Source organism: Heterocephalus glaber, unplaced genomic scaffold (assembly GCF_053883595.1).
Source record: "Heterocephalus glaber isolate CG9 unplaced genomic scaffold, H.glaber_assembly_v1.0 deba00001805, whole genome shotgun sequence".
Classification (NCBI taxonomy): domain Eukaryota; kingdom Metazoa; phylum Chordata; class Mammalia; order Rodentia; family Bathyergidae; genus Heterocephalus; species Heterocephalus glaber.
In genome coordinates, this window is record NW_028258480.1 from 3,537,526 (window position 1) to 3,680,032 (window position 142,507).

At 41.8% G+C, this 142,507-nt stretch overlaps 6 protein-coding genes, 2 long non-coding RNA genes and 1 pseudogene across 11 annotated transcripts in view; 3 read left to right on the plus strand and 6 right to left on the minus strand.

Moving 5' to 3' along the window:
* Nucleotides 1–5,947: 5,947 nt before the first annotated feature.
* Cblif (cobalamin binding intrinsic factor) lies at nt 5,948–17,581 on the minus strand. The gene is made up of 9 exons (XM_004869713.4): nt 17,276–17,581; nt 16,471–16,647; nt 15,676–15,789; nt 15,105–15,245; nt 13,423–13,604; nt 12,696–12,873; nt 11,384–11,585; nt 8,394–8,512; nt 5,948–6,082 (listed from the first exon to the last, which is right to left on the minus strand). Exons 1-9 carry the CDS (start codon nt 17,352–17,354, stop codon nt 6,021–6,023), a joined length of 1,254 nt encoding a protein of 417 aa, XP_004869770.1. The 5' UTR covers nt 17,355–17,581; the 3' UTR covers nt 5,948–6,020.
* On the plus strand, nt 15,084–66,094 carry LOC147820770 (uncharacterized). The gene is made up of 3 exons (XR_015448260.1): nt 15,084–15,212; nt 18,605–18,734; nt 61,987–66,094. It is a non-coding gene; the product is annotated as an uncharacterized LOC147820770 (long non-coding RNA).
* Tcn1 (transcobalamin 1) lies at nt 28,428–40,082 on the minus strand. Of its 3 annotated transcripts, XM_004869710.2 has the most exons (9): nt 39,937–40,082; nt 37,333–37,512; nt 36,280–36,420; nt 34,618–34,773; nt 32,967–33,157; nt 30,732–30,921; nt 29,534–29,717; nt 28,804–28,922; nt 28,428–28,631 (listed from the first exon to the last, which is right to left on the minus strand). In XM_004869710.2, exons 1-9 carry the CDS (start codon nt 40,013–40,015, stop codon nt 28,570–28,572), a joined length of 1,302 nt encoding a protein of 433 aa, XP_004869767.2. In that variant the 5' UTR covers nt 40,016–40,082; the 3' UTR covers nt 28,428–28,569. The 3 variants fall into 3 exon arrangements, with proteins under 3 accessions (XP_004869767.2, XP_004869768.2, XP_004869769.2); XM_004869711.2 differs by lacking the exon at nt 34,618–34,773; XM_004869712.2 differs by lacking the exon at nt 37,333–37,512 and having other exon boundaries at nt 39,937–40,071.
* LOC110346724 (uncharacterized) lies at nt 60,792–63,111 on the minus strand. Its single transcript, XR_015448261.1, has 3 exons — nt 63,009–63,111; nt 61,880–61,997; nt 60,792–60,948 (listed from the first exon to the last, which is right to left on the minus strand). It is a non-coding gene; the product is annotated as an uncharacterized LOC110346724 (long non-coding RNA).
* A 7,244-nt stretch (nt 66,095–73,338) lies between the features above and the next one.
* On the minus strand, nt 73,339–79,905 carry LOC110346725 (oocyte-secreted protein 3-like). Its single transcript, XM_021248332.2, has 5 exons — nt 79,803–79,905; nt 78,054–78,232; nt 76,603–76,700; nt 74,387–74,516; nt 73,339–73,578 (listed from the first exon to the last, which is right to left on the minus strand). Exons 1-5 carry the CDS (start codon nt 79,891–79,893, stop codon nt 73,537–73,539), a joined length of 540 nt encoding a protein of 179 aa, XP_021103991.1. The 5' UTR covers nt 79,894–79,905; the 3' UTR covers nt 73,339–73,536.
* Nucleotides 79,906–82,010: 2,105 nt separating this feature from the next.
* Nucleotides 82,011–91,419, plus strand: LOC110346726 (oocyte-secreted protein 4A-like). Of its 2 annotated transcripts, none has more exons than XM_021248339.2 (5): nt 82,011–82,253; nt 82,940–83,118; nt 85,498–85,595; nt 87,937–88,068; nt 91,160–91,419. In XM_021248339.2, exons 1-5 carry the CDS (start codon nt 82,187–82,189, stop codon nt 91,215–91,217), a joined length of 534 nt encoding a protein of 177 aa, XP_021103998.1. In that variant the 5' UTR covers nt 82,011–82,186; the 3' UTR covers nt 91,218–91,419. The 2 variants fall into 2 exon arrangements, with proteins under 2 accessions (XP_021103998.1, XP_021103997.1); XM_021248338.2 differs by having other exon boundaries at nt 82,012–82,253; nt 91,157–91,419.
* Nucleotides 91,420–99,888: 8,469 nt separating this feature from the next.
* Nucleotides 99,889–109,282, plus strand: LOC147820771 (oocyte-secreted protein 4A-like). Its single transcript, XM_087203599.1, has 5 exons — nt 99,889–100,078; nt 101,302–101,480; nt 106,037–106,137; nt 107,668–107,793; nt 108,656–109,282. The coding sequence occupies exons 1-5, from the start codon at nt 100,009–100,011 to the stop codon at nt 108,723–108,725; spliced, it is 546 nt and encodes a 181-aa protein (XP_087059725.1). The 5' UTR covers nt 99,889–100,008; the 3' UTR covers nt 108,726–109,282.
* Nucleotides 109,283–124,851: 15,569 nt separating this feature from the next.
* On the minus strand, nt 124,852–128,218 carry LOC101716613 (ewing's tumor-associated antigen 1 pseudogene; annotated as a pseudogene).
* An 11,661-nt stretch (nt 128,219–139,879) lies between these two features.
* LOC110346713 (oocyte-secreted protein 4A-like) overlaps nt 139,880–142,507 on the minus strand; it is a 9,618-nt gene continuing 6,990 nt past the window's right edge. Inside the window, exons 4-5 of the mRNA XM_087203607.1 lie at nt 141,283–141,411; nt 139,880–140,421 (exon numbers count right to left, since the gene is read on the minus strand). Of these exons, the coding sequence (XP_087059733.1) occupies nt 140,352–140,421; nt 141,283–141,411 (199 nt within the window). The 3' untranslated portion in view covers nt 139,880–140,351. The remainder of the gene's footprint in view (nt 140,422–141,282; nt 141,412–142,507) is intronic.

A 142,507-nucleotide genomic window follows, 5' to 3' on the forward strand; every position in this document is an offset into this window, starting at 1 on the left:
AATAAGAGTCGCTGTGCGGCGTCTCTCACCGCGCTTGGTTTGTCAGGTGGGTCAGGGCAGCGGGCTTTCCTGGTAATGGTGGTGCCTGGGCCTCTCCCGCTCCAGCTAGCTTTCCCCTCCCTTGTCTTTCTAACTACCCTAACTTCAGAGTCTACCTGTGAGGGCAGAGTCCTTTCAGTACTAGAGGTAGAAACTGCGTTTAATAAGTTTCTTTATTGATCTTAATAAAGCTTTCCCTACCTCTGCCCTGCCCCTACCCAATGAAACAATGCGTAATTATCATTTGAGGAGAACAATGGATTAGTCGTTTCACGAGCCTGCAGTTTTTAAAGAATTGGAAACAAAGAGGATCTTTATCCACGCTTCTAGGACACCAGTGGGATTAGCAAATGGGGACTGATGGCCGTTGTGCTTAAATCTTACGAAGTCTGTTCCGTGGACTTTGTGGCAACATTAATTTAACGAATGACAATGGCAAAAACATCCCCAAAGCTGCAGAGGTCCTGGAGGAATCTTCTCAGGTTCATTCACCTGCCCACTCAGCAGGCTTCCAGAGTTAAGAGCACTTGTCAAGCCACCTAATGACCTCATTTTAACTTGGTTACCACCCTTAGGCAGAAAGTCGGTCACCAGCAGGCTGGAGACTGGTGGCTGGGGGTTAACTGGAAAAGCCTCCCTTCATTTTGTAAATCATTAGCTATAGATAACAGCCACACACGCTTGTGATTTCAAACTTTAGCTTAAAAGGATGGGACAGCTACTAAATGGGTTAATAAAGCCCAGAGCCTGTACAAAGTCCAGACTATGAGCGAGAGGTTAGAAAAACCTCAAGGGCTCAGAGCACACGGGAGATGTCCACCTAAAGAGTAAACAGGAACCTGCTTTCCCTGAAGCCGGTAAACAGCCCATTTTATTTGTACAAGAACAATGACCTCAGAGGAAGGAAAGGCTATTCCTTGAAAGACCCAGTTAACCATACAAATGCAACCTGAGACCTCATTCAGTGCAGGGGTCATTTTAGCACTCTTCCACCTTCATGCCTGAAGGCCTCTTTCTCTGAAAATCTATCCTTTTCCCAATAATCTCCACTTATACCCTCTACCAGAAATGGCGAACCTTTTAGAGACTGAGTGCCCCAACTGCAACCCCCAAACCCACTTATTTATCACAAAGTGCCAACACTGCAATTAAACCCGAGTTTGGGAAAGATAGCTCATACATAAACATCTTTTGTCTTAGAAGAAAAATACAATAACACGCACGCCATAGGTTCGCCACCACTGGCCCGAACGATAGCCTACATGTCTTGTCTGAAATCTTTCATCAGAGAAGAATTGAGGTGTGTTGCTGGTTCCTTGCTGTGTTACCTAGCTCCCAGGTAACATAAGCATTCTATCTTCAAGTAAGGTCACATTCTGAGGGACCGAGGTTAGAACTGCAACATACGAGGGTGCACAATTCAGACCGCAGCAGGTGCTGCCCCGGGGAGGTCGGAAATCGGAAGAGACTGGGACAGGCAAGGTCTTAGTTAGGGATAAAAACACAAGGTGAGGCGGTAGATAGACCTCTTCGCGTTGTTTTCATAACTCTACCTAGAGCGAGATTAAGCTAAAGGAGAGGAACAGCTTTGTTTGTGGATGGAAGTGAAAGTTGTAAATAGGCACTGAAGTGTAAAGAAACTAGAAGTAACAACACAGTTTTAAAGTTTATTTTGAAATTGAAGCATAATGAGGAAATGCAAAACACGAAATGAAATTTAAAAACCCCACCGCAACAAAACCAGCCTCACTGAGCTGATTGGATGGAAGTGCACTGAAGTATTTTTCTCATGGCATTCTGAGTCCTATTTACGTGACTCACACACTGGTTATGAGTTAGCTTTCATACAATTTAATGATGACTAATGGAATATTTTAGCCGAGTGTGGTGGTGCACACATGTAATGCTGGCACTCGGGAGGCTGAGGCAGGAGGATTGCTGTGAGGTTGAGACCAGCTTTAACTACATAATGTGTCCTTGTCTCCAAAAACAAAAACTTTTTTCTTTTTTTTAAAAATTCTTTGATTTCATTTATTTTTGTCTTTATTTCTGAATTTACTATCTGGTTGTGTATATGCTTTGTCTACTTTTAAACTGCACTGTTTATGTTTTCTTATAAATTCAAAACTACTTGTGTTTCGCATGTTTGTTCTTTAAGATAAAATGTAGAACCATTTTGTTAATTTTTTTTTTTTTAAGGTACTGGGGATCAAACCCGGGTCCTTGTGCTTGTGCAGCAGGCAGCAAAACCACTGAGCTAAGTCCCCAGCCCCTCCATTTTGTTAATTTTTATACTCTCTGTGTTAATTTTCTTGAGTAGAATTCTTGTATCTTTTACAAAGGGTTTTAATCTCAGAGCCATTTGCATTTCTGAGTGAGACTCAGGCTTAGATGCTGTTTTGAATTCTGGGTTCTCAGTTGGAAGGGACTGAAAGTGGACTGTGTTGTGTTCCATTCCTAAACTGTGTTTTCCTCGCTCACACACTTAATGTAGGTCATTCCTGTGTTTAGTTCTAGGTCAGTAAAATTGCACACAATTCATGAATGGGGTGAAGGTGTTTGCTGCCAGTCTTCCCTCCTTTGCATTTTTACCACTTAAAGTTTAGGCTTTACCATCCCTGGCCAGCAGAGGTCAGAAAAGTGCTTTTTATCGTCCCTGAAACGAACCAAATCCATGCTTGGTCCTTCAGCGTGAAGGAGCCCAAAAGCTTGGTTAGGTGAGAGCGCTGTCACACTTTAATTCATTCCTCTCTATTAAAGCCAGTCTGTTTGGGTAAGTGTCTTATTACAAGAAATCTTCAAGAACACCACTCTTAAAACTTTTCCAAACCAAAAATTTTAGAGAAGATTCGAGGCCAAACTCCTACTTTCTCAGATGAAGAAACCAATCTTTCAGTTAATTAGAGACACATCCCGGTCATTCGGCGTGTTTGCGAGCATGTGCAGAATGACTGAGTGGAATCGTTTTGGATTCCAGATTGTCTCCTGACATTGTATCTGTAGGTTATTTTTCCAACTGGAACTGAAATAATTAATTTAATGTGTATTTTTATTTCCGGCACTGTGCTAATCACTGTGGGATTTACGGGTAAAAAAGTGGCCCTTGCTCATGGAAGTTATGCAGGTGTGAGTAGCAACAGTAAAATAATGAGGTGAACCTAGAGGAAGTGTTAGGTTTCTCTCTGTATATTGCTTCTGGTCTTGATTTTTGTTTAGTATTTGTAGTAATTTTATACTACCATTTTGAAAAAACTCAGATATGCTAATAAAATCCCATTGATTATTTCTTCTTAGGTATTTTACTGGTGCTAAATGACCCAAAGATAAAATCAGCGACAAGAGAAACAAGAGGATCACAGCTTTAAAAAATTCTTACACTGCACAACCATCCTACATGTATAAGCAAGGAGTAGATACTCTCTACTGAGTTAATGACAAAGAGAAACCATCAAGAGAGTGTATTGGAAACATATAAAAATTAGAACTGTCTTAGAAGAATAGGTATGTCTTAGAGATTTATGTGATTTCCTGCTTCCAGATACTCACAGGTAAATTTATTTTGTGGTATTTGTCCACTCTTTCATTACTCACGGCAGCCGTATGTACGTATGTACATACGTACATGTTCGTTACTCACAGCCATATATATGTATGTACATACGTACATACGTACATGTTCATCACTCACGGCAGCCACCTTTATTTTTACAGTGTGTACACACATACGTACATTCCAAGGCTCTTTCTGAAGCAGAACCGAAACTTGTCATAGCAGATCCAGTGTCAACTCGTGTCCCTGCCACAACCAAGGCTTGCCAGAACAGATGAACACACACACACAGCTTTTGGTTGCCTGATTTAGTCTTTAAAAAGTCATATTTGTTTAAAATATTTTCCCCTGGCTTCCAGCTCCTCAGTTACTGTACTACGTGTGGAATGAATCATACTTTGAAAGCAGGGAAGCAAATAAACAAAGGCAGCGATAACAGTCAGACACTCACCTCACCACAACAGGCTGTCACGGAGGGCACTAGTACCCTTGTGTGGCCTGCTTCACTCACTTGGCTATTGTTAGGTGCATCTTTTCATGTCAGAAGTCTTCATCGTCAGCATGAATTTTAGCGAGCTTTGAGTGGACCATCACAGGGCTGCGCCAGAGTTTAAATGTCTGTTGCCCTATTGCTGGCATAGCAATGGCTTTCCCTAGGACAAACATTATGCTATGTTAGGAGAGAGCATTTTATACACCTCTCCTGAGGTTCCTGTCCTTTACAAGGACAGTCCTGGCCTTTTCCTGGCTTTGGGGATGCAGACCGGGGCCTGTGTGGCTCATACCTCTTCCTCTTGGGAGCCAGACTGGTAGCAGAGAGCAGGCACTTGTTCTACGATGCTAGGACCGGCACCCTGTGTGTGACAAGAAGTTCAGCCTGTTCAACGTGGGGCTCCATGTTAGCAACCGTATGGTGGCTGCACACCCAAGCCTGAGCCCTGTAATCTCACAGCCAGTGTAATCCTTGTATATCGACGTGTCCTCTTTCGATTGTTCTCTTTGTGTAAATGTCAAGATTGGGATTTTTCCTGGTTCAAAGTTGAGTCTGGTCGTCCCTAGGTATTGGTTCTGGGATCTCTAGGGATTCCAAATCTGAGGATGATCAAGTCCCTGTGAAAAATGTCCTAGCATTTGGAGACAACCTACGCACACTCATCCACGTATTCACCTCTAGATCACTTACAGTGCTTAGTAAAATATAAATACCATGTGAGTGGTTGTTATACTGTATTGTTTAGAGAATGACAAGAAAACAATCTACATGTTCATTACAAATTTAGGTTTTTTTTAAAATTTTTTTTTTTTACAAATTTAGTTTTTAAAAAATACTTCTGATGTTTAATTGCTGAATCTGCAGATACAGAATGTGTGAATATGGAAGGCCAGTTGTTTCTTTTAGGGCTTTCGATGCACATTTTCATATTCCTTTCTAGGAAGTTTGTACCAATGTTGCCTTCTATCACAGGTTACAGTTGTGATTGACTTTGAAAGCTTAAAAATTTTTCAAAGATCTGTATCTAATACTTAAAATATACTATTTAAACTATATTACATATAAAATGTAAATTATATCCATATGTAAATATATTGAAATTATATAATAATATACTTAAAAACTGATATTACCCAGAACAAATATTAGAAATGGAAAGGGAAAGTTAGGACATAATTTATTGAGTTCTGAACCATCTGAGAATTTTTATATAAAATAATTTTGGTTATTTGACATATATTTGTCTGTAAGTATGGATGTATGTTTCCATTAGGTGATTTAAAAGAGGTATTTGAGGGCTGGGGATTTAGCTCAGTGGTTCTGGTGCCTGCCTTGCAAGTGCAAGGTCCTGAGTTCTATCCCCAGTACCAGAAAAAAAAAAAAAAACATATATTTTGCTGGGCATGGTGGCCATGCCTGTAATCCCAGCACTCAGGAGGCTGAAGCAAGAGGATCCTGGTGAGTTCAAGCTCAGCCTGGGCTACATAGCGAGACCCTGTCTCAAAAACAAATAAACAAAAAATAAAATTTCATTTGGAGAACTAAGGAGTGGATTGTTAAATCAATAAAGGTCAGAATGATCTCCAAAACTATTGCTGGGATGCCCCCCTCCCTGCCTCCCTGGAGCAGTGGTGGCAAACCTATGGCACGAATTCCTCAGCCAGCTGTTTGCATCACTGAAAGCTCTAAAAGGTTCGCCATTGATGCCCCAGGGTTAAATAATGACCGGCAGTCACTGCATTCAGAAGCTGGAGATTTTATTTTCATGAGTCACAGATGTTGGGACATAGGAGACTTTGCATCATTGATTCTACATAGAGCAGGATTCTAACCAGGAGCAGGGGAGCATGGTAGACACCCATACTTTTGCACAGGCTTGAAATACAGTGCAAATCTTCCCCCGTGCTCTGAAGGTGTCCGGCAGCTCCCACGTCCTTCTCAGTACTGGGTGAAGTTGGCCGTGATATGTTCGTGGTTGAAGGGTACGTACTCAGCGACCCCTAGAGAGAAGCAGAGCATGACCTGAGGTGGCCACGGTGCAGGGAACCGTCCCTCTCCAAAAAGGTCAGCCCCTTAAATGCTAGAGGAGTAAAATCGCCCTGGAGAAAGATGAGCAGTGTGATTAGTTTGGAAGAAACATGCAATTGGGACTCACAGCGTTCTCGCTCCAGTCTCTAGGTTGCCACTTGGTGGAGCACGTGTAGGTGAGCCCCTTCCGATGTGCCAGCCTCCTCCCCCCATGGTGTCTTAGTTACTTTTCTCCTTGCTGAGACAAAAATGCCTGACACCCAGAGTTAAAGGCGAAAAGGTTGATTTAGCTCACAGTTTGTAGAGGTTTAGGCCATAATTGGTGGGCTCCAAGGTAGGGTGGCATGGAATGAGGCACTGAAGAGGAGAAACAGTTCATGGCAGGCAGAAGACAGCAAAAGGAGGCAAACGAACAGCTTTCTGTCAAGACGTCTTGTGACAAGACGCTTTCTGTCCCTTGTACCTTAACCAGGCTACCTGCCCTTAGGGTGGGCAGCACTTGCACCCTGAATCCTCGTGCCCTTAATCCTAGCATTGCACCAGGAGTTGATCCCAGCGTCATGTCCTTGATCACAACAGAACTATGCCAAACCATGAGTGGACTAACTCAGTAATCACCCTCTAGATCCAGCCACCTCTGGAAAGCCCCACCTGTGGCTGCATGAGGCTTTGGGGGCCGTCTAGACGCAGCTGTAACACATAAGAGTTTTGTCAATAGTATTTCTTCTGAAGACTTATCTTCGAGATTAGAGGTAATGACCGCTGGGTGTAGTACAGTACCTGACACATGGGAGTCGTGCAGTAAATTATTATTAAATTGGCTTATTTAGGCCAAGGTAGAGCATTCAAAGTTGTATCTCACATTCATTTTTGATGATTTTGTGAGAAATAAGGAAGGGTGGTAGGCTGTCAATTCTTATCTCTAGGACAGGAAAGATTTGTGATAACATCATCTATTATTTTTCACGTAGTTCAGGCAACAGAAAGAATGATGGTTTCAGGCCCAAGTATTTTGTGGGTTTCAGAGATCTCTCCTTTACCTGCCTTTTTCCTAGAGAAGAAAAGTAATTGGCAGACATGAAAATAAGTCTAAGTTCCCAGGGAAATCTCTTGAGAAAGGTAGTAGAAAAACTAAAACTAACTAAAAAAATAAGAATTTTCCCCGTCTCTCTTGGGGAGAAGCTTTCTTTCTCCCAATATATTTTTCCTACTCTTAAAAAAGAAAAAAAAGGCATTTTAACATATTCCATGCAAAAGGCACTATAATTAATAATTTTAAATGCATTGTTTCTAATCCTCACAATAACGCAGGATATGGTTATTGCTCTTTCTGTTGTGTAGCTGTAGAAACTGTGGCCTGGGGACGATAGATTACTTGAATAATGTAGTTTGTAAATAAGGAAAGGAGTATCAAGTCTCGTGTGACCCCAAGATCTCTCTTGTATGTTTTGCTGCAATCCTACAAATTCGGGGTCACCAGGTTTTGTTAACTCTATGAGAGATGCTAAGAAAGACAGCTCTCGGTTGTAAGATTGGGTAGGAAGCCTTGTATGAAGCCGTGGCCTCAGCTCTGCATTTTCTCCACGTGGTGACATTAATGTCAGCTGGACTAGGTTACATCACCACCAGACAGAGCCATACGCCCGTGCTCTTTAAGTTGGAGGACATGTAGTATTTGCAAAAACTTTAAGATTTGCCTGGGGTCTGAGTTTTATTCTTCTGCTTTCTCCACGCAAACATGCAGGCACATTAGAGATGTAAAAATAACATGAGAAAAGAAGGTGAAGAGTGAATGTTGAGAATTGCTGAGGTAGAAAGTACGTGCATCCTGGATTTGACAACCTGAACTTATTTGTCTGGTCTATCATATGCTAGATTCACCCTTCATAGAAGTCCTAAGACAGTTTTCTCCTCTGTAAAAAGAATCACTAATACAGAGTTGATCTCTTCGCTTAAAAATGATGTGTATGTCTATGTGTACATATATATAACTCATATAGACAATTGTAACTATGTATACAGTTTGACAATTAATATTTTTTATTTTTATTTTATTTATTTTTGTATTCTTTTGGTTTTTTGAGGCAGAGTCTCCCTTTGCAGCCCAGGCTGGCCTGGAACTCACACTGATCCTCTTGCCTCAGCCTCCCGAGTGTTGGGATTACAGAGTGCACCACTACACCTGGCTTGAAAATTATTTATTGATTAAATGAATGAAACAAATAATTAATAAACAAAACCTTCAGACTCTGGAAGCAATAACCATCCTGTTTCTTTTCTTACCTTCACTCAAAGGTGTCCCGTCACTGAGAAACTGCCAGTAGGTCTTGTGATTAGCATTTTCATAGATGTTGTTGATAGAAGAAACCATAAGGCCCCAAGATGTCATTCTTGTTTCAAATCTAAGAATAAAATCATATATGAGTAACACCTCACTTTATTTATTTTTAATTTGTTTTTGGTTTTTTTTGGTACCCGGAACCAAACTCGGGTCCTTGTGCTTACTCAGCAGGCAGCAAAACCACCAAGCTAAATCCCTGGCTCCTAAAACCTCACTTTAGGTCAGTCCATAAAGGATAAAATGAAGGGACAGAGAGATTTTAAATGCTTTAAAGATCAGGAGAAAGCATGCTCAAAGGTAAAAAATGCAAACGACTAATAGGTATGAAATTACTTCACTTGATATGAAATGAAATTAAAATGAATGATTTTTTTTAAAAGCAAATTAAAAGTGGAAATGCCCAAGAATGGGTGAAAAATAGGTGAGTGATAGAACAAATATCTGAAATTGAAAAATTTGGAAGTTGCAAAAATAATAATTTTTTTCCATTAAGTTTATCGGTACATTTTAGGTATACAATACAGTTGCATTCATCATTGGGATCTTGTATCTTTACATGATGTATCTTGGTTCTTATTTTTCCCCCATTCCCCTGCCCTTCCCTGTTTGCAAAAAACTAATAATTTAAAAATATTTTTCAGTAAAATTGGAAAACCTTATGCAGTATGTTAAATGAAAATGTGAAATGCATGCATATTTTACAGAAATATCTGTCCCATGTAGGTGATGAATCACAACTATTTGTATTATGCATAGAAAAAACCATAAAATTTAAAAATTAACAGTTCTTTTATTGTGAATGAACTGTAGATGATTTGTTTTCTTCTTAATAATTTTTCTCTAAAGTTTTGCTATGTGTATTTTTTATATTTACAATCTAGAAAAGGAAATTCAGGTAACACTAAAGCAAGGCTTAGAAAAGTAAGTATATTTGGAAGACAGAAAATTAAATGGCTTCCTTTCCACAAGCTGGCCCTTTCCCTGACTGCTCCTAAACTGAGAATTCTCCATGTTTCTTTGTTGCTTTTTCTTTTTGCAAAGTATAAAGCTTCCCCCAGGTTTAATTTCCTCCTCTGTGGTTTATTTCTGTGTTCTCCCTCTCCCTGATGGAGCAGGAAGAATGTGAGCTTCAGAGTCGTCAGGTCTGGCTTCGCTCTAACTCTATCAGTTACGTTTTATGTGACTTTAGGAATATTCCTTAACTTCCTCTGGTCTAATTGTCCTGTCTGCAAAATGAGACTAATTAGAGCTGTCTCACGGTCTTGTTTTGTTCTGTTTTGCTTCATTTTGGAGTGCACGTGCCTGCCACCTGCTGCGTGGTTCCTCCACATCGTTTGTCACCGCTCTTCCGTGACTGTCCAATCTCTTCTGCTCATCCTGACCTCTTCTCTCTGGCCTCCTGCAAAAGCCTGCCAACGTTTCTGTTTTGAATACTCACAATGAACAAGCTTCTGGAAGGGACTCTGTCTCTCTGAAAGACAGTCTTCGTTTCTGCGACTCCAACAGTAGTTTTGAAGCTGTTTTTTCTTGACCTCTGCAGCCAGTCACTGCAGAGCCTTCCCTGGTACTGTCTGTGTGTCCTCAGTAAAAGCCTTCACGTCACGGCATCATCAGTGTCTTCATGCCTGAGTTTCGCTCCTGTCTCCCATGAATTTCATCACTCAAAACTTGCAATGCCTGAATTTGCATTTCTCTAATGGCCAGTGAGGTTGAACGTCTTTATGGGCCGCTTTTGTTTCTTCTCCTGAGAAGAGTCTATGCATTTCAGTTGCCCATGTTCTGATTGGTTCTTTCATTTTGGGGCTCTAAGTTTTTGGAGTTCTTTATATATTGAAGATATTACGGTGGTCCTCTTTCTGAGGACTAGCTGGCACTTTCCCCCCCATATTGTAGGTTGTCTTTTCACTCTGTCCATTGTTTCCTTTGCTGTGCAGAAGCTTCATGAACACATAAATGGATAAAGAAAATGCGGTATTTATACACAGTGGATACTACTCTGCTATAAAGAAGGACAAACGAGTCATTTGTAGGAAAATGGATGCACCCTGAAAACATAATGTTAAGTGAAATAAATCAGACACGCAAGCTTAAAAAGCATGTAATTCCTCTCACATGAGAAATTCAAAGAATAAATAAGGTAAAGAGCTAAATAAAAGACAGATAAAAGGAAACAAGGAGATAGACCTACTGCAGATGCAGAGGACCACAAGATGGAGCAAGGAGGGAAGGACATGAGGGCCAGGGGGTGTTAAAAAAAATTAGGATGTGTCATGTACATGCACCAAATACCCCCAGTGAAAGAGTCAGTATGCATCTCACTCATGAACTAATAGCTAAATTAAAAGAAAACTTGCAATGCAACAAGAAGGCTAATCTCCTACCCTGGGATTTCAGGCTTTTTACAGTATCACCAACATTCTCTTCATTCTGTGTTCTCTTCTAGAGAAGCTGGCTTCTCCCAGACCCCAGATTCCCTGCTCACTGGTACCTCAAATGCTTTTTTATAGCCATTCCTCCTTCCTGGAATGAACCTGTCCCACATCTTCCTAAAGAGGACCCAGGCCCTGTTGGCCAAAGCCCCGGAACCTACTTTGGCTGTTCCAACCCAGCCCCTCTCCTTTGAATTTCCGTTACTGCAACTCTGTATTGATTTGTATGATTTAATTTTTTTTTTTTTGGTACCAGGGATTGAACTTGGGTCCTTGCGCTTGCTCAGCAGGCGGTGAAACCACTGAGCTAAATCTCCGGCCCTGTATGATTTAATTTTTCATGAAGGTGTTTTTCTATTTACTAGACTGCAAGCTCTTCCAGAGGCTGTTGGATAAATATGGTAACTTACCAGAAGGAAAATGGCAAGAAAATGAAGGAAGGAGAGGGAAGCAGAGTTTGGTTAGGCCTGGGGACCGTGGTGAACAGCACGTGCAACACTCACTTGAACACGGGGCTTTTGCGCTGGGCTTCCTCTAGGACCACAAGGAGCACGGACCCCCCGTTCACGCTGACCTCAGTGGTCACGTTGAAGAGCAGGTCCACACCCCTCAGCTGGTTGTTTATGGTGTAGACCACGGTGATGTTGGATGCTGAGGTGGGGACCGGGATGGGATAGGTGGGGACAGTTGGTGCCACTCCTTGGTCTGTGAAGAGCAAAGTGATGGAGTCTGTCAGAGATGATGGGGTTTCTACGACAGATATGAAACCTCTGTTGGTGACAACTGACCCCAGAAAGGAGGTCAAGTAAGCAGTAGTTTCAGAGCAGTCACCACGGAACTTGCCCAGCTGAGTAGAATCCTGGCAAAGCTGCCCCCCATCTCGGTAATGTGGGGAAATCACTGGGAGCAGGCTAAGGAGTCGGGTGGATGTGGCAGTGTCTCATAGAGCTGGGATCACTTTGCTGGATTTTGGTCTCTGTAGATTTTGCATTGTGATAGATAAGAAATTTATAATTCTTTTCCTTGTCTTAAGCAGCCCATGCAATGTAAATGAGCAGTATATTAATAAGTGATTAGAAAGTAGAATTAGAGAAACAAGTAGTTCTGGAGTGGTACAATTTTTGTGAAGAATGCCTCATTTCTAAATGCCTGTTTCTGCAGTGTTTGAATTTTAAGTGTTTCATTATTACATTTATAATTGTAGAACATAAAGATATTTCAAATTAAAAAGTAGAATGCCACATTTCTAACCCATCCCCTTGGGCTTCTAGGAGGATCAAACTTTCATAATTAGATCTTTAAGGTTGGCTGAAATGTCATCTCTGTTCCCCTAAGGCTCTCAAATAAAATCAACAACTGGTCCTTCCTTGTTTTGATGTTTTTGCTCTGTATATGGATTTAATTTATATTTAATAACCTTTTCATTATTCCAAATACTATAGCTGTTTGTGTACATATCTATTTCCTATGTTGTAAAGAGCAGATGTGAAGCATTATGCATGATATTTGGTGGTGTATTTGTCAAGAGAATGAGTGAAGCTATTTCGTTGTTGGGAACATGGGCTTCCCTCCTGTGGTATCCCACAACAGGCTTTTCCCATAGCAGATGCTCAGGAAATAAATGCTGAGTGCAGTAGACACGAGGGTGAGCTGTAAGGGCTGGATGATTTGGCCATGTGTTAGTGCGCTTTTGGGGACTGGAAGTCCGATAACATTAAGAAGCTTGCAAGTCACTTAATATTGATCCACACTCCATCCTTGGCGTATTTGCTACTTTTGGACAGAAGAAGAGACACATGTTAAAAGAGTTCTTACCACCACGACAAGTCATGTGGGGCACATCTAGGTAGGTCTTGCCTTTCAGAGATGGGAGGATTTGGGCAATGGACATGGGGTTCTGGAATTTTCTCTGCTTAATTTCATCAAGTACGATAGTCATCGTCTGCTCACAGTCCCACTTCTTGGCGGGCTGCACAGGTGTCACAGAGAGAGCCTGGGACAGGGGAGTGGGAGAGAGAGGTAGAGAGAGAGACAGGGAAATCAGGCACTGCTAGAAGTTGGCCCATATCTGTCTGTAAGGGACAGACTTGGTCAGTAATCTCTGTGATCACTCATGATCCAAGCTAACATGACCTGGTTTTTTAGATCAAGAAGAAGGGTTGAGAAAAGAATGTTTGGCCTCTCAAGCCTGAATGAAAAAATTCAGTATTTTTAAGGACTTGCATTAATATCATTACTTATACATAAAGCATTCAATAGTCTACATTGATCACTAGTGTATGGTTCATTATTAATAACAAACCAAAACTTTCTTGGATTTTTTTTCATTTTTTTCCAAGGAAGGAAAATTCATTCACATAAGACTGTTTTCATGCTTTATCCATAAGCTAGGGAAGGGTGAACACTTATTTGCATTTCACCAGTAGAAGCACAGAGGCCCGAGGCACCCCAAGTGTCTACCCTAGTCATACTAGTTGGAGTCTCCCAGAGACTGGGTCTGCTGATGCCAGAGTCCAGGCTGGAGCATCCAGGATGGGTTTACCTGCATGGCAAGGCCAGTACTGTAAATGTTTCCAATGATGCCATTGTCTTTGATCCTCATGCTGATATTCTCCACAATCCTCTTCAATACCTGACTGAACAGGTTTCGGTAACTGTCCCCGGAGCCTACAGGGGTCTTGTTGTACATGCACGTCAGAGCCAAAGTGGCCACGGCTCCAGTGCCTGTAAATCATGGGGGACAGGGTAGGACCGTCACCACCAGCACCACCAGCACAGCTGGAAGGCCGACATTTGCCACGTTCCTATTGGATTCTAGTCAGGAGATCCATTTAGTGCTCAGGACAAACTGTGAAATAGTTCCTGTGATAGTTTAAGAGATGAGGAGGAAATGGAGGCTCAGAGGAGTTAAGTAGCTGTCCAAGGCCACGTGGCAGGACCAGAATTTGAACCTAGATCCACGCAGCTCAATAGCTCACGCTTTTAATTAATGAAGATTGCAGTGTGTTCAATCCCACTTCTCTTGCCCCAGTGTTGACCGCTCCTAATCTCATTGTTCTTGAAGGCCTGAGTGTCACCCTTCTTTATGAAGCCCTGCTGGTCCTCCCAGAACAGCACACACAGTCTCTGTCCTGAGCTCCCGTGGTGTTTGTTTTCATATCTCCTTTGCCACCTCAGCACTCTCTGTGTGATTTCTTGTTGCTGTGCTCTGTGAATGCTTGGATGGTGGGGTGTTGCACCCAGCAAAGAAACTTTTTCATCATTTGTACATGGCAAACATTTTGGATAGAATGAGCAAGCCCCGGGACAAGACCAGAACAAATGAGAATTTTGCCAGATAGCATCTCTTATTTCATTGATCTTTCCCTCCCACCCTAAGCTGCAAGCTGCGCAGTTTCATCAAGGACAGTAATGTTACTGAAGCCCAAAGGCAGAGTCCATACTTCTTGAACTGGCCAAGGTGTCCCAGCAACGTGTGCCATTCCAGATGGGAAAAGGAGACCAGCCTCTTCTTGACCCACAGGAAGGAGCTAGAGTACATTTCCCGGCTTGCTGGAGGAGTTTCTGAGGAGGGGTGGAAGGGGTGAAAGGGTGAGATGATGCTGCAGCTCAGAGAGCAGTGGAGGAGGAAGAAGGGCCAGGAGAGAGGGCCATGACGGTAGCCCTTGGGGAGATTGCTGCACAGTGAAAGGCAGACGGAAAAAGGGTGTGGCGTTGCAGAGGAAAAAGCTTCCATTCCAAGCTGTCATACACTTGCAGAACCAAGGAACCAGAGGGTCCCACGTTTCTTGAAGGGATTAGGGTTCCAATAGTAGCTGTTTAATAGAAAGAGGACATTTGGATAAATAAGGAGACGCATCAAGGGGAATAGGGCATGAAGCACTGGCAGCAATCAGAGAGAGGGTGCAGGACAGGGTGGAAGCAAGATTTAACTGACTTGATTACTTCACTATTTAATTTGGAAAAAACTTCTGACTTCAGTGACATGTTCATTGTTCCCAGTGGAGAGGTTTTGTAGCTTCCAGACCTTTCAAGTGCTGCCCTTGCTTGTACACATTATTGTCTCCTTGTCTTTCATTTATTCCTTAATTCACACAAACATTTGTGGTTTGCCCCATCTAGACTCCTTCCAGGCTCTCAGGCCCTCTGTGGAAAGTGTCCCACGCCCCCCACCAGCTCCAGCGTGTGGCCCAGGGCAGTGTCTGACGGTGGCAACCTACTCACCCACGTGGAAGGGAGAGGTGTTGGCCAGCAAGGCCTTGGCGAAGATGGTGGCTATTGGCAAGGTGGCCTCGGAGTTCTTCTGGCACAGCGCCAAGATCGCCAGACCGGGTGAGTAGAAGGCTGTGGCTTCCTCCCTGGGGGCTGCAGGGAGGGTAGAGAATCTGCATTAGAATAACGTCCATCATGCCGCGACGTTTGTGAAGCGGGCAAAGCCAAAGCTTCTCAACAGAAACTAAACCTGTCTTGGAAGAAAGGCACAGTAATGGAAAAGGACCACGTCACTGTCGCGTAGAGTAAGGGTATCATCTGGCGTCTGCATGGCACGAACGGGACGGTGCTGGCTGCAAGCAGCAGGTGGCGGGGCCCGTCTGTGTGGTGGGAGGACTTGGCTTTCTGGCTCAGGATGGGTCAGAAGGGAATCCCTGGCTGTCGAGGCGGACAGAGTGGAGGGAACACTGTGTCTCTTCTCTAACGTTCCGCTCTCACCGCCCCCAGCCTCCTCCATCCTGGGTTTCAAGTTCTCAGCAAGGTCCCTGGCCCCTCTGTCCCCTCCATTCCCACAAGGTCTCACCTGGGGGTGACCAGCTCTCCATTTCTCTCTGTAGATCCGACACTTTGCTCCCAGGGTTTCTGCAGGAAGAGTTGAGGGCCATGATGGTGAGGGCAACTTGTCCCGTGGTTAGGTCTGCAGAGGCACAAACAGGACAGTGACTGACAGTGACAGGCGCTCTGAGGGAGCGACCACCAGGGCCCAGCTGAGCTTCCTGCTCTCATCACAAAATCGTTTTAATTTTTTAGATAGTGCATTCACATAAGCTTTTGATCTGCCTTTCCAAAGAAAGATGGAAATATACTTCAAGGAATATGGAATCTAGTGTCTTCTCTGTGACGTGATGATTCCATTGGGAATCTCTAGTTTATCTGGTTAGAAAAGCAGCAAGGACACCCGTCCAAATGGAAATCCAGTTACAAAATAATTTCAATGGTGTTATTTAACCCTAAGTACTCAGAATAGAGATTTTGCTATCATTGCCATTGCCATGAGTAACAGTAGTGTCCATAGCATTCCTGGAGGGCAGGATGTGGGAGAGCAGTAGGAGTGACCGCGTGTGTACGTGGAGCATGCAGGGCTGGAAGCTCGCTAGTCCTCATTTATCTGGGCCCTTTCTACTTCCCTGCTCTCCTCCCTGGATGCTCTGGCTTCACACATTTCTTTCTAGGTCTGTCACAAGTGTGTAGGGAATGGTGACTTAGGTACAATCTCAGGCAGAATTGGGATGGAGAGAGTGGCACAAAGCCGGGGCAGGGAAGCACCGGGTAGACGGGCATAAGGATCAGACAGCAGGCGTGGACCTGGGTATCTCACCAGCGGTGTCACTGCTCTCGAGCTCGTTAGTCAGGTCCTCCTGGGCCTCCAGGTTGTAGGGTCCGGCCAAGTTCATGGCGATCAGGACGCTAGGGTTGGGGAGGGTGGACGGCATTACCGAGTCCTCCATGAGCACTTGGATGTTGTCAACCCAGGGCTGTTCTCCTGAGGGCACAGCTGAGAAGACGAAAGCCATTTACCAAACCCCTCACCCACCATCCTAGAAACATGATTCCCAGGTCTTTTACGTCTCTTTCGTAGCCTTGGTATCCTAGGTGATTACAGAGAAATGCAAAAACATTGCAATTTTTCTTTGCAAGCCAATTAGCCCTTACATCTTCTCAAATACCCCATTCCACCAACTTTAAGCAATATGGTTCACAGACATTCCATGTGGTTTCTAGCACTTCCTTAGAGATGGCTTTCATTGCCTCTGTTTTCCCCACTCCATCTTCAGTGAATAATATTAAAGTTCTGGGACTGATCTGTCCCCAGCAAGCACCAAAACCACCTGCTCCTAGTGGTCCGGGTCATGAGAGCCACTGAACATCTGTACCAGCTGCTGTTATTCCTGGGTACGAGTCATCCAACCTTAACAAAGCGTCCAACAACTCGACTCCTACGGAACTTGTCCTATTAAGTCAGGAGAGATGACATCACACCGGCACCCACCTCAACTCAGGTCGGGACGCCTGCTGCGATAGCTCTCGCAACCCTTTCTCATCAGCGGACCTCAGTGCCTGAGATCTCTGCCTCTGGCCAGGGCCAGTTGTCCCGTCCTGCTCGGAATGAGCGCCATACTCACAGCAGGAGCTTCTGACCCGGGCAGAGGTCCCAGCCAGAGCCCAGAGCTGGCTCAGGAGGAGGAGGGCAAGCCAGGCCATTTCTGCTCACAGACAGCAGTATTTTCGCGCGAGCGTTTCTCTGGCGTGTCTTATATGTGCTTGTCTTCCAAAAACAGTCTGCTTCTGACCCAGCCGCCTCTGAGCACCTGTGCTGAGCTCTCCTTCCCTGACAAGGTGAATTTCCACGTGGTTATCTGTGTTTACCTAAGGACCTCTGATAGGTCTCGAAGGGGACTTCCAGGCAGTCCAGTCACACGAGAAACTGAAGGCCAGGCATGCAGCAAAGACAGTAATGACAAATATCCTCTAGCAGGTCCCTGGGTCATTGCCCTGGAGGTCTGGCTAACGTTCAAGTCTAAACAAGCCTTTTCCTAGGACTTATTCTCCATGGCCAGGTGACCTTGCGGTTGTTTATCTGCAACCGCTTCACTGAGGTTTGGGAGGTGGTGGACCTCTGCTCACTCCATGCTCTGGGGCCCCTTTTCGCTCTCAGGTGAGGACTTGCCTTCAGGTGAAGTCTGACTTGGTGCAATTCCATTAACCGGGACCTGGATGTTAGCCCAGGCTCTGTGTGACTTTAGGCAAGAAATAGACCTTAATTTTCACCAATATTGTTGTGTTTGTTTCTTTCCTTTCCTTATCCAGGGACAGAAACAGTCTCCAACACCCAAAGCTCTCAGGTCTTTAAAGTCAGTAATTAGAAATGTGGGATCTGTTAACTATATTACTATTCACTCTTAAAAAACCCAAAACTGTACACCCTCCCCCTGCCCCCCGAAATGTAGCCATGTAATAAAGTAAGGAATACCCCCCTATAAAGAGAACTGGAACTAGTGTCTTGAAATTGTGAGGGAAGAGCCTGAGTCCTTTCTGCATTTTAAATAGCTTCTTCGAGGGGAAAATTGTCCAGTGGCTCACGTTGTAGAATAAAAGTAGAGGTCCTTTTAGGGTCCTACAAGGCTTTGTAAGATTCCGTTTCCAGTTTCCTTTATAAACTCACTGCCAACCGCATTCTCTCCTGCTCACTCTGTTCCAGCCCAATGGAGGCTCCATGTTCCTCGAAAGCTTTACAGGCCTTTGCACGTGAGAGTCCCCAGAACACTGCCAGACAGTCTTTTGGTGGCTGCTTGCTTTCTTGTTTTCCCTGCCCAGGGGGAAATGATGGGAAAGGGCTTCCAGCCCCTGCCCATGAGGCAGCTTCAGCACCACCCCATCAGCCTGCAGGCCACGCTCCTGCCTCACCAAGTTACACGGTGTGGTTGTTTATCACCTGTTTCCTTCCTCTCTAGAGCGTGTGCTCCGAGGAGGAGGGCATTTGGTCGCTTCTCCGTCCCCAGCACTTGTGACCTGCATGCACGAGGGACTGAACAAACACAAAAGACCCTTTTCCTTTTCCGGGATCACTGGTACCTTTGTGAGGTAGGAGCATATTGAGATGTATCAATCTCGTCACCCCACGTCATCCCCAGGAGTCCCCTTGTGTCGCGTGTGGGCAGGTCTAACTCTGAGGTCCACCGCGAAGCATGAGTGAGGGCCCGAGTCATGAAGGCTGCCTGCCTCCCCATTGCCCGCAGGGAGCTCTCTGGCTCCGCATGGCCACTTCTCTGAGGAAGCTGCCAGGGTCAAGCTGTGTCACGGAGAAGCCCACGAGGTGGACGCCCGACAGTGGCCTCCAGCCCACAACCGGCAGGGGGAATCCTGCTCACATCCATGCGAAGGAACTGAAAAACACACCTTCTTCCCCTTGGAGCTCTGAGAGGAGGCCGCCCCAGCTGACGCGCTGGTTGCTGCCTCCCAGAGACTAAGCCAGGGGACCAGGAAAGTCCTCCCTGGATTCCTAACCCAGTGGAGCTGCAGGATAACAAGCGTTGTTTTAGGCTAAGTTTTAGGGTAACTTGTGATACAGTGATATTTGATGTGTGATTGAGAAATACGGCAAATATTTGCATTAGAATAATTTATTGCAGTAAAAGACATCTTGCTATTAATCGCCTCGATTTGAACTCACTGTCATTGTTCTGGACTCTTTGCAGCAGCTCTGCAGTCCTCTTTCCTGAGTGTCTTAGTTGAGTCATGGCTGTGCTGATGTCTTGAATTGATTCAAAACGTTGATCTTTCACAGTCGTTTTGACTTTAGGGAAGAGCCGGAAGTCACATGGTGCCAGATCCGATGAGTAAGATGGATGAGGACACAGAGTAGTGTTTTTTTTTTTTTTTTTTGATACCGGGGATCGAACTTGGGACCTTGCGCTTGCAAGGCAGGGGGCAGAACCACTGAGCTAAATCCCTGGCTCCAGGGTAGTGTCTTATGAGCTGCCTTTCTGTTGGTTAGGACTGGGCAACAGCAACCGCTATATTTTTATGTTATCACACCTAGTAAAGACACTCATGAAAGAGGACTTCAGAACTGCTTCCAAAAATGTCAAGAATGATGGGATAAGTGTGTTCAAAGTGAGAGAGGGGGAATCTAGAGGGAGGCCGATGGCAATGTGTCTTTTCCTGCAACACATTTAACTGTGACTGTATATTTTGGTCGTCCCTGTATGTACTCAGTGCTTCAGCTATGGTAAGAACAGAAAGACAGTCTGGGTCTCTGTGGTGGAGAACCATGCATGCTGTGCAAAGGAATAGTGGACAGAACAATGCGTTCTTCCCATCCCTGCCCTGGCCAGCTGTCCACGTCCTAACCTGTGGAACGTGAAAATATAGGTTATATAGGTTATCTGGCAAAAGGGAATTCGAGTGATGCTAGCATTGAAGTTGCTAACGAGCTGACTTTGAAACAAGAAAATTAGTTAGAATTACCTGGTGGGCCCAGGGCATCCATAGGGAGGACGGCGCAGGCAAAGCAGGCACGGACTCTGGAAGGGAAGCAGCCGGTTCACATCTAGATTTTACCCCGTGAGGCCCACCTGGGACTTCTGACCTCCAGAACTTTCGCATAATAAATTGGTCTTATTTATATTAAGAAAAGTTTTGTACTCCATTACTGCAAGAGTAAGGCTCGGAAGCTTCCCTAGGAACCCGCATGGTGCTGCCCGGGGGGGGGGGGTGTCCCGAGCCTGCTCAGGACCACCTGCGATGACGTGCACACCCGCACACCTGCCGCGGCCTAGCTCTTCGCCGTGCGCTTCTCCGAGGTTGTCGCTGGCAGGCACGGTTCCCACGCCACACGGTGTGGCGGCTGCACTTAACAAATGCGGCAGCTCCCACAACAGGCACCTGCGGGCCGTGCCTTTCTTCACTGGCACTGTTTCGTCACTTTGCTCAGCTCCACTGGCCCACTCACTCACTCATTTTCCTATGCCTAGCATCTGGGTTTCAAAGTTCTCTCTCTGTCTCTCTCTGTCTCTCTATCTGGTGTCCGTCTCCTCTCTCTGTGTCTCGCTCTCGGCTCCTACGAGGTTTATTTGTGGAGATGGAGATGATTCTTTCCCGTGGCAACAGATGGAACTTTCCCTCCTTAGCATCAGCCTAGGTTGTCCCAACAGCCCCAGGCCTCAGGAGCTTCTCTTCAGGCCAGTAAGGCCAGAGTGGGGTTTCCGGAGTGCGAAGCGGGTGCTCCTTCACTGGCCTTCGTGTTGTCCGAGAGTAAAGGTGTTTCTCGGACAGCAGCTACTCTGCTCTCCTTAGGCCACTTGTGGGGAGAGACTCTATTGTCTTAAAAACGGAGGCTAGAATCACGAGAGGAGGAGCTAGGAAACGGGTGTACGGTGTTTGATTCAATCAGAAAATTAAATGAGAACTGAAAATAAGTCACTTTTTATTAAAATTTTCATTTTTTCCAGTACGTGTTTGTAGTACGTGCATTTTACAGTCATCTTGGGGAGTGGGTACATGCGTATCATGCAGCTTGTTTCTCTAATTCCCTCCTCCTCCCTCTCTCCTCCTGCAGGACCCGTCCCACTTTTCATTCTTGCTGATGTAACCAATCTCAGTTCAGGGCATCTGATGTGCACAGTCACTGAGGTTATTAGGACCTTGTGCAGAACATAGCTTCACTCTACCTGTTTCTCCATCCCCTCCATCTGAGAAAGGCAAAGTACAAACTAAGAAGAATAAAGATTGATTTTTTTTTCTTAAGTTCTTTTATTGGTACATTTTAGGTATACAATACCTTTACATTTATCTTTGGGTGCTTGTACCTGTGCGTGATGTATCTGGGTTCTTATTTTTTCCCCATTCCCTGTGCGCCTTTCACCTCTAAACCCTTCCCTATTTACATAGTTAGTTTCCATTTTTTTCTTTTATCATAATGTTTCCTTTCCATTCTTTCCTTTCCCCTTCCCCTCCCACCACCCATACCCCTTTGGACCTTTTCCTATTTCAAAGTATCAATTATTAGTTACTAATCCTTTTAGTTCTTATTTACACTCTCAGTTTCTCACACTAGAGAAACCATTCGGTATTTACACGTGTATCCTATTTATTTCACTTAAGAGTATGGCCTCAATATGCATCCATTTAGCTATAAATGACTCTAGTCTCTCATTTTTTATGGCTGAGTAGTACTCCATTTGATAAAAAAACACCACATCTTCTTTATCCAGTTTCCAGCTGATGGGCACTTGGGCTGTTTCCAAGCTTTAGCTATTACAAACTGTGCCGCTATGAACATGGGTGCACATGTATCACTGTGGTATAATTCTTTTAATCCTTTGGGGAAGATACCCAGCAGGGGAATAGCTGGGTCAAATGGGACCTCTAGTCCTAGTTCTTTGAGGTATCTCCATACTGATTTCCACAGTGGTTGCACCAGTCTACACTCCCACCAACAATGGAGAAGGGTTCCTTTCTCTCCACAACCCCACCAGCATTTGTTATTGGTTGATTTCTTGATAGCAGCCATTCTTTCTGGGGTGAGGTGGAATCTCAGTGTTGTTTTCATCTGCATCTCTTGAATGACCAGTGATGTTGAACATTTTTTCATATGTTTATTTGCTGCTTTTACTTCTTTGTCTGAGAAATGTCTGTTCATTTCAGATGCCCATTTTTGAATTGGGTCTTTGAATTTGGGGGTCTGATTTTTTTCAGTTCTTTATATATTCTAGATAGCAGTCCCTTGTCTGAGCTACAGCTGCTAAATTTTTTTCCCCATATTGTAGGTTGTCTGTTAGCTCTGTTGGCGGTTTTTCTTGCAGTGCAAAAGCTTTTCAATAAGATGAAATCCCACTTGTTGATTCTTTCTGGTAGTTCCCATGCTACTGAGGTTTTGTTCATAAAGTCTTTTCCTATGCCAATATCTTCAAGAGTTCTACCTAACTTATCTTCCAGCAAGTTTAGTGTTTTTGTCTTAATATTTAGATCTTTAATCCACTTAGATCTCAGTTTAGTGCATGGTGATAGATATGGGTCTAGTTTTAATCTCTGACAGGTTGAAATCCAGTTTTTCCAACACCATTTATTAAATATGCTATCTTTCCTCCAATGATGGTGGTTGGCTCCTTTGTCAAAGATGAGGTGGCTGAGTATGTCTGAAGTTGTTTTTGCATCTTCTAATCTATTCCACTGATCCTCGGGTCTGTTTCTTTGCCAATACCATGCTGTTTTTATCACAGTAGCTTTGTAGTATAGTTTCAAGTTGGGTATTGTGATTCCCCCAGCCATGAATCTGTTTCCCAGAATTGCTTTTGCTATTCTAGGTCTCTTCTGGCTCCAAATGAATTTTTAGATTTTTTCTCTAGCTCTGTGAAGTATATTGTTGGAGTTTCAATCGGCATTGCATTAAATCTATATAACAGTTTTGTAAGTATGGCCATTTTCATTATATTGGTTCTTCCTACCCAAGAACAAGGGATGTATTTCCATTTTCTTATATCCTCCTCAATCTCCTTTTTTCAGGGTGCTGTAGTTTTCAGCGTAGAGGTCTTTTGCTTCCTTTGTTAGATTGATTCCTAGATATTTCAGTTTTTTGGATGCTATTGTAAAAGGAATTGTTTCCCTAATTTCTCTCTCAGTGAGTCTGCTATTTGTGTATAAGAAGGCTATTGTTTTTTGAGTGTTGACTTATATCCAGGTACTCTACTGAATCTGTCAATTAAGTCCAGAAGTCTTTTGGTAGAGTTTTTTGAGTCTTCTATGTAAAGTATCATATCATCAGCAAATAATAACAGTTTAACTTCTTCCTTTCCTATCTTTATTCCTTTTATTTCTTTCCCTTTTCTAATTGCTGTGGCTAATGATTCCAGAACTATATTGAACAGGAGTGGTGATAGTGGGCATCCTTGTCTTGTTCCTGATTTTAGTGTGAAAGTTTTCAATTTTTGACCATTTAGTATGATGTTGGCTGTTGGTTTTTCATAGATAGCTTTAATCAGGTTGAGATAAAGACCTTCTATTCCAATTTTCTGTAGGGTTTTTATCATGAATGGGTGTTGGATTTTGTCAAATGCCTTTCCTGCATCTATTGAGATGATCATATGGTTTTTGTCCTTGACTCTGTTAATATGGTGTATTACATTTATTGATTTACATATGTTGAACCATCCTTGCATCCCTGGGATAAAATCTGACTTGGTCAGGGTGTATGATCTTCTTGATGACCCTCTGTATTCTGTTTGCCAGTATCTTTCTGAGGATTTTTGCATCTATGTTCATTAGGGAGATTGGCCTGTAGTTCTCTTTTTGGGTTGGGTCTTTCCCTGGTTTTGGAATCAAAGTAATACTTGCTTCCAGGAATGAATTTGGAATTTTTGCTTCCCTTTCAATTTCCTTGATGAGCTTAAAGAGTAATGGCATTAGTTCTTTTTTAAATGTCTTGTAGAATTCAGCAGTGAAGCCATCAGGACCTGGGGTTTTCTTTGTTGATAAATTTTTTATTACATTTTCTTTTTTGAAAAAATTTTTGTTTATTACATTTTCAATTTCACTCATTGTAACTGGGGTGTTTAGAATTTCTATATCTTCTTCATTTAACTTTGGCAATTCATATGTATCTAGGAATCTGTCCATTTCTTCTGTGTTTTCCATTTTATTAGAGTACAGGTTCTCAAAGAAGGTTTTGATGATCCTCTGGATTTCTGCTGGTTCTGTTGTGACTTCCCCTTTTTTATTCTTAATTGCATGGATTTGAGTCTTTTCTTTCCTTTTTTTGATAAGGTTGACTAAAGGTTTATCGATTTTACTTATTCTTTCAAAAAACCAACTCTTTGATTCATTAATTTTTTGTATCCTTCTCTTAGTCTCCATTGCATTGATTTCTGCTCTGATCTTTGTAATTTCCTCTCTTGTGCGGGCTTTGGGCTTGTTATTCTCTTCTTTTTCTAGGAGTTTGAGGTTCTGCATTAGATTATTTATCTGAGTTCTTTTTGTTTTCCTAATATGGGCATTCACTGCTACGCATTTCCCGCGTAGAACTGCTCTCATTGTGTCCCATAGATTCCTGTATGTTGTACTGGCATTTTCATTTACTTGTAGAAACTTTAATTTCTTCTCTAATTACTTCTGTGACCCATTGGTTGTTCAGGAGGGTGTTATTCAATTTCCAGGTGTTTGTGGGAGTTTTGTAGTTTCTCCTGTTATTGATCTCCAATCTTATTGCACTATGGTCTGATAATATACAGGGGGTAATTTCAATTCTTTTACATTGACTTAGACATGTCCTGTGAGCTAGCAAGTGGTCTATTTTGGAGAATGACCTGTGTGCAGCTGAAAAGAATGTGTATTCTGATTTTGTTGGGTGGAACACTCTGTAAATATCTATTAAGTCCATTTGTTCAATAGCTTGGTTCAGTTCTAGAATTTCATTGTTGATTTTTTTGTCTAGATGTTCTGTCTATTTGTGATAGTGGGGTATTGAGTTCCCTCACTACAACTGTATTAGTGTTTATTTGGTTTTTCATGTCCATTAATATTTATTTTGTATAGTTGGGGGCATTCGTATTTGGTGCATCTATATTTAGGATTGTCATCTCTTCCTCTTGGATTGTTCCCCTCACAGGGATGTAGTGACCATCTTTGTCTCTCTTAATTCGTTTTGGTTTGAAAACTACTTTGTCTGCAAATAAGATTGCTACCCTGCTTTCTTCTGGGTTCCTGTGGCATGGAGAACTGTTTTCCCTCCTTTTACTTTTAGTCTATGAATTTCCTTTTGAGTTAGGTGTGTTTCTTGTATACAGCATCTTGTTGCATTTTCCTTTTTAATCTGTTCTGCCAGTCTATTTCTTTTGATTGGTGAATTGAGACCATTAACATTGAGGGTTATAATTGATAGATGCTGATTTATCCTTGTCATGATGTTTTACTTTTGTTGGCTCTTTTATTTCTTATTTTTTCCCCCTTTCCCTTTAGTGTCTTACCTTGCCTGTTGGCTTCCCTCTGTTGGGCCTCACGGAGTTGTGGCTTTCATTGCTTTTTTCTAGGATATTGTTTAGAATTGCTTGTAGTGCTGGTTTGGTGTTCATGAAATTTCTCAGGTGTTCTTTGTCATGGAAGTATCTAATTTCTCCATCAATTTTGAAAGATAATTTTGCAGGATACAACAGTCTAGGTTGGAAGTTATTTTCTTTTAGGGCTTGAAATACTTCACTCCAGGCTCTCCTTGATTTGAGGGTTTGTGTTGAGAAGTTTACCATGATTCTGATGGGCTTTCCTTTGTAGGTGATGTTTTTTCTTTTCTCTAACTGCTTGCAGGATTTTTTTCTTCTGTTGGGTTTCTGGGATCTTGACTGTTATAAGTCTAGGTGTAGATTTTTTTTGTCATGGCTAGTTGGAGTTCTATATGCCTTGCTTATCTGTATGTCCAATTCTCCACCTCTGTCTGGGAAGTTTTCTACTATTACTTCTGTGAACAGTTTTTTTTATGTCAATTGTACTTTCTCCTGTTTTTTCATGGACTCCTATCAGTCTTATGTTATTCTTCTTTTCATCATCTAGCAGCTGTTGAATTGATTTCTCATGGTCCCTTACTATTTTTAAGAAATCTCTGTTTTCATGGTCCTTAACTGCAATCCTGTCTTCTATATCTAATATTCTGTCTGCAGATTCTCTTAATCTGCTCTGCATGCTTTCAATGGAGTTTTTAATCTCCTGAATATCTGTTTGAATCTGTTTCATGGATTCCATTTCTTTCTTATGCTGGGCATTCCTGGCTTCCAGCATGTTTCTGATCTCATCTACTTTTTTTTATCTGTTTCAGTTCTAGAGCCTCTAATCATGTCTTTCACTCTGCTCACCATCTCTGTAGTTATCTGGGAGATTATTTGTGCTTTGAATTTTTCTAAAGCCTCATTCATCTGTTTTGTTACTTCCTGTGCTATCAGTTCAGGGTGTCCAGGTGGTTGATTATCAGACTTTTGCACCTCATTTCCCCCAGAAATTGCCTTTTGTGGGGTGGAAGTCTGGGTTTGTGACTTGCTTAAATGCCTTCTCATTTTTGTTTTTGGTACTCTCCCTGGTTTAATTCCTGGGCTGATATTATGAAGTTGTTTATTGTAAGTATCTTTGTTGGTCTATTTAAAACTCTTATGGAATGATTGCTTCTCAGAGGTGTCTTCCAGATATAGCTGGTCTTTAGGTTTTGAGTCTCTAATGACTCTGAGGCTATCTCATTTTCCTTATACCAGGAAGGAAAACTGTTTAGATCAATCACGACACCTTAGCCCAAGTCATACAATCAGCAACACCATAGCATCAAATACCTCTTAGAGAATGACAGTTTGTGGTAGTTATTAATCTATCACCTTTAAAAAATGAAGGGCCTCCTTCAAGGCATGTCTCTGCTGTCACAATAGACAACGTGGGCAGCAGTGTGCAGGTGTAAATCAATGAGTCTCAGTAAGCTAGTCCCAGACCCGTGAGATTCAGGCAGATTTCTGGTTGCAAGTCCCAAGCTGAGCTCCCTGTCCTTCTGCAGGGTTGCACTCTGCAAGTTTCTACTGCAGGTTTCAGCTGCTTTTCCCCTGAAGAAAGTCCAGTTTCCCATGGGAGCTGATGATCCCTCCAACTTACCACACATGGTGGTCTGGTGTGCCTTTATTACAGAGATTCCCTTCACTTTTCCAGCGGGCTTGTTTTCATCAGGGAGCCTGAGACAGGCACTCTCTCTGTTGTTCACTCCTGGCGCTCAGGACAATGGCTTTTGTCCCCCTGTGCCTCTGCAGTGTGTAACCAAGTAGCTGCACAGCCAAAAGGCCAGAGGCTCGGGGTGGGGGTGGGGTGGGGTGAGGTGTGGGGAGTATTATTGGAGGTGCCCGGTGCGGCCCAGCTGTTAGCTGGTGGGTCTGCCCAGGTCGGAGGGTCTAAATGATTGAATTTTAAGAGCAGTTTTAGTTTTAGCAAAGCTGAGAAAGGTACAGAGATAATCCGTATGCTATGATGTCCTCACACATACGGAGCCTTCCTATTACCAACATCCTCCCACCAAAGCGGCACATTTGTTACAAATGAGACCTCACATTAACAGACTAAATGAGAGCCAAAAAGGAAATAATTTTAAGTGCTACTAACAGCTAACGATTGTGTTTTGTGTATTTCCAAATTGCCAAGACAGTACATTGCTCATGTCTTGCCACAGAAATTAAGTGGGGAGGTGGACATGTCACTTAGCTTTGACTTTTTGCATGTATATTCTGACATGAACATCAGGCTGATTTTTTTTTTTTTTTGGTACGGGGGATCGAATTCAGGTCCTTGCGCTTGCGCAGCAGGCAGCGAAACCACTGAGCTAAATCCCAGGCCCATCAGGCTGATTTTTACTGGGAAGTAAGAGGAAAATAAACTCTGGAAAAGGAGAAGGCTTCCCAAGAGAGACAGGAGTGGAAGTGGGTGGCATCGTTCCTCAAACTACACGCTGACTTTTGAAGCGCAAGCGTCTTTGTTTTCCCTTTGTTTCAGGCAACTTCTTTTTCTCTACACGCTGCCTGCATGAAGTAAGTCACTGTGACCACTGGCTTCCCCCCCATTGTGTCTTGGAGAGCTGTCTCCTCACAAACTTTCTGTTTATCTCAATGGTTGCTGCTGAAACGTCAGACCTCAAACGTGATCTCCATTTTCCCCAGTTTTCTGAGGTTCCCCAACTTATCGAACGTGGGTCTAATTTCCTTTCGCTTCACTTCTTCCTGAGTGATCTTCCCTCCAAGAACTTTTCAAAAATGAAGTGATCAGGACACGCTCTCTTTGTACAGCTGTGGATCTTTTATTGAACATGGGAGACAGATGGGGAGGTTGTTGATTGTCCTGTCGGGATTGGGATAAATGAAAATGAAGGCACAAGGTCAATTCTATGTGGCAGTCCATGTGACGAAGGCCTGGGTTGTTAATATTTGCTCCAACGAACCTCCAAACCTTCGCCGTTGTGGACAACATAATTACCAACTCCTGAAAAGGAGGAGGAAGAGAACTGGGTCACATGCTTTGCTCACTGAACCACCAGGCACCAGGCCCTATCTCTTCCACCCTGTGGTCCGTTCCCCAGAAAAGCTCAGGCCTTCACCCCTGAATGCTTGGGGCGTGTTCACTCTTTGCTCTTTTTGGTACATCTCCTCCTTACCTTGGCTCAATGATCTGCCATTGCTCAGAAGTTCCCAGTAGGTTCTGTCATTATTGTTGGCCTTCAGGCCCTGAACAGAAGTGATGTAGGGGCCCCATGAGCTCTGTTCCACTGTGAAACTGTGGGGCACAAGGAACAAGTTGCATCAGCTTAGACTTTTCATGGGTATTTGTTAAACTTTAATGTACTTAAGAATCACTTGATGTCATTACAAAAATGTATGGATTTCCCGGCCCCATCCCTTGATAATTTGATTCCGAGATCTAGGCTGGAGGCCAGGAGTGTGCATTTTTATAAACAGTCCGGGTGATTCCTGGCTAATGGCACACCCATGGTTCCACCTCCACAATGGTTATAATAGACACTTTGCAGTTAATAACTTCAACTTTCTGCCCCAGGATACTAACTGCTGAAGATACGGAAGCAGTAGAAGAAAATGTTAACCTCATATTTCAGAGGCACCATATGTTAGTGGATTTTCTCTTAGTGAAGAGGATCTGGAAAGAATAATTTGAAATTTCATGTTGTGTTTATCAATGAGTGACACAGTTGATGTCTATTTCCCACTCCTTAGTTATTTTTCTCCCATAACCTCGGCTGTGAGATGTGGATGAATAGCAAAGGTACCCGAAGTATTTTAAATGTACTTTGTATTTGGGTGCAGTGTATTCTTGCTAAGTCTTTTGAAATTGTAGTAAATGCCTTAACCCCAGGTAATGTTCAGACACACCCAAATACAGTCTCATTCTTTTTCCGAGCTTCCTCCATCACGTCCAGGAAGACAGAACCACTGGGTACGGTGATGGTGGTGGAATATATTTCACTGATTTTCACAGAATAATGGACAGAGATATTCGTGGGTGAGTTAGGAGGTGTTGTGGTGTCAGGCTCATGACTGGGGATGTTGAAGTTACCTGGCAGAGACAGAAGGGCAGAGAGAAATTGTCAGAATATTAAAAACGGTGTCAGAGTTTGCACACTCCTCCAGCACCTAAAGACTCCTTTCCTTTAAAGAGGGATAGATTTGTTTCAAGAAGCAAATATCACCAATCAAGGGGCAGAGCTCTCACATGACTAAAGTAGAAATTGAAACAAGAGACTTCACCAGCTTGTGAGTGCTGGCATTTGTCCCCGCTCCCAGCTTTTTAGGCAATTCAGTTTCCCCAGTGTCCATTTCTCAAGGAAGGTCTTGAGTTTTCTTTTCTTTTCTGTTTTCTTTTTTTAGGTGCAGAATCCAGTAGTGTTTGTCCATGTCTCCCTTTTAATCTTTTAATATTTACTGTACTCACAATCCTACTGAATTATTTCATTCAACCCTTACAAAAATCAGAGTTAGGTGCTGTTATCAGTTCTCATTTTTTACATTAGAAAACTGAAGCTTAGAGGTGAAACATTCTGTCCAAGCTCCCTAATTTGTAAGTGGCAGAATTAGGAACTGACAGCGATAAAAGGAAATGTCTCCTTTCTTTCTACCTTCTGGCAAAATCATTTGTTTGAATAATTGACTCATTCCTTGTTTTTCTTCTATTATTGCCACCTTCCCTCCACACAGATGTCTTACTTCCCAGAGGGATCACCGAGTGGGAAGAAAGCAACAGTCAGAAACACGATACCCAACTTCTGCACTCTGTTTAGAATGGGAATGAGGCTCAGATCTTTGTACCCCCAACAGAAGACATCCCTTTGGAGATGAACACCATTTAATCAGTTCACCTTGTTTATCAGTATTGGAATGAAAACCCATGACTACCACTCCAGCAACAAATCCTCTGGGGGTTGTAACCCCTGATGGTGTATGAGAGCTGAATTTAGAGAACTGCCATGCTTGCTTATCTGGACGCTTTGCGTCCCTTAGGAGACCTATGTCACACATGCTTTGGGTTAAGTTACAGCGAAAGGCAAAACAGCTTACTCTTTAGATCTTATACCTAAGCCACTGGCACAAGAAAAGTCTTTGTCAACATCCAAGTAGGTCTTTCCCATGAGGGTAGTTAAGACCTGGGCCGCAGCAGCTGGAAGAGTGAACGCTCCCTGAGAAATTTCCTTGAGTATTGTGTCCAGAGTTTGTTGGCAGTTCCATTCACTTTCTTTGTAATGGTCTGACGAGACGAAGAGGGCCTGATGAGAGAGGAAATGAGGGACCCTTCCAATAAATATCTAGCTCAGTAAATATTTACCCGACATCAAGAACACAGGAGGCACCTTACTTAATTAAGTTATCTTTTCCACCATCAAGAAGCTTATAAATGAGTTTGGGTGGAGAGGTAGGGAGTCGCTTAATAACACAAGCCACGGTGGCCTCTGTGAAAATAGATGTACTGAGCCATATTCACGTCTCTGCCCGAATACTGAAAAAACACCTGTCACATAGGACACACTCAATAAATACAGTGCACAGGCTACCTGTCATGAAAGGAGCACTAGGATGAATGCTACAAAAGAAGCATCGTGTGTCATGGCCTCTGAAAAGAGGGGAGGAGCTCATAAACATTCAGTGAGGCCAGGAAAGGCTTTGTCAGAGAAGGCGGTGATGGAAGTGGGCATTGAGAGCTGAAATGAGGAGGATTCTGTATGAGCAAAGGCCTAGAGCAGGAGCCACAAAGACCCGGCCGGGTGGTGAGGGGGGTACCTGTAGTTTTACAAAATCCCCAGCAACTCTTCCTGGTCTAGCAGGCCTGGTGGCTAGGGAACATTTGAAGCAATTGTGGAAGAACAGGCTGGAATGAACGGGCCATCATGGCAAATGCCTGGGGCTCGGGGTGAGGTGTCTGACGTCATCTGACTGACTGACGGCAGAGGGTCTGGTCGTTTGTTGAACAGAAACTGTCCACGCAGCAGAATGTAAGCTCAGCTAAAGGGGCAGAATCGTGAGATGTAAAGGAGAGGGGGAGTTGGGGTAAGCAGGGCAAGAGCTAAAGTGGGCTGCGCTTGAACATGCTGCTCTGTATTTCCCAAGAAAAAGATACTTCTTCTTCTCACATTTTCTTGGAGATTCTCCAACCTGATCAAGTGTCAGTAAGCACTCACACACGAGGAGGAAGGTGAGGCAAGGCCTCCCCTCCAGAGCTCTTGCAGGCAGCCGGCTGTCAGTCCCACCAGGCAGCAGCACCACCCGAAGCGCTTTATACTGAGCCCGGGGACCCCGCCTCACGCCTCTGTTTCTGTGTCTCCTGGCTGGTGTGGGGCTCAGAGGTTGGCGCTTTCTAGGAGCTCCGTCAGATGATTCAGTTGTGCAGCCACACGGGAAGGCACTGTTTTATATTACGTTCAAATTTAGCATACAAACAGCCTCGGGCCGGCCTGCATTGCCAGTCTCATCCTGTAATGTTTCCCAAGGGCCCTATGCTGGCTCTGCTGAACACCCCGGCCATCAAATTCATGATGCTATTTTGTGCCTTTCCATCTTTGTCCTTGCTGTGTTTTCTCCTGTGAAAATCCTCTCGCCCTAAGTCAGCTGGCAAAGAACTCTTCATACTAACGTGCCAGTGACTTGTGAAATAAACTTTCCCAGCTCTCTTTTAGTATCTACCCCTTGGAGTTGAGTATATCAATGGATGAGTGCAGAATTAAAGTGCTGGGCCTCAGGGAATGTGTGCAGAACAGATAGGTGTTGAGTGTGAGTTTTGAGAAATGTCAAGGTTCCATCCCCATCTGCAACATTTTGTGGCTGTGTAAAATTCACAAGTTACTGACCCCCTATAACGGAAGCTCCTCTTCTAGGAAATGGAAGGAATAATTCTTTCCTTATTGCATTGTTGTGTGCATTAGTGAGTTAATACTGATACTACACTACACACAAATACTAGCTTCTGTACTACCACTGCTGCTTGCTCCTTCTACAACAGTAATCTAATTTGGATGGGAAGATGCATGTTTGAAAGTATGATACATAGCAGAGTGTGAAATTGCATGTGAAAGAACAAGGTAGGTAGATTTCAAACTTCCTAAGAAAATGTAGTTAGGAAAGGCTTCATAGAATATTTGGCTATTGCTCTAAAGATTGGAGGTGAGAAGAATACATTTCAGATGGGGAGGGGAGTCGTATAAGGAAAGTTAGTGCAGAAACAAGGAATGGGGACGATCTTAGGGAGCTCAGAAGAAAGCATCAAGGTACTGCTTTCTCCATGGCTCATTTCCTTCTTCTATTTCACCCTCCGACTTACCTGCATAGCTGTTCCGGTACTAAATGTATTGCCAATGAGACCATTTTCTTTTTTCTCAGACAAAATCTTTTTTACTAGTGATTGTATATGATCATCAATGCTCCTTAAATCCTTTTTATCTGTCTTTGTCTGTCCATTTATTAGACCTCTCTTCACACACGTCAGAGCCAGGACAGCCATTGCCCCAGTATCTGTGAGGAAATAAAACACAGATCAAGCATCCCGCTTTGTCCTGGGCGGAGGGTGTCCTGGGGGGAAGGACTTTCAGTGCTATCAGAGCCACAGAACCGGAAACGGGGTGGTTGGTCATGCTAATGGATGATGGGAGAGAAAGGATTTCAAGATACAGCGGTCATTCCTTTCGTACCAACCCTCCAACATTTCACAATTCCTTCCCTATGTTGAGTTGCCAGGTATCCCATACTTAATACTTCATATTACGGCCATGAAACACACATAGACTTGTAAGTGCACGCATGTGGACAGGCTTCCGCTTTAGATCTTGGCTGCTCTCATCTTTTCCATCTTTCTCTCATCCTTCAGCTGCAGTGGCAAAGGGACTGAGAGAAGTCAGGATTACAGACTAAACAGCCCCTTATCCTGCGCAGAAGATGGCAGTTAGCAGGGTTGCTCTTCATCATCTTCATAATTAAGGGAAAGGATGAGGCGCGGGTTGGGGAAAAGGGAGAAAGTTCTTCATCTGGCTTGATACTTGGTTGTTTCTTTGACCTTCGGCATAGACCTTCCCTCTCACATCACAAAAGGAGCATGAGGAATCTCACATTCTCCTTTCTGAAATACCGAATGGCGATTCACTTTGAACTTCTCGGGGAAAATGCATGTGATCGGGGTTTTGTTAATAAAATCTTTGCTTACATCTTTGTCCTCAAGTGTTCTACCTATTCTCTCTTCCAGCAGAGTTAGTGTTTCTGTTTTAATATTCAGATCTTTGATCCATTTTGATTTTAGTTTAGTGCATGGTGAGAGACATAGGTCTAGTTTTAGTCTTGGGCATGTGGAAAGCCAATTTTCCCAGCATTATTAAATGTATTAAAGAGGCTCTCTTTCCTCCAGTGAGGGTGTTTGGCTCCTTTGTCAAAGATGCGGTGGCAGAGTGTGTCTGGAGTTGTTTTACATCTTCTATTCAGACATTTCTAGCTAAATGGATGCACCTAGAGACCGTACTCTTAAGTGAAATAAATCGGACACAGATGTGCAAATACCACATTGTTTCTCTTGTGTGAGAATCTGAAAGTGTAAAGAAGGACCAAAATGTATAATAGATATTGGGAAATAGGAAGAAAATGTTCAAATGGGAAAGGGCACAAGGGAATGAGGAAAAGGAAAGGAAGGAAGGGAAAAGAAAAAATGAGAAAAGAAAGATAAAATGGAAACAAAGCTCTGGCAAATAAGAAGATTATAGGGGTAGAAAGGAGGGGAGGGGTGGGAACGATGAATCAAGATCCAGCATACACAGGGACCAATTCTATACGATGGATGTGATCATTATGGATATCTAAATTGTACTAATAGACTTAGTGATAAAAAGGACTGAAAATGAAAGTCTGAATAAGGCATAGCTCATCACTGAAAGGGCAAAAACACCCGTTGACCAGGTCCTCTGCGTCAAGGGAACTGGGTAATGACTCACCCACAGTGAATTGGCCATGAAAATAATAGTTTTTATTTTCAGGAGCGAAGAGTTCAGCAACTTGGCTGGTAGAGTATTGGCCACGGAACAGGCACAAGGCCAACACGCCCAGGCCGAGCTGGTAGTAGTTAGTCAGGGGGCTGCCGTCGTGTGCTTCTGAGAGAGAGAGAGAGACAGAGGAGAAGGGGTGGTTTACTTACGACGTGGTCCTGGGTAACACACTTTTTCATCTACTCCTGCTTACTCTGGTCCCATTTTGCTATATTTAAAGAGAGGAAAGTAATAGGAGGGAGAGATCACTCAGAGGATCAGCAAACTTGAGAAATTTAAAGGCTCTTTAGGGCCTCCAAGTTCAATTCAACCCTTTTCATTTTATAACTGAGAAGATAGAGCACTAAAGAGATTAAAAGACTTTCTAGCTTATCCTTCTTTATGGCAGAGTAGTACTCCATTATGCATAAATAACACATTTTCTTTATCCATTGATCTGTGGTTGGGCATATAAACTGCTTCCAAGATTTAGCTATCATTAGTTGTGCAGCTATAAACATGAGTATGCATGAATCACTGTAATATGCTGTCTTTAAACTCTTTCAGGAAGCTATCTAGAAAGAGAATAGCTGGGTCAAATGGAATTTCTAGTTTTAGATTTTTGAGGTATCTCCATACTGACTTGAAACTTAAAATATAAATAAATTAAAGAGTGAATAAATGTAATAGGAAACAGGGAGTCAGATCTTTTGCAGAGACGGAGGGAGGTAGAAGGGGGGAGAGAGGAAGGGGAGGAAAAGTAGAATGAAGATGTGTTCTGTACACGTACCAGCTCCCCATGAGGGATGCAATTGCTACATAGTGGACACATGCACTAGTGAAAAAACATACTCGCCAGATATTCAGGTGGTTACAGGGCTACGATTAGCTTTCCTACCTTCAAACCTCCTGCGTTTTCAACAGTGAGGCTGATCCTGTGAGTGGAGGCATGGGCTGCAGGCATCTCAGAGAAGATGGGGTTGGAGGGACTTAATAAATATTAGGATAAGTATTGGTTGGGAGTTGACATAAAAATAGTGTTTCACTACCAGCCTCCATGGCAACCATATTTCCCAGTGCTAAAGTACGATGGACCCTTGACTTACAAACTCGATCACTTCCTGAGGGCTGGTTGTCACTCAAGTTGGTTGTAAGTCAATACAGCTGAGATCTGGATGTTTACCTGGGTACACGCTATGGATAACAAGAGGCAGGTGAATCTTCCATTAGCTTAAATAACCCAAGTTATTCGTATGTCAGGCTGTTGTACTTTGGTCATCTTTAGCTGTGGATTCTTTGGCACTAATGACACAGCTGTTCTTATGTAACTCATTATTTGCTCAGCTGTTTCTTGTGTAATTCATTATTTGTCTAAAAGCCAAGCTTGTGGACCAAAGAACTGTGTCTTATGTGTGTGTATGTCTGCTATCATGTGTAAAGTGGCTTGGTGTAGGTCAAGGCTCAGGTCAGCATTATTAAAAAGAAAATTCAAGATGCTGCTGAAAGAGAGAAGGTGGGAAGTGTCCTTCGCAGTGAGAGGGTGAGGAGGGTGAGACCAAGGGACCCTTTCTACAGTTCCACAGCCGAGGAGGAGACCAGTGTGTCCAGGGTCACGGAACACTCGATTCTTACTCATATTTTCAATTTCTGCCTGGAGCTTGTTTTCTAAATGGCCGAGTAGATGATTCTCATATATGAAGATTTCATCAGCTGTGCGACATGCTCCCAAAGCCAGGGTAATCAAGGCAAGCTGTCCCGAGCTGAGATTTGACCCTGTAGAGAAAAGCATTCAAGTTTAACAAGGCACAAGCTCGTGAATTTTTTTGGGCTTCTGTCTTCCTAGTGACTTCTGTTGGCTATCATTTCTTTTTCATCTTCTAGTCTGCACAGAACTAATGTTTTCTTACTCTCCTCCTTTCCCCCAAATGGAGATTTTATGGCTATTCTGTTATCACTGCAAGCTGGATCTTAGTCTTTTCCATAAAATTTCGGCATACATCTGTATACAAGTAATCTTTATAAAAGTGAAAAAGAAGAAAAATAGATAAGAAAACCTGGGGATTTTCTTCTCTTGCTGGTGTCATTTTGCCAGATAGTAATGTCTGATGTCAATGTTCTGCTTTATGGAGTATCAAAACTCTCAGGCTTCTCCGAACTCCTAAACTAATACTACGAGGGGTTAAGGGGGCTTCATTTCCCTCTCACATTAATTAGAAAACTGGCTCTTATTAATTAGTGACTGGCTTAAGGCTGACCCTGGACTCAGCCCCCAGTCACTGTTGTCCCATGCATGTTTCTCTCCTGGGAGCTTTCTTAGTTCTGGTCACATCCTTGTGTTGTTTGGAGTGTAGCCAGTTTATGCATCAGTATTAGTGGGTGAGAGTCCATATCTCCTTTTGCTTTCCTTTCCTTATCCACAAAGGAAAAAGGTTTTCCTTTTCCACAAAAGGAAAACCATTTTCTTTGAAGGAAAATGGTTTTTAGGACCTCAAGAAGCAAGACCAAGTCCTAGAGTGAGTGGCATGGGATTGGTATTTTCGGGCATCTTTCTGTCACCTCAGGTTTTAGGCAGCTCGAATAGATGTGGCGGAGGTACATTCGATGGTTATGTTTCAGGATTAGGGAGATGACCTTTTTAGGTAGGTAGATCTTTGCTTACATCATCCAGACAGTATAAGCACTCACCTTTCCTCCCCACATACTTTTTGACCTGTTGAGAGAGTGGCTGGATTAGGGTTTGGTTCTGGATCCCGACCAGTCTGAGCGACAGCAGGACATCAGCAGACTGGGTTCCCGTGGTATATTTTGAATTGGTCATTGTACTCAACAGAGGGTGTAGGCGGAAGTAGTTTTCTTCACTTACCTCTGTGGCAGAGAAGGTCAGAAACATTACAATATTATTATGAGGTAGATCAGGGCTGCTGCGTTGCCCTTTCTCTTCATTAAACCCTGAGGCTCAAAGGCCAAGCCTGGACCCAAATCTACCTAAAATCCCTATTGCTTCTCCACTGTTAGCTTTCTGAGTTGTGGTCCACGTCCCCTCATGGTTGTTGGCTCAGCTAACTCACACAAAAGTATTAGTGTGTGAGAAACACAAGGAAAATATTGTCTAGGAACAATGATCCCATGAATATATTTAGTAACACATATGACATGGATCTAGATCAATTCTGTGGCCACAGGCTGTGTTGGTAGGTCTGGAGCACCCACCCCACGTCTCCCTTCTAACAACCAGCATGGAAGTGTTTCACTATTCCGACAGCTGGTGTAGACTTACCATCTTACCACGTATCAGCAGGATACTGTCCTGCCTGAGATAGTTGGTATCATTCACTAGCTTTGGGTTTGAGGACAGAGAGACTGTCCTTAAAGACATCTCTTCAGTCAGAGGCTCAGTCTCAACTTTCCACCTATGAACCTTTCTGCTTCCTCTATTCAGTTCTTCTATCTTCTTCTACCTGAATTGGGTTACTACTAAGGGAATAAAGGCAAACATTTGATTTTACACTGGTGATTGACCACCGAAGCTGCAGTGCATGCTTGGACAACTGGCCAGGCAGCAAGATTATTATTTAGCAGTACACCCCCTATGGAAAACCCTCCAGTTTCAGCCTACAGCATTTCCAAATCCCAAGGGTGATCCTGGAGGGAAGTCCCATTTTACAGTGGAAGTAAAAGAGAATCCAGAGCCTCCAAAGAACTGGAGAAGACCACGTGGAGTTAGTTGTCACCTAAAGTACAAGACAATTTCTCAATATGCTTTGTCTATAATTTTGAGAACTATCCCCAAATCCTGCCCTTCTCCTGATCATCTCATGGGTTAGTAGGGTAGAGAGAAAAGTATGGCCCAGTTAGCTTTGGCTGGCATCCTTGCTCCCTAACTTATTACCATGTGTAAGTTATGTAACTTTCGTGATTTAAAAATTGTGGATATTAACTGCTACCTCACAGGGATAAGAAACCACTGAATAAGCTGTAAAATGCTTTATGTATTATCCTTTCAGCCTAACTGAAATTTCTGTCATCGTACTTAGAGAATCCAGGGAATGTGATTTCCTTCGCCCACTTTCCTTTACATAGGAAAGTCTGAATGGAGTGATTATAAGAAGGCCATAGTTTTTTGCACATACAATACAGCAATTGTCAATTGTTTTTTGAGATTTCATGGAAGCATCCAGTTTGGCAGATTTTCTGGCATTGAAGCAGACTTCTTAGTTCCTGGTAAACAATTCAAATCAGCTTCCTTGACCACTAAGGATAAATTTAATCATTTGGGGCAATGAGTTGAATTTCAAAGCCTCAACAGAGATCTCTTGTTCTCAGAATACAACAGGGCAAGTGACAGTTTAGGAGGGAAAACGGGAGTCGGCAGTCTGTGCTTCAGCTGCTTGAATACAAGCCTGTCTTCTGTGATGCTGATCCCCTCTGGTTGGCCTCAGAGTATGAGGAAGGTGCAGCCACAGACTGCATGATTTAGTCATCTTTGGATTGGTTAATAGGTCACTTCCAGGGTACAGACTCACAAAAGAGAAATTGTGCGCCTGACCTCAGGGATCAAGTGCTTCAACACTGGCCTCTGAGAGTCCTCTGTGCATGGGTGAAGGTAAAGAAATTGAGGCACATGTGGAGTCATTCTGACACTAAGGGCTCAAACAAATCCAGGCCCAGTTTTCCTTTCTTATGCTATAGTATTTTTAAAAAAGGAATCATGCTGTCTGTACAACCAACTCTTGGAGCAGAGATGACAGTGCTCTGACCTGCACCCTACGGGGAAGAGTTGGGTTGGGGGAAGATACACAACTTGAAATTTCTTAGTTCAATAATGGCAAGAGGGGAGTTCTCATTGTTTGAAAGAGATTTTGATCTTTTTTTTAGGTAGTTACACAGGTGTAATCCAAATTCCATGAATTAAACAGTAGGAAAGTAGATTGTATTTCACAGTCCAAGGATACGTTCCCATGATCCTTCCCATGAGGCCTTTCTGGGATCATGAATTTTCTATCATTGGCAATAAACAAAATAGTTACTTGTTTGTGTTGATGTGGTAGAGATCAGAGCATATGAAGAAAATTTAGGCAAGTTGACACCGCATCTCTGACCCCTCTTAAATTGATACGCATTGTGGAATTGTCGTCATCATCTACTGCTATCCTTTGCATCCCTCATGGAGTCCAAACAAGTGTTGACCTGACCTGGCATCTTCTCTTAGTTACCTCTATGCAGGTGGCCTCTTTGTTAGCCTTCAGGAGACCATCACACGAGACTAACTCCACCCCAAAGTGTACTCACCGCATATCTTGCAAAGTTGGTTTGGAATAAGAGAGAAGAATAGGAGTCCCAGTATGGGGAGCAGATGTGACTGTCCCATTTGTCCGCGGCTGGCTGGCCACTGCCAGGGCTCAGCTTGGGTGATGGGCAGAGGGCAATGAGAGCTCCTCCTTCAGGCTGGCTCAGCCTCTGCCACTCAAGCAAACATTGAGCAATACCAGCAGGTGTGGGCAAGTGTATTTGTCCAGAGACGTGATAAATCAGGAAGAAGTCTTGAAAGGTACAGCAAGGGAGAATGAGGACATACTTTCTCTTTGTTCCCTATTTTAGGGTTCACATTTATTACTTGTTCTCAGGCTAATGGGTATAAATTAGCCAAATGATGGTTTTCAGTGATGTTTCCTTCCTTTTCATTCCACTTTGGTTATGTTTCATTTTTAGCTTCTGAGAAATTAGATTCCAAGGGGCAATGACATAAAACATAAAAAAAGGGAAGCAGAAATTTTAAGTCTGAGATCAGAGAAGGCCAGATTAGGGAGGGTGGCACATGGGACAATCTTTGGTATAGTGGTTTTGACCAAAGATTTTCTGAGAAATCAATGATTCCCAGAGATTTCTTCACTCAGGAGGGAAACCAGAGAGGTATTATCAGATGCGCCCTGCCAGGATAGTTGCTCTCTGTTGCATGTGAGAAGTGAGCCCTGTCGTAGTACTTTCAAGAGTGGTTAAGGACACTATCAGCCTAGCTAAGGATATACCGCGACTTAGGACATTGTACTTTGCATTGTACTCTGTGATGGCTAAATGTTCCATGTCAACTTGACTGGCTAGGGGGTGCTAAGATTAAATATTATTATTCTGTGCCCGTGAGCGTATTTCCAGATAAGATTGGAATTCGGATCAGTGGATTTACCGAGAGACTTCCCTCTCCCAGGTGAGTGTACATCATGAAAGTCATTGAGGGTCTGAATAGAACATAAGGTGGAGGAAGGAAGCTTTCACCCCTTTCTGCTTCCTGCCAGGCCATTTGAGCCCAGGCATCTCATCCTGTCCAGACCTAGGTTCAGGAGTTCACATTGGATCCTCTGGTTCATAGGCTTTTGGGCTCAGATTGAATCACACCAGTGGCCTGCCCAGACCTCAGCTGCAGACAGCAGACGATGGGACTTGCTAGCCTCCCGGATTGCGGCAATCGATCCCTCAGAGCCCCCTCCCTTCCTCCCTCCTTCTCTTTGTTTTTTTATGATTCTAGGAACCTGACTAATTCAACTTCATTAGGTAGCACATTGTCCAGTCCATAGACATACTCATATTCAACATAAAATATCACAATAGAAGCTGGGGAATCTAAGATGAGACAGATTGTCCAGGTCCAAGTTTGCTGTGGATGTCCCGTGCTGTGAGCAAGCTGCTCATCAGTATCCCTGGGGAGGAGAATCCCTTCCTCTACCAGTAGCCCTGACAGACAGTGTCTCCAGGCATTCCCACACATTCCCTGGGGTCGAAAATTGCACCTCTCTGTTTACCCCTGAGGTAGGAACTATTCCTCAAGTCTTTAAGTAGTTTGTATTTTGTGGGAGGATAGTCTCACACTTACCTAACTTTATCAATACTGTTTGGCCCTCACCAAAAGTAGGACCAATAGTATCGCCCTTGTTTTACTGATTCCTTCCTTGTTCACGTCCTCACTTCTACCCATATATAGACGATTTCTCAGAATTCCTTCTTACAGCCACTTCCTTGAGTATCCTCTCAGATGCTGGGCCTCTTTCTTGCTTTCTAATACTTCTTTTTTTGACCCTGTCAGGCTTAACTCCAGCTTTCTGTTGGTGCTGTGTCTGAACCAACATGGTGTAATGAGGCTGCTGCCAGCTGAATGTGCGTGTCTCTCAAAATTCATAAGTTGAAACCCTAACTCCAAGGTGTTGCTTTTAGGACGTGAGTCCTTTGGGAGGCGATTAGGTCAAGGAAGTGGAGCCCTCACAAAGGGTCTTAGTGCTTTTAGTGAGAAAGCCCTAGTGAAACCCTTCTTCCACCGTGTGAGGAGGCCAGAAGAGGTGCCATCTACGTCTGCCCTTGTCAGACATCCAATCTGCTGTCGCCTTGGTCTGGGACTCCCAACCTCCAGAACTGTGAGCAATGATTGCTCACTTATAAGCTGTACAGCTCATGGTCAGCGGCATGAACAGACTAAGACAGTGGGTGAAGAACAATGGCCAGCCGTGCTGAGTTTTCTCACTAACCTCTGGAGGACCTGTAATGCTGATTGGTGGTCACGCTGTCCCTCCCTACATGCTTTCTTTTCCTATTAGCCTTTAAAATGGTGTTGCATATATATTGTTGGCCAACAAAGCTTTAGCACCTCCTCTTCCATTCTCACCCTCCACTGGTAACCTCCATGCCTGCTTCTTCTGTGAGGTGTCTGTTCATTTCATGTGCACATTTTTTGTTTTACTTTTGTACCAGAGATCGAACTCGGGACCTTGTGCTTGTGAGGCAGGCGGTGGCTCCATTGAGCTAAATCCCTGGCCCCATGTGCACAGTTTTTGATTGGGTCTTTTATTTTGGGGACGTCTAATATTTTTGAGTTCTTCATGTGTTCTAGATATTAGCCCTCTATCTGAAGAATAAGTCTATTAACTTCTCTGAGTCTCAGTTTCCTTATCAGTAAAATGTCAAAAATAATAGTTCTTATGAGGTGTGATCAAAAACTACGGTGAATGTTCAAACTTTTAAACACTTATCACAGTAAAAGACACATTGCTTCCCCTCATGTTGAACACACTTATCCCATCTTTCCTGAAACCTTCTGAAGAAGTTCTGGAAGTCTTCTTTCATGTCTTTAGTTGCTCTGTCCTGCTGCTTTGATGTTGTGAGTTCGTTCAGTCGTTTCCCTTTCATGGTCATTTTGACTTTGGGGAGGAGCCGGAGACCCGTGTGCCAGAGCCAGTGAATAAGGTGGGTGAGGATGCAGCATCATGTTTTTATGAGCTGCCTTCCTGGGGATGGCAGCAGCGCTGGGTGGCAGCAGCAGCATTCACTGTATTTTTTATAAAACCTGGTAAAGACTCTCGTGAAAGAGGACTCCAGAATGACTTCAGAAAGTGGCAAGAACAAAGGGGTGTGTTGCAATTGAGGGGGAGGATTTTGAGAGGCATTAATGGCAACGTGTCTTTTACTATAATAATATGTAAAGTTAAACATAATGATAGTCTTTGATCAGCCCTTGTATCTCTTAGTTTTTAGGAGAATTCAATGAGTTACTAGTAAAGGCTTCTTAGAACACCACCTGGCACATAAGGAACAGCTATTGTTATAACTAGTAGCTACTATCATCTCCCTAATAGTCCTCAACACCGTCTTGCCTGGAGTCTCCTTGCTATGCTTGGGCTCTGCCTTCCCTCCCCCAATCACTTACCTAACCAATCCCCAGACTCTGCCTTCTGCAACCACTGTTTCCCTCGGCCATTACTGTTACTATTCTGGCCAAAATTATGAAAATTTTCTACACCATTGAAATCGTTTCCAGATCTGTGTCTCAGCACTCACTTTTACCTGCTGCAGACCATTATGCACCCAACTCCAGTAGGAATATTTCTGAAACTTTATTAACTCATGGAGAACATTTAAAGAGAAGTATTCCTAAGGAACATGGTTGGAAATACTCTGCCTTACAACTTTTAATCTATGAAATTGCAAGGTTTGAATTTTCTTTGCAACAGTGATATGTTGCTGTTGTGCTGTTTGTTTTATGTATTTATCTTTGTGGAGCTGAGGGTCGATCCCAGGGCCTTTGCTTGGAGCTATATCCCCAGCCCCTTTTTGGTTTTTTAGTTTGAGACAGGGTCTGGCTAAGGACAGAGCTGCCCAGGTTGGGCTCATCCTTGGGATCATCCTGCCTCAGCCTCCCAGAGTTCTGGGACTCCAGGCGTGCACCACCACGCCCACTGTGCTGCTTTGGAAGAAATGTTAGCATCCTCATTCTTGGTTGAGCCTTGAAGGCTTCTGTTGCACTTGAATAAAAGCCACACTGTAGGTGGGACCCCTCGGGACTGTTATCTTCAGTGCTTTTTACCGTGCAAGTGTCATCTCACTTTCTTGTGCATTCTGTTCCAGCCTCAGGATTTCAGTTCCTCTCCTGGGCCAACTTCCTTCCTACCACAGGGCTCTTGCACGTGTGGTTTCCGCTCTCAAACAGCTTCCTGCCTCCTCATGTCTCACACATCCTTCCTTGTGAATGCTGTATCCTTGGGGATGCTCTCCCCGTGCACAGACTTGTGTGTCTCGTCCCCTGTTAGCCACTCTCTCGACACCCTGTGCTTTTCCCTGAAGCACTTGTGAGAATTGCAATTAATTATTTCTCAACTATGTTTGTCTCCCTGCCGGACTGGGCTCCTCAAAGGCAAGGACAGGCCTTTCTTGTTCACTTTTGTGTCCCCCACTGACCCAGACAAAATGCCTATGACATAGGAGGTTGTCAAATATTTGCTGAAAGAAATCTCAGATCTTAAACCAAATGATAATTCACAACACATGTTGGTAGATAATCTCATTGGATAAATATCAGACGTATATATAGGAATAACCTACAAAAATAAATAATTGAAGTGGCTTGGATTTAATTCCTTAGAGTCTAGTCAAGGTGGCCCACGTGTTACGTATTTATAGCTGCCTATCCATCACTTCTTAGCTGATCAAGCAAACCCACTTTGAGACAAACCACACTCTGCGCATTTCTCCTCTCCCCATGCTGATAAGTAGGAGCTTGTAATTTTGGTTATTTACTGACCCGCTGAAGGCGAGCTGGGGAAGGGATCCAAGAACCAAGGTGTCTGGAAAAACCCAGGTCCTGTAAGGCTTATTAGTGAGCAATCCCTGCCCTAAGAACCGCCAAGGAGGTCAAGAGAGAGCTCCCAAGATAAATTATGAAGTGTGACTGAAAAATATGGTAAATGTTTAAAGTTTAAAAATTTATTACCATAAAAGACACATGGCCATGAAGCCCCCTCAAAACCCCCCTCTCTCTTGAAGCACACTCGGCCAGGCCATCGTTCCTGCTACTTCCTGCCCAGCTCTGGAGTCCTCTTTCGTGAGCGTCTTCGGCTGCACCGACATGGCTGTGCAGTGTCCTGCTTCAGGAGAACAGCCCGAGTTGCCTGGTGACGGACCCAGCGCACAGGGCGGATGAGGACTCAGTGCCATGCTTTAGGAGCCTGCTTTTCTATTGGATGGCGGCAGCAGCACTCGCTGTATTTCTGATCAGACCTTATAGAGGAACCCAAGAAAGAGACCCTCAGAACTGCTTCAGAAAGGGGCAGAGGGATGGGCTAAGTGTGTTCCAATCAAGGGGGAGCGTTTTGAGGGGAACGCGTGGTCTTGTGCCTGGTACCGTGATGCATTTTTAATTTAAACATTCCAGTTGTATTTTCTCACACCTCATGCTCTGAGGGGAGGGCGCATGGCTCAAGTCTACTCCACTGGCCTCTGCAGAGCCGGGAGCCTGGCCACACGTGGAGGCACATATATCTACATAAAAGTGATAAATTAACTGAAGAAACTGTTAAACAGGATGTTTTGCCCTCCTGTTCTGACAAACCAAAAATACTTTCGTAGCACGCGGGAAAGACACATCGTCATTGAGAGTCCCTGGGACGTGGCGATGCGATGCAGTAGGAGCCACTGATTGTTTCTACCCTCCTTCCCTCGCTCCTCCGCCCACGGCCCACTCTCCTCTCAAGTCCGCAGCGCAGCCTGTGGACACCTGGAGGGCAGGTCCAGCCTCATCCACGCTGCCATCCTACACGGTCCCTGGGCCAGGCCACCCCCCATCCGGGAGGGAACGCTGGCTGGGGCGGGGGGGGGCGGGGGGCGGGCGGCTCGGGATTGGGGTGGCACTTCCCGTGGTCTGACGCGCGTCACCTTCCTCCCTTACTCCAGGAAAGCGCACAGTGACTCTGTCTAAAGCTCGGACCCCTCGCAGAGCTCCTCCTGGTCGGTCGGTTGGTCGGTCTGTCTGTCTGTCTTTCCCTCGTTACAATGGATGGGTGTGTAGAGGAGGCAAAAACCGGGAGGGAGGTGTGCAGCGCTGCCCTGGGGGAGGAGAATTTCTCCTCTAATGGAGAAACATTGTCCCAAGTTCTGATTCTGGACCCCGAACCTGGCCCAGTGTCATGCTGTTACCACACAGGGTCCCTGGAGGCCCCGGAGCTGATGGGGGAAATTGGACTCACCACGGGTTCGCTGACTTCCAGCACAGAAAAATAATGCTTATGATGAGCCAGAAAGAAGCACAAAGAGATTTATTAGGCAGAATTTTAAAAGTACAAAAAGTACTCAAAGAATTGGCGCTTGCGTGGGGCCTGGAGAGGGAGAGAGGCACATAGTGGCCTGGAGCTGGAGATTGTTGTGTTTTGGGGGTGGAATGTAAGAGTCTGTAGAAACTTTGGGTTTGGTTTCGGAGCAAAATCAATGGCCCACCCACAGGTGGAAAGATAATGGCAGATTCACAGGTGAAAGGACGGCCCAGTTTACAGGAGAAGGGCGCAGGCGATCTAACTATTTCTTAAAGTCAGGTTTCTGCCTGTATCTTATCAAATAAGCTAATTTATAGACTTAAAATATGTGTAAGAGATTTTGGGCGTGATGGTCCTGGAAGAAAAGAAGCATAAACAAGCCTAGGGAGTACAGACAGAAGTTGCAGTCTTCTTTTTTAAGGGGCTTTTTTGGGGATCTGTTTTTCTTTTTTTCTTTTTTGGTACGGGGAATCAAACTCAGGGCCCCACGCCTGCCAGGCAGGCATTGAGCTGTTGAGCTACATCCCTGGCCTTGTGGTCTTCTTAAGAATATCATTTTTCATGTTCGATTCATGTGCCCATTGATCGGTTGGGTTATTTGTGGGTTTTAAAAAATTTCTTTATATATTCTAGGTATTAATCTTCCATGTGAAGAGCAGCTGGCAGAGATTTTCTTCTATTTTTCAGGCTATATCTTTACTCTGTTAAATGTTTTCTTTGTTGTGCAAAAGCTTTTTAATTTGATGTGATCCCACCTGTTGATTTTTGCTACTATTTCCTGAGCTATTGGAGTCCTATTCCGAAAATGAATGGTACTGGGAAAATTGGATATCCACATGTAGAAAATTGAAACTAGACTCCTGTCTCTCACAGGGCATAAAAATCAACTCAAGATCCTGGAGATTTAGCTCAGTGGTTCCACTGCTTGCCATGCAAGGACAAGGACCCGAGTTCAATCCCTGGTACCAAAAAAAAAAAATCAACTCAAAATGGATCAGAGAGCTAAATATAAAACTGGCTGAGCTGGGGATGGTGGCACAGGCCTATCATCCCAGGAGCACTGCAAATTTGAGTCGAGCCTGTCTCAAAATAATAAATAAAAAAGGGCCGGGGGAAGAGTACATTCTCAAGTTTATTGTTCTCTCTGGCTCAGGCCTCCTTTTCTCTTTTGATTCCTTTGAATACCTTCCCAGCGGAGTCCCGGCCTCGGCCTCCCATCGCAGGGCCCTGACCACCCCACTGCAGCTGGCAGTGTTCTGAGACCCGAGGAATCCTGGAGGAACACGGGCTTGAGGGGGCGCAGGCGCCACCACTGTACTCATGCACGCCTCCCCTGCAGACTTATTTCTTTGGCTGCTTGGGCCCCACTGGAGGTCTAGCTAATGCTCCTTTATTCACGTCGCGCCTTCAGTCAGAAGAAATGAGTACTTAGGAAGTGTGGGGCACTGTGTTCAGCACTTGGAACTAAGAATGCACAGCCCTGTCCTTGTGGAGTTAGCAGTTTAGAGAGGCCTTTATTAATCCTGCCTGAGCTGCTCAGGACCAGCAGGCAGGGAGCTGTGGACACTTCAGCGCGAACGGACCTCGGTCCACTCTGGAGTGCTCTCCTGGGGAGAGGGCAGTCGGGTCTCCAGCACAAGCACATCGGCCAGCGCCTGCCTTCCTAGTCAGTTTGTGACCCTGATGCTGGCATCCCCAAAGTGAGGTCAGTTGGTCTTCGAGTTTCAGGGGTGGCAAAGGACACCCGCAGACCACAGTAAGGCGAAGGAGACCGACAGTGGAACCAGGAGGGAGGGAAGCCAAGAGGCTCACTTGGTCAACATCGCCAGTTCCACATCTCATGTCCATAGAAGGAGGTTCAGAGCTGAACTGATGTTGCCTCCAACCCCAATCTACTTTGTTGTTGTCTGTTTTGTTTTTTGAGGCAAGGTCTTGTTATGTCATCCAGGCTGAACTTGAACTCACTGCGTACCCCAGGCTGGCCTCGAACTTGTGGTGATCCTCCTGCCCCAGCCTCCCAAGTGCTGGGATAACAGGTGTGCACCCCCATACCCGGCCTGATCTCCTCTTTCCCATCCCAGAGAATGGCGGCCTCTGCTCCTCTTGGTACCATATCCACCCTGACAGTAGGTTCTGTCAGTCCTGCCACCATCAGACTGCTCCAAGTGGCTGTTCTTCTCAGTTAGATAGTTGCATCTTCCTTTCCACTTGCCTTTCTGATTTTTTCTTGGTCCTTGAGAATCTATTCTCAAGACAGGAGCCAGAGTCATTCTGTTCATACCCCGTGGTCCATTCATTGCCTGGAACTGCTGTTACAAAGCACCACAAACCCCACGGCTTTGTTCACTCATGGCTCTGGACGCTAGAATCCAAAACAAACTGTCCACCCGGACAGGTTCCCCTGGGCTCTTCCTAGAACCTTGCTTTCTTCTTACTGGCTTCCGCTTATGGCTGACAGTCCTTGGGGTTCCTCGTCTCTGTCACTACTTAGTGTTCTTCTTTCTCTGTCATTTTCTTCACATAGCCAGCTCCCCACTTTTTGTGAGGACATCAGTCATGTTGGATTAAGGGTCTGCTGTATTCCCTAGAACCTCATCTTAACTAATTATATCTACTACGATCTCATTTCCAAAAAAGGTCACATTTTGAGGTTCTGGGGTTAGGACTTCAATGTGTCTTTTTGGGGAGACAAAGTTCAGTCCACCACAGCCAGCCAGGCCATGGCGTCCTCTGCTCAAGCTCTCTGCCATGTCCTGCAGACCACAGCGAGTCTTGGTTATGTCGCAGCAGGCCCTGTGCAGTCTGGCTGCTTGCTACCTCTCAGGGAGGGGAGGTGGGACCTGCAGCCTTCCACCTGCCCGCTGTGTGCCCTCTCCCACCCAGCTGGAGCTCCTTCCCGAAGCAGAGGCTTGGCCACTGCTGTCTCCGCTGGGAATTCTCGCTGCCCCTGTGCCCTAAGCCCAGCTCCCTTGACAACTTCAGCTCTGCTGAAATGTCACTTCCGAGTGAGGCCTTTGAGATGGAAATGAGTATCTGAAATTCTATCCCTTTCACTACATACACATGTGACAAGTCTTATTTGTTCCTCGTGCTTATTAATACTCAGTGTGGCATGTATAGTGCTTACTTATTTTTATCACCTGTTATCCCTTCATTATAATGTCACTACAGGAGGAAAACTGCCCATCCAACACACACACACACACACACACACACACACACACACACACACACCCCTGCATCTCCAGTGCCTAGAACCAGGCAAGTGCTTGATGTACTTCAGCCCATTTGCGTCACACAGTAAGATTTGTCCCAGTTGCACATGGAAGTGGGTTTGGAGGTTTGTGCTGATGCTTCCTGAAAACTTGAGAGATGGGGGTCCCCAAAGGGTGGGGAGTTCTGGAGAGAAGAGCGGAGCATTTTAAGAGAGACACTGCAGCACGGGGAGGGGTGTGTGTGTGTGTGTTAGGGGCTTGAGTGAGCAGCTGGGGAAACAGGGACGTTGACTGTGGACCAAGAGGTGATTTAGACGAGCCAGACCCACTGTGATAATATTTCAGGTTACCTCAGCCAGTTAACTTTGTTTACACTTGCTCTTATATGCAGCATAGGAGGACTATGATTAAAAATGCCCATAAGACCTTTTGATTTTTATAAAATGATTTAAAGACTAAATGGTAAAATGCATCAGATTAATTGGTAGCTTCTGTAATCTCAAAAAGAGGAAAGCTTCTTTAATATTGTTTAGGAAAACAGTGGAGCACCTAAAGTTGCTACCTTAAGTTCAATGAAAAACCAGAATGAATGCTCAGACAGTTGTTGAATGACAGTTTACCCCGTTCACCTCCAGGCAAAGGCCCATCTGCTTCTTCCTAAACTCAACAGCGCCCTCTGCAGGGAAGGGAGCTTTTGACAACTTGTTTGTTTTTTTAAGAAAAATTTATTTATTTATTTATATATTAATTGGTACATTTTAGGTATACAATACATTTACATTTATCATTGGGTGTTTGTACCTGAACGTGATGTGTCTTGGTTCTTATTTTTTCCCCATTACCTGCCCTCCCTTCACCCCCTCCACCCTTCCCTATTTACATAGACTTTGTTTCCATTTTTTTTCTTTCTCATAATTTTTCTTTCTCTTCTTTCCTTTCCCCTTCCTCTCCCACCACCCCTACCCCCTAGGACCTTTTCCTATTTCAAATTATCAATTATTCGTTTGAATCGTTTTCATCCTTATTTGCACTTTCAGTTTCTCACACTAGAGATACTATTCCGTGTTTACACATGTGTGTCCTATTTATTTCGCTTAAGAGGATGGCCTCGATACGCATCCATTTAGCTATAAATGACTCTAGTTTCTCATTCTTTATGGCTGAGTAGTACTCCATTTTATAAAAAACCCCCACATCTTCTTTATCCAGTTTCCAGTTGATGGACTCTTGGGCGGTTTCCAAGCTTTAGCTATTACAAACTGTGCCACTATGAACATGGGTGCACATATATCACTGTGGTATGATTCTTTTAATTCTTTGGGGAAGATACCCAGCAGGGAAATAGCTGGGTCAAATGGGACCTCTAGTCCTAGTTCTTTGAGGTATCTCCACACCGATTTCCACAGTGGTTGCACCAGTCTGCACTCCCACCAAGAGTGGAGAAGGGTTCCTTTTCCCCACACCCCCACCAGCATTTGTAATTGGTTGATTTCTTGATAGCAGCCATTCTTTCTGGGGTGAGGTGGAATCTCAGTGTTGTTTTCATCTGCATCTCTCAAATGACCAGTGATGCTGAACATTTTTTCATATGTTTATTTGCTGCTTTTATTTCTTTGTCTGAGAAATGTCTGTTCATTTCAGATACCCATTTTTGAATTGGGGGGGTCTGATTTTTTCCAATTCTTTATATATTCTAGATAGACCTTTGTCTGAGGTACAGCTGCTAAAAATTTCTTCCCATATTGTAGGTTGTCTCTTAGCTCTGTTGGTAGTTTCCCTTGCAGAGCAGAAGCTTTTTAATAAGATGAGATCCCTGTTGTTGATTCTTTGTGTTAGCTCCTGTGCTACTGAAGTTTTATTCATAAAGACTTTTCCTATGCCAATGTCATTGAGAGTTCTATCTAACTTATCTTCCAGCAAGTTTACTGTTTCTGTCTTGATATTTAGCTCTTTAATCCACTTTGATCTCAGTTTAGTGCATGGTGATAGGTATGGGCCTCGTTTTAATCTTTGGCAGGTTGAAATCCAGTTTTTCCAACACCATTTATTGAACAGCCTATCTTTTCTCAAGGGCAATTGACTCCTTTGTCAAAGATGAGGTGGCTGAGTATGTCTGGAGTTGTTTCTGTATCTTCTAATCTATTCCATTGATCTTCGTGTCTGTTTCTTTGTCAGTACCATGCTGTTTTTATCACAGTAGCTTTATAGTATAGTTTCAAGTTGGGGATTGTGATACTCCCAGCCATGTCTCTGTTGCCCGGAATTGCTTTTGCTATTCTAGGTTTCTTCTGCTTCCAAATGAATTTTTGGAATGTTTTCTCTAGTTCTGTGAAGTATATTGTTGGAATTTCAATCAGTATTGCATTAAATTTATATAATAATTTTGGAAGTGTTGCCATTTTCACTGTATTGGTTCTTCCTACCCAGCAACAACGGATATCTTTCCATTTTCTTATATCCTCTTCGATCTCCTTCTTCAGAGGGCTGTAGTTTTCAGTGTAGAGGTCTTTTGCTTCCTTTGTTAGGTTGATTCCTAGATATTTCATTTTTTTAGATGCTATTGTAAAAGGAATTATTTCCCAAATTTCTCTCTCAGTGGGTCTGCTATTTGCATATAAGAAGGCTGTTGTTTTTTGAGTGTTGACCTTATATCCAGCTACTCTACTGAATCTGTCAATTAGGTCTAGAAGGCCTTTGACTGAGTTTTTTGGGTCTTCTATGTAAAGTATCATATCATCAGCAAATAATGATAGTTTCACTTCTTCCTTTCCTATCTTTATTCCTTTTATTTCTTTCTCTTGTCTAATTGCTATGGCTAATGTTTCCAGAACAATATTGAACAGGAGTGGTGATAGTGGGCATCCTTGTCTTATTCCTGATTTTAGCATGGAAGTTTTCAGTTTTTGACCATTTAGTATGATGTTGGCTGTTGGTTTTTCATAGATAGCCTTAATCAGGTTGAGATAAAGACCTTCTATTCCAATTTTATGTGGCATTTTTATCATGAATGGGTGCTGGATTTTGTCAAATGCCTTTTCTGCATCTATTGAGATGATCATATGGTTTTTGTCCTTGACTCTGTTAATATAGTGTATTACATTTATTGATTTATGTATGTTGAACCATCCTTGCATCCCTGGGATAAATCCAACATGGTCAGGGTGTATGATCTTCTTAATGACCCTCTGTATTCTGTTTGCCAGTACCTTGTTGAGGATTTTTCATCTATGTTCATTAGGGAGATTGGTCTGTAGTTCTCTTTTTGGGTTGCGTCTTTCCTTGGTTTTGGAATCAAAGTAACACTTGCTTTCAGGAAAGCCTTTGGAAGCCTTGCTTCCCGTTCAATTTCCTTGATGAGTTTAAAGAGTAATGGTGATAGTTCTTTTTTAAATGTCTTGTAGAATTCAGCAGTAAAGCCATCAGGACCTGGGCTTTTCTTTGTTTGTAAATTTTTAATTACATTTTCAATTTCATTGAAATTTTCATTGTTATTGGGGGTGTTTAGAATTTCTATATCTTCTTCATTTAACTTTGGCTGTTTGTATGTATCTAGGAATCTGTCCATTTCTTCTGTGTTTTCCATTTTATTAGAGTACAGGTTCTCAAAGTGGGTATTGATGATCCTCTGGATTTCTGCTGGTTCTGTTGTGACTTCCCCTTTTTCATTCTTAATTGCATGGATTTGAGTCTTTTCTTCCCTTTTTTTTGATGAGGTTTGCTAAAGGTTTATGGATTTTATTTATTCTTTCAAAAAACCAGCTCTTTGATTCATTGATTTTTTTGTATCATTCTCTTAGTCTCCATTGCATTGATTTCTGCTCGGATCTTTATAACTTGCTTTCTTGTATGAGCTTTGAGTTTGTTATGCTCTTCTTTTTCTAGGAGCTTGAGGTTCTGCATTAGGTTATTTAACTGAGTTCTCTCTGTTGTCCTAATATGGGCAGTCACTGCTATGAATTTCCCGCACAGAACCGCTTTCATTGTGTCCCACACATTCTTGTATGTTGTACTGGCATTATCATTTACTTGTAGACACTGTCTAATTTCTTCTGTGACCCATTGGTTGTTCAGGAGGGTGTTATTCAATTTCCATGTGTTTTTGGGTGTTTTGCGATTTCTTATGTTATTGATCTCCAATTGTATTGCACTATGGTCTGATAATATACAGGGGATAACTTCAATTCGTTTACATTTACTCAGATTTGACCTGTGAGCTAGTGTGTGATCTATTTTGGAGAATGACCCATGTGTAGCTGAAAAGAATGTGTATTCTGATTTTGTGAGGTGGAACAATTTATAAACATCTATCAAGTCCATTTGTTCAATAGTTTGAATCAGTTCTAGAATTTCATTGTTAATTTTTTTCCTAGATGATCTGTCTATTTGTAGAGGGGTGTTGAGGTCCCCCACTACAATTGTGTTATTGTTTATTTGGTCTTTCTTTTTTTGTGTGTGTGTTAAATTCTTTTATTGGTACATTGTAGGTATACAACACAATTACATTTCTCATTGGGAATTGTACCTTTACATGATGCATCTTGGTTCTTATTTTTTCCCCATTCCTAGCCCTCCCTTCACCTCCTCCACCCTTCCCTATTTACAAAGACTTTATTTCCATTTTTTCCATTTCTCATCATTTTTCCTTTCCCTTCTTTCCTCTCCCCTGCCCCTCCCACTACCCCTACCCCTTTGGACCTTTTCTTCCTATTTTGCATTATCGATTATTCATTCTAATCATTGGTACATTTTAGGTATACAATATAATGACATTCATCATTGGAAATTTGCACCTTTACATAGTCTCTCTTGGTTCTTATTTTTTCACCCTTGCCCAGCCCTCCCTTCAATCCCTCCATTCCTCCCTATTTACAAAGATTTTGTTCCTATTTTTCCATTTTCTCATATGAATCCCATTCCCTTCTATCCTTTCCCCTAGCCCTCCCACTTCCTTCCCCTTTGTCCCTTTTCTTCCTATTTCACATGACCTATTATACATTTAGTCCTTATTTACACTTTCAGTTTCTCACACCAGAGAAACTATTTGGTATTTACACATGTGTGTCCTATTTATTTCACTTAAGAGTATCGCCTCAATGTGCATCCACTTAGCTATAAATCTCTAATTTCTCATTTTTTATGGCTGAGTAGTACTTCATTTTATTAAAAAACCACATTTTCTTTATCCAGTCTCCAGTTGATGGGCATTTGGGCTGTTTCCATGTTTTAGCTATTACAAACTGTGCTGCTATGAACATGGGTGCACATATATCACTGTGGTATAATTCTTTTAATTCTTTGGGGAAGATCCCCAGCAGTGGAATAGCGGGGTCAAATGGGACTTCCAGTCCTAGTTCTTTGAGGTATCTCCATACTGATTTCCACAGTGGTTGCACCAGTCTACACTCCCACCAGCAGTGGAGCAGGGTTCCTCTTGTCCCACAGCCCCGCCAGCATTTGTTATTGGTTGATTTCATGATAGCAGCCATTCTTTCTGGAGTGAAGTGGAATCTCAGCATTGTTTTCATTTGCATCTCTGGAATGACCAGTGATGTTGAGCATTTTTTCATGTATTTATTTGCTATTTCTACTTCTTTGTCTGAGAAATGTCTGTTCATTTCAGATGCCCATTTTTGGATTGGATCTTTAAATTTGGGAGGTCTGATCTTTTTAAGTTCTTTATAGATTCGAGATAGTAGACCTTTGTCTGAGGAAGAGCAGGTGAAGATTTTTTCCCACATTGTGGGTTGTCTCTTCACACTGCTGGTGGTTTCTCTTGCTGTGCAGAAGCTTTTTAATAAGAAGAGATCCCATTTGTTGATTGTTTGTGCTAGTTCACGGGCAACTGAGGTTTTGTTCATAAAATCTTTTCCTACACCAATGTCTTCAAGGGTTCCACCTAACCTCTGTTCCAACTGGATCAGAGTTTCTATTTTAGTATTTAGATCTTTAATCCATTTTGATTTTAGTTTAGTGCATGGCAAGAGATATAGGTCTAGTTTTAATCTTTGGCAAATTGAAGCCCAATTATTCCAGCACTATTTATTAAAGAGGCTATCTTTCCTCCAGTGAGGGTGTTTGGCTCCTTTGTCGAAGATGAGATGGCTGAGTGTGTCTGGTGTTGTTTCTGCATCTTCTAATCTGTTCCACTGGTCCTCAAGCCTGTTTCTTTGCCAGTACCATGCTGTGTTTATTTGGTTTTTCATGTCCATTAATATTTGTTTTGTATAGTTGGGGGCATTCATATTTGGTGTATATATATTTAGGATTGTCATCTGTTCCTCTTGGATTGTTCCCTTCACAAGGATGTAGTGACCATCTTTGTCTCTCTTAATTAGTTTTGGCTTGAAATCTACGTTGTCTGTAAATAAGATTGCTACCCCTGCTTTTTTCTGGGATCCTGTAGCGTGGAGAACTGTTTTCCATCCTTTTACTTTCAGCCTATGAATTTCCTTTTGAGTTAGGTGTGTTTCTTGTATACAGCATATTGCTGGGTTTTGCTTCTTAATCCATTCTGTCAGTCTGTTTCTTTTGATTGGTGAGTTGAGGCCATTAACATTGATAGTTATAATTGAGAGATACTGACTCATTCCTGTCATGATGTTTTATTATTGTTGGCGCTTTTCTTATTTTTCTCCCTTTCCCTTTAGTGCCTTACCTTGCGTGGTGTCTTCTCTCTGTTGTCCCTCATGGAGTTGTGACCTTCATTGTCTTTTTCTAGGATATTGCATAAAATTGTTTGGAGTGCTGGTTTGGTGTTCATGAAATTTCTCAGGTGTTCTTTGTTGTGAAAATATCTAATTTCCCTACTGATTTTTGAAAGATAATTTTGCAGGATACAACAGTCTAGGTTGGAAGTTATTTTCTTTTAGGGCTTGAACTACTTCACTCCAGGCTCTCCTTGATTTGACAGTTTGTGTTGAGAAATCTGCCATGATTCTGATGGGCTTTCCTTTGTAGGTGATTTGTTTCTTTTCTCCAACTGCCTGTAGAATTTTGTTCCTCTGTTGGGTTTCTGGAATCTTGACTATTATATGTCTAGGTGTAGATTTTTTTTGATTGTGGCTGGTTGGAGTTCTGTATGCCTCACTTATCTGTGTGTCCAATTCTCCACCTCTGCCTGGGAAGTTTTCTATTACTTCTGTGAACAGTTTTTTTTATGTCAATTGTACCTTCTCCTGTTTTTTCATGGACTCCTATCAGTCTTATGTTATTCTTCTTTTCATCATCTAGCAGCTGTTGGATTGATTTCTCATGGTCCCTTTCTATCTTTAAGAAATCTCTGTTTTCATGATCCTTAACTGCGATCTTGTCTTCTATATCTGATAGTCTGTCTTCAGATTCTCTTAGTCTGCTCTGCATGCTTTCAATGGAGTTTTTAATCTCCTGAATATCTGTTTGAATCTGTTTCATGGATTCCATTTCTTTCTTATGTTGGGCGATCATGGTTTCCATTTCTTTCTTATGCTGGGCATTCATGGCTTCCAGCATGTTTCTGATCTCATCTATTTTCTTGTCTGTTTCTGCTCTAGAGCCTCTAATCATGTCTTTCACTCTACTCACCATCTCTGTATTTATCTGGGAGATTATTTCTGCTTTGAATTTTTCTAGAGCCTCATGTATCTGCTTTGTTACTTCTTGTGCTGTCAGTTCAGGGTGTCCAGGTGGTTGATTATCTGACTTTTCCACCTCATTTCCCCCAGAATTTGCCTTTGGTGGGGTGCAAGTCTGAGTTTGTACCTTGCTTAAATGTCTTCTCATTTTTGTTTTTGGTACTGTCCTTGGTTTAATTCCTGGGTTGATATTTCAAAATTGCTTAATGCAGGTATCTTTGTTGTTTGTGTTTAAAACCCTTGTGGAATGATTGCTTTTCAGAGGTGTCTTCCAGATATGGCTTGTGTTTAGGTTTTGAGGCTCTAATGACTCTGAGGCTATTTTATTTTCCTTATACCAGGAAGGAAAACTGATTAGATCAATCACAACATGTTAGGCCAAATGTTACAATCAGCAATACCATAGCATCAAGCACAGCTAAGAAAATGACAGTTTGTGGTAGTTATTCATCTATCACATTTAACTATGTGAAGTATAATCCCCTGTGCCTCTGTTGTGAGGGGCCAGGTAGGAGAAGAGCTGTAAGGCGGGGCGGGGTGGTGGTGGTGGAATTGGGCCTTGCAGGTGCCCGCGCAGCTAAGTGGAGCACTGGATGAAGGCAGGGCTCCAAGCCGCTCCAGGGACCTCACCGTGCCATGGACAGGAACCGGAACACAGCTGAGGAGACTCAGGCTGCTTGGCCAACCCACAGAAAGAAGCTCTGGATGAAGGCGGACAACTTGTTTGCATAGAAGACAGCATAGCTTATAGAGCTTTTGACTTTATAAATATCCTTTAAAGCTTATAGAAGCTCATTATTTTCTGAAGACAGGAACTCAAAAAGCCAGAAATGGCCCTCAGGATTTGAATTGTTTTCCTAGACGTTAGGAGTTGCATGTCTAAACATTAGGAGAATGACAATAAGGTCAGAAAACTGGCAACCTCACCGTAACTATCTGAGGGGGTCTCATAAAACCACTATACTACTATTGATCCATTCATGGGTTAAAAAGCTAAGGTGGGCAGTTACTTTATGTAAGCAAGACAGAGTAGGCACTGTCACATATAAAATATAGGATGTAGTTAATGTCTATATGTAGCAACTCTTCCTTTATTTTGACATTAAAAATAAGAGGGCGAGTTGCCTGTGGGGTGCAGGTAGGACACACCCGAGAATGCAGCCAGTTGACCAAGCAGTTTGTTTCTGTTCCCGAGTCTGTTTGTACTTGAACGTCACACCCAATTGTCCACAGGGACTGGGAAGCCAAGTGGATTACCTGACCAGATGTCCACTGGAAAGATTTCTGTTCACTGCTGTCTTTCAAGGCCACTTATGAGAGGGGCTTCACATGTGTGTGGTGCAGACTGGTGTGTGCTCATATTCTGAGTCATCTCACCCATGACACAGGCTTGGCATCTTTCCTCCTCTATCAGCTGCTCCTAGGGGACATCCTGAGAGTCCGGGTGTGAGCAGAGGTAGAGCTGCAATGATTGGCATAGACCGCTGAGCCCCCTGCTCAGGCAGCTTACTGGTGCCCTTGGAGCTCCCTGGCGTCCATCATGGATGCGGCATCTTCATCTTGTAATAGCTGATGTCCTCATTATTATTGGTAAGTCTGAGGAAATCTAGCCCACCATGGGAAGTTCTGGCTACAGGGTCACTTGCTCTTCCATGGTCAGATGTTTCTCCTACAGGGGCAAGTAGCACACAAAAGCTGCTGTACTGAAGGTGAGAATGTCTGATTCAGACAGCCTGGCTTTTTGAGAACTCTAGGGATCTGTGTGTAGTGGTCCATGGAGGCTCATGGTGAGCTGCTGGAGGTGTCTTTCCCCCTCTGGTTTCACCACTGCCATCTGGCTGGCTATATGGATCACTCAACAGGGTCCGCGGCAAGTTCTTTCCCCATTATATGGGCCAAGGGCTATTTCTAGCTGTGCACTTTGTGGCCTTCAAAACTGGAAGCAACCTACGAAGGTCTATGCTCACATCTTCATGGTAGGAGGCCCAAGACACTGTGAGGGAATGTCTGGCACGTCCCCGACCACGGGGTACAAACACCTCAGAGAAGTTTTGGGACTTTAAAACCTAGGTGTCTCTGGGCTATAGTACGAGAGGGGGCAGCAGTGGTAACATGGTTGTGGGTCTGCTTTGCCAGGGCAAGGTCAGCAGCCACGCACGCCATTGTGCTTACTTTCTCTCTCGGACATGAACACGAATGACTTCAAAATGTCCTGAGTCCATTTATCACCAAGGAATCTTCCATTCTCACTGGAGCCAATGAGATGTAATTTCTCTACAATTTCATTAGCACAATTTCCTGTATAGTTGCCTGGAATATTTGATAAAATGCGAATTCCTCATCCCTACCCAGTGAGTCCAGATAAGGCCTATGATTTCCACTTTAAAGTAGCAGCCAGGTAATACTTCGAGTTTGTTTTTTAACACCCCAGGAAATATTAAGGATGAACTCTTGTCTCAGAAGTATTTCTTAACTCTTCCATTTATTTGAAATCTCATTTATCTTTACTTTGAAATGAGCCAAGAGAGCCAAGTCAGCTCATGCTGTGATTACTACTTCCGTGCGAAACACATGGCCATGAGCTATAAAAACACAAAAGCAGGCCAAAAACTTGATAAAACACCATGGAGTGGCAATAAAATAGAAACGTGAAAGGGAGAACACTGCTGAACGATGAGTTTGCTGGCTTGGGGAGTCATGTTAGGGCCTGTGTCTGGCATGTTATGGGAAATGCTCCACATGAGCCAGGACCAGTGCTGAGCTCAGTGCATGAAATCAGAGGTCTGAGTGCACCTGCAGCTCCACCAACATCTGTACCTTCACCTCCATTTCCACCTCTGCTTCATCTCCACCTGTGCCTCCATCTTTACTTCTGTGGTCATCTTCATCGCCATCTCCGCCTGTCCCTACTAGTCAAAGCCTCTTTCTTGTGACCTCGCTGCCACCACCTTCTTTAACTAAACCCTTCTAGGACTAAACCCTTCTTCATATTGGATTCCAGGAGCCATGGAAAATGAGAATATTTCTCGAGCGTCTTCCATCTTGTTTTTCTCTTTGGAGCTGGATTGTAGGAAACTTTAAATCACAACAACACGTTTGTTTCCACCTGCTCTTTAATCAATCCCAAATAGATTAGTGGGATATCCAGGCTATGCCATTTCAGGGTTGACTTTTGACCACAGGCACCAAACAACTAATGAAAACAATTTCGCATACAACAAGTTTTACATAGGACGAGTCACCATAGCATAGTTGTCTTAGTTCATTCAAGATGCTGTAACAAAATGTCCATAACCCAGGTGCCTTATAAACAACAGAAATGGATTGCTCACTGTTCTGGAGGCTGGGAGTTCAAGGTCAAGACACTGACACATCTGGGGTCTGGTGAGGGCCTGTTTTCTAGTTCATAGTAGGCACCTTGTCAGGGTCATCACTTGGTGGAGGCAAAAGTAGGCTACCTAACCTGGACCTTGTCTATAAGGGCACTAATCTCACCTGCAAGGGTCCCACCCCAAGATCTAGTTGTCTCCCAAAGGCTCACTTCTTAATACTGGAACATTGGGATGAGGTTTCAACAAATGAATTTTGGAGTTGGGGCAGAGACATTTAGACCATAGCAACATTAATAAATGACAGACAATCCATTAAAAGAAAGCATTTTATTAGAGCTCCTCAAAAAGCTAAAAACAGGAGGATCCTTCTTAATAAGGGATCAGGAAACTACAAACAGCCATTTCATTTAAAATCAAGTCATTTAAAGCATTAAAAAAATGTAAGATAAGCAGGATTGTTAGGCACATGCCAGCTTCTAACACGTCCAGTGGCTGCAGCCACAACTTCTGGGCATTAATTCTGCTTCTGAAAACTCAGGTGGAGAAAGAGGAGTGGAGCAGGTTTGAAAGCAGGGATTTTGCTCTGCAGAGAGAAGGATCAGAAACTGTTATTGTGGAGTTTTCTGGCTTTTGGTCTCAGGGGATGAGCATTCTTAAGTCTCTGGGACAGGTGGAGAGGGTAGGAAGAGAAGAGCTGATGTCTGGGGCCTTGTCCCCACAAAATTAAATAGGGCCGCTGCATCTCTCTGGAGATGAGTATTTGGTGTGCTCTTCACTACGAATGCAGTGGAGATTCGCAGAATGTGTGCTATTTAGTGCACCGTCCCTAGCACACCCGAGTGTGGAAGAGGGCTTACCATCTTTCTGATACTCAGCTCTCTCTTTTACACTTTAGAAAATTAATTTTAATCGACAAATAAAAATTATATATATCATGGACATGATGTTTTGAAATATTTGGACATCATCCAGTGGCTAAATACAGCTCCTTCCCTTCAGACATAGCTACATGAGAACTTTGAAACACAGGTAGGTGCACGTGAGTTTAGTTTTCCTTCACAGCCGTCTCAGGAGGAAGAGCCACTTACTTTAGGAAGCATACGCCCTGGCAGGAAGACCCCACCCCTTTCAGGACAGACTCTGCGTCTATGGTATTTCCAAGTGTGGCTTCTCAAGGGCTATTCACTCCGCCAAAGTCTACACTCTTTGATCTTGGTATTAACGTTAAAAGTATTTCTACCTAATATTCCATTAGTGTTTATTTTGATAAAAATATTGTACTTGGTGGGTCATTATCCAAGGTTCCTGAAGGACAGTCTTTGTCCTAAGTTTCTTCTTTCAGTTAATATCAAACCAACAGGGGCTGCCATGAAATCAGACTTCTAATAAGCAAAGACGCATTCATTGACCTGCCTTGTGTATAACACATTGTATACAATTTCCTTGTGGAATTTTGTTTGATATTCTAAGACATACTTGGGCAGCTTAAGTGTATGGGTTTTAAGTAACTTCACCTCAAGTTTGCAGTTGATTGTCTCAGGCGCAATGTGTAAATTTGGTCTTCCAGATCTTTCTGAGGAGACACCCCGTTCATGAGCATTATGTCCTTTGTTTTTTATAGCAACTGGATGGCTGCAGAAAGGGAAGAAACAAAGAAAGAGGAATGGATCTGAGATCGACTCAGGTCCTGATGTTGGAGGCTCAGGATCAAGCCAAGGCCGACCCTTGCTTGTCCTGATTTTGCACCTTTCCTGCTGGTCAGAAGGAAGCACCATGCAGTGTTACCATTCTAGTCTCACTTTTTCTCCTAAGTGTAGCGACTGGACCTACTAAGCTTTGTGTTCAAGAGGGCCACTCCCAACACCCTGCCAGAGTTGTTGACCAAGTCACCAACTTAAAGTTTGATGATCTTAGACCATCAGTAATGGGTGGTGTCTAAATGAGCCCATAGATAAATGAAAATATAAGTCCTACCTTTAGATCACGGAGACAGTGAAAACATTTAACTACTTAAAACTAACATTTTAGCATGCTTCTCTTCTCCCCCTAGCCTGCAAGTTCACAATAATAAAACTGTATATGCCCACCACCTTGTTAGTTTATTTCAGGTCTCTAATGTTCCTGACTGGTCTTGGTGAAGAGATAAGAAAGAGACTTTGTAATATGGACATTAATTATAATTAGAGCAAACTGGATTCTCAGCGTAAGAGCTACTTGGTATAGAGTGGAATTAACCTGCATGGTCTCACATACAGTCCTGTGCCACTCTGAAGAGACTTAGCTCACAGCAATCACGGCACTGGCCACTGTGTCCTGTGTGCTGCTCCAACCCTCTTACATGCATTGTCTCATTTAGCCCTCACCCCAAACCTGTGAAATAGGCGGTATCGCCTGCACTTTGACGATCAGGAAACAGAGGCACAGAGTTGTTAAGTCACGTCCCTAAAGTCACAGTGATGATAGGTATCAGAGCTGAAAGATGGAGAATACAGAATAATACGGCATGGAGAGAGTAAGACTTGCATGGGGAACAGGACAGCGCTGACACAGTGACTTAGTCTCCCCTTTCATCCCCCCACCCCCCCTTACCAGCCAGCGCAAGGCGACGCAGAGGGGAATGAATGGGTTGGTCACAACACTCACCGGGGCACAATACAGCCCACAGGTATTGTAGCATAAATGTCTGACAACATTGATAGAAAGAAGATTTCGGTTTCAAAAAGGAGCAGATCCCCTGGAAGAACCTGAGGCAACAAAGGAAATGTCAAAGTTGGCTGAAAGAACTTGTCAGGGGACAGTGGCTCAGAAGACAGCTCTCCAACACAGTCATGAGCGCTAAACCGTGTCTGGGGGCGGGGCAGAGAGGGCCATTTCCTAAATAGCCAAGAAGGAGGAACACCCGGAATGGGACATGGTTTGCAGGAGGCCAGAGTAGTACTTCCCACTTGAGTTTAAGTATTGCTTCCAAGATTTCTTTCATTCTGATCAAGAGAGGGCTTAAAACTTACTCTTTGGAGAAACTTTTCTGTAGATTTTGTAAGGCCTTGAGATGCCGAACATGGCCTGCGAAAGCCAGATGAATAAAAAATATGGTACATTTAGTTATAAAGAGCACATTAATTAGGTTACATGTTCTTCAGAAATAACATGTGTCTTTGGGAAATGTGAAAAATGTATAGCAAATAAGCAGATTTTGCTAATTTCATCATCTGGAGACTACTACAGTGAATTTTTGTGTATATTCTCTTCCTTTTCAATATTCACTTAAAATGACTAAAACTCCGCTGGTAGCTCTGGCCATACCAACTCCCATTAACATCCTAACATTTTATATTGTGCCACGAACATCATATTAAATTCTATTTTAGAAAGGCTCAAAGTCTTTGTTTTTGAGATCTTAAATGAAAAAATTAAAATGAAAAGAAAATGAAGAGATGTGATTCTCCTGTCAAGGCTTCTCCTAGGGGATTGCCAGGAAAGAGATTGGTTTCGTCTGAAGGCAAAATAACCTACGAGGCTTGGAGACTGCCTGTGTCTGCCTCCAGTCTGGTGCCCGCCTTCTACCCGGCCCGGCCCTCAGACAGGGAAGGGCGACCAGTCTCCAGTGGGGCCGAGATGCCAGGCTGTCCGACAGTCAGCCCTGGGATTTGCAGACTGCAGGTGTGACCACCTCTCTGGTGACTCCTGCGTGTTCCTGCGCCACAAAGGGCTGGCTGTTTCCTAAGACGGAAATCGAGAGTGCTGTGGAGCTGCACGTCTGGCTTTGATGCCACAGAGCATTGCATTTCTGGAATGGGCCAGAGACCACATGCTCTGGGCTTTGAGGGCCCTGGGTCCTCTGTCCCAGGTACTAGAGTTTGGTCTTGTAGGGTGAAAGCAGCCGTTGACAGGAAATACATGAACGAGCATGGCTGTGTTCCAATAATACTTTACTTACGGACACTGAAATTTGAACTTCACATTTTTACCCATCACAAAATGTATTCTTAGGTATTATTTTTCTACCACTTGGGCATACAAAGACTATTCTTAGCTGGGTGACAAAACAAGCTATAGGCCAGATTGTGGGCTGCAGACTGTGTGAAGTTTATTGACTCCTAATTTAAAAAAAAGCCCACTCTTCAGTGAGGACAAGTTCCATGTTTTACTTAGAAGATGGCAAATGAGAACTTCTCACTTGTTGGCTCATTTATTCTTAGCTTTCATGGCCCATGTGATACTTGGCAGAATCAGTTTAGCTCATTACCACAAATAAAGAACACCCCCAAACCTTGGTATGAAGTTTATGAGCCAAATGTCTGAGAAGGCTTAGTGAATTAGGCAAATATCTAATTACCTGAGTCCTGATGTCACACTCATCGGTATGGTAGAGAAACTCATAGAATTGCAGATGCACTGAGGTGACAGGACAGGTATGTCCTAGATATACTTCTCCAGGGGCCATCGGGATGTTATTGTCAAATGCGTTTTGCTTGACTCTGACGAGGAACCAAGTGGGGCTGCATCGTACATAGACTGTGGAGAGGCAGGAGAGAGAGTCAGACGACACGGGCGACACAGGTCAGAGATGCAAACATAAAAGGTGCTCCCGTTCGCAGAGGAAAACACACAGTAGACATGGTTTTTACCTCTGTTTTAAGACAGTCATTGTCCCCTCTCACCCCAAGAAGAATCCAGGGGATGCTGTACAGTGGACCCTTGACTTACAAACTTAATTTGTTTGTGAGGGCTAGGTGTAACTCAAGTTGGTCAGTGAAGGCTCAGGCTCCTCCACACAGCCTTCAAATCTCTCTCCCGTGCACAGGCGGATCTCAGTGTCCTTAGAGAGACCCTGGTCCAGGCTTTCTCAGTTCACCCCAGACAGGAGAGGATGCTGTCATGTTTCTTCCAGAATTCTTTAAGGGTGAAATCTATCTGAGATCATCTGGAAGCACAAGCAGCCAGAATTTGGGTCATAACTCAAGACTTTGGTCATAAGATAAAACTAAAATTCCAGTCATCGGGCTGGGGATTTAGCTCAGTGGTTTTGCTGCCTGCTGCGCAGGTGCAAGGACCCGAGTTTGTTCCCCGGTACCAAAAAAAAAAAAAAAATCCAGTCACAACCCAAGTTATTCGTATGTCAGGCCAGCTGTAATGCCAAGGTCCACTGTATGTGAATGAGAATCAGCCCAAATGTGATCTCAGTTCCACTGTACAGTTCTACAGTGGAGGTCTCCAAGATGGCACTGCTGATAGTCATTTTAGCCAACAGGCTATCATTACCAATTTAAACTCTTAGAAAGCAAAACCTGTGTTCCAGTCCTGGTATCTGTGTTCAGTCAGTATTTTGCGAAGCAACACTGTTAATGGACTAAACAGATACTCATGAAGTTGGGCAGAAAGGTAGCAATCATAGCTTAACCCAGTGCATTTTCCCAATATTTTTTTCTCTTAAGTTTGTGACATAGTAATTATATTCTTTACCTTTTCTCTTTCCATTAGAATGGAAGCTACACAAGAATAGAAATGAGTTCTGTTTTGTTCTTCGCTGAATTAGAGCCAAGAACAAGCCCACAATATATGCAGATTGTGTATTTGCGGAAAGGCTATATGAACACCACCACCTGTGCTGAGGAAGAAGGAAGACCACGTAGGTTCCTCCCGGACCACTGGGCTGTGGTAGCTTGGGCTGGTATAGAGAGGGGGAAAAACAAGAACTCTCCTTGTTCCTGCAGATAAGGAACTGGAAAGAGCAGCTCGTTTCAAGACAGGCTAAATCTGGGGTGGGGATTTAGCTCAGTGGTTCTGCCGTCTGCCTTGAAAGCGCAAGGACTCGAGTTCGATCCCCAGTACCAAAAAAAAAGAAAACCACACACCAAAAAAACCAAGATAGGCTAAATCCTGTCTACTGAAAGACATCAGAACCTATAATCATTTTATTCTGTATACTTACGGTAGACAACATGATGTAAAGATACACGAATGTACCCTAAAATGGCTCCTACAGTGAAGCAAATTGATAGAGCCTCCCATAGCTACCTGTTTTTGTCCCTTGTGGTGAGAGCAGCTATGATCTATTTCTGTAGCAGAATTCCTGAAGACACCGCTAACTGTAGCCCTTGTGCTGTGCATCAATAGTCACACTTGCCCATTCTACATGTCTGCTTTGTATTCTCTGACCCACAACCTTTCATTCCCTTCCTCTAGCCCAAAACTTGATGTTTTATTCTCTTTTTGTATATTTGATTTTTTTGTCATTAAGCCTATTGGTACATTTTAGGTATACAGTATGATGACACTCATCATTGGGAATTTGTACCTGTACATGAGTATCTTGGTTTTTATTTTTCCCCCCTTCCCCTGCCCTCCCTCTAACCCCTCCACCTTTCCCTATTTACAAAGACTTTGTTTCAATGTTTTCCTTTTCTCATATTTTTCTTTTCCTTTCTTTCCTTTCCCTTACCCCTCCCACTTCCCCTTTGGATCAAGGTGTGTAATAGATAATGTATATTTGATTTTTTTTTTAAAAAAAGCTTTCGCTTATAAGTGAGATCAGCCAATGTTTTTCTTTCTGGGTTTGACTGCATTTACTTAACATTGTGTCCTTGCAGTCCATACATGCTGTGGCAAATGGCAGGAACTCCCCCTTTTTACAAGGCTGAGTAATATTCTGCTGTGTGTGCATAGTCACCGTGGGCCAAAGGGGACCTGACTCATGACATAAAAACTCATGTTGGTGGGGAGCAGGAGGGTGGGGGTGAGGGCCAAGAGAGAAACCAGCGGGGTCAGCTACTGTGGACATTCAAACACACCAGGAGCAGCTGCTGTGGTTAGACTTGAGCTGCTGACAGCATGGAAAGAACCAGAGGGATTCTAGAAAGAAGTCCGGAGGCCTGCGGATGCAGGGCTTGGGAAGAAAAAGTAATTCTATAAGTTTTTTGCCTCTGAGAATCTGAATAAATGGTATTTTTCTTTTACTGCTATTGCCTGGGGTAAAACTGAGGAGAGAGAGGCTTATGATTTGAAAAAGCATGCATTTTGCTTTACATGCGGTAATTTTAATACGAATAGTGGACATTTGAGTTAATATCTTGCATAGGTAGTAGACCTCAAAAGAGATATTACCAATAGTGATAAGAGCTCTGATAATTTAGTGTATAGAAGACATTAAATTAAACTCACATGTGGTAGAGAAAAATTGAAGGATCTCACCAAATCTTCTGAGAGTTAATTTTGACCACTAAATACATACATAAAGTGACTCCATAATGAATCCCAGTTTTGGCTAGAATCAACAAGTGCACCTTTTAAATTCCAAGTGGAACCATCTTCAGTGCTTGTTGAAAATGCAAATTCTTCGGGCATATTTTCAGAATTCAAATTCATTAGACGTGGAGTGGGTTCATTCGCCTATGTTTTAATAGGTACTCAAGGTGTTCCCCATATAAGAATTCTCCACAAACTACCCAGGGAGATGAAATTTGCATTTGTTAGAATTCCGAATTAGTGCAATGGTGGGTGATATTTTTTCCTTAGAAATAAGCACTGAGAACATTTATCTGGACTCCTTAGATGTGTATCTCAAACAACTGTCTGGTAGACCAGACTTCATCTCGAAAATGCATAATGACATGACCACAGCCTTATTGTCAGAATTTCTGGGCAATTTTTTTCTCAAACTCTTAGCATTTTGCTCTACCAAGCCAAAAATTAAAGGTCCCTCTGAGAATCTAGAGAGAGGTAAGCATTTGATAGTCACGCTGTGGGGTAATTCTCTCTCTAAGATTTATACCCACCATTTTCCACAGTTGAATATAAGATAACCATTCCCTACCAGATGCAAGGAAAACTCTTCTGTCTTATAGTCAACCCCATTCTCCTACTAGTATGACACATCCTTCAAGGGAGAAGGGACTGGGGAGGAGAAAGCCACCAGTGCTCAGCCAGGTGAGGACATAAGGTATTCCAACACCAGCCGCTGAAAACAGAATATTTAGCGTAGCCCCTTCGCTATTAGTAACGCAGTAACAAACGGAAACATTCAGATTGGAAAAAGCCAAAGCATTATTATTACTACTATTGTCGTTGTTTTGTTATCATTTGCAGGGCTGGGATTGGACCCAGGCAAGCTCTCTACAGCTAAGCTCACACCCCCTGGCCGTATTATTGGTGACTCCCATCTCTCTCTTGTTTTGTAAATACCTGGATGGTCTCCAGAGCAAGTCCAAGTCAGAGAGAAAAGGAGAAGTAGCTTCACAGACACCAGGAAAACCTCCATCTGGCCAGAGCCCAGGGAAGCGCCCAGCTGGGGAACAGGAAGTGCCGTGAGGACCACCTGCCAAGTTTTGTGCCTCCCCAAACCCGTCAGATGTTCACAATAACCCATCCCGAGGTGGCTTGGAAACAGCCTTTACTTGTTACGGACCTGGCTGCATGACAGGCACTAAAGATCAGCGAGGCCAGTAAAGTGATGGGGCCCTGCTGGAGCTTTCGTGGACGGTACCCTCTGCGGGTCCTAGGACATATCTGGGGCTCCATCTCTTGCAGCTGTGTGTTCGCTGAGTTCCAGAGGGCTGGTCAAGTTTCCTGCAGGTTTTTGTTTTTCCTACCATTTCAATTTCTGCATACCTATGTTTCTAGGTGAGGGGTGGTGGTATGGATATGAGCATCTTCAAGGAGCTCTGCATTTGTGGCATGTCCCTAAAGCAAAGCTCTGAGATTAGGTGGGACCAGGACAGTCAGTTTTACCTGCTCTGCATCATCGCTGTGAGGCAGCCTTTATCAGGGCCTATTCTTAAGGCTAGTTCTTTTTTTGTGTGTGTGTGTTTTAAAGATAGGATCTTGCTATGTAGCCCAGGTTGGCATTGAACTCAAGGTCATCCTCCTGCCTCAGCCTTCTTAGTGCTAGCATTACAGGTTTTGCTACCATGCCCAGCTAGGCTAGTTCTTGATTCAATGTTGGGAAATACTTAGTGCTAAAGCAGAATTCCTTTATCACCTGAAAATCTTAATGTACTTTTTAAAAATCAAAAGCTCACTTTAGAAAAAAGAGATTATTATTTGCTTCACATGAAGCATATTATTTCAATATGAAATACTTGGTTAGAGATTTGAATAGTAAACCAGAATCACCTTCAGTTTTTGTTTCAAAACATGCATGGATCACTGGTCCCTATCACCAGGATTTCTAACTTGGTGAATCTGGGGCAGAATCCAAGGACATGTATCACTAATATGTTCCCAGATAAGACTCTTATGTTGGTAGCGGGTCCATGCTTTGTGAACCATAATTATTGATTAAAATGGGGAGACAGAGGTCTCTGTGTAGATGATGACCAATTTTATGGTCATTTGTTTAGGATGAATTTACTTCTCAGTTTTCTAGTTTGAAAATAAAGGGGTGCATGGTTCTTGGCTATATTTTAGAGATTTTTTTCCCTTCCTCTTGTAGCCCAGTCAAGTACCATAACTGATTTTATCCTTAAGGGCAGGGATTTTTTTTAACCTTTGAATTTATGGTATGAGAAAAGGGGTAGAGGTAAGAAATGGGAATAATAAGAAAACCATGGAATTATTATTGTTGGTTGAGTTTTCTGAATTTTACAGGTGCATTTTGCAATGTGTGAGATGATGGTGGATTGTTACCCAGATGAAAATGTAGGGTTTTATTAGTTTCATATGTATAGGACACATTGATATCACCATAAGCCCTAATTTGGGTGGGTAACATTGCCTAGGGCAAAGCTATAAACAGGAGTGCAGTATGATTCACCTGCATAGACAGGATCCGTGTTCAGACTTGCACATAACATGTTTAACCACCTGTGACTACACATGTTCCCATTTCCTCACCAATCTGGAAAGTTCACACTTAAAAATTAAGCTGAGATGGATGGGTCATTCATCGTACAATGGCGTGCTCAAATCTCTTGGGTGGTAGTGTTTTTGTATGAAAAATAGGGACATGGATGACGATGTTAGTTGCTCCCATTTATAAATCCTGTCACTTTTAACCTCACAATGTTTGATTCTACTTTAAAAAAGAATTCTTGAGCTTCTCCATGGGTCCCCATCTTTACAGTTCACATCCTCCCCAGTCCTTTGCTTGGGCTGTTGCATAGCTTCCAGCTGGTGAGAGAAGCAAGCTGAGGCTGAAATGCACGCTGCTACTTCAGCTCTTTCCTTTTTGAGCCCCATTATATTTGGCCCCTGGGGCAAGGGAGCCGGGATCTCCTTACTGGTAATCATGCTGTACAGCTAGATTTCCGTTCCTCCAACAGACTAAGCTCTACCTGTTACCTGGAGTAACGTAGCACTGATCATTCTCATCTTTCAGGTCTCAGCTTCTGCCACCTCTTCACAATGACTTCTATTGAACACTCATCCAAAATTGCTCTCTTTCCCATATCATTATTTTTGTCTTTGTTCAAATCGTTCTTTAGTTTGACTCCGCCGCCGGAGTGCAGGATCTACGAAGGCCGCGACTGATTCATTGCTGTTTTCTCATCACTGCCAGACACGTGACAGGTGAGCATTCATCTCTCTGTCAAGGCGAGGCAGGGAAAGCGTCAAATGGAAATGGATAGCAGAGTCCTGTTCACAAGATTCCCTCCCGATTAGATCCGCCCCCCTCCAGTGGAGGGAGTTTGCAAAGTCTCCAGTGGAGCAGAAGATGTCAGGTAAAGTTTGAATGGAGACCTCCAATGAACCCAGTGGTGACACGGGTCCCTTTAGCGTCTGTCTCCAACTTCCACCACACTGTTTCATGACTGGGTTCTGTACTGTCCCTTGCGTGTCCCAGCACAACTGAGCTCCTGCCTTTGAAACAGACCCTGCGTCCACACGTGGAATACTGACCGAGGGCAGGGCTGGGCCTGGGAGGAGCCTGCCTTTGGGTCAGCAGTTCGGTGCCGATGAGCTCTCTGTCTTCCTTCTCCATACGACCACGGACACTTCCCAGGACTTATCACACAGGCTGCTGCCTGCATTCACACAAGTTTCTGTCTAGTCTGTTTTTCTCCACCAGAGAGATGCATGTTGGTTGGGGGTGGTGACATAAATGCCTGCCCCTCGAAATGGAAATTCCCCACACCTTTATCAGCCTTTATTAAAGTTTCAGCATCATCTCAGGTGCTATTTCTCACCTTGGTAGCCTTTGGTGGCCTGCTGGCCTTTCTGAGTGTAGCCTGGAATCCAGCTCTGACATCAGCTCTTTTGGACATGCTATTTTCTTTACTGGGCAATCTCTCCTTTGTCTCTTAGCTAAAAACATCACTGTCCCTAGGGTTTAAGACCCTTTCTTCATTGTCCTTGTCAAATGACACCACTTTATATTAGATGCATCTGTAGCTCTTCATACTTTTTTTTTTTTAGTACTGGGGACTGAGCTCAGGACCTTCCACTTGCAAGGCAGGTACAGCACTACTGAGCTAAGTCCCTGGCCCCTCTTAATACTTCTCTTTTTCTTTTTCTTTTTTTTTTTTTGGTACTGGGGATCGAACTCGGGTCCTTGTGCTTGCAAGGCAGGCGGCAGAACCATTGAGCTAAATCCCCGGCCCTCTTAATACTTTTCTTAAAGAGCACTGAACAAACTCTATATGGGGAATTATACCAATAACAATTTTTCTTCTCTGGACCAATCCATTGTGTTTTCCTTCTTATCCATGATGTATGCCCAATCTACACCCCATGTATCCCTTGGGAATATTTGATCTTTTGCCCATAGTAATCTCTCCCTATATGTTATGGTAGTTAACTGAAGGAATGGTATTGTGGCAAGGTAACTAAAATGTGACGTCACAGGTATTGATGATTCTATTTCAAATATAATTTTGTAAAGAAAACTACAAACTTCTTGGGTTGAAGTCACTTTATAGTGTGGGATAGTCTTGCAGTGTACTGGCCTGGGCCTCATCATGTTCTAGAACATCTATGTATTTTTGTATAAAAGTGCATCTATTCACTCTGCACTATTGCCCATCTGTCCATCCAACATGCCCACTGCATTTTTTGATGGGAGGGGGAAGTTTATTTTATAATCTCTGCAGCATGTGGGGGTTTGGATTGCTTGCTTCCTGAACAGCTCTTATTTATCAAAACATTAGTAAAATCTGTAAAAATATAATAAAAGATCATTATAAGAAAAGCTACTACGGGTGGGTAGATGGTAGGTAAATACCACTGGCAGTGGGAAAATTTTAGTATTTGGAAAGGGGGTTTTAGAGTAGCTAATTGAGTGTCAGGGACTCTGCAAGGAAGGCAGGGAGGGACACGCAGGGCTCTCCTTGTGCCAGGAGGTGGCACTACAAAGCCACAGAGGCACCTAACCTGACTGTGGGTTCAAGCCAAGGAACATGACTTTGAAGCTGCCGTGGTCCCCAGACATTTGAAACAGAAGCAGCTTTCTTGCCTTGAAGGACAAAGAGATGGTCACAAGAAATAAGAGGATTCCAGGCTCAAATGGCCAGCGTCCCAGCGCGTGGTCCACATGGACAGCAGCACACAGCGTCTCGGTCTCGCCGCAGGCAGATGGACATGGAGGTGCCCTGCAGTGTCCCGGAAATGCAGCTGCTCCTGTGGAAAGGCTGAGGCCATGGTGGCTTCAGAGCACGTTTCCCTTGAGTCCCAGTCACCTGGACATGAGAGGAGAAGATGCCCGCTGTTACTCATGCTGGGGCAGAAGATGGGCTGCTCACTTGGGGAGGGGCAACTTTGACTCTTGCCAGGTAAGAGCTGCCCTGAGCTTGGGGCTGGGGCTCGCCCGGCTTCTGGTGGCTCTCAATTTCTATTCAATGCCCTCCAAGTAACCTTACAAGCTGTAGTAGTGCACATAGCCTGGACCAGTTTTTAATAGTTGGGTGTCACATAGCTAGAGCATGGCTTAACCCTAGGTTCCCACCTTCCTACTAACTCAGCCTAGCAGCTTAGAAATTAATTGATTTTAGCTAAGTTAGAAACACAATAAACACAGAGACACAATAAAATATGCCAACATTTATTAAAAAACACCAATAGCCTCTTCTCAAAGGCATCATAAAGGGGATTACAATAGATTAAAATGAGTTAAACTCACACACACATATATAAAAATGGAAGACCACATCCTATCATGAAACCAGGTTACTGTTTGTTGCTGCTTAGGGTCCCGGGCAGGAGCTTCTGAAACCCAAGGGATGGAGGCTGGCCAAGACGACTATGGAAGCGAGTGATTGTATGGCCTGGAATAAGGTGTTGACTGTGGGAAAAACAAAGTTCATAAGCAGCTAACATTTGCTATTTACGAAACCCAAGTTTCAGGGATATTGCCCCAAAGAAGGGGAGGCCTCTCTGGACTCAGGCACGGGAACGGAACCAGTGAACTTTCCACAGCTCTGAGACATGAGCTGTGTTGCACACAGTCATGAAATGGTCCAGACTTTCAGACGGGAGCAATATAGCATCTGCCTCCTAAACATTATGGGGAAAGGAAACAAGAGAAAAACCCCAAACACACACAAAGGACTCTTGTGATGTTTGAAGTGTTGTTTGAAATGGACCCCGTGATAAAACTCAAGTGAGCTAAGCCCATACATTTCCTTCACACACTCCCAGCCCCAGATGTTTGGTCTCTTTGGGAAAGACACACGAGAAGTGTCCCAAACTGACAACTCTGGAACTTATCAGTGTCTGTTTCTCTTATAGTCATTGGTTTTGGATTCAAATGTTCAGGGCCGAACTTTGTAAAGTGAAATCTTTACTGCCAAAGGAAACCATCCTAGGCTAAGGAGAGAATTATGACCGACAAGCGTAGGGTCTTCCTCAAATCAATCCCATGTGTAGTGTGGCATGAGGTATCAGGGAGAGAAGGCCACACATTGCTGTGTACACCTTCGCTTGAGAATCGTGGGCCTCCCAGGCCTGCGTAGGGGGTGGGGTGGAGTGGGGTGGGGTGTCTGCCTTGCCTGTCACAAACTTGCCTGTTCGTGACTGTCTTGAATTTTGTTGTCGTCGTTGTTTTTGTCATAAAATACCTGGCTGGGCACATTACTTGTGGGAATCCTTACCCAGCTATCCCGGATGTGACTTTGGCCACAGTCCACGCAGAATATGAATCGTTTCACAAACCAGTATTGAGCATCAGGTTTTTCGACAAGCAGAGGGTACATTTGAGGGTAATCGGGTGGGACACAGGGCCTTTCAGAGGAAAAAAGAAAAAGAAAGGAATTAAGAGGCAACACAAGGGTTTAAGAGTTATCATTCCTGGGATTGAACGTCAGGCTTAGGCCGTGTCTGTGGGCATGCAGAGCCCTCTCTGCGATGATGTCACGAGTTGTATGAGTTGTTTTTTTCTAAACTAAAACCTCAGTGTTTGGTTTTAATTGAAGTGTTGGCACTTTGTGATAAAAAAGTGGGTTTTGGGTTGCAGTTTGGACACTCGGTCTCAACAGCCTCAATGTAGCACCTTAATATGGATCCAACAGTTTAATGTTATAACCGATTACCAATTGAAGAATCACACGACTGTGTTATTGTTCAGCAGTAGCCGCCTCTCACCACATCCTTGTGGGATAATAAGTTGTAGGCACAGAAACTGTTCTCTCCTAAGTTGAGAAAAACTATTTCAAGAAGATACTCAGTGTGTGTGAGTAATTTTTGCTTGGGAGTAGTAATGGGTCTAAAACAAGACATTCCTAGAATCTCTTCAAGCTTACTTAATAGGCGACCAAGAGCTAATACAGTTTGAGTATTTTTATTGAAGACGCGTGTTAGAGGGGATCCAGGGAGGTAGGGGTGAGAGACAAGAGCTTACTGACCATCCTGGAGTGACAGCGAGGATCTCACTATGTTATCCTCTTTGGATAACCACTTTGTCTGGACATGAACCTGGGGCTCTTTAGTTGTGAGACGTTGGCAAATCATCTAATGTGCTTCTGTCCAAGTTTCTCATTCATTAAGTAGGAACATCATTAGTGACTCATGTATTGGGTTGATACTGAGGATTCAAGTGCCTAAAGTCCTTTGGAACTTATTGCCAGCACATAGTAGGAGTTCAACTGCAGTTACTGGTAGGAGTTCAACTGCAGTTACTGATAGGAGCAAGGGTCAGACAGTGTGAACTCAACAGCTGATACTTGGCCGAATCTATGACTTGCAAGCCTTCTAATCTTTTATCTTATTTAATTCTAATTTGCTTATAAAAATTATGTACTTACTGCTTAAACCATAGAACTTTCTTTTTAATGGGCTGCTTGATACTTAAAAAATTTTTTTTTTTACTTTCTAGAGAAAAAAGATTAATTTTTGGTTCGCTCTCCAGGAGAGAGGAAACCATGGGAGGCATAATTTTACTTCCTCCAGGCCTTCTGCCTCAGTTCTCTTCAGGGGAATAGGAAAGCATTAACCAATGGTAAATGTGGGAGCAGGAACTGGTTACTTTTAGCTCAGTCCTACTGGCTTTTTGGAGCCAGACTGTCTTTGAGGGACACATTCTGGCCCACCTTGTGGCCAGGAGGCCAGCTTACTGGACAGGCTTCATGCATTCAAGGGGAGACCTGCAATTGTCTATCTCCTCTAGCCCCAGGGTCAACAAATTCATTTCTGGTGGACTTTTAGGAAGGAGGCCTTCTAACTGAAGATGGAGAGCCTCATTCACCAATTGGCTACTGCAAAACGGAAGGGGACTAAGAGGTGGAAGGGAGAGGGAGGAGGGAGGGAAGAGGATGAGGTGGGTTATGTACATACCAACTCCACATGAGGAATGTAATCATTGTGTATTGCAAATATGCACTAACGAAAACAAAAATTGAAAAAAATCTTGCTGATTGACCCCTAAAAGAGAGCGAGAGAGAAAAAAGCAAACCAAAGCTATGTCTCCTGTGTGATTTATTACTGAATTAATTTCAAATTCAGGAGGGGAATAGATTATTTCCACTACCCCAACTCTTCTGCACAACTTAGAGCTTCTTGAATTATGAAGAAGATCAAGGCCAATTTGCATACTTAAGAAACCTCTACAGATACTGCATGTATTAGGTTGGCGATGTGTCTTCATGCCCCTTAGGGGAGTAGAAAGAAAGATCAAGTTGTACTCCTGGCTTTGTAATTTTGCTTAATTCATTTGGTCTGGGTTTTGGCCTCTGACTAGTGGGCCAACATGCTATAAAGCCGAGAAGCTAAATAAAAACAATTATAATTTTTCAAAGTCTCTGGATAAGTATGATACATTTCAGCAAAAAGCTATTACTGTGTTGGGGAGGAGCCAATGAATATTTGAACTGACCTGGGAACCGTACACTTTAGTTGAAGTTCAGCAGCAGCTAATCCATGCTTCGGTTTATATGTGAGCAAGGAGTGGAAGGCAGTTCCATCGTAGTATTCCTGATGGGAAAAGAGAGCTTTGATGTGCATATTCATTTATCACAACATATGTTCCAATAGAAAACTGGCTCCTTCAAAGTCTCTAGAGATCAAGATAGCTACTCCAATTAACATGATTACATTTCTTTCTTGCAAAGTAGAAGCACTTAGCTTAAGGAGAATATAAATGAAAAACATGTGGAGCATGATTTTTGAGAATTTGCAAGCGAGGGTGAGTTGGGTGGGAAGGTCTACTATTAGGTGTCTGAAATCAGAATTCTAGGGCACAAACATTTTTACAGGTACTTAGGGGAAATTTTTCCTTTTAAGGAGGATTGAAAGGACAAGATGATTATTCTGGAGTTCTGAAATCCTTTATCTGATACCTCTGAACTGAGATGTGTTAGTTTCTCTTTACTCCTCATTCTCAAATCTCTGCAAATATTAGGCATTTTAAAAGGAGGGCCTCTAGTTAAAAGTGCTGGGAACCATATCCATACTCTAGGAGAAGTTGAGCAGAAGTGAATCCATGCCATGGATGGTAAGTCAGCCAGGAATTACGTTTTCTGAACATAAAATATGTACATCCCATAGAGAACATTTGAAATATGTTTGGTGGTCAACAAATGAGACACAATTCCTATGGTTATATCATACTGCATCAGTTTCTCTATTTGCATGTAATCTACCTTGGCCTTCAAATCTGTTATGCTATTGAGATCATATTATGTACTATATGTAGTTTTATTCCTATTTGCAAAGAGGTTCTGATGTCATTAAGTTATTTTATAAATTGATCAGCTGGACATCATTCTTTATGCTTCCATTGGGGTGTAAGTGGCTTATCTCATTCAGCTATTAAAATTACGATTTAAGAAGAAGAAAAAATTAAGTTTGATCCCCAGTACCCCAAAAAAAGAAAAAGAAAAAAAAGCAATTAGCAGCACACTGGGTTTCTGTCCCTGGTTCTGCTAAGCACTAATTTCATATGTGTGATTACACTGCTGGCCTTCATGCCTCAAGTCTTTACCCTAAATAAGTGGGCCTGGTACCAATCTCACAGGATTAGGAGCAAGAGCCTTCGAGTGTGGCCGCTATATCTCGCTGCACATGCAATTCCTGCTCTACCCCAGCAGGCTGTGAGCTTTGTGAGAGAAAGATCGCCGAGTTTCTTATCTGTTTAAATGCTCAGTATCTACACACAGTAGTTCTGATAGGTGAATGAAAACAAGCAAGATTCACATTTCTCTTAGCCTTCCTTCTGGTCTGTGGCAGCACTTGGCAATACCAGCAGCATATTATCGTCACAAACACAGACCAGCCCTTCTGAGGAAGGAGTGCATATGGGATTGGGTGAGAAGGTCGACTCCTTACCAGCTTTTCAATTCCACAGAAGCTGACAGGATAATCAAACTCAATCTCGTCTGGTCGCACATAAATAGCCGGACAACCAGTCCCTAGAAATAATTCATCAGGGCCTACCAATTTATGCGGATGGAACAGGGCTCTTTTAGCAATTGCGCGGAAATTAAAACGGCTGCATTCCACCAACACTGTTAAAAGAGGAGAAAAAACAGTCAGAAACCTTTGGGTTTCCCGAACAACTTAAATTTGAGCAGGAGTAGGCCGCGCGAAGGGTGTAGTGCCGCTCTCTTCTTTTTACTGCTCCAAAACAGTTCCTTTCCTCACTGACAGCGCCCCAGTGTCCCCCGCCCACTGGCCCTGCACTCAGAAGGAATCATCGGAGCTCTCTGGTCGAAGCACAGAGCTCCGAGTTCCGGACCTGTGATGTCTTTGTACAACTCTTTGATACCAGAGTCCATGTTTTAAGTCTTTAGCCACAGCCATGTGCCACCTGGTGGCAGATGTGCCCTTCGTGGGGAGAACACAGTGACTCAGGGCCACAGAAGTGGGAAGAGCGGGGAATCATGCTGGCTTGTTGCTCTGAGGACTGCCCTGCCTTATCCCGGGAGACTGGATGTTTGATTTGTGCTTGGCCTGGACTCTTTTCCTGAGATTTAGGGTCATCTCTCTGATTAGCTACTAGACATTGAGACAGTATTTGACATAGTCCATTCAACAAGGGCATTTCCAATAAAGAACTCATGATTGCAGCCCACTTCCTGTCTATTTGTCCTTACCTCAGTCAGTAGCATCACAATCCACCCAATATCCAAACTATAACCCAATCTATATACCAATATCCAATCTATATCCCAATATCTGGGAATAGAACTTATTCCAGCTCCCTTCATACCCTCATGCTCTGAACCGGAGTCTTTTCACTTTTACCTTCAAAGTTTGTCTCACACCTGTTCATGTCCACATGATCAAGAGCAGGCAAAACTACTGCCGTCTCACTCTGGGACTGGTCAGCAGCCTGGTGAGGGGGGACTCGCCTCCTGTTTCCCTCTCTTCTAGGATGGATGTAGATACAATCATCTCACCAGCACACTACAACTTCCCAATTGCTTCCTCTCATAATTCACATAAAATCTGAAATCCTTGTAGCCTCTAACACCCTATTGCCCTGGTCACTGAATTTCCAGCCCTTGGAGAAGCAAGCACCTTAAATATCCTCTCTGGGGTGCTCTGGGAAGCAATCAGACACCTGGAATCGAGGGCAACTTGAAGTCAGTCTTTGCAGGATGCTCAAGGCCAGTCCATGCCCGACCTACTTGGCTGAAGGAGCATGGAGTGTTTAAGAAAGGGATTGTTTGGAGTTGTAGCTCAAGAAAAACTGACACTGATAATCCAGAGGGGAAGAGAGGCAATTGCATAAGGGAGGTCAGTTAGGGATGTGTGGCTGACTAATTCAGAGACATGTGAAAGAGCAATCGGCCCAACGGTGACTTCCTGGGAAGTTCCAGGAGTTCCCAAGTAGGAAGAAGTGGGAGGTGAGGAAGAGAAACTAAGTCTGGGAAAACTAAGAGCAACCTGAGTACCACACTCATCCAACTGTGTTTTCTGGACCCAAGGGGAGGATAAAGCATGGGACTGATGAGAATTACTAAGTTCTATTAGGATAGGACAATAAAGTCCTAGCAACCAAAAGTCCTGGGACTCTCAGCCATCGAGAAATCATCCCTTCAAAGCACCCCCAGTCCATGTTCACTCTGATACCTGGTTCTTGCCCAGAGCAAATCCACATCAAGGATACAAGTAACAGCAGCTGTCCCTCTATCCTGAGCATAGCCTTCATTATGCCAGCCATGGAGCTGAGACCTCCTCAGGCAACAAGCAGTCCAGAGGAACTGGGAAGCCTGGAGTGCTTTAATACCCAGGGCCACTCAGGTGTGCTCAGTTAACCCAATTCAGAGAGGAGAGAGGGCACCACTTGAGCTCATTGTGAACATCAGCTCCCGACTCTCCCGATCTTGATCCCTTGGGTAGAGAAAACCACAGTGTCCTATACAGTGAACCCAGCCAAGCTGGATGGAGTGCTTGCTCACTGAACTGTTTTTCCTTCTTACCTTTGAAGAGCTTGAGAAATGGCATTCACTGGCTAATTTTCTGATACTCTTTGACCTGATTTGGGGATGCCACAAAGCTGTGACTAATGATACACTTGCTCTGTTGTTGGAGTCGTTTGCTCCCCAGCTATGATCTGTATATTTAATCAATTCCTTGGGTGCTTGTAGGACCCACAGCAGCAGCTTCGGAGCTTCATCACTGTTATCAATCCGGGAGGAAGAAGCCAGCAGGGCCAGGAGGCCCACCTTGACTATGCCTGTATTTTGCAAAAATCTCCCCTGGTAGGTACAGTCCTATTCTCTTCAATGGTTTCTTTCTTTCTTTTTTTTTTTTTGCACTGAGGATCGAACTGGGATCCTTACGCTTGTGCAGCAGGCAGTGAAACCACTGAGCTAACTCCTCAGCCCTTTTCAATGGTTTCTTAATGTCTTCCACAGAAGTCAAATGTCTAAGCATTTGATCTTTTTCTTTTCTACCATGTCTTTACTATCCCAAGAGGAACAGTGGGGTGCCAGGCACTGGTGGGTGCTTCTGGCGAAGGCCTCCTGGGTGGGCTGTGTCATCTGAAGGGTTTCAAAATTCCTACAATCTATGCAAAGCTGAAGTTTTCTTCAAGTTGACGCTAATGAAAGTGTTTATTCATTTCACTAGTAATACTGCTTTTCCCAGGCTGGGATTTGTACAAGCACAAGAAGGTGCTGTCATTGTGCCACTATATCATCAAAGACAAAGACAGATATGGCAAGTGCATTGAGAGACTCCCCAAGAACCTATTGAGAGATGCTTCTCTGGAAAATAATTTGAAAGGTTTTAAAATGCAAATAAAAGGATGCTATTTTATAAAGGAAAGGAAAACTCTGAGAAACTATGAGAAATGGAAAAAATGGAAACAGTCTTTGTAAATAGGGAAGGGTGGAGGAGGTGAAGGGAGGGCTAGGAATGGGGAAAAAATAAGAACCAAGATGCATCATGTAAAGGTACAAGCACCCAATGAGAAATGTAATTGTGTTGTATACCTAAAATGTACCAATGAAAGAATTAAAAAAAATGATTTTAAGAGTTTATTTCACATTGCACATCAAACTAGTATTTGAAGGACCCTAGTTAGCAAGACAGACTCCATATTGCTGCTTGACCCACCTGCCTGCCCTTTAGATGAACTCAGAAGGAGGAAGCTCAAAAACCTCCTCCCCTTATAAAGTCTCTTTAGAAATAACAATTAATCAACTATTGTTTTACAAATGTTCTAACAGCAGGACGTTCCGCTTCTGCATCTTTTGCTTGCTTTGCTAGTTCTATCACGTAGAGGGGCCTAGAAACTGCTGGCCTCAAAGGTGTATAAAACATGTTTGTCTCCCCTGGGTCGAGGCTCGAGTCCGATGCTCGGCTCAGGTCCCGGCTGGTAGTAAATTTGTGTGTGGATTTAAGATCAGTCTCTGGTCGGTTCTCTCTCACTGGGTGTAACAGTTTACCTGAGTCAGAATCTCCTGCAGCTCGTTAAAGGGATGTGTAAGTAGGTCTCAACCTAGCCTTACTGGGTCACTATCATTGGCTACCAGGCCAGAAAATTGGTGATGTTTCACTGGAAACCATTATGGAATGGTAATAGTAATGATAATGGTAATTGATGCAATATCATCAATCAATGTATAAATTATTCTTCTGTACCACCCACATGGAGGCTCTGAAATTATCTTGCTAGTCCCTCCTCTCGGTGGTCCAGTGGCTACATTTCACATATCGCGTTAGGATTTCAGACTCATCCTATGGCTTGGGAAGACACATGGAGAATATAGTCTAGACCTACTTTATATACTTCCCTCATCTGATTTTCTGAATCATTATCATCAATCACAACTATTTTACCCTGGAAGAGGAAAAGCTGGTTGTGGTGAGGGCTTTGGCAGTGTTTCCTTAGTGATGGATTGCAGCTGAGGAGGCCAGGGTTCTATAAACACCTGAGCCACTCTTCCTTGACTTCCTGTTTCCCTTACTTCCTGTTTCTGTGGTACCCTGGATGGAGACCTGAGGTGATGAAGATCAGTGGTGTGTTAGCGGTGCTCCTCATGGTTTTTGAGTCCATTCATGGTTTAGAAGATGGTAAGGAAAAGGGAATTCTGTAGTGAGGCCTCTCTGGCAGTGGTATGCTTTCTTACATAAGGTTGACTTTGGGAATTAGTATTTTATAATCTGGTGATCATCTGCTAGAAGCTAGCCATTGCCATTCTCCACTCAGATACACCGTTCTTCCTCTTGAATCCCCAACAAGGTGACTTCAGGGTGCTGAAATTTTAAATATTATCATATTATGTATATTTATAATAATGTTAAATATTATTTTATTTGAGTAGAAGACTTTAGTTTGCCATAGGGTAATGAGGTATAATTGACTTAAACATTAAAAGGAAAGCATCTAATTGCTTTTTCAAGTGTTTTTCCAAGTGTTTATGACCAAGCATTGAAGCATTTCAGGTCTATATCCAGTGTACTTGGATATACTTCAACAACGTATTCTTGATGTCTATTTGTAGATGACATTCGAATACTCTCTAGGGAACCTGGTGAAAAATTGTTTTATGAGCCTCTGTGGTTTTTCTCCATTCAGATGAAAAGACTGAGCCATGGAGAGAACTTATCCAAGATCACACAGTGGGAAATATATAAATAGAATCATACCATTTTCATGCTAGAGTTGAGATCCAGGCTGATCAGAGGTTAAATGTTTTCTGAGCTATTGTTTGGAGACGGACAGGATATATGACACTTTCATTTCTTTCTTTCATCAGTGATTATAACCTGTAGTGAACAGTGGCTGCGGGTGAGAGTTAAATGGCAGGTTCTCGGGAATCACCAGGAGCCCCGGCCATCTGAGCTGTATCTAGGAACTCGCTGTGCTGCAACCGGAAGGCCCATGGGTTACTATGAGTTTTTTTATTCTATCTCTCAATGTGGAATCAGAGCTGAAGTAAGAAAAGTTATCATTTCAACAATGTCCTTCGGTTTTATTTTCAGTGTTACAAAACAGTCATTAAAGTTAACTGTAAACTAATTTTTAGCTGATATAATATTGATTATCTTTAGTTTTTGGATCATTTCACAACAGAAAAGATGGCAGGTAAAACATGGAGCTTTACCTATGGTGCACTTACTTATGTAACTTCTTCAATGTATTTTTCTTGCCTTTGATGGTGAGATCCTATATTCTCTGTGATAAAGTCTACACAGAGCAAAACATTTTAGTTTGAAACATCCTGACAAACTCCCACCTGGTTGTCAGTGTCTAAAAATTTCAACTGAAATAGGGAATAAAAAGTTACATAGCTGCTGTATAGTTAAAGGGGAATCAGTCTTTTCTGAGGTTGCATTAACTATTCCACATAAAATGGATCATTAGGTGTGTGTGTCTGTGTGTATGAGAGAGAGAGAGAGAGAGAGAGAGAGAGAGAGAGAGAGAGAGAGAGAGAGAGAGAGGCAAAGAGGGAAAGTGCCTAGCTCAAAGTGAGAGAAATAAGCAACATTATTAAGCAATTATGCTCCTGTTGTCCTGATGAGCATTTTAGAGGCTTCAGTTCCCTTCAGCCACATAATACCTAGTGCAGGTTATGTTCACTTAACTAATCGGCCTTACTTGGTGTCAGGTGGTTTATGTAACCTTCACAGTACCCTGATACTTAGACAGTGTCATGCCCATTTTAAAGATGAAGACATAGAAGCAGAGTAACACGTCACACAGCAACGGAGCCCTGAATTTAAATGGGTCTTAGTGCTGAGCCCCTCTGCCTCTCACATCTGGTGATGTTGCTTTACATTGGCTTCCTGCTAGATTTGGTAATGGCAGCTTGGTTTTCCATTTTGGTCCCACACCAACTCAGCTTTAGCTTATAGAGGTGAGATTAAAATAGATGTTGAATAAGTAAATTTAAAAAATTGTTACAGTTATGTTTACATACAAAATTTAGTCCCGTAAAAGACACATTGGCACAAATCCCCCTCAGGTAACACCCCACTTTGAACACACTTGTCCCATCATTCTTGCCACTTTCTGAAGCAGTTCCAGAAATCTGCTTTCCTGTCTTTACAAGCTGTGATCAAATACACAGTGAATGCTGTTGCCGAGTGCCACCCGGTGGAAAGGGAGGTTTGTAAAACACACGATGGTGCGAACTCGCCCTCCTTATTCGCTGAGTCACACTGTGGGACTTCAGGCTCTTCCCCAAAGTAGAAATACATGATGGAAAGCAAATGTTTTGAATTAATTCAGGACATTGCGGTAGCCACAATAGTGCAGCTAAAGACACTTACAAAATAGGACTTCCAGAACTGCTTCAGGAAGGGGCAGGAACAATGTGATAATTGTGTTTAGAGCCAGAGGAAGTATTTTGAGGGGGATTAATGACATTGTGTCTTCTAAAAAAAAAATCTAAACATTCACTATATTTTCTGATCCTCCTCAGATAATTTAGGTGGACTGATTTTACTCTTGGATCCAAATATATGTCCCATGACTTTGATCTCCCCTGAATCTCCCAATGCTTTCCATATCTCAAGCTTTGTACAAACACTTGTTAAATAAAATGTAGGCACTTAATAAATACCTGTGGAATGAGTGGTTCAGATAATACTGATTATTCAGTGGAATAATTCCACAGCTAGCAGAATCTTTCTGATAGGTTTACAGGATTTTTTAGTGAAGAGGATTGGTCTTTTCCATTAGAAAGCAGATAGATATTGGAAGCAGTTAGGTCCTGAAGTTTCACTTTGCAAATCCTGAGCAAAGAAACTGCCTGAAAAAAAGGACCAACCCAGGGAAAGTAAAAGATATGAGATCCTTTTTCAAGGGAAATTGAGAAACAGGTATTTGATTATGTGATGGATTTTTAAAAAATCAAGTTATTCCTAATATCTACTTACCTAGGACTCTCAGGCACATGGGTCAATATATTCCCATGTGTGAACAAGTAAGATGAAATTCAAAGTCTTTAATATGTAATAAATATGTGTGTGACACTCAACCCTAAAAATTCTTACCAGATCCTTTTATAGGTCAAGGGTTTGGAATTATTTTCTCTCTGTTCACAAAAAGAACAAATGTTAAATATAGAATTTGAACTTGTGCAATCTAAGGTGCTAACAAGCCCTTGAACAGCATATTTTAAGATGTTAAATAGTCCAATTTCAGGTGACTAATATGCAAGTACCGATTCGATCCCACTGTAGGGGTAAGGCAAATGCTTGCTCATTTTTGACTCTGCTTTGTGTTTCAATTATAGAATATGATTTTTAAATTCAGTTTAACATCCAGACATAATGAAAACAACCAGTTTTATACTCTTCACCTGTTTAGGTACGCTTATGGGGTATTCTCATTGAAAGTTCAATCAATTATGAACCGGAAAATTCAGATGTCTGGGGTTTCTTACCAATATCGTGCTATATTCAAAGGTAAGCATCATAGACCACTGAGATAAAGGTTACCTGACATTAAATCAAATGCCAGGTGTTCCTAGAGTAAACCTGTAAATGCTGTGGTTGAACATTAGGGTCCTGTGTGATCTGCAGAGTTCTGCTTAATCCTGTAGGTCGATCTTTCAAAATTCAGTTGATTCTGTCAGGGCCTTTTCTGAAGGAGGAGAGGCTACCAGTAATACACTGGTAGCTGACAGTATTGAGTCAAATGTCAACTTTCTTGTTCAAGATCCCATGTTCTCAAATCTGCCTTAAATTATCACTATAAATACCAAGAGGTGCTGGTAATCCTTATGTGAATGGGTCAGACACTGTAAATTTTAGTGGATCAGGGTTAATGATTGCTGAAAGCAGTTGATAGGAAAACAGAGGGTTCTGAGGTTTATATGCTATGCAGTTAGAATTGTCTGTTTATACTGTTTAGCCAAGTCCTAAGTGTTATAGAGTCAACAGTAGTACATTGGGTCCTCAGTACTTGTTAATTGGTTCTAGAAGATGCAACAACTACCAAAAATGATGACTACCAAAAAATTATTTTGGCTGGAAAGGGTGAGTCACCAGGGCATTACTACCTACAAACTCTAGCTTGCTAGTATGGTTCTGAACAAGTTGAGTATATGAGGAATACTGGAACAAAATTTTCATGTCAAAAATGCATTGAGTACCAAATTCAACAGGTTTCAAAATGGTAAAGCACCAAGATGTGTCTGTATTATGCACAACCATTTTGACATTTTTGGTAAACCTTCCTTTTCTTAGGTGTTCCACTTCTATACCTACCATCCCTAATCTTCCCCATACCAATGCCTAAAATTTTAAGGAGCCGTTAGAGTGAATCATTCTATCTCCTTGGAAATGGTTAGGTTAGAGCTAGAAAAGACTCAAAAGTGGAGTATTCCTCCAACATTTTCAAAGTAGAATGGAATAAATCTCTGATGTATAATGTGATATAAAAATCATGACCTGCTACAGAGGAGCTTTCTCTCTTGATGGAAATAATTTCTTCTGTGAGAGAATGAAACAGAAGAGTCTATAGATGCAGAGCTAGGTTCTATGCACTTGGGGTTTCAGTATCAATGGTCTGAGCCCCATGGAGAAAAATGAAAACTAGACAGTTGTATTTATTTTACAGTCACTGAATTTCAAATGTTATGTGAAATTCCCTTCTACTATTCCATACCACCTTTGATCCTTCTCATAGATGCATGAAAACATTAATTATAGGTCATATCCTCAATCACATATACAACTGAATGCTTCCTTCCTCTCATACTTCCAACTCTGCACAAAGAATTTGGAGGCAAGCAGAGCTCACCATAATCTCTGGATACTTCCTTGCTTTTCCTGCCATCATGTATGCAAATATGAGAGTGGATGAAAGAGATTGCGAAGTCCACCTGGTACTGAATTACATGGTGCAACTGTGATACCAGCTAAATATATGCCCTGTGTGCTGAAGCCTAACATATTTCAAATTATGAATAAATGAGGTTCTCGAGGAAGCCCTACAAGGGCAGATTGTCTCAACTGTAGGATTCCTAACAGGAAAATCTAGATAAGGCTTTTTCCATTTCACACTACTCCATCTCTGTTCTGGGTGGTTGTTGATTCGTTATTCTGGCATCTTGTTTTTTGGGACAGTTTCCTCTCCAGCTGACAAGCATTCCTGGGCAGTGCCCACAGTGAAGAGCTGGGAGCTGGGTGTGTGGTGGGAAACTGACTGCCATGCTCTACTGAACTGTCTGGGAGAATGTCTGCTCACATGTTTCTCTGTCCTCCACCTTTCCTCCCTTGGGCAGGTCCGCAAACAAGCAGACAGCCTCATGGGAGGAAGACACCAGTCTCCTGCTCTGAGTACCCACAGTTTTGCGGGCTTGATTTAAGACACTTTCCTCTGGCTTTGTAGAAGGAAATAGAATTTCAGTGATTCCTTCATCCTTCCATATAGGCCAAGAACTCAGAGCTGTCTGTGTAATCGTGTTTTGCAGACATGTAGCAAGATGACTAGAGATGACAGAGTGGCTCTGGCCACTTAGAATTTCTGGCATCTGGCATTTCAGTTAAACCAGTTTTGGGCTCCATTTGCATTTTTACGAGGTAATGAGAAGTTCCATTCAACATGCCTTTAAGAATGCTTTCTTCTCTAAAATACAAATTTCCTTTTTTTGCCTAAGCTAGTCGATTTAGCATTCTATCACTCCTCACCCAAAGATCTTGTCTAATTTGGCTTCTTTCCCCTTACTACAATCTTCTCTTCTCTCCCCAAACAGTATATGTACAAGTCTCAAATCTCTATATAATGACTTCTCTCATTCAGATCATTTACATTAAATTATTCGAAAAAGGTAAAAGACGATAAGGGCGACGCGTCCAAAAAACCAGCCAGAAAGAAGAGTTCAAGGTTACTTGAAGCAAAAAACACAGGGACCCGCCCAGAAGGGGCAGTAAGGTGGGTATATTGTCTTCTCACTAAGCTACAGGTTTCACGGTAGATTTATGAAAAATGGCCCGGGTTGAAAAAGGTGACATGAATCACACATTGTATATCATGTGCCCATTGCTATTTCAGCTTAGGATTACTGTGATGATTAATTATTGATTCATTTAAAAACTTTACTTATTGTGGTAAGAATACTTAACTTGAGATCTACCTTAACAAATTTTTAAGTGTGCGATACATCATTCTTGAATCTACAGGTCCAGTGTTGTGCAGCAGATCTCTAACGCTTATGCATCTTTCTCAAATGAGACCTTATACTGATTAATTAGTTAACTACTCATTTCTCTGGAAACCACCATCCTACCCCATGTCTCTGTAGATCAGCTTTTAAAATTAATTAACATTTTCTTAGTATATGTTTGCCATACATAATGACCACATTCATCATTGGGAATTTGTACCTGTACATAACATATCAATTCTTTTTTTACCATTCCCTCTCTTCCCTTCAGCCCTTCTTCCCCTCCTCATTAACAAAAACTCTGTTTCCATTTTTTCCCTTCCTCCTTCACCCTCCCTTGTTTGCTTTCCTATTTGAATAAGTTCTTCGTCTTTCCTAATATTCGTACTCCATTTTGCTCCTTATTTACACTTTAGGTTTCTCACATGAGAGAAATAATGCAACATTTAAATTTGTGGGTCTGATTTATTTCACTTAAGATTATGGCTCACAAATCTATTTACCTAAAAATATCTCAAGTTTATTCTTTACGGCAGAGTAGTAATCCATTGTATATAAATACCACTTTATACATTTACCTGTTGATGGGCATATGGGCTGTTTCCAAGATTTAGCTATTATAAATTGTGTTGCTATAAATGTTAGTGTGCATATATCATTGTGGTATGATGACTTTAGCTTTTTTGGGAAGATACCTAGAAGGGGAATAGCTGGGTCAAATAGGACTTCTTTTAGGTTTTTGAGGATTTCCATAGTGATTTTACCAATTTATGCTCCCACCAACCATGCAGAAGGGTTACTTTTCCCCCACAGCCCTGCCAGCATTTATTATTGGTTGATTTCTTTTTTGGTACCAGGGATGGAACTCGGGACCTTGCGCTTTCGAGGCAGGAGGCGGAACCACTGAGCTAAATCCCCAGCCCTTGATTTCTTGATAATAAATAGCCATTCTTTCTGGAGTGAGATGGAATCTCTGTTTTAAATTTGTATCTCTCAAATATGCAGCGATGTTAACAGTTTTTCATTTGCTGATTGTATTTCATCTAAGAATTGTCTGTTCATTTCAGATGCAGTTTTGGATTGGATGTTTAAATTTGGGGGCCTAATTTTTTGAGCTCTTTACATATTCTAAATATTAGGCCTCTGTCTGAGGACAGCTGGCAAAAGTTTTTCCCACTCTGTGGGTTGTCTCTTCACTCTGTTGGTGGTTTCCTTTGGTGTGCAAAAACTTTTAAGTTTGATGTGATCCCATTTGTTGATTCTATTATAGGCCAATCTCTTTAATGTACATAGATGCAAAAATCCTCAATAAGGTATTGGCAAACAGAATGCAGTAAATGATCAAAAAGATTATACACCATGACCAAGTAGGATTCCAATTCATTCCAGGGATGGAGGGACAGTTCAACATATGAGAATCAACAAATGTTAACACAGCACATAAACAGAGTCAATGACAAAAGCCACACGATCATCTAAATAGGGGCAGAAAAATCATCTGAGAAAGTCCAGGATCCATTCATGATAAAAACCCTAAAGGAAATAGGAATACAAGGTCTTTGTCTCAATCTGATAAAATCCATCTATAACAAATCAACGGCCAACGTCCTCATAAGTGGAGAGAAGCTGGAAAGTTTCACTCTACAATCAGGAACAAGACAAGGATGCCCATTATCACCATTCTTGCTCAGAATAGTTTTGGAAACATTAGCCAGAGCATTTAGACAAGAGAGAGAAGTAAAAGGAATATGGATGGGAAAAGCTTTAACTTTTTAAATGCCTCCTATATGTGCAATTATGCAGTATTTGTCTTTTTCCAGTTGACTTTGTTTCACTTAGCATAATGCTCTCACATATTGATACACATTGCAGAATTTTCTTTAAGAAGGCTGAATGGTATTCCATTGTGTGTGTGTGTGTATGTGAAATGTTCTCTTTATCTATGTAGCAGTGAACATTTAGGCTAGGCTGTTTCCACATGTTGGTTGATGTGAACAGTGCTGGATTCAAACAGGAGTGCTAACATATCTTTAAAATCCTGATTCCAATAAATAACTGTAAATTTTTATAATTACGGATATAATAGGCCAAAGTACTTCTTTTTATCCTTTTAGGTAACAGTTTTGTTACTATGCTCTCAATAGATATTTTATTTTATCAATGTCAAACCAGCAAGAGAAAAATCTTTGTGATGTACATATGCATGGGATTGGGAATTTTCATAGATGTGGTAGTTAACATGAATGCTAACTCTAACATCAGCTGTTTTTTTTAGTAACACCTTTTATTTTGGAATGTAAGATAAATCTCTTTCCAATTAAGCTATAAAAATGGCCTACAGCCTTTAGATTTCAGTATCTCAGATGGGCTACACCTTTTATTCTACATCAATTTGGTGCTTTTAAATAAAAACTTGAGACATTGCTCTTATGAAATATTAGTGTTTTATTAATAAAGGTATACATAAGTAACAGAACTGCTATGCTTGAATCATAGAATATTAAAATATTCTATGAGTTATGGGCTTTAGCCAATTACCAGTCCAATTGTTTAATTACAAGATGGCCAAAATTTGCATATTTTTGTTAATTATTATAATACAACAGGAAATACTAAAATGACAATTTTATCAAACTTATCCAGTATAAGAATCCAGTGGTTGAAGTGACACCTGTCTGAGCAACCCTAGGAGTCAGTATGGGGCGCTGCTCGCATGGTGCCCGGGTAGACCATTACGTGGGTAGAACGAGTACTCTCTTCTCCCCGGCTCTCACCTGTTGAGCTTCAGCGACCCTAGGAGTTCTACACTTGTTTCCCACCAGTGCTACTTCATGAATTTTTTTTCTTTTCTTACAGCAGTATTGCAGGACCATATCCAATTTCTCCCTCCCGGTTAAGTATGGAAATTTATCTGTGAATGCAGGAGGGAGAGGCAGCCACAGTGACCCCGGAACTGTGGCTCCTGAGGACTGTCCTGCCTGTTGGAGAATGGGCTAATGCCTATGGATTTCATTTTCTACCTGTTTTAAAATTACCATTTTAAATTTCCTCTGCAGTCTGTATTTATGAACATTTTGGTGTGTGTGGGGGCAAGAGCTTCTTCAGAGTTTAAGCTTGTAATGAAGGAATTTTTTAAAATAAAGATTTGAAATTCTTAATAACTTTTTTATTCTTTGGAAAAAGTTACACCCTGACCCGTGTGATGCCGTAGACTATTATGTGGGTCTCTGAATGATAACTGAGGGCGATTCTATGCACTCCAGTTTGTATTAATGTTTGTATCACTTCCTCCTGGTGATGGGTGCAGCATAAGGTGAAATGAAAGTTCTCTCTAGCTGGTGGAGAGGAGAGCAGATTTTGCTATTCTCTATTACTGTCTTCCCTACGTATTTTCTGTTTGTCCTTTTTCTATTGTTATTTCAAGCCAGTTTGAATTCTTATGGTCATCTATCTCGCTCATAAGAGGAAGTTGAAATTCAAAGACAAAATAAGATTCCAGATCGTTTCTACTTCATTTTTGTTAGCTTTGAACCAATAATAAATCTCCACTTTCCAAAAATCTTGACTTACAAAGCAGTGGGTTAATTAGCAGCTTTTGAAGAATCCTTTCAAAAACTGTATGTTTTTAGGAGTCCTCTTAAATACTTGAATCTTAGCCTTTGGATTATGAACCAGTTGACAAAAAAGGCAAGGAGGGCACCCTAAGCACAATATATTCTTTATTCCTGGTTCAGTTGTCAAAATGAGACTCCTTGAAATCTCTGCCCTTCCTTGATTTACCCAACCAGTCAGAGGGAGGAGTCCCTGCCTCACTGAGCTTCCATGATGCAGAGACCTGGGACCAGGAAGAAACCAGGGGAGACCAGCACCCCCACACCCCAAGCACATAGGATGACTCTTCTCACTAGAGGGTGTGGAGATTGAATTCTCTTATGAGAAACACTGAGGGAGAACTGAAGAGAAAATTTATGTGTTTCAAAGGCTGTTCCTTCTCGGGTAATGGAGTAGAAAAATAATCTCTCCCAGTAATATCCTGCTGTATCCATTCTCCCTGTTTTCTACTCTACCTTGTTTCCCTTTCTAGTAGACCCCCGAGGGGCTTTGCTGACACAAGATAGAATATACTTATTCCTGAATGGAAGAGAGTGAGATTTTGTTTTCAATTCATAAGGAAATGTTTCCATTTGCCTTCTCTGAAAAGAAGGTATCACTGATTTCTGGTAATTTATAAGGTAGTTTATTCTGAGTTGCTATCATTTCTCAAATCAACAGGTGTCTTATACACGCGAAGGTTATGTCCTTTCTACATCAATTCTTTCACTCTAAGTATTTTTTTCATTAAATTTATGTGGATGAAAATTTCTAGAAACCAAGAGCAAACAAAGTTCCTGCAAAAATAGCTTTTAAAAAACCCAAAGAAACAAAAACAGGTGTTTTACAAAGAAGGGAAATTCTTGATGCAGTACCTACTGGTTAATCTCTCCCTGTTGTCAACGGAAAGCAATAGACCAAAGGATGGTGCTCCAATCACACAGTGCATAAAATCAATCTAAAATAGAAGAGCCTGGTAATTGGGGGTGAATTTGGAAGTCAGGACATATTCATAAAACAGAGTAATAAGACATAATATATAGAGAAAAGTTTTTATTTTATTTTTTTGGTAAAGGGGATTGAACTCGGGACCTTGCGCTTGCGAGGCTGGTGCTGGAACCACTGAGCTAAATCCCTGGCCCAAGAGAAGTTTTGCTAAATCAAATTAAAAAATGATGGGCTGGGGATTTAGCCCAGTGGTTCCACCACCTTTCTCACAAGCCCAAGGTCCAGAGTTCGATTCCCAGTACCAAAAAAAAAAAAAAATGAAACTACTCATTCCATCATTTTGCTCAGTCTTGAAAAATAGGAATCTTTCCAATTTTATGTCAAGTTGTTGGAAATGTACACCCAAATTTTCATTTATATATCATGAATATGTCATTATGAAAACACCCGTAACTATTAGAAATCTAGCACCTTAGTATTTCAGGATAAGACTTAAACTTCTGTTAATCCTAAGCATCCTTTTAATGCATTTAATGACAAGATAGATGAAAACAGGAAAGAGGTCATGGTTGTCAGGCACTGTCCTGAGTCGTTTACATGAATTCATCCTTAAATTTATATGCAGCCTATTGAACAATCAGGTGTTAAAGTGGCCAATTAGGAGGACAAGTCAAGTTGACATTGAAGTGGTTTTTTTGAAGCAAACAGTTGGCTCCCTAAGGGTTAGGAGAGGAATTGTACTGAGTCAAGTGGAGAAGGTCCTGGCCACTGATAAGGAGGAATGCAGATGCCTGTGCTGGGAGGACTGGCCAGGAAGCCCTTGACTCAGCTCCCAAAGCCCCATAGTTTATTGGCTCTGCATCAAGCCTGATGTGGGCACAGCTCTGCCTCCTGGGGCCTGCTACACAGAGCCTCATGATTGACTAACAAGGGATCACACGCAGGATTTAGCCATAAATCCAGAATATTCAACTCTACTCCTTGATTCTTTAGGGCCCTAGAGCTAAATGACCTGGACAATAAGAGGATGAGCCCAGAGCCATTTGGTCAGAGGCAATGGCAGGCTAGGGTCATGCTCAAGGTCACTCTAAGTAGGATGACCAGGTCAACTTCAAGGCCATGAGCCCCAAATATTAACAACCAAGAAAAATGGGCATGTAGCCATTGGGATGTATTCCAGGGAGCTAAGAGGTCTTTTGCTGTGACTAATAATAAACTACTTTTTCTTGCTGGTTTCACTGATGCAGGTGCCAGATGAAGTACTGGCAATTGCATAGGTCTTTTATTGACTGGCCAGTGGGAAATTGAGGTTTATGCATCTATGTTGAACATAACTTTTTCTAACTGGATTCCCAATAGGAAAAATAACTTCCTAGAGTGCACATGTGAGCAGAGGTTAGTAACACCATCTAGAAGCTCTCCTTGGTAACTGGGACTGCCTGGCTCTGGAGCCTCCAACTTATCTGGTATAGTATAATGTGCTCAATTGGGAAAGCACTATTTTAAGTATTAAGAAATAAAATCTCTTATCAGTGTTCCTTATGTGTGCTACTATATTCATAGAACAGAGTTTTAAAAAAATAAAATGGTATTTCAAGGGGTACACAAAGTGCTGGGAGTGTAAGAATCTTTGAATACCATAGAGTCTCCTGGTGGAAAGAGCCCTTGAGTGGAACTAGTGGGTCCTGTGGGGCGGGGAAGAGGGTAGCACAGGATAAGGCCACTACCATCATGGCCAGAACAACCCTGATAGTGGTCCTGTATCTCTCCTCAGAGTGTTCCTCTTACCCCATCTTTGATATGAGTGAGTTGAGATTGTGCAGGTTTGCTCTTGTTATTAGAGTCCTGCTATAGAAATTCACAGGATCCAAATTAATGAGGTTGAGGTGCTTGAACTACCAGAAACATCCGAAGTTAGACAAATATGTGCTTGTGGTATTCAGTGGCATAGTAAAGACGTGTTTATCTGCAGGATTGGAAAGTGGGTGATATATCTAATAGTTTATTAAATTCAAGCCTAAGTCAACTGCCCAGGACTGGTGTACCAATAAATTTAGTGAGGCAGAGTCATATAGGATACTCTGAAAGACAGGAAAAAGACATCAGATGTTCTCTCTCTCTCTCCCCTGTATTCATGTTTTTAGGCTCCCTGTTGGTTTTGTCCTGTCAGTTAGGGTAATTCCTCTCATTGATGCAGATATTGACAGTCTGTCCTACGTTACAAGCAAGGATAGTCCACCCCATTTGATCTAGTGCTGGGATGTGCATCCAAGTCTTGTAGTTTGGATCCTTCAGTGGTTCAGTAACTATTTCTACTTAATATACTGATCCATCCTATGAGGATACAGTGGCAAACTGCCAAAGCCACCTTAAGGAAAATACTGAACTTGAGATCTCAAATTCATGGTCATTACTGTTGAGGTCCATGTAGGCAAAACTCATGATCAGGAGAGTGAATGGAGAAGGTTAGTGTCTCCCAACACTTGCTTTTTAATGGGCACCCTGATGTGGCATTGATTTGAGTCTTCAGGAAATGATCGAAGGCTACACAAGGTCCTTAAAGGACCCCCATGGAGACTGATATGTAAATAATTGCAAAAGAGGAGTATACAACTGAAAGAAAAGGCTGTACAGCTTGGTCAAACATGTACGAACCATTCCTACCCTTTAGGGAGATGCTGCGAGACCCTAGAATATTCACCTGAGATGTGTACGATAGGACAGGATTATCTTAATTTCCCCAATAACTACTTAAACCTGATCTTTAGCTGTCCGTGAAAACACTCAACCATCCCTGCAGGTTGGGGTGACACGCAGCATGGGGAGTCCATGTTGTGCCCCTCGATTGTGCCCGCCGATGTGTAGCTTAGGCTGCAAGCCATTATTAGATGCAATGTGCTTAGTGAATCTGAACTGGAAACAAATGTGGCCCAAGTCAATGGGAAGTCGAGAGATGATTAGGCTAAACCTGGAGAAAGTGCAAGGTGTAGCCAGGATCCAGCCAGAGTTTTGATGGATGAGACACCCAATGTGATCTGCTTGCTAAGAACATCCTGCTGGTGGGTGGACAGATTTGTCCCTGGGAAGTAATTTTAGTCTTGTCCAGAAGCTGGCAGGCAGGACTGGTTTTCCATGGTGTTTCAGTATCTTCTGACGTCAGCCCAGTCCAGGACGGTGACTGAATCTTCATGAGCCATCCTCCTGCAAATCCAGGAGGCAACTGGTCACACAACTGTATGCTCTGAGGTGCAGGATAACAGTCTCTACATTTATTAGACAAACACAGACTGCTCATTGGTTAGGTTCCCCTTTGTCAGTGTAGAGAATTTTTATGAGTGTCCACACTGGCAACAAAAAGCTTATCAGCAACATAGCTGACTTTTATCCATCTCATCTCCAGAAGGGGCTTCGCATAGGCGTGAGTCTAAGTCTTGCTGCTTGCCTGATCAAAACAACCAGGCCCCGAGTTAGTGAAAGGATAACACAGCTTATTTGCGAGGGTGGCAAGGCTAGCTGTCCATAGTGCATGCAGCTTTGCCCGTAGTGGAGGTGTCATTGCTCTGCTCAGGAAGGGAGAGGTCTCTTTGAAGTTGGAGTGTAGCCATATCCTGGTTCATTCCAGCAGAAATCAACTGGAGGAGCTCTCAGCGACCCGGGCCCATGCGGGACCTGGGACTTCTCTGTACCCGGGGCCCCCATGGGCCGAGAGGCTTCCTGGGTGATGGGGCTGGGAGACGGAGGGATGATCCTGATGCTTTCCTGGAGGTGCCAGGCTCAGCTTGACTGTGTTCTGTTTGCTCCTATGAACCGTTTCCACTTCACTATGGGGCTACTCTACGAAGCGATGCTTAGGTTGAATGCAAGCTCTATTAAAATCCCAACTGACATTTTTTTCATAAATAGAAAAGCTGATTCCATGGACTTACGTGGATATCTGAAAAAAATGAATAAAAACAGATGACTCAGACTTCTCAATTTCACAATATACTACAAAGTAATGAAAACAGTAAGTGACTGGCATAAGGATAAAAATATAGAGCTATAGGATAGACTTAACAGTCCAAAACCAAGCCCATGTGTCTATGATCAATTAATTTTTGGCCAGAGTGACAACTTCATTAGATGGGGGACAAATAACATCTTCAATAAATAGTCCTGGGGTAATGGCATATCCACATGGAAAAGAAAAATGTGAACTCCTACCTCTTAGCAATGCAGAAGTCAATGGAAAATATAGCAAACATCTAAAACTAAATAACTTAGATGAAAAGTTTTCATGACCTTGGATTTGGCAGTCAGTTTTTAGATACGGTACTGGAAGCACAAACAATAAATGAAAAAATAGATAAATGGGCTTCCTGCAAATTAAAATTTTTTATATTAAAGGATGCTATTAAAAATGTGAAAGATAGGGCCGGGGATTTAGCTCAGTGGTTTAGCTGCCTGCCTCGCAAGCACAAGGACCGGAGTTCGATCCCTGGTACCACAAAATAAAAACAAAAAAAATGTGAAAAGATAGTCTAGAATGGGAAAACTACTTTGCAAGTTCTATATCTGTGAAGGGTCTAACATCCAGAATATATAAGGACAATTTCCCAGCTCTATAACAAAAAGACAAACAATTCAATTAAAATATGGGAAAGGGCTTGTGTAGACATTTCTCCAAAGATTTACAAATGACAAACTATGAAAAGATGCTTAGCATCATTAGTCATTAAATGAAATGCAAATAAAAGCACAATGAGATAATCATTTTGCAACTGCTAAAATGGCAATAATAATAATAATAATAATAATAACAGGAAAACCAATAATGAGCATTGGCAAGGTCGTGGAGAAATGGGGGTCCTGGTATGTTGTTGGTGGGAAGGTCAACTGGCAAAGCCCCTGTGGAAAAGTCTGGTAGCTCCCCTACTAAATTGGGTAAGCAAGCATTGCACACCGGAGCACTAAAATTAGTGTAAACCCTAATTCACAAAGGTCTATCTCTAGCACTGTGGTGAAGGCCTGCTGTTTTGTGCTAACTTGATATCCAGTGAATGTGGAAGGGCTTCTGCTGGCCCTCCTGGACATTTCCCTCTCACTCTGTCGCTGGGACTAAGGTCCCCTTGCTAAGCAAATCTGCTCATCACAAAGCACAACCCTTTTCTGCCTCTTTGAAGGGCAGGCTTCAGTTTCCTGGCAGCCTACAGATCATTCAAACAAGCCCATCTCATCTTCTTGTGAGTAGCAGGGTCATCTGCTCTGTGGCTCCTACAAGGACTGTGTGCCACACCCACAGGCTGGTCACTGTCCCAAGTTCAAGCCCCATGGAGCCCTATGTTGCACCGTGTCATCTGTGTGTCCTCTTCGCCCACTGCGGGTGTGAGCGCTGGTGAGCGGCTGTCCATCACATCCGGTCAGGATCAGATGTCAAATGTTTGGCCATAACAGAAAGGGAATTTCTCCCTTGGCAATAGGGTGAATAGGAGGCATTGGAAACATAGACATGTGGTCCAAAGAATTCAAAACAGATATACAAAGAAATATTGTATGGAAAGATTCACAGCAGCACTGCTCACAAAAATGGAAACAAACCAAATGTGCACAGGGGATGAATGAACGAACAGAATGTCATATATCCATACAGTTGAATATTTTTCAGCTATAAAAGAAACAAAATACTGATATGTGATATGATGTAAATGAACCTCAAAAACAGGGCTAAATAAAAGAATCCATACAAAAAGGTTCACGTATTGTATGATTAAGTTTTATGAAATATTCAGAATCATTATATCCACAGAAATGAAAAGATTATTGGCTGCCAGGGGCTGGAAGAAAGGAGGAGGAGGAGGAGTTGCTTAATTTGTATAGGTTCTACTTTAGGGAGGTGATGGAAACATTTTGAAACCATAGACGCGATGGTTGCCTATATGTAAATGCACCAAATGCCACTGGATTGAATACTTTAAAATGCTTAATTTTCTATGAATCTAACCTCTATAAAAACTTCTAGCAGTTGCTAGAACAGAGGAGGAAAGAAACTGGAATTAGAAATTTCATTATTATTTTATGTACTTCTATATTTTTAGCTATTTAAAGTAAGAGTATGTTCACCTCTCGAATAATTAAGAAAACAGAATGGTATCATCGGATAAAAGCCACTGACTAGTCCATGTAAATTTAACCTGCTGTGGAGTCTTCAATCCCAAATATGTTAAGCAACAGATACTACACAACAGATCCTATTAGTTTTAAAGAATGTGCAATGTAATAAAAATGTTTAGTAGAGAAGACTTTCTCTTGACGTTTCTGATGTTCACAGTTGGAATTTTTTGTGTGTTCTTTGTCACATCAGTTCACAATACTGAAGATCTGTGTAGGTAAAGTTGACAATATTCACTCACAATCATGCCACATTTAGAAGCTTAGGCAACATAGGTGACATACCATGCGATTTCTAAGGATAAATTATTAGGCTTTTGCTTTTGAGATAGGGTTTCTAGAGGCTGGTTGCTTCTAAAATTGGAGCCAGATGGCAGAGTTATCCCTTTTTCTTCATGATTTTTATTTCTAGGTTGGATCATCCAAACATACACTCAGAGAACCTGTCTTCTGTACCCTGGGTAAAGGCACATCCATAAAGAAGGCCTTTTGGGAAAGCTAAATCAAACCAGAAAGCAATGCTTCCCCAAAGCTTTAGAACACAGGTGCATGGTTTGTTGGCCTGAGCCAGAACCTCCTGCAGCTGGTTATAAGAATGAGTTGATATGTCTCGGCCTGGGCTTACAGGATCCAGATCCCTGCTGGGAGGTGGGGCAGCACCACAGAGGGAAATGATTTGCATCATCTCCCGCCAATTTGTGGATGATGCAATCATCCTTCAAAACCCTGCCCTTAACATCATGTGTCAAATATGCAAGACTCCATTTCAGACACATCCATAGGCTTGGGGAAAGGGCTGTGGGGTGAAGGTCAGTTTACATCTCCTTTTCACATTCCCCTCCTGATGTGCTGACTTGTAATTGTAACTTCAGCTGGGAAGAGGAGAAACTGCTAAGGGCTTAGTGCCTTCCAGAATAAACCATCACCTACAGCTGAGGAGGGAGAAGGTTTATAAATACCTTCAGAGGCCACTTACCTTGAGTTCCTGCTTCCGGTCATCCCTTGGGCTGAGGTCTGAAGCAATGATGAAGGTCTTAGGCATGCTAGGAGGGCTCTTCATGCTTTTCCAGTTGAAGCATGTTCATGCCAACTGTAAGGAAAAGAGGGACTTCTAAAGGTGGCAATTATAAGCACTGAGGGTGCCTTTCTAAGTAACACTGTTGACTTTGGGGGTTTGTTTTTGCATCTGGTGACCACTTGCCATTTCCTAATGACTGCCAGGTTGCAGTGAGATATAGCTTGATCCATCCACCTTCACCATGGGACTTTCTCTTGGATCTATCCAATAAGCTGATTTCAAGAATCTCTTTGGCTTTCCTTACTTGTAAAATATTTCCAGGTCTATATTTTCTTTTGTCTAGAGAGACTGGCTTGTCACTTTTCAGACTATGAAATAAATACTTGTGTTGATTTGCAAAATCAGGAGAGACGGCCAGGAATCTGGAGGGAAGGTAGCTCATGAGTGCCTGCAAGTTCTGTCCATGTGCAGTGATGCTGGCACAGTGGTGGGCTGCTGGGTTCAATTGTAAATGATGCCTTTCTAGAATTGAGACTTTGAGTAGATTTTTTTTTTGATACTGGGGATCGAACTCAGGACCTTGTGCTTACCAGGCAGGTGTGGCACCACTGAGCTAAATCCCCAGTCCTCTGAATACATTTTTGTGTAAGTTTTTCATCCTGCTTTGCCATTTAGCAGCTATGTGATATTAAGCTTATCCCATACTTTATATGGGATAATATGACTTTATAGATTTTTGATGAGAATCAAAGAAGACTCAAAATCAATTTGTTAGCAATTATAAGAAAGTTATCCCTGAAGTAATTGCAATATTGTTTATATTATTGTTCTTTACTTTCACCTAACAAAACGGTCAGGGTTAGGGTAAATAAGCCCAAATATTTTAACTCAAAATAAATTTTTTAATGGAAGCCCAGGATACATTTTCCAGTTGTGTGCAACCAGTACCAAAGCTTCCCCTTCTATTTTAAAGAACCAGATCTGCTAGGCTTGGGAATAGTTTGAAATGTGTTCATGAGACATGTTGGTAAAGTTGGAATGATTTCTAAAAAGCCAGAGAGATCTTTGGCTCACAGCTTCTCAGGAAATATCTGATTTTTTCACCCTCTATTGAGGAAATGGAGCCACATAGAAATGAAACAATTGACTCAAGATTTCACTGTGGGAAAATACACAGGAACAAAACATTGTCACTCTGTATCTGGCAATCAGATCGATGAAGTGATTGAAAGTTGTTGGAGCTGTTGTTTAGGGCACATGTATTGTTGATAGCTTCCCTTTTTTATCCTCTCAACAGTGGCAGCCAGGTGTACCCCAATATGGCTCATGGTTAGACTGGATCGATGGCCTCTGGTGGATGACCTGCAAATCCAGCCACACGAGCTTATTCTGGGAGATGGCTGCCCAGTCTCCATCATGCTGTCTGAGTTCTTTGACTTCAAGTATCCTTTATCTTCATGTGGCATCAGGGTCTATGTAAGAGAACTTATTATTCCAACAAATAATGCATTCTTTGCTTTAGGGCCACAAAACAACAAAGACAACTGAGCTATTATGTTTACCTCAAGTAATATAAACTAATCACCTTCTCCCTTCCCTTTCCCCTCCCTCTCCCTGGTGAAATCTAATTTAAGGGACTCATTTATTGTTAAATAGATTTTCAATCTCCCATTCCTTTCTTGTTGTTTACCTAAAATTTCAATTTACACAGGGCTTTTCTGGTTATATTACTACTGTATTAATAAGAGGAATCAATCTTTCCTGATACCAGAAAACTTTTTTTCTTTAAGTGAATTTGTTGCTCTATTCAGTAATGGCAGCATGATTTTCTCTTTTGGAAGCATATCTTGCCTACACTGGTACAGATGATTTGCTGCATGGATTAGATTCCTGGCTTCAGGCACATGGCCCCACTGGATTTTTAATGCTCTGTCTCTAGTACCTAAAATAATGTCAAATGGGTGGCAAGCATTCAATTTAGCATAGAGTCGACTCAGCTGCCACATGGAAAGGCTGATTAGTAAGATGCAGGGACTCAAATATTTGGTAAGTATGTGAAAAAGCTATGCCAATTTTCACTTCACAAAATCATGCTAAATCAAGTGAAAACTATGTAGGGCTTTTTCTGGGATGTCTAGGGAAAGAGGCTTATGCTTTTTTTTTTTTGGTACTGGTGATCGAACTCGAGTCCTTGCGCTTGCGCAGCAGGCAGCGAAACCACTGAACTAAATCCTCGGCAAGACTCATGCTTTTTAATTGAGACTACAAATAAGCAATTCTAAGCAGATAGTTATTGAGGTTTCCAGTAAGCACCCAGGAAAGAAGAAACTGCCTAAAAAAGAGGAAACTCAGAAAGCGCAAGATGTATAGTTGTAAAGGTGGGAAGAGGAATAGGTATTTGATAATGTGACTTGAGTTCTATTACCCACCTGTTCCTCAAATCAGATTGTCCCCGGACTCTCGCTTTCCTGTTTGTCAGAACTCCAGTTAAATTGAATGTCTTTAATGCATAGTATTGTCCTGTATAATGCTCACCCTAAAAGGTCTTACTGTGGACATTTTATGGGCTTTTGGATAATCTGAGGTACTAACAAGCATTCTTGCCTACCACGTTTCATTGATGCTAAACGGTAGAAATAAAGATGAATTGTATGCAAATATCGACCATGTCTCAATGCTTGGAAGAGTTCAATGCTGTTTTTTTTTTTGTATTAAATTCTTTTATTGGTACATTGTAGGTATACAACACAATTACATTTCTCATTGGGAATTGTACCTTTACATGATGCATCTTGGTTCTTATTTTTTCCCCATTCCTAGCCCTCCCTTCACCCCCTGCACCCTTCCCTATTTACAAAGACTTTATTTCCATTTTATCCATTTCTCAGCATTTTTCCTTTCCCTTCTTTCCTTTACCCTGCCCCTCCCACTACCCCTACCCCTTTGGACCTTTTCTTCCTATTTTGCCTTATTAATTATTCATTCTAATCATTGGTACATTTTAGGTATACAATATAATGACATTCATCATTGGAAATTTGCACCTTTACATAGTCTCTCTTGGTTCTTATTTTTCACCCTTGCCCAGCCCTCCCTTCAACCCCTCCAGTCCTCCTTATTTACAAAGATTTTGTTCCTATTTTTCCATTTTCTCATATTAATCCCATTCCCTTCTATCCTTTCCCCTAGCCCTCCCACTTCCTTCCCCTTTGCCCCTTTTCTTCCTATTTCACATGACCTATTATACATTTAGTCCTTATTTACACTTTCAGTTTCTCACAGCAGAGAAACTATTTGGTATTTACACATTTGTGTCCTATTTATTTCACTTAAGAGTATCGCCTCAATGTGCATCCACTTAGCTATAAATGTCTCTAATTTCTCATTTTTTATGGCCGAGTAGTACTCCACTTTATAAAAAAACCACATTTTCTTTATTCAGTCTCCAGTTGATGGGCATTTGGGATGTTTCCATGTTTTAGCTATTATAAACTGCGCTGCTTGAACATGGGCACACATATATCACTGTGGTATGATTCTTTTAATTTTTGGGGGAAGATCCCCAGCAGTGGAATAGCGGGGTCAAATGGGACTTCCAGTCCTAGTTCTTTGAGGTATCTCCATACTGATTTCCACAGTGGTTGCACCAGTCTACACTCCCAACAGCAGTGGAGCAGGGTTTCTCTCTCCCCACAGCCCTGCCAGCATTTGTTATTGGTTGTTTTCCTGATAGCAGCCATTCTTTCTGGAGTGAGGTGGAATCTCATCATTGTTTTCATTTGCATCTCTCGAATGACCAGTGATGTTGAGCATTTTTTCTTGTATTTATTTGCTATTTCTACTTCTTTGTGTGAGAAATGTCTGTTCATTTCAGATGCCCATTTTCGGATTGAGTCTTTAAATTTGGGAGGTCTGATCTTTTAAAATTCTTTATAGATTTGAGATAGTAGACCTTTGTCTGAGGAAGAGCAGGTGAAGAATTTTTCCCACATTGTGGGTTGTCTCTTCACACTGCTGGTGGTTTCTCTTGCTGTGCAGAAGCCTTTTAATAAGAAGAGATCCCACTTGTTGATTGTTGGTTCTAGTTCACGGGCAACTGAGGTTTTGTTCATAAAATCTTTTCCTACACCGATGTCTTCAAGGGTTCTACCTAACCTCTGTTCCAACTGGTTCAGAGTTTCTATTTTAGTATTTAGATCTTTAATCCATTTTGATTTTAGTTTAGTGCATGGTGAGAGATATAGGTCTAGTTTTAATCTTTGGCAAGTTGAAGCCCAATTTTTCCAGCACCATTTATTAAAGAGGCTATTTTTCCTCCAGTGAGGGTGTTTGGCTCCTTTATCGAAAATGAGATGGCTGAGTGTGTCTGGCGTTGTTTCTGCATCTTCTTATCGGTTCCACTGGTCCTCAAGTCTGTTTCTTTGCCAGTACCATGCTGTTTTTATCACAGTATCTTTGTAGTAGACTTGCAGGTTGGGGATTGTGATACCCCCTGCCATGTCTCTGTTACCTAGAATTGCTTTTGCTATTCTGGGTCTCTTCTTGTTTCAAATGAATTTTTGGATTGTTTACTCTAGGTCCGTGAAGTATGCTGCTGGGATCTCAATTGGAATTGCATTAAATCTATATAGCAGTTTTGGAAGGATGGCCATTTTCACTATATTAATCCTTCCTACCCAGGAGCAGGGGATGTCTGTCCATTTTCTGATATCATCTTCAATCTCTCTTTTCAGAGTGCCATAGTTTTCAGAGAAGAGGTCTTTGATTTCTTTTGTTAGGATGATTCCTAGGTATTTCAGTTTTTTGGATGCTATTGTGAAAGGAATTATTTGCCCTATTTCTCTCTCAGTGAGTCTGTTATTGGTGTAGAGGAAAGCTATTGATTTTTGTGTGTTGACCTTGTAACCAGCTACTTGACTGAATTTGGTTCTTAAGTCTAGAAGACTTTTGGTGGAGTTCTTGAGGTCTTCTATATAGAGTATCATGTCATCTGCAAACAATGACAATTTGACTTCTTCATTTCCTATCTTTATTCCTTTTATTTCTTTCTCTTGCCTAATTGCTGTGTCTAATGTTTGCAGAACTATATTGAACAAGAGTGGTGATAGTGGACATCCTTGTCTTGTTCCTGATTTTAGCGTGAGGGATTTCAATTTTTGACCATTTAGTATGATATTGGCTGTTGGTTTTTCATAGATGGCTTCTATCAGTTTGAGGTACAGACCATCTATTCCAATCTTTTGTAGGGTTTTGATCATAAATGCATGTTGGATTTTGTCAAATGCTTTTCCTGGGTCTATGGTGATAATCATATGGTTTTTGTCCTTGGCTCTATTGATATAGTGTGTTACATTGATTTTGCATATGTTGAACCATCTCTGCATCCCTGGGATGAATCCCACTTGATCAGGGTGTATGATCTTCTTAATGATCTTCTGCATTCTATTTGCCAGTATCTTACTGAGGATTTTTGCATCTATGTTCATTAGTGAGATTGGCCTATGGTTCTCCTTTTCAGTTGGGTCTTTTTCTGCTTTGTGAATCAAGGTGATGCTTGCTTCCAGGAATGAATTTGGGAGTATTGCTTCCCTTTCAATTTCATTGAAGAGTTTAAACAGTAGTGGCAGCAGTTCCTCTCTAAATGTCTTGTAGAATTCAGCAGTGAAGCCATCAGGGCCCGGGCATGTTCTGCTTGACTCAGGACCTCAGTAGGGCATCTGCAGACCTGCCTGTCTGCAGCCGGCCTACCCGGCACATTGCCCGCGACTTAGGACCTCGGTAGGGCATCCCCAGACCTTCATTCTTAAATGAGAAAAGTGAAATTTGTGTGTGCAGAGAAAAGAGCCAAAAAATGCAGTCTCGGATCCCATGTGAGCTATCAATGTCTGCTGTAGACATTTTTTCATTTTATTGTATTATATAGTAAATTAAAATTGAGGGTTGCCTTGCTTTCATGTATTGCATTTTAAAAATTGAATTTGAAAGCATTTGAAAGATAATAATAACTGAATTTATATTCTTTATATTATTAGGAACAACCATCAGGTATTTTCATTGAAACTGCAATCATATATAATTCCGGGTATTTATATCTTCCTCCGGTCTACCTCCCCGTAACATGCTTTGTTCCAAGGTAAGTGTTGTGGACTGCTGATTTGAAGGTTATCTAATGTTATGTTTGGCTGCCAGGTGTTCTGATCCAAGTAAAATTGTTAGAAAATATGCTGAGATTCATCACTGGGGCCGATTTGATCTACAGAATTCTGCTTAGTTAAGTGAAGAGATCTAAAAATATATTCAATGGATCCTGTCAGTGTGTTTTCTAATTGAGTGGATTAGCTCCTTTAATAAAAGCTCAGTTTCTATCTGACTATTCAAATTTGGTCAATGAAGAGAATCCATCAGAGGTTATTTGTTGGTAAACTTTCGTTTTGGGGGTCTTCTTTTTCTTTACCCACTTCCGCCTCTGGCCCCACCCATAGCTAGTCTGCAAACTCTTTAAGGTTTTATAAGAACTATCCACCCATGGGGTTCAGAAAAGAGCTTAAAAAATTAGTATTTCTCTGAAATTTTAAAGCTAGAACGAAGCGAGTCAGTTTGTGGCTACATTTTATGGATATAAAAGTCAAGACTAGCTAGTGACCAACACATTTCTGCAGGAGAGCGGCTCTTGAGTGAGATGGAGAAGCAGAGGAAGCTGCTTACTCCGAAGGCTGAGGCGGTTGGCCTGCGATCCGTCCCTGGGGGGCTGTGGGTGAGCACCCGGTGCTTGTCTGTCCTCTCTGTGCTGGGAATTTCACTGCAACCTGCATTCTGGGCATTCTGCCTCCTGGGGAGCCCCAGGGTTACCCAGCTGTGACTCCAGATTAATCCCATGGGCTAACTGCGCTCGGTGAAATCTGCTTTTCTTGTTCTTTAACAGCGCTAGTCCTTTTCATGGCACACATCATCAAGTCATTATCTCTAGCGTGCCCTCAAGTTTAGGTTTCCTTTCTGCAGTGCTGCTGATCTGGAGCCCAAAGGGTGGGGGAGGACAAGTTCAGCACAATCTATGCTTCCCTTCTTCACTGCCTCCTGGAACAACCGCCAGAGCTCTAGCACTGGTGGGGAAATTACTGAGTTGTGCCGCAACCGACGCTGGGGAAGGATGTCTTCACTCTGCCCGCTCTCCCTGTTCCTGACGCCCACCTCTCTGGTGTGAGTCAGCTGCAGGAGCAGATGGGTCTTTGGCAGGAAGTCGCCTGCCCCAGGTGCTTTCCCTGACTGAGGCGGTGGCTTCTACCACCCTTGTGTGGCTTCCTGGGGGCAGAATTCTGTGAGCCCTCAGTCTTTAATCGCAGGCCAATAGCTGGAAGCTGTATGGTAATCATTCATGGTAGACATGGGTGAGCTGAGGAGCAATAAAGAGAAGTTAGGAGTTTCTGATATTTGATAGTTGTGTGACATCAACTTGTGGTTCCAAGGTCATTTCTAGGATAATGACAAACTGTACAACGTTCTGTTAAAATTTCTCCTGTCTTCTGTGAACTGAGTGGCCATTGTTTGCCTAAGTGAGTTGATTTGGGATTCCCTCGTGTCATTTGCTTTCTATCCCTACACCTCAGTTCCTTGTCTACTTCCAGTAGTTTGATTTAGACAGAGCTCATATATTTTCTTTTTTCAGAAGGGTGCCAATGAGCTTTATAGTAAGACCCAAAGATCCTAGCTTTAAACAAGAGGGAGCAGGACAGATGTCGTCGCTGTCAGGTGAAATGGAATACCCAGGAAGACTTCTAGGTGCATTGTCGCGGTGAGAGAATTTTCATGTAGTAACATAGATGCTTACATTTATGAAACCAGGCCAGGGATTGGTGAAATGATGACACATAGCACACTTTGTAGATCATGTGCATGCATGAGTTTAGGCCAGGACAGTTGTAAACATGCATTTTATGTTTATTAGATATGTTTTGTGAGCATTTCTTATTTTTTCTATTGTGTACACAGTCTATTTGCAATTGTAGCCCTGCTCGCTCTTTTATGGTATCAATCTGTTCCAGCCAGGCCCTCACAGAAACCTGTGGAGTTTGTAACATAAACATACATGGACTTGGGAATTTTTATGAAGATGATAATTGATATGCTTGCTAACTTTTTAATCACCTTTTTGTTGTGGAAGAATTAAATGCCTATAATGTCTTTAAAATGAGCTGTAGAAATTATTCAGAGTAGAAAGTCTTTAGTATGCCAGAAGGAAAGCCCTTTATTTTTCTTCTGACCCTGGGCATTCAAAATGTGAGACACTGTGCTCATGTAAAATTGATAAATGTTCTATTAATAAATGCTCAGTAAATGCTTTGTAGCTCCATCTATATGAATATACATAATATATATACTATTACACTTGAGTCTTTAACATATGTAAATGCTGGGTGAGGTGGCACATGGGTATAATGTCTGCTCTCTAGAAGGCTGAGGCAGGAGGATTGGCAGTTCAAGCTCAGCCTGGGCAACATAGTGACTTAGGAAGTCCCTGTTTCAAAAAAAAGAGAGGTGTTTAAATTTGTTGTCCTCCCCTCCTGTATTCTTGAGTTGTTGAGCCTCAATAGTTCTTTGAGGATATAATGGTGACTCGTCGGTATCATGTGATTATTTCTTTTCTTTCCTTCCAGGGGCAGTTGTCCCTTGCTGGGCCATAGAAATTTTACTACTTCCTACTACGTGGAGGCATTTAAACTCTAATTCTGGGGCCATGAAGTGGTCTTAGCAACCCTGGCTGCGTCAAGTTTTCACTGCTCCTCAGATGTTGGACAAATGTCTACAGGGATCACCTCTGAGCACTTTTAGAATGACCTTTTAAAATGAAAACTTGGTCTTCCTTCTGTATTTATGAAGTCTTTGTGGGGAGGACTCCTCCAGATTTTAAATTTGTGATAAAGGCAATTTTATGGAAATAAACGTTTGCCATTCTCAGCGGGTATTTGTACTGTTTGAAGACACCTCAGTCCCTCGTCACAGGGCCTCATATTGCAGGGGTGACTGGGCTTGGTCCTCCACATGGCTCAGGGTGGCAGCTGGGAAGCTGGCGTACTGTGATCGCATTTTTCAGTTGACCCCTATTTTACTTTCTTCAAATGATATGTGGGAAAGAAAATGCAAGCAGAACTTCCCTTTCAATATTTTATTTTTATTCTCAGGTGTTTCATTGTGCTTATCAAGGGTTCGGGGGACACTGCAGCACAAGCACACGGTGTCTGCTGGTCCCCTCTGCCCTCCCTCTCTCCTCTGCCCTCCCGCTGCTGCTGATCTGCAGTCTGCCTTATAGGTGGCTTTTCTTGGCTTAGACATGAGAGTGTCTCATGTGAATTAGCCGCCACCTCCGCCTTAAAGTTCTGTTGTCTGGGGCCTGGCTGTCCTGCCACCACGGTGCTGCCTGACTTTCTAGGGTTTTCTCATGGTGTCACCTTCTGCAGCATCATGAAATGTGTAAGAGGAGCTTTCTTTGGTTACATGACTTTGAGTTTCTTTAGGGTCAACGTGCACTTATTAATATCGAGCAACTGTGTTTTTATCAGGTGATATTATATAAGATTGAGTCCACTCTGTCTCATGTTTTTATTTTATTTATTTATTTATTTATTTATTTGCTTAAATTCTTTTATTGGTACATGTTAGGTATACAATACATTTACATTTATCACTGGGTGCTTGTATCTGTGCATGATCTATCTTAGTTCTTATTTTTTCCCCATTACCTGTGCGGCCTTCACCCCTCCACCCTTCCCTATTTACATACTTCGTTTCCATTTTTTTTTCCTCACAATTTTTCCTTTCCATTCTTTCCTTTCCCCATCTCCTCCCACCATCCCTACCCCTCTGGACCTTTTCCTGTTTCAAAGTATCAATTATTAGTTATTAATCCTTTTAATCCTTATTTACACTCTCATTTTCTCACACTAGAGAAACTATTTGGTACTTACAAATGTGAATCCTATTTATTTCACTTAAGAGCATGGCCTTAATATGCATCCATTTAGCTATAAATGACTCTAGTTTCTCGTTCTTTATGGCAGAGTAGTACTCCAGTTTATTAAAAAGCCACATCTTCTATGTCCAGTTTCCAGTTGATGGGCACTTGGGCTTTAGCTATTACAAACGGTGCCTCAATAAACATGGGGACACATATATCTCTGTGGTATGATTCTTTCAATTCTTTTGGGAAAATATCCAGCAGGGGAATAGCTGGGTCAAATGGGACCTCCAGCCCTAGTTCTTTGAATTATCTCCATACTGATTTCCACAGTGGTTGCACCAGTCTGCACTCCCACCAGCAATGGAGAAGGTTCCTTTCTCTCCACACCCCCACCAGCATTTGTTACTGGTTGATTTCTTGAAAGCAGCCATTCTTTCTGGGGTGAGTTAGAATCTCAGTGTTGTTTTCATCTGCATCTCTTGAATGACCAGTGATGTTGAACATTTTTTCATATGTTTATTTGCTGCTTTTACTTCTTGTTTTTCCCCCATTAACTTTATTGGTACATTTTAGGTATACATACAGTTACATTCATCATTGGGATCTTGTACCATTACATGAGTATCTTGATTCTCATTTTATTTCCCCTTCCCTTGCCCTCCCTTCACCCCCTCCACCCTTCCCTACTTGCAAAGACCTTGTTTCCATTTTTTTCCCCTTCTCATATTTTTTCCTTTCCCTTTTTTCCCTTCCCCTACCCCTCCCAATTCCCCTGCTCTTTTAGACCTTTCCTTCCTGTACACAATATCAGTTATACATTTTTAAAATTATAATATTAAGATCTAGGAGACATTACCACAGATTTTACAGAATTTAAAAGGATATAGAAAGCATATTACAAAAATCTTTTTTGAAATAAATTTGACAACTTCTAAGAAGTAACTTAGAAGACAAATTAACGAAACTAACTCTGGAGGAAATATAAAATTTGAATAGCACCTATTAAAGAAAGTATATTCCTACCTTGAAAACCTACCTATATGACAACAGGCTCATAACCATTTTAACTGATAAATTATATCAAAAAATAAAGCAGAAAAAAGAAGGAACACTTCTCCCCTCATTTGAGGAACTCAACATTGTGCTAATCCTAAAACTGGATAAAGATAATAGAAGAAAAAAGTATGAACATAGATAGAAATTTGTTTAACAAAACAAACTGTTGGAAGTCAGATCTGGCAGGATGTAGAAAGTGGTTTTGTTATAGGGATGGCAGTGTTGGTTCAGCATTGGAAGATCCACCCCCAAAAGTCATCATTTAAACAGAGGAAAGGCAAAAGCCATATGATCCTGTCACTAGTTGGAGAAAGAGTATTGGACTAAATTCTACAGCTGTTCATGGTACAAGCTATCAGGAGACTAGAAGTAGAACAGAAACTTCTCAACAGATCAAAGACATGTACTCCATACTTCCAACAAAAACTCCTTCTGTGAATGGAGATGATACAATGTTTTCTCCCTAAAGTGGGGAACAAGGGCATATATGCCTACTCTTCATCTGTCCATTAGACTTTGAAACATAGGTCTAAACCAAAATAGTCTGGCAATAAAATGACACAACTAGGATAGGATTGGCATGGCAGAAGCAAAATCTTTATGTAGATGAAATGATCATCTACAGAGAAAATACTAAGAAATCTCTAGGAGCCCCTAGAACTTGTACTTGAATTTAGCAGGATTAGAAAACACAAGGTATATATAAAAATTCAGGTCTGTGTATACTTGCTATAAATGAAGAACTGGATATTGAAATTTAAAAGTTATGTAGGAGTACAAAGGACCTAGAAAAGCCAAAAACAAAAACAAAAACAGTGTTGGAAGATGTTTAGCACCCAATTTTAAGACGACTTCTAAACCTACAGTAATCAAGGCAGTGTTGGTGTAAGGAAAGACATATAGATCATTTGAATAAAAACAGAGAATCTAGAAATAGAACCACACATATATGGTCCACTGAGTTTTGAAAGATTATTTAACATTAGCATTTTATAGAATAGAAACTCAATTCAAGAGCCAAGGAAGAGATAGTGTTTTCAGCAAATGGCACTAGAACACCTGGTATCCGTATATAAAAAATTAACCTCAACCCTTTTTTTCCATACATGAAAATAACTTGAAGGGATCTATGAACCTAAATAAGAAAGCCTAAAAGTATAAAACTTTAAGAAGAAATTATAAGGGAAAGTATTTATGAATTCAGGGTAGGCAAGAACTATCTAGGATACAAAAACCATGATGTATAAAAGAAAAAAATTGAAGAGATTTCATAAAAATTTAGAACTTTAAATGACATCACTAAAATGAAAAGTCATCCTTAAACAGACCATATTTACAATGCATATAACCTATGAGCAGAATATATAAAGAATTCTTAGAGCTCATTAATAGACAACCCAATTAAAATGTAGACATAAGAAGATGATAAATAGCCAGTATAGCACAAGGAATGGTGTGAAATTCTAGAATCAGAAAAATACTAATCAGTACAATAATAAGATTGAATTATACACTCATTAGGGAGATGAAGTCAAAAGTTTTACCTTGTCGTGACTTTTTCTTTTTGTTGGATTCTCCCCCTTTGTGTTTAATTTGTCATGACCAATGGATTCATTCTGCTGGGTTTCCTGGGGTTGTGATCCTCATTGTCTTTTCCTAGGGTATTGTCTAAAATTTTTTGGAGTGCCAGTTTGGTATTCATGAAGTTCCTGAGGTGCTCTTTATTATGAAAGTATCTTATTTCTCCATCAATTTTGAAAGATAGTTTTGCAGGGTACATCAATCTGGGTTGGAGGCTGTTTTCCTTTAGGGCTTGAAATATATCACTCCAAGCTCTTCTTGCCTTGAGGGTTTGCATTGAGAAGTCTGCTGTGATTCTGATGGGCTTTCCTTTGTATGTGATTTGTTTCTTTTCTCTCACTGCTTGTAGAATTTTGTTCTTCTGTTGGATTTCTGGAATCCTAACTATTATATGCCTATGTGTAGATTTTTTTTGATTAAGGCTAGCTGGAGTCCTATATGCCTCACTCATCTGTATGTCAAGTTCTTTTCCCCTCCTTGGGAAATGTTCTGCCATCACTTCTGTAAAGAGTTTTTTGATGTCATCTGCACTTTCTCCTCTTTCTTCATTGACTCCAATCAGTCTTGTTATTCTTTGCATTGTCTAGCAGCTGCTGGATTGATTTCTCATATTCCCTTACAATTTTAAAGCAATTTTTCTTTTCCTCCTCACTAATTGCAATCTTATCTTCTATATGTGAAATTCTATCCTCACATTGGTTCATGCTGCTGTGCAGACTTTCGATGGAGTTTTTAATCTCTTGGAAATCTATTTGTATCTGTTTTATGGATTCCATTTGTTTCCTATGTTGGGATTCCATCATGTTCTTCAGTTCCTCTATTTTTTTTTATCTGTGTCCTCTCTTGATTTATTAATCATGTCCTGCACTATGGGCACAATCTTTGCTGTTATCTGAGTAATTATTTCTGATCTTGTTTTTCCCAGATCCTCTTTTGTTGCTAGTTCAGAGAGTCCAGGTGGTTGAGTATCAGATTGTTCCATCTCATTTCCCTTTGGGGTTGCTGTAGGTGATCTGGAACTCTGTTTTTGAGGCTTGTTTATAAGTTTTCTCATTTCCAAGGGGGGCGGGGGTGCTTCTGGCACCCAAGTGGCTCACCTTCTCTGCCCTAGGAGCTTGGGATGGCAGTGGGGGAGCTTCCTTCTGGATTCTGGGACCAGCTGAGCCTCACTGCCCTAGGAGCTTGGGATGGAGGTGGGGAGCTTCCTTCTGGGTGCTGGGACTGGCTGAGCTTCACTGCCCTTGGAGCCTGAGATGGAGTTGGGGAGCTTCCTTCTGGGTGCTGGGACTGGCTGAGCTTCACTGCCCTAGGAGCCTGCTTTTACTTTTTTTTCTGAGAAATGTCTGTTCATTTCAGATGCCCATTTGTGAATTGGGTCTTTGAATTTGTGGGGTCTGATGTTTTTCAGTTCTTTATATATATCTCATGTTTTTAGACACTTTTCAAATAGAGGAAATATGAGATCAAACATGGGATTTTTTGACTGAAATGCTTTAATATTTTGCTGTATAGTTTCTATAGATCACTTGTTACAGACTGTTTCCACAAATGATAGTATAATCAACATTTAAAATCACATCCTGGTGTGGTGGAACATGCTTGTAATCCTAACCCTCTGAGAGACAGGAGGATTGCAAGTTAGAAAGATCCTGTCTCAAACCAAAAAACGAGAGCTTTGCTCAGTGTACAGGTCCTAGGTTCCATCCTCAGTACAGTCTTCCTGTCCATCACAATTCTGGGGTTTTTCTCATACTTGTATTGACCCCAAATGGTAACTCCTGGCCCTGTCACTCTCAATGCAGTCCTTGGTCACTGAAAGCTTTAGCTTCAGTTTCTACCTGAACATAGTCTTCAAGAAAAATCTCCTTTCACAGACCTGTGAGAATCCCATGGTAGTGACAAACTGCTTAGATACAGAGGTTGCCCTTGTCTGTGGCCTGTACTGCTCTCATCCAGGACAAAGGTAGAACTCCCAGCCCCTGATATGCATCAGAATTGCTGCCCAGGGCTTTGGCGTCATGGCCAACTTGCTAGTTGTAGCTGCATCCAGTATGAAGATTCAACAATGAGCCTTTGAAAACTAGAGAGATCATTCCAAAACTCAACCAAGATTTACTCCATTCTCTTTTCTGACAGGGGACTGTGCCATTATGTTGGGAGCAATGTTACATAATTTTTGGGAAAAATCATTTGGTTAGCCTAGTTCTCCTGCCTACAGCCTGGCTATGGAATTCCAAGACATAATTGCATTTTGGCCTCTGGTCACAACTGAGACCTCAATGATCTGGTGATGCTGTGATTCTCCAGGACAAGAAACAGCCTGGGAGCTGAAAACATCCTGGGAGGAACAAACATCTACTCAGTTCCTCATTGCTCTTGGACTGTTAGCATCTTGTTTACGTGGATGTACTGAACTCTCTGCAAGTCATTTGTTACATTTGTCTCTCCCGATGTACTGAGTACTGAATAAAAGGTGAGGTAAGCTGGGGGCTTTCATCTTTCCCACCCAGAGCAGCATTGATCAGACCCAGAGCTCAGCTTCTTCTCAGTCTTTGTCTACCTTTCCTGTAATTCTCTGTGTGCTGCTGTGGCTCGCAGGAGACTAGGACTTACTGCAGAGGTTCTAGTAACGTCCCCTTTCCCTGTTCCCTACATTTGGCGCCCAACTTGGATGTGAATCGGATCCAGGGGTGAACTCGCCTGTGAGACAAACTTGGAATAAGTGAGACAGCACATGGATCTCCCAGGACGATTTCCGGACTCGGACAAGGGACACTGGTGGTAAGTGTGTCCAGCTGGGGGTGATTTTCCATCTTTGCTGAGGTATAACTATGGGTCAGTCTCTGTCATTGGAGCAGTGTAACTTTGCCAAATTACTTAAGTCGCTGTTCAAGCAAGCTATGTACCCAGTACCTAAGGATGCTGTGATAAATTTGTTAAAAGACATACAAATGTATGTCCCATCTTTTCCCCAGGAAGGGACAACTAACTTAATAGCATGGGAACATGTAGGTACTGTTCTCCATGAGGCCCAGGGAAAGGGTGATCATCTCTCCCCCCGAACGCTCCCCACTTGGGCCTTAGTCTGCTCTGCTCTCAGATTCTCTCAGTCAGTTCAGGAAACCTCGGCTACCCCCCCATCCCCAACCCTTCTGTCCAGGATTCCCCTTGTTTGGCTTCTTCTCCGGTTTGCTTTCATCTCACTGCAGCTTCTGCTCCACTGCCACAGCGTGCTGAGGAAGACCCTAACTCTCTAGCCCCTCAGCCATCTCGCAAAGGTCCAGCTGCCCCCCTTGTGAAGCCCTCTTCTGGGGCCACTCCCTACCGCTGTGCCCTGCAAAAGGCTGTGACATCGAGCAAGGCAGTGGGAGACCCTCTGTGCTGTCCTGTCTCAGTTTTGCCTGATCCTGATGACCCAGAGGTGGACATGTATGTTCATGCCTCATTTGATTTTAACATCCTAAAGGAGCTCAGGCAGAGCGTGCTAACTAAGGGTGTCCAAAGCCCCCATACAGTGGGTTTGTTGGACAATGTACTTCAGACTTATTCTCTGGTTCCTCATGATGCTTTTCACCTTGAGAAAACGTGCCTATCCCCTGCTCAGTATCTCCACTTTGAGGTGGAACTGCATTCATTAATCAGGGAACAGGCTCATAAGAATGCTCAGGGAGATGCTCAGTCGAGAGAAGTTACTATTGATATGTTACTGGGCATGGGTGACTTTTCGGATTTAAGCAGGCAGGCCTGTTGCCCAGCGTTACTCTTCCACCAGCTAGAGGACCTCCTGTGGAGGGCTTGGGCTTCTGTGCCAGTTGAGGGTGCGCCGACGAAATCTTTTACTCAAATCATGCAAGGGCCTGTGGAAACGTACACAGAATTTGTAGCGAGATTACAACAAACTGTTAAGAGACAGATTTCTAATTCCCAGGCAGCAGACATCCTGATTTTACAGCTAGCCTATGAAAATGCTAATATGGATTGCAAACAGGCAATAAATCCTATTTGCTCCTCTAAAGATCTTGGAGCCTATATTAAGGCATGCCAGAATACTGGGTCTCCTTTATACAATTCGGCTCTGATGGCTCAAGCCATCTCCCAACATTTACGCAGTACACACAGCGATTTAAAATGTTTTAATTGTGGAAAAATGGGGCATCTCAGAAAAAACTGTAAAATAAAAGTGGCTTTACAAGCTGACCCAGGGCCACTGAGTCAGGCATCCAGAGAAAACAAGGTACCGCCTGGCCTTTGCCCTCGATGCCGAAAAGGCATTCACTGGGCTAAAGATTGCCGCTCCAAATATGATAGGGATGGTGCACTGCTGCCAGGAAACGGAAATCGAGCCCTTCCCTGGGCTCGGGAAACAATAGGGGATCAGGGCCAGGGGGCCCCAGTCCCCCTGAGTCAGCGGTACCCAGTTCAGACCCGTGCACAAGTACAAAATCAGACAACATGGGTGTCCGGAGGGACATTTCTTCCCTCCTCAGGGGAACACTGGGAAGCTCAGGAATAGATCTTCCTGCTGCTCAGAGAGTTCACCTGCTGGGAGGTGAGGCTCTGCTATCTGTCCCCACAGGAATACATGGACACTCACCCCCCAGAACCATTGGTTTGATACTTGGAAAATCCTCTCTAACTTTGAAAGACATTACTGTTATTCTGGCTGTTGTTGATTCTGATTGTACCTCGGAATTGTGTGTTCCTGTTAGCTCCACAGGACTCTGGGTCATAGAACAAGGAGATTATATTGCACAATTGTTGCTCTTGCCTAAACCACAATTAAATAATGTTAGCCTTAAAAATTCCCGAGAGGATCCTCAGCCAGAAATTCCTCAAGAAGAGATTTATTTCACCCAAGAGATTTCCAAAAACCAGCCCATGTGCAAAATTAAATTGAATGGCAAATTCTTTACAGGATTGATAGACACAGGCATGGATGTGTGTGTGATTGGCACATGTTTTTGGCCATCATCTTGGGGGAAAAAACCAACTAAAACATCTCTGGTAGGGCTTGGCGCCCCCCAACAAGTTTTGCAAAGCTCCATTCCTCTGCCTTATGAAGGGCCTGGTGGTCAATTGGGACATATTTGTCCTTACATAGCTCCCATACCTGTAAACTTATGGGGCAGAGATTTGTTGGAAGAATGGAGAGTCGTAGTGACTACTTTGCCCCCTGAAACTTCACCGGGCCCACAGATGATGTCTAAAATGGGATATGAACTGGGAAAAGGATCAGGCAAGCAACTTCAGGGAACAACACAGCCTATAGGACAGAAACAAAAAAAAAATAATTGCTTTGGAATTGGATATGATCAAAATTTTTAGTTGGGGCTATTGGAGAAGTTTCTCTGCCCAAGTCAACCTTGCATTTACAATGGAAATCAAGTGATCCCATTTGGGTTAATCAATGGCCCCTACCGCAGGAGAAACTAACCATTCTACAACAACTCATATTAGAGCAAGTTAATAAGGGGCATTTAGAACCATCTGTGAGCCCTTGGAACACACCTATCTTTGTTATTCCTAAAAGGTCAGGCAAATGGCACTTGCTTCAGGACTTAACATGCAGTTAATGCCAGCATCATTTCAATGGGGGCACTGCACCCTGGCTTACTGAACCCAGTGGCAATCCCCCAGAAGTGGCCACTTATAACTATAGATTTAAAAGACTGCTTCTTTAACATTCCTTTGTGGCCAAGTGACTGACCTCGATTTGCCTTTTCAGTACCTAGCACGAATTTTAAAGAACTGATGAAGTGCTTTCAGGGGACTGTGTTGCCTCAAGGAATGGCTAACATGCCCACACTGTGTCAGCTTTTTGTAGCACGGGCTCTTCAAGCTACTTGTACATTATTCCCTACTGTATATTTAACACATTATATGGATGACATGCTAATCTCTGCAGATACACAACAGCTACTTTTACAGGCCTTTGCTGTTACAAAGAACAATTTAGTGCACTTTGGACTATGCATAGCACCTGAAAAAGTTCAACTATCTGAGCCTTATATTTACCTGGGTAACTTGTTATCAGAACGATCGGTTAAGCCACAAAAGATACAATTTAGGACAGACAAATTAAAAACGTTAAATGATTTTCAGAAATTATTAGGTGATATTAATTGGATTAGGCCTAAGATAGGGATAGCAACTTTTCAATTGCAGAATTTGTACAAAATATTACAGGGAGATTCTGATCTTAATTCTCCTTGAAAATTAACTCCGGAGGCACAAAAGGAGTTACAATTAATAGAACAAAGCATACATAACCGTCAGGTTTTTCGTATCAACTCTAATTATCCAGTTCATTTGTTTGTGCTTAGCACCCCCCACTCACCTACAGGTGTAATAGGACAGTGGTATGAGAACCAGGTCTTTCCCATGGAATGGTGGTTTTTGTCTAACCAGTTAGTGAAATCTCTACAATTATAATCTAGAGAAAATTGCAAAAATAGTTTCCCTGGGACGTAATCATACCCAACAGTTATTTGGTGCTGACCCTCATTTCATCATTATCCCAGTTGATAAGGCTCAAATGCAGATGCTGCTACAGACTGCTTTATATTGGCAAGTAGCCTTTGCAGATTTCATTGGACACATAGATAATCATTACCCTAGTGATCCTCTGTTTCAGCTTTTTTCACGACATGAGTTTATTCTCCCCAAGATTACTCAATTACAGCCATTGCAAGGTGCCTCAACCTGTTTCACCGATGGCTCCTTTAAGGGTCAAGCAGCAATTTGGAGCTCTTCCTTTAGCTATGTGTTGCCTACGCCTGGTCTCTCTGCTCAGCGGTCAGAGTTGCTAGCCATTTTATTTGTGATTGAAAACTTTCCCTCCCAACCTCTCAATATTTTAAGTGATTCCTTTTATGCAGTTTGTTTGACTCAAAGATTGGAAGGAGCTATGGTCTGCTCTACCTTAGAACCCAAATTATTAAACTTGTTTTTAAGATTACAAAAGGCCATGGGTCAAAGAACTGCTCCCTTTTATATTGGACATATTCAATCACATACAAACCTTCCTGGGCCACTTTCCTATGGCAGTGCACAAGCAGATCAGCTTATAGGATTCCTTGCTGCTTTTGATCAGGCTAAAGAATCACATAGTTATTTCCATCAGAACTCCAAAGCATTACAACATGATTTTCAGCTATCTCGAGCTCAGGCACGACAGATAGTTAGGGCTTGTCCTAGTTGCCAGCAGATTCCACGGCCCATTCCCCTTGAGGGAACTAACCCTCGAGGCCTAGCCACCAATATGATTTGGCAGATGGAAGTGACACATGTCCCCTTTTGGAAAGTCTTGATTTGTACATGTCTCTATAGATACATTTTCACACATGATACATACCACGTGTCACTCTGGTGAGAAAGGTCACCATGCTCAACAACACTGCTTGTCCGCCTTTGCTGCCATGGGAGTGCCCCAAAATATTAAAACTGACAATGGTCCATCATATGTTAATAAATTTATCCAAAAATTCTTTCTTATTTGGCATGTTAAGCATAGTTCTGGTATCCCGTATAATCCACAAGGACAAGCCATAATAGAAAGGGCCCATGCCACCCTCAGACATCAATTGCTTAAACAATCACAAGGAAATCAGCTGCCTCCACAAGCTCGTTTAGAGCTAGCTGTTTTTGTGCTCAATTTTTTGAATCCAGTAGCAGGTTCCACACAACCACCTGCTATGCTCCATTGGCAAACAGATGGCATGGTTAAGACTCAGAAACCACAAGTCCTTTGGAAAGATGTCCAAACAGGTAAGTGGAATGGCCCCGCTGCCTTAATAACTTGGGGAAGAGGTTTTGCCTGTGTCCTGACAGATAATGATGTAACCTTGTGGCTGCCCTCCCGGAACATGAGACCGTGGGTCACGCTGGTGGAACCGCCAACATCTTGGAGAATGAGTGATAGCACCCTGGCTGAGAGTGATGAGCCAGCTGCATCTCAGCGACCCACCTCACCAGTGACAACCAACAAATCCATGGCAGGGTCCAGGACTGAGATGATGCCCCCAGAGGAATAATAATTATAGATTTATGGTAAAAAAATTAAAAAAGGAAGGCAAAACTTGAAAATGTTCTTTTTACACTTATAGATATAAAAGCGCGTGCATTCCTTCTGATTCTAATCTTAAGAGATCTCTATTAATTGACTACAAAAGTTTTTGACCAGTCTCATATACAATTATAAACCTAAAAATCATAAAAGGGATATTATAATTTGATTTGGCCAAATATATTTGAGTGCACTCTAGTTTTATAAATTGTCTTATATATTTGTCTGTTGTCTGTCTGTTTGTACAGTTGAGCTCAATTTTTTTTCTCCTTTCCTTTTCACCTTTTGAAAAAAAAAATTTTTTTTCCTTAAAAGATATTCACCTATTATTGGATTGGCTTACAGATAAATGTTATTAAATTAAAGGCATGCCCTTCTTCCCCCAGGTTGCTAACTGATCAAAGTGGCATTGAGAAGTACATAGAGACCGTGGGTACTCCCTTTGGTGAATAAAGAAGCAGCCATCCAGAAAATAATTATTCTGGTCTTAATTCACTAAAGGAACCCCCCTAGTAATTTTCATAATCTTATGGGAGACACACCACAATAAATATTATCTATGTTATTATAAATTGATTACATTGGTTATCATTGAAGTGTAAGTTCTAAATACATTATTATGAAATGTTTATATTGGTTAAGGTTCTAAAAATGTTATTGTGATATGTCTACATTAGTCATCTTCAAAAGATTAATTTCTGTGGTGTAAGCAAGAGACTGTTGTTAGAAAGATGCTTTTTGTACCAAACTACATTGAAGAACATCAGGTTTTATGTAATTGTGATATTTATTACTGCTCTTTTTCTGGTGTACAAAATGTATTCATGCCCTCTAATTGCATGGGTCTTCCAACATATTGTTTATGGTAATAACCTTTTGATTCAGATATTTGCCCTTCTCTTATGCTCCAGCCACCTATGATAATGAGCACACTTGTAGGCTGATTTATTTTCCTTAGATGGCATCCTATAAAAAGATAGTTACTGAGGGATCCAACCACAAGAACAACCATAATTGGCAATAATAAGTCTTTTAACTATATTTTAATTCCAAATGCTTAATATCCAGGTAAAATTATAATAGCTGAGTTCACTACTCCTCTTACAATGCTAATGTTATTGATCTTCTCTTCTGGGTGTTCAACAACCAAAGTTTAGAGCCCAGAACTAAAAAGGTATCTGGGCTAAGAAGGCAGCCAACATTTTGGCCCTGGCCCTCCAAGGTCAACGACAATAGCAAAAAGATCCAGGTCATGAGGGAATCATCTCCAAGATCCTGCATTTTTGGTGAGTCACCCTGTTGTGCCCAGATCGCGAAGTCCACAAAGGCTACCAAGGAGCCGATTCCGATGTAAACACATGAGGGTCGTTTATTCAAGCTCGAGCAGGGGCACTCAACTGTCACCAACACAGCAGATCAGGATTGAGAGCCCCGAATTTCAAATCAGCAGGGTTTTTATTGTGGCTACAGCAAGGTTTGGGGATTTTCCATTTAGCAGTTACATGATTGGTTGATATTTAGCAAGCATGGGGTGTACATGGGGGGGGGTTGAGGGGTGGCTACATGTAGATTTTATGGGAAAAAGGAACAATCAGCACATTGACAGAATGTTCTATAGATAATGGGCCCGGGAGCATCTGTTTTCTGGGCAGACAGAGGATTGAGTTAGGAGCTGTGTCCTTTTTTTGTCTGTTGTCCCACAGCAAGGACATTTTATCATTATTTTATGGGCACAAAGGAGACTAGTTGACTTCAGTGAAGTGGAATTTATGTCAAGGCCACTTTACTGTCTTATTCCAAGATGGAGTCAAACTTTAAAATGGAGTTAGTTAGGTCTCACAACCCAATCTCCTGAGCAGAAAGGTTGCTGAACACCAAAACAGTAAAGATCCAACAAAAAGTGTGCCAAAGGAATGTCACCTGGAGGAAAATATCTCCCATGCTTTTGGAGAAGGCAACATGGTTTAGCAAGGCCATGACATATCCTGATGGCTGACACTGACAGAGGAGCTAAGAGGCTCTATGCATGGTTCCAAGACAGTGTCTGTGGAGACTTAATTGACCTTGTTAGAGAGCAAGAGGTTGATTTTGTTTAATATAGGTCTCACCGTAAATTGGTCTTAAACACCCAGTAGAAAAGTATAACTAAAGACAATAGTTATTTGAGTTCAACCAAAGTTTTAAGCTTTTTAGCCCAATGTTAAAAAAAAATTATTATATTTTTAATCCTTTTACAGCCCCAACTAAGAGAAATTATACTTATTATAGACAGCTAAGCCAGTGAAACACACTGTAGATCCTCACAATACATAGGGACAAGCCATTGTTGGGTGTGCTTGCTTTTCCTAAAAACTCCTTCACATAAAACAAAAAGAAAGGGAGATATGTCGGGAGCAATGCTACATAATTTTAGGGGAAAATCATTTGGTTAGCCTAGTTCTGCCTATAACCCAGCTATGGAATTCCGAGACATAACTCCATTTTGGCCTCCGGTCACAACTGAGACCTCAGTGATCCGGTGATGCTGTCTGTGATTCTCCAGGACAAGAAACATCCTGGGAGCTGAAAACATCCTGGGGGGAACAAACATCTACTCAGTTTCTCTTTGTTCTTGGATTGTTACATCTTATTTACGCGGATATACTGAACTCTCTGCAAGCCATCTGTTACATTTGTCTCTCCCGATGTACTGAGTACTGAATAAAAGGTGCGGTAAGCTGGGGGCTTTGTCTTTGCCGCCCAGAGCAGCACTGATCAGACCCGAAGCTCAGCTTCTTCTCAGTCTCATTTGTCTACCTTTCCTGTAATTTGCCTTGTGCTGCTGTGGCTTGCAGGAGACTAGGACTTACTGCAGAGGTTCTAGTAAAGTCCCCTTTCCCTGTTCCCTACACCATTAGGCCAGGAATTGGCCAATTGTGGAATTAGCAGATACTTTTCAGAAATCTTAGATTTAATTCAGTTTGGGTGCTGCATACTTCTATTTGTGCTGTACTTTCTCCAGTCTTGATTTAATAAACTCTAATCTGCATCTTCAAAAAAAAAATCACAATCTTTGGTATGATACTTCTTGAGTTCAAACTTCAGCTCCAACTTGTTTCTAATTGTGTAATTTTGAGAAAGTTATCGTTTATTTTCCCTACTTGTATAATGGGAGTAAAAGTGTTATTCTACTTGGTTGTTTTGAAAAGTAAATGAATTCAATATATAAAGTGCTTAAAACCATTCCTAGAAAATAAAACATTTACCAATGTTAAGTTCACTAATTATGATTTCCTTAGTATTCAGTGGATTTTAAAAGGGGGCCTGCCTCAACAATCCCTATATGCACTCATTTGTGAAGTCTGAAAAGCTACAAAGACAAGTTGGGTATTTTGTGTGTGAGTCCCACAAGTGGTTATGATTACTGGCAACAGTAATAGAAAATCATAGTCAGATTTTAAATAAATTATCATCCATACTACTCAGTGTTAATCTAAATTTAAATCATTGCTAGAAACATTTTGCAACCCTAAACTTCAGGGAACCACAGTCAAATTGATTCAAGTAGGGCAAGACAGAATTTCTGCCACAAGAATTTGTCCAAATTCATTCAGATATTCAAGGCGTAGTCAAAATACAGTGAAGCTACTTCAGGGGAAAAAAAAGAGCTTTTCTTCATTTTCTTAACTATAAACTTAGCTGCATTATATATTTTTAGACAAATAATTTAAGTTACTTAAAATCTGTTACTCTATATACAAAAATATTACAGCATTTACAAAATGATACACACTTGAAGAGCAATAGCTACCATGTCATCATAGTTCTAAAACACTTGAATAGTGGAGAAAACCATACCAATGCATTTCATATCTGTAACCTCCCTCAGGTCTTCTAAAGTCTACTGCTGTTATTGGCACAATTCCAAAAAGGTAAAAAGGAAAACAGCAAGGGGGGGGGGGGCGCTGCTAAAGCTAATGAATTGGGAGGAAAACTGTGGTTACAGGAACACTAAAAAGAGAAAGCTCATTCATACATCCTGGAAAGATTAATTCTTCAAGGCACGGAACAATAAGCATTGCTGTTAAATAGTCCTTCATGTGCTTTTAATTATATTCTTTGTAGTGTAAAATAATTAATGACCCTTCAAATTATTTTATAGACTACTCGTTTGAAGCAAATGGTATTAACAGTTTAGGTATTCAAAGAAAGCATTCTAATACAAGCACAGCTTTAATTTGTGACTTTGAAAATAACAGTAGTAATTTTTCTCATCCATACAATAAAGTAGATCAAATGATATTTAAATTTCTGCTGGTTCTAAACATTAATGACACTAAATTAATTACCGTAGATAGCTAATCCACCATTTTTTTCCTAAATTAGACTTCCTTAACCAATGTTTTTCCTAAAAATGGTGGAAAGTTTCCCGACTATCACAGTTTAGAAATACTAAAATTCAAATCTACTTTGACTACGAACTGAAAATAATAATTTCCTTACAAATAAAACTGAAGTTCTCATTTCCTACCAAGCATGTTCCTAGGATAAATGGAAGTATTAATCAAAATTTGGAAATGTATGAAAACCTTAAGCAACAGCTACTGAAAATAAAACTATAAAAGTAATCTCTATTAACTTAGGAAGTTGAAGCTCTGTTGTATTAGGAAAAGACATTATAACAGAAAATTAGGCAAATTACTTATTTGTTGGGTGGTTCTCTGCATGCATAAGATTTTAAAATACAACTACGTTCCTGTGTATAATTTTATTACATAATTCTTAATGTTCCTGAATTTCTATTACTTATAATTACTTTCATATATATATATCTCCAAAGTTTCATTTATCATTGCAAACATTGATTTAATACTAAAGCAGAAGTCCATACTTTACAAGTTAGCATTGTTTCTCACAGAGAAATAAAAAAGAATACTTCCTATCATAGATAGTTAATCAATAGTTTTTATCTTGCAGCTAATATTTCACTAAAGTAACTGAATGGGAGCTGAATTTACAGATAATGCCTGAGCTTTGGCCATTCTTCAAACCAGTGCTTCTTGTCTTTTTCTCTGAATTTCTTCAGGAGAACACTTTCTATTTTTTTCTTCTTCCTTTTGAAGACTGTTTCGAAGATTCAGAAAGTTTCACCAAAGATGGCTGTGGATCAGCCTTCCATGAGTTGACAGTTTTCTTTTTCTGTAGACTCTGTAATTTTGGTAGCAGTCATATGTCCTGCTATACAATTTTGACTGAACTGAGAAAGAATGTGAGAATTTTTCGGCTTTGTAAATGTATATTTTGAAGACCTACCCGTTTTGTTAAGGTCACTTTGAGTTTCATTTGTTATGATCATACAGGATAGTCTCTGAGTACTTGATTTCTCACTAGTAACAATTTCTGAGCTAGTATGATTTGAACTTCCTGAAAGAACTGATTTGGAACTAGTCACATGTATTGGAACATCAGAATTATTCCAAGACACATGCACATTATTGATCTCACAATTTGAGTTCTTAGGGTACATAGTCAAATTTGTTGCACCCAAAATATGTGGATAATTTCCACACATTTTCCGTTTCTCCATCTTCACTGGTTTAACAATTTGTGAGTTACTTGTCAAGAAAGATGTCTGCCCTGAAATGCTGTCCATATTCAAATGGTTTGATTGTGCCATGTGACTTCCTCTTTTAGATACAATAGACATGTTTTGGGCTACATGTTTGGAATTATTATTGATCTCAAGAGTACTCTTGCTGTGCTTTATGTCTTGTTGCTGGGTTAGTCTTTCAATATCGTCACATGCTTGATATAACAAATCATCATCTACATCATTTGCTTCCCACGTAGTCTCTAATTTATGACATGCTTTAATAATTTCATTAGCAAATAGTGGATCATTCCAATCATCAAAAAAAGAATCTAACTGATGCATTAGTTTGATTTGAGTTACCAACACTGGTTTCATTGACTAGTTGCAGAACCAAAAGGATCAATATTAATAGGTGCTTTGAAAGAATGTTTAAAAATTGGCTTATTTTTTTGTTCACTAGAGGATCTTGTGTTCAAAAAAGACTTTTCAGAAGCATTTATTTTAGAAGTAAAGTTCATGTGAATATTTTCTTTTATTTTTGTCAAGTTAGATTCAACTGCACAGTCCTGAGTTTTGTCTTGAGTAACAATTTTATTGAAAGATCTGTCAAATTTCATTTTGTTTCCAGTGAGTGGTAATTTGCTTGGTTTACTGTTTGGATTTTGTGAAAATCTGTATTCTCTATTATTAGTTCTCTGTTATGTGTGTTTGAAGGAAGATCTTGTAATATTTTTGAATCTCTTAACCTAGTATGGAGACTTAGATTCGTTCTTGATGTACTGTTAACCTGGGCAGTTTTAGAAGGGAAGCGTTCAAGCATTTTGACATTTTGCATAACAAAAGGTTAATTTCCTAGTAAGCTTTCCTTATCTTCCTCAAAATCACTGGTAGGAAATGCATCCAGGTGCTTATCAGATCCTTCCTGTTCCTTGGTTTTGGAAGTCACGTATGATTTTGTCATTGTGGGAGTATCTGCTTGAGGAGAAACTGGTACTGGCATTTTACTTGGCAGTTTTTCAGTGACCAGAGTTTCACTAGTAATGATATTCTCCTTTGCCAAAGCACTTTTTTCCCCCCAAAAGTAGTATTACTGTTGTACAAAAAAACATCTGACAGATCTTGGCTTGGCTGTCCACTACCTTTCTGAGTAGAACCATCAAAAACTGCATTAAAGGCTGCTTCAACATTTTGGTCAAATGGCTTCTGTCTGCTGGTTTGATCATTTGCCATTGATTTTGCAGTGTTTCCTTCCATTGGCTTCTTTATTACAACATCATCTATTTCAGGAACTATATCTCACATGATGACTGCCTTTCTACACAATTTTTCCAATTACGTACAGTCGCTGTGTCTGAAATTATCTGGACAAAAATTCTGATTTTTCTTGACTTGTTCTTGAATCACATCTAGCTCTTTCATATTTTTATCAAATTATTTAGCCAGTTTCATAAATTCTTTCTTTTGATGTTTTGTTTTTAACCTGAGGAGCAATGCGATTAACAATTTGTGAAATCACATCACTATCTGCGGCGTAAATTTGTTTTTTTCTTCCTTTACCTAACTGTTCTGTCATTGGAGAATTTTGGCCCCAAAAGATATCATTCTGCTCATCTGGATCATTTCCAGAACTGAAGGTACATGATAATAAATCCATTGTCAGCATTCTCGTTGGTGTTTCATACCTTTCCTCCGGGTGATTTTTACTGCTCCAAGCGGTTGCTGGAGATCCCTCTCCAGGCCCGCGGGGATCCGAGCACGGACCGACCTCAGCTGCTGCCTCCCCGGCTCGACCACCGAGCTGACTTCCTCAGGCGCCGCCGTTTTGCGCGGCGTGCTCTTCGGTCTGGGGGTGCCCCCATATTTTCTCCCCTGACTCATCACTAGGAGCCCCCCACCTTCGGGCACTTCGGTCACATTTTGGAAGCAAAACGAAGCAACAACACGACAAATCAGAAGGCGCGCCAACAGCCGCCGCCATTTTGGCTGGTGGCGCGCGCGCAAGAGGATGCCACTGATTGGCTGCATCTGGACGAGGGTTTTAAAAACCATGTGTTCCTTTTATTTCCTCCAACAGATCTCCCCTGGTGTTGGAGAAATTGTATATTTTGGGGGGTAAAGTCAAACTGGAAAGAAGTATTTTGTTTAATAAGAAAATAACATCACAATTCCTTACTCATTTGCTGTTGAAGTGACTATTCTGACAACAGGGGATATGGGTTATATTAGCTGCTTTGTACTTAGGAGAATTAAATCCTCTTTCCTGAAACCAAAATACTTGGAATTTTAGCAGGTATCCTGAATAAGGCAGATCATGATGAGAGAGGGAAAGGGGAGAGAGGGAGGAAGAGGGAAAACTAGAAGAGAAGGCTTCCTAAGTAACCACACCCATTGCGCTAATGAATTTAGAAGCTGTAGTTCTTTCATCATCATGGCATGCAGTGCACATTTAACTTATTGAATAAACAAACAGTGCTGGTCGTGCGCTAGTTGGTTTACTCTCCCAGCTCACACAGAACCATTGTTAGCTAACAGTGTTAGGCTCTTGTCACACAGAAAGGGGAGCAGGTGGGATGTAAGTTAATTTGAATGGGGCAGCTCTGAATCCATTAAAAATCTGATGTCTCGTGTGTACTAATTTTGTTTCTGTGATTTTCTTGGTGCATTTGGTAATGGAAGCTTCTTTGATTTTGTTTTTTACTTGGACCACACTCCTGGCCTACTATGAGAACCTATGTTCTATCTGCACTAGTTCTACTTCTGCCTTCAGTACAAGACAGTACTCTATGTCATGCTGTATTCTCAGTACCTAGAACAACACCCAGCAACCACTATAAAAGCGCTGGTTAAACAGAAGGGATGAATTTAAGTATTTGTGAAAGAAATGAGAAAGCTATGCCAATTGTCAATTTGGATAATCATGACAGGTCCAATGAAAGTACTGTATTCTAGGACATTTTTTGAGATTTCTAGGGAGAGTTCACTCTTTTTCATTGGGACCCTAAGCAGATGATCTTCAATGAGTATGTGCTGAGATTTCTATTTGCCAAGGAAAGAACTTTCCTTAAGAAGAGGTCATCCCACAGGAAAGAAATGAGAAGGAAAAGATAGATGGGAGAGAGCAGCACCAGTGTGGTTTGGAGCCTGTTACCCAAATATTCCTAAAATAAAATTACCCTGGGACTGCTCAGGTCTCTGAACCAACTTGTGCTAAGTTCAGATTGAGTGTCTCTTATGTGTGACAAATATTGTCATATATGCTCAGCCCTATATATTCTTATCACAGTTATTTCATAGATTAAAAAGTTTAGGTCTAGTTGCTCCTTGTCATATGAACAGTAAATTCCCAAAGTGATATTTGAGCCTTAACCATGCGACATACTAGCAAGGATTCTTGAACACCATACTTCTGGTATGTTCAATGTATTTTTTAAAATTTAATTTTATTGGTACATTTTAGGTATACAATATAATGACATTCATCATTGGAAACTTGCACCTTTACATAATCTCTCTTGGTTCTTATTTTTTCCCCTTCCCCTGCCCTCCCTTCAACCCCTCCATCCCTCCCTATTAACAGAGACTTTGTTTCTATTTTTTCATTTTCTCATATTAACTTCATTCCCTTCTTTCCTTTCCCCTACCCCTCCCACTTCCCCTTCCCCTTTGCCCCTTTTCTTCCTATTTCACATTATCTGTTATACCTTTTAGTTCTTATTTACACTTTCAGTTTCTCACACTAGAGAAACTATTCAGTATTTATACATGTGTGTCCTTTTTATTTCACTTAAGAGTATGGCCTCCATATGCATCCACTTAGCTATAAACACCTCTAATTTCTCATTTTTTATGGCTGAGTAGTACTCCATTTTATTTAAAAAAACCACATTTTCTTTATCCAGTCTCCAGTTGATGGGCATTTGGGCTTTCTCCAAGTTTTGGCTATTACAAACTGTACAGCTATGAACATGGGTGCACATATAACACTGTGGTATGATTCTTTTAATTCTTTGAGGAAGATACTCAGCAGGGGAATAGCTGAGTCAAATGGGACTTCCAGTCCTAGTTCTTTGAGGTAGCTCCATACTGATTTCCACAGTGGTTGCACCAGTCAACACTTCCATCAGCAGTGGAGCAGGGTTCCTCTTTCCCCACAGCCCTGTCAGCATTTGTTATTAGTTGATTTCATGATAGCAACCATTCTTTCTGGAGTGAGGTGAAATCTCAGTGTTGTTTTCATTTGCATCTCTCGAATGTTAAAATCATTTTCAACTGAAAACATTTGACTACTGTATCTAATTTTTCAGACTACTTGACCCAAGATAAAGGATCTTTAGATGTACATGCACAAAACAGACCTTCATGCTCTTTGATGATCTTCTTAGTGTGATGATCCCCTTTTCCCTTCCTGATAAGCATCAGAGTTGGCTCTGTCAAGCTTTGTGGTTGGTTTTCAGAGTTATCGATCTATGTTCTTAATCACTCTGCCTCCTCGCCTGTGTTATTGCAGGGCTTGGAAACTGCATGGCTCCAGGTAGCTTCCATCATGGAGACCATGATGGGATCCTCCTCCTGACAAGCTTCTCAACTCCAAAAAGGCTGGAGATTCATAGGAAGCCTCATTCATGCCAGGGATTGATCAGCAGCTTCGACAGCTTTACCAGGAATAAAGACCACAGTGTGTTTATGACCCCCACACCAAACCACAGATTGAGAGTGAACAGTTTCAAGAGAACCCCTAAGAGCATCTGAGTTCTACAAGATTTTCCAATGCTGCCAGGTCATCCATTGCTTCTAAAGAGACTGTGAACAAGAAAGATTGAATTTTGGTATCATAAATTATGTTGAAAGAAACTGGAATTTTATTTCCTTTCTAAATTCCACCTCTTTTATGATTAAAATGTATAAAATTAAATTCTCAATCCAATTTGAGATTCCTACCACAAAAAAAGGGAAATTTATACAGAGTGAAACAAAATATAGAAGAGAATGGAGAAGGAAACTGAATACTTTTGGAACCAGTTACATGGAACATTCTGCAGGAGAAACACTTCAGGACATTAGGATGGGCAATAATTTTTTCTGATGACCTAGATGTGCAGGAAACAAAAGCAAAAATAGACAAATGGAAGAGCATCAAACTGAAAATCTGAAAAAAGGCACCAACCAATAGAAGAAACTATCTATAGAAAGGGAGAAAATATTTCTCACCAATACACTTGACAAAAATTGGCCATAAAACATAAAGAACACACACAAAAGATCTTAAACACAAATAATCCACTTAAACAACAAACAACCGATTTGTATAGACACCTCTCAAAATAGGACCCAAATGTCAATGAGTATATGAAAAATCTCCAGTATCAGGAACCAAGTAAGATAAATATCATCTCAATCTAGTTCAAATAGCTTCCATAAAAATAAAAAATAGCAAGTGCTTGCAGGAATGTGGAAAAAAGGAAGTGTCATACACTGTGGACAGGAATGTAACTTAGCAAAGCCATTATGGAGAACGGGCTAGAAGTTCCTGAAAAAAGATCTAAAATACAATCCAGCTGCCCCATACTGGGTATATACTGAGAAAAAACTAAATTACCCTACCAAAGACATGTGTGTAGGCCCATGTTTAGAGCAGCACTATTCACAATCTCCAAAATGTGAAATCAGCAAATGCATGAAAAAAAATGGCATATATTTACAGTGGAATATTACTTATCTGTAAAGAAGAATTAAATCATCCAGCCATCTTCAGCAAAGTGGATAGAACTGGTGGACATTGTGTTAAGTGAAATGAGACAGACAGAGAAACACGGGGGCCTTGTGTTCCCACATGTGGAAGGTAAGAAAAGCTGAGATTGGCGTGCCATGGCTCCCAGGCAGGACGAGGCTTCTGGGTAGGCATGCCACAGCTCTGAGCCCTGAGGAGGTGAGCCGTGCAGGTGCCAGGAACACACCCCCACCCTCCCCTCCCCCTGCATCAAAATGAGAAGACAGTTAAACAAGTCACAGTACCAGACTTCCAGATCACCTACAGCAACGCCAAAGGGAAACGAGATGGAACAGTGATACTCAACCACCTGGACTCTCTGAACTGGCAACAAAAGAGGATCTGGAAAAAATGAAATCAGAAATAATTACTCACATAACAGCAAAGATTGTGCCCATAGTGCAGGACATGATTAATAAGTCTAGAGAGGATACAGATTAAAAAATACAGGAGCTGAGGAATATGATGCAATGCCAATATAGGAAACAAATGGAATCCATGAAACAGATGCAAACAGATTTCCAGGAGATTAAAAACTCCACTGAAAGTCTATGCAGCAGAATGAGCCAACGTGAAGACAAAATTTCAGATATGGAAAATAAGATTGCAATTAGTGACCAGGGAAAAGAAAAAATTCTTTAAAATTTTAAGAGACCAAGATAAATCAATCCAGCAGCTGCTAGATGATGCAAAGAAAGGTAACATAAGACTGATTGGAGTCAATAAAGAAAGAGTAGAAAGTGCAGATGATATAAAAAAACTGTTTACAGAAGTGAGGGCAGAAAACTTCCCAAGCAGAGGCAAAGAATTTGACATACAGATAAGCGAGGCATATAGGACTCCAACTAGCCTTGATCAAAAAAACTACACATAGGCATATAGTTGTTAAGATTCCAGAAACCCAACAGAAGAACAAAATTCTACAAGCAGTGAGAGAAAAGAAACAAATCACATACAAAGGAAAGCCCATCAGAATCACAGCAGACTTCTCAGCACAAACCCTCAAGGCAAGAAGAGCTTGGAGTGATGTGTTTCAAGCCCTAAAGGAAAACAGCCTCCAACCCAGACTGATGTACCCTGCAAAACTATCTTTCAAAATTGATGGTGAAATAAGATACTTTCATGACAAAGAGCACCTTAGGAATTTTGTGAATACCAAACCAGCACTCCAAAAAATTTTAGACAAAATCCTAGGAACAGACATGGAGAATCACAACCCCAGGAAGCCCATCAGAATGAATCTGCCAGGCAGGACAAGAAATTAAAAGCAAAGAGGGAGGATCAAACAAAAAGAAAAGTCATGACAATGATAAGTCAATACATATCAGTATAACCATCAATGTTAATGGTCTCAACTCACCAATCAAAAGAAATAGACTGGCAGAATGGGTCAAGAAGCAAGATCCAACAATATGTTGCATACAAGAAACACACATAAGGGGCTGGGGATTTAGCTCAGTGGTTTTGCCGCCTGCTGTTCAAGCGCAAGGACCCGAGTTGGATCCCCGGTGCCAAAAAAAAAAAAAAAAAGGAAACACACAATTCAAAAAGAAACTCATAGGCTGAAAATTAAAGGGTGGAAAACAATATTCCATGTGACAGGAACCCGAAAAAAAGCAGGAGTAGCTATCCTCTTTGCAGACCAAGTGGACTTCAAACCCATGCTGATTAAGAGAGACACAGACAGGAAGCTCCCTGCCTCCATCCCAGGCTCCTAGGGTAGAGAAGGTGAGCCGGTCTCAGCACCCAGAAGGAAGCTCCCCTACCACCATCCCAAACTCCTAGGGCAGAGAAGGTGAGCCGGTCCCAGCACCCAGAAGGAAGCTCCCTGCCTCCATCCCAGGCTCCTAGGGCAGTGAAGCTCAGCTGGTTCCAGCACCCAGAAGGAAGCTCCCCACCTCCATCCCAGGCTCCTAGGGCAGAGAAGCTCAGCCGGTCCCAGCACCCAGAAGGAAACTCCCCCACTGCCATCCCAAGCTCCTAGGGCAGAGAAAGTGAGCCATTCGGGCACCAGAAGCACCCCCCCCCCCATGGAAATGAGAAAACTTATAAACAAGCCTCAAAAACAGAGTTCCAGATCACCTACAGCAACCCCAAAGGGAAACGAGATGGAACAATCTGATACTCAACCGCCTGGACTCTCTGAACTGGCAACAAAAGAGGAACTGGGAAAAACGAAATCAGAAATAATTACTCAGATAACAGCAAAGATTGTGCTCATGGTGCAAGACATGATTAATAAATCTAGAGAGGACACAGATAAAAAAATAGAGGATCTGAGGAACATGATGGAATCCCAACATAGGAAACAAATGAAATGCATAAAACAGATACAAACAGATTTCCAAGAGATTAAAAACTCCATTGAAAGTCTGCACAGCAGCATGAACCACTGTGAGGATAGAATTTCACATATAGAAGATAAGATTGCAATTAGTAAGGAGGAAAAGAAAAATTGCTTTGAAATTGTAAGGGAACATGAGAAATCAATCCAGCAGCTGCTAGACAATGCAAAGAAGAATAACATAAGACTGATTGGAGTCAATGAAGAAAGAGGAGAGAGTGCAGAGGACATCAAAAAACGCTTCACAGAAGTGATGGCAGAAAACTTCCCAAGGAGGGGAAAAGAACTTGACATACAGATGAGTGAGGCATATAGGACTCTACCTAGCCTTAATCAAAAAAAATCTACACATAGGCATATAATAGTTATGATTCCAGAAATCCAACAGAAGAACAAAATTCTACAAGCAGTGAGAGAAAAGAAACAAATCACATACAAAGGAAAGCCCATCAGAATCACAGCAGACTTCTCAATGCAAACCCTCAAGGCAAGAAGAGCTTGGAGTGATATATTTCAAGCCCTAAAGGAAAACAGCCTCCAACCCAGATTGATGTACCCTGCAAAACTATCTTTCAAAATTGATGGAGAAATAAGATACTTTCATAATAGAGAGCACCTCAGGAACTTCATGAATACCAAACTGGCACTCCAAAAAATTTTAGACAATACCCTAGGAAAAGACAATGAGGATCACAACCCCAGGAAACCCAGCAGAATGAATCCATTGGTCGTGACAAATTAAACACAAAGGAGGAGAATCCAACAAAAAGAAAAAGTCATGACAAGGTTTTTAAAACTTTTGACTTCATCTCCCTAATGAGTGTATAATTCAATCTTATTATTGTACTGATTAGTACTTTTCTGATTCTAGAGTTGCACACCACTCCTTGTGCTATACTGGCTATTTATCATCTTCTTATATCTACATTTTAATTGGGTTGTCTATTAATGAGCTCTAAGAATTCTTTATATATTCTGCTCATAGGTTATATGCATTGTAAATACGGTCTGTTTAAGGATGACTTTTCATTTTAATGATGTCATTTAAAGTTCTAAATTTTTATGAAATCTCTTCCATTTTTTTCTTTTATACATCATGGTTTTTGTATCCTAGATAGTTCTTGCCTACCCTGAATTCATAAATACTTTCCCTTATAATTTCTTCTTAAAGTTTTATACTTTTAGGCTTTCTTATTTAGGTTCATAGATCCCTTCAAGTTATTTCCATGTATGGAAAAAAAGGGTTGAGGTTAATTTTTTATATATGGATACCAGGTGTTCTAGTGCCATTTGCTGAAAACACTATCTCTTCCTTGGCTCTTGAATTGAGTTTATATTCTATAAAATGCTAATGTTAAATAATCTTTCAAAACTCAGTGGACCATATATGTGTGGTTCTATTTCTGGATTCTCTGTTTTATTCCAATGATCTATATGTCTTTCCTTACACCAACACTGCCTTGATTACTGTAGGTTTAGAAGTCGTCTTAAAATTGGGTGCTAAACGTCTTCCAACACTGTTTTTGTTTTTGTTTTTGGCTTTTCTAGGTCCTTTGTACTCCTACATAACTTTTAAATTTCAATATCCAGTTCTTCATTTATAGCAAGTATACAAAGACTTGAATTTTTATATATACCTTGTGTTTTCTAATCCTGCTAAATTCAAGTACAAGTTCTAGGGGCTCCTAGAGATTTCTTAGTATTTTCTCTGTAGATGATCATTTCATCTACATAAAGATTTTGCTTCTGCCATGCCAATCCTATCCTAGCTGTGTCATTTTATTGCCAGACTATTTTGGTGGGGACTAGGTTTCAAAGTTTAATGGACAGATAAAGAGTAAGCATATCTGCCCTTGTTCCCCACCTTAAGGAGAAAGCATTGGATCTTCCCCATTTATATAAGGCATTCTCGCTGGAAGTATGGAGTACATGTCTTTAATCTGTTGAGAAGTTTCTGTTCTACTTCTAGTCTCCTGATAGCTTTTACCATGAACAGCTGTAGAATTTAGTCCAATACTTTTTCTCCAACTAGTGACAGGATCATATGGCTTTTGCCTTTCCTCTGTTTAAATGATGACTTTTGGGGGTGGATCGTCCAATGCTGAACCAACACTGCCATCCCTATAACAAAACCACTTTCTACATCCTGCCAGATCTGATTTCCAACAGTTTGTTTTGTTAAATAAATTTCTATCTATGTTCATCCTTTTTTCTTCTATTATCTTTATCCAGTTTTAGGATTAGCATGATGTTGAGTTCCTAAAATGAGGGGAGAAGTGTTCCTTCTTTTTTCTGCTTTAATTGTTTGATATAATTTATCAGTTAAAATGTTTATGAGCCTGCTGTTGTCATATAGGTAGGTTTTCAAGGTAGGAATATACTTTCTTTAATAGGTGCTATTCAAATTTTATATTTCCTCCAGAGTTAGTTTCATTAATTTGTCTTCTAAGTTACTTCTTAGAAGTTGTCAAATTTATTTCAAAAAAGATTTTTGTAATATGCTTTCTATATCCTTTTAAATTCTGTAAAATCTGTGGTAATGTCTCCTAGATCTTAAAATTGTAATTTAAAAAATGTATAACTGATATTGTGTAACAGGAAGAAAAGGTCTAAAAGAGCAGGGGAATTGGGAGGGGTAGGGGAAGGGAAAAAAGGGAAAGGAAAAAATATGAGAAGGGGAAAAAAATGGAAACAAGGTCTTTGCAAGTAGGGAAGGGTGGAGGGCGTGAAGGGAGGGCAAGGGAAGGGGAAATAAAATAAGAACCAAGAGACTCATGTAATGGTACAAGATCCCAATGATGAATGTAACTGTATTTTATACCTAAAATGTACCAATACACTTAATGGGGAAAAAATAAATAAATAAATAAAATCCAAAAAAAAAAAAAAAAAAAGACAAAGAAGGACACTATATCCTTCTAAAGGGAACAATCCAAGAGGAAGAGACGACAATCATAAATATCTATGCACCAAACACTATTGTGCCCAACTATATAAAATAAATACTAACGGACATGAAAAACCATATAAACACTAATACAATTGTAGTGGGGGACCTCAGTACCCCATTGTCACAAATAGATAGATCAACTAGACAAAAAACAAGCAATGAAATACTAGAACTCAATCAAACTGTTGAAGATATGAACCTAGCAGATGTTTACAGAGTGTTTCACCCCACAAAATTAGAATACACATTCTTTTTGGCTGCACACCGATCATTCTCCAAAACAGACCACATACTCGCTCATAGAACATATTTAAGTAAGTGCAAAGGAATTGAAGTTATCCCCTGTATATTATCAGACCATAGTGCGATGAAATTGGAGATCAACAGCAAAAGAAACTGCAAAAACTTCATAAACACATGGAAATTGAACAATACACTTCTGAATAACCAATGGGTCACAGAGGGAATTGAAGAAATCAGACAGTTCCTTCAATTAAATGACAATGACAATACAACATATCAGAATCTATGGGACACAATGAAAGCAGTCTTACGAGGGAAATTCATAGCAGTGAATACACATATTAGGAAAACAGAGGGAGCCCAATTAAACAACCTGATGCTGAACCTCAAGCTTCTAGAACGAGAAGAGCAGGACAAACCCAAAACTCATACAAGGGAGGAAATTATAAAGATCAGGGCAGAAATCAATGCAATGGAGACTAATAGAATGATACAAAAAATCAATGAAGCCAAGAGTTGGTTCTTCGAAAGAATAAACAAAATTGACAAACCCTTATCCAACCTTATTAGAAAAAGGAAAGGAAAGGCCCAAATCTATGCAATTAGGAATGAAAAGGGTGAAATTACAACAGACCCAGCAGAAATCCAGAGGATCATCAAAACCTATTTCTAGAGCTTATGCACTAATAAGATGGAAAACACAGAACAAATGGACAGATTCCTAGACACATATGAATTACCAAAGTTGAATGAAGAAGACCTAAAAATTCTAAATAACCCAATATCAATCAATGAAATTGAAAATGTAATTAAAAACTTACCAACCAAGAAAAGCCCGGGTCTTGATGGCTTCAACGCTGAATTCTATAAGACATTTAGAGAGGAACTACTGCCACTACTGTTTAAACTCTTCAATGAAATTGAAAGGGAAGCAATACTCCCAAAATCATTCCTGGAAGCAAACATCACCTTAATTCCCAAAGCAGAGAAAGACCCAACCAAAAAAGAGAACTATAGGCCAATCTCACTAATGAACATGGATGCAAAAATCCTTAATAAGATACTGGCAAATAGAATGCAGAAGATCATCAAGAAGATCATACACCCTGACCAAGTGGGATTTATCCCAGGGATGCAGGGATGGTTCAACATATGCAAAATCAATGTAATACACTATATGAATAGAGCCAGGGACACACACCATATGATCATCTCAATAGATGCAGAAAAAGCATTTGACAAAATCCAACATGTATTTATGATAAAAACCCTATAAAAATTGGAATAGATGGTCTCTACCTCAATCTGATGAAAGCTATCTATAAAGAACCAACAGCCAATATCATACTAAATGGTCAAAAACTGAAATCCCTCACACTAAAATCAGGAACAAGACAAGGATGTCCACTATCACCACTCTTGTTCAATATAGTTCTGGAAACATTAGCCACGGCATTTAGGCAAGAGAAAGAAATAAAAGGAATAAAGATAGGAAATGAAGAGGTCAAATTGTCATTATTTGCAGATGACATGATACTCTATATAGAAGACCCCAAAAACTCCACCAAAGGTCTTCTAGACTTAATAACCAAATTCAGTCAAGTAGCTGGATACAAGGTCAACACACAAAAATCGGTAGCTTTCCTCTACATGAATGACAGACTCACTGAGAGAGAAATAGGGCAAACGATGCCTTTCACAATAGCATCCAAAAAACTGAAATATCTAGGAATCAACCTAACTAAAGAAATCAAAGACCTCTTCTCTGAAACCTATAGCACTTTGAAAAAAGATATTGAAAGGGATATCAGGAAATGGAAAGACATCCCTTGCTCCAGGGTAGGAAGGATAAACACAGTGAAAATGGCTATACTTCCAAAATTGCTATATAGATTCAATGCAATCCCAATTGAAATCCCAGCAGCATACTGCATAGACCTTGAGAAAACAATCCAAATATTCATTTGGAACAAGAAGAGACCCAGGATAGCAAAAGAAATTCTAGGTAACAGAGACATGGTGGTGGGTATTACATCCCCCAACTTGAAACTATAGTACAAAGCTACTGTGATAAAAACAGCATGGTACTTGCAAAGAAACAGAACTGAAGACCAGTGGAACAGATTAGAAGATGCAGAAACAACTCCAAACACACTCAGCCACCTCATCTTTGACAAAAGAGTCAAACACCCTCACTGGAGGAAAGATAGTCTCTTTAATAAATGGTAAAAAAAGCCACTTGTAAGGCAGACTCCTGATCACCAGCAGTGGGAGGGCAGAGGGGACCAGCAGACACCATGTGCTTGTGCTGCAGTGTCACCCGAACCCTTGATAAGCACAATGAAACACCTGGGAATAAAAATAAAATATTGAAAGGGAAATTCTGCTTGGATTTTCTTTCCCATATACCATTTGAAGAAAGTAAAATAGGGGTCAACTGAAAAATGTGATCACAGTACACCAGCTTCCCGGCTGCCACCCCGAGCCACACGGAGGACTGAGCCTGTTCCCAAAGCCCAGTCACCCCTGCAATATGAGGCCCTGTGACGAGGGACTGAGGTGTCTTCAAACAGTACAAATACCCGCTGAGAATGGCAAACGTTTATTTCCATAAAATTGCCTTTATCACAAATTTAAAATCTGGAGGAGTCCTCCCCACAAAGACTTCATAAATACAGATGGAAGAGCAAGTTTTCATTTTAAAAGGTCATTCTAAAAGTGCTCAGAGGTGATCCCTGTAGACATTTGTCCAACATCTGAGGAGCAGTGAAAACTTGATGCAGCCAGGGTTGCTAAGACCACTTCATGGCCCCAGAATTAGAGTTTAAATGCCTCCACGTAGTAGGAAGTAGTAAAATTTCTATGGCCCAGCAAGGGACAACTGCCCCTGGAAGGAAAGAAAAGAAATAATCACATGATACCGACGAGTCACCATTATATCCTCAAAGAACTATTGAGGCTCAACAACTCAAGAATACAGGAGGGGAGGACAACAAATTTAAACACCTCTCTTTTTTTGAAACAGGGTCTTCCTACGTCACTGTGTTGCCCAGGCTGTGCTTGAACTGCCAATCCTCCTGCCTCAGCCTTCTAGAGAGCAGACACTATACGGATGTGCCACCTCACCCAGCATTTACATATGTTAAAGACTCAAGTGTAATAGTATATATATTATGTATATTCATATAGATGGAGCTACAAAGCATTTACTGAGCATTTATTAATACAACTTTTATCAATTTTACATGAGCATAGTGTCTCACATTTTGAATGCCCAGGGTCAGAAGAAAAATAAAGGGCTTTCCTTCTGGCATACTAAAGACTTTCTACTCTGAATAATTCCTACAGCTCATTTTAAAGACATTATAGGCATTTAATTCTTCCAGAACAAAAAGGTGATTAAAAAGTTAGCAAGCATATCAATTATCATCTTCATAAAAATTCCCAAGTTCATGCATGTTTATGTTACAAACTCCACAGGTTTCTGTGAGGGCCTGGCTGGAACAGATTGATACTATAAAAGAGCGAGCTGGGTTGCAATTGCAAATAGACTGTGTACACGAGAGAAAAAATAAGAAATGCTCACAAAACATATCTAATAAACATAAAATGCATGTTTACAACTGTCCTGGCCTAAACTCATACATGCACATGATCTACAAAGTGTGCTATGTGTCATCATTTCACCAATCCCTGGCCTGGTTTCATAAATGTAAGCATCTATGTTACTACATGAAAATTCTCTCACCATGACAATGCACCTAGAAGTCTTCCTGGGTATTCCATTTCACCTGACCGCAACCAAGTCTGTCTTGCTCCCTCTAGGTGATTATGGCTATGATGTATTTTCCTTGTTTGAAAGCTCAGTGGCTTGTTTCTGAACAAGAGAAAAATATAAAAAAGAAAAAAATATATGAGCTCTGTCTAAATCAAACTACTGGAAGTAGACAAGGAACTGAGGTGTAGGGATAGAAAGCAAATGACACGAGGGAATCCCAAATCAACTCACTTAGGCAAACAATGGCCACTCAGTTCACAGAAGACAGGAGAAATTTTAACAGAACGTTGCACAGTTTGTCATTATCCTAGAAATGACCTTGGAACCACAAGTTGATGTCACACAACTATCAAATATCAGAAACTCCTAACTTCTCTTTATTGCTCCTCAGCTCACCCATGTCTACCATGAATGATTACCATACAGCTTCCAGCTATTGGCCTGCGATTAAAGACTGAGGGCTCACAGAATTCTGCCCCCAGGAAGCCACACAAGGGTGGTAGAAGCCACCGCCTCAGTCAGGGAAAGCACCTGGGGCAGGCGACTTCCTGCCAAAGACCCATCTGCTCCTGCAGCTGACTCACACCAGAGAGGTGGGCGTCAGGAACAGGGAGAGCGGGCAGAGTGAAGACATCCTTCCCCAGCGTCGGTTGCGGCACAACTCAGTAATTTCCCCACCAGTGCTAGAGCTCTGGCGGTTGTTCCAGGAGGCAGTGAAGAAGGGAAGCATAGATTGTGCTGAACTTGTCCTCCCCCACCCTTTGGGCTCCAGATCAGCAGCACTGCAGAAAGGAAACCTAAACTTGAGGGCACGCTAGAGATAATGACTTGATGATGTGTGCCATGAAAAGGACTAGCGCTGTTAAAGAACAAGAAAAGCAGATTTCACCGAGCGCAGTTAGCCCATGGGATTAATCTGGAGTCACAGCTGGGTAACCCTGGGGCTCCCCAGGAGGCAGAATGCCCAGAATGCAGGTTGCAGTGAAATTCCCAGCACAGAGAGGACAGACAAGCACCGGGTGCTCACCCACAGTCCCCCAGGGACGGATCGCAGGCCAACCGCCTCAGCCTTCGGAGTAAGCAGCTTCCTCTGCTTCTCCATCTCACTCAAGAGCCGCTCTCCTGCAGAAATGTGTTGGTCACTAGCTAGTCTTGACTTTTATATCCATAAAATGTAGCCACAAACTGACTCGCT

Bases quoted from the DNA above. Each gene is read 5' to 3' on its own strand.
- Cblif (XM_004869713.4), bottom strand. From the start codon at position 17,354: ATGGCCTGGCTTGCCCTCCTCCTCCTGAGCCAGCTCTGGGCTCTGGCT. The intron at 15,790-16,470 runs GTGAGATACCCA...GTGCCTCTGCAG, and splicing joins CGAGAGCAGTGACACCGCTG to ACCTAACCACGGGACAAGTT. The intron at 12,874-13,422 runs GTAAACCCATCC...CCCCTGTCCCAG, and splicing joins GTACTGGCCTTGCCATGCAG to GCTCTCTCTGTGACACCTGT.
- Tcn1 (XM_004869710.2), bottom strand. From the start codon at position 40,015: ATGGGACAGTCACATCTGCTCCCCATACTGGGACTCCTATTCTTCTCT. The intron at 34,774-36,279 runs GTAAGAATCGAG...TCTCTCTCTCAG, and splicing joins GGCAGAAATTGAAAATATGA to AAGCACACGACGGCAGCCCC. The intron at 29,718-30,731 runs GTATAAGATCTA...TGTCTCTGCCAG, and splicing joins TTCTTGTGCCAGTGGCTTAG to GTAACTTCAACATCCCCAGT.
- LOC110346725 (XM_021248332.2), bottom strand. From the start codon at position 79,893: ATGGCTGGCATAATGAAGGCTATGCTCAGGATAGAGGGACAGCTGCTG. The intron at 76,701-78,053 runs GTAAGGAGTCGA...TTTTCCCATCAG, and splicing joins TCTGTGGAATTGAAAAGCTG to GAATACTACGATGGAACTGC. The intron at 73,579-74,386 runs GTAAGGATTCCC...TTTTTCCCACAG, and splicing joins GTCACATCCGGGATAGCTGG to TCAACACCTTATTCCAGGCC.
- LOC110346726 (XM_021248338.2), top strand. From the start codon at position 82,187: ATGAAGATCAGTGGTGTGTTAGCGGTGCTCCTCATGGTTTTTGAGTCC. The intron at 82,254-82,939 runs GTAAGGAAAAGG...TTCTTTCATCAG, and splicing joins CATTCATGGTTTAGAAGATG to TGATTATAACCTGTAGTGAA. The intron at 83,119-85,497 runs GTAAGAAAAGTT...TCACCTGTTTAG, and splicing joins AATGTGGAATCAGAGCTGAA to GTACGCTTATGGGGTATTCT.
- LOC147820771 (XM_087203599.1), top strand. From the start codon at position 100,009: ATGATGAAGGTCTTAGGCATGCTAGGAGGGCTCTTCATGCTTTTCCAG. The intron at 100,079-101,301 runs GTAAGGAAAAGA...TCCTCTCAACAG, and splicing joins GAAGCATGTTCATGCCAACT to TGGCAGCCAGGTGTACCCCA. The intron at 101,481-106,036 runs GTAAGAGAACTT...TTATATTATTAG, and splicing joins CATGTGGCATCAGGGTCTAT to GAACAACCATCAGGTATTTT.